General features: G+C 45.9%; 2 protein-coding genes and 1 long non-coding RNA gene across 13 annotated transcripts; all 3 read right to left on the bottom strand.

Moving 5' to 3' along the window:
- Positions 1–13,347: 13,347 nt before the first annotated feature.
- On the bottom strand, positions 13,348–17,186 carry LOC122698400. Its single transcript, XR_006342324.1, has 2 exons — positions 16,174–17,186; positions 13,348–13,983 (listed from the first exon to the last, which is right to left on the bottom strand). It is a non-coding gene; the product is annotated as an uncharacterized LOC122698400 (long non-coding RNA).
- A 242-nt stretch (positions 17,187–17,428) lies between these two features.
- On the bottom strand, positions 17,429–27,248 carry PIGV (phosphatidylinositol glycan anchor biosynthesis class V). 6 transcript variants are annotated; one of them, XM_043909368.1, is made up of 5 exons: positions 27,208–27,248; positions 26,124–26,203; positions 24,232–24,366; positions 20,036–21,157; positions 17,429–18,226 (listed from the first exon to the last, which is right to left on the bottom strand). In XM_043909368.1, the coding sequence occupies exons 3-5, from the start codon at positions 24,307–24,309 to the stop codon at positions 17,945–17,947; spliced, it is 1,482 nt and encodes a 493-aa protein (XP_043765303.1). In that variant the 5' UTR covers positions 24,310–24,366; positions 26,124–26,203; positions 27,208–27,248; the 3' UTR covers positions 17,429–17,944. The 6 variants fall into 6 exon arrangements, with proteins under 6 accessions (XP_043765303.1, XP_043765301.1, XP_043765304.1 ...); XM_043909366.1 differs by having other exon boundaries at positions 26,124–26,208; positions 27,208–27,230; XM_043909369.1 differs by lacking the exon at positions 27,208–27,248 and adding an exon at positions 26,755–27,201 and having other exon boundaries at positions 26,124–26,208.
- A 6,216-nt stretch (positions 27,249–33,464) lies between these two features.
- Positions 33,465–102,228, bottom strand: ARID1A (AT-rich interaction domain 1A). 6 transcript variants are annotated; one of them, XM_043909359.1, is made up of 20 exons: positions 101,068–102,228; positions 77,752–77,964; positions 75,784–76,236; positions 74,404–74,520; positions 50,904–51,144; positions 50,542–50,634; positions 49,824–49,991; positions 48,815–49,127; positions 47,352–47,497; positions 47,154–47,263; positions 45,754–45,963; positions 42,918–43,125; positions 41,662–41,794; positions 41,316–41,491; positions 40,841–40,991; positions 40,620–40,754; positions 40,435–40,531; positions 39,079–39,970; positions 38,585–38,715; positions 33,465–36,553 (listed from the first exon to the last, which is right to left on the bottom strand). In XM_043909359.1, the coding sequence occupies exons 1-20, from the start codon at positions 102,211–102,213 to the stop codon at positions 34,823–34,825; spliced, it is 6,864 nt and encodes a 2,287-aa protein (XP_043765294.1). In that variant the 5' UTR covers positions 102,214–102,228; the 3' UTR covers positions 33,465–34,822. The 6 variants fall into 6 exon arrangements, with proteins under 6 accessions (XP_043765294.1, XP_043765298.1, XP_043765296.1 ...); XM_043909363.1 differs by having other exon boundaries at positions 40,623–40,754; XM_043909361.1 differs by having other exon boundaries at positions 41,316–41,488.
- Between the last annotated feature and the right edge of the window lie 11,973 nt (positions 102,229–114,201).

Below are 114,201 nucleotides of genomic sequence, written 5' to 3'. Positions count from 1 at the left end.
GATTTGAGAGGTGATCTATTTCTGGCAATCTGGATTTCCAGGGCCAGGCTTCACCACCCATCTCTGAAGACTCACCGGACAGGCATCTCCAGGGCCGGCAGGGGTGGGCTAGGGACATAATCTGCTTGGAAGGCCAGCGGCCTGTTAATTACTGTCGTGAACTTCAAAGTGCCCGAGGAGTCTGTGCGGCACATCTCTGCCCGCTTCACCCAGCTCTGCAATCTGGACCCAGACCCAGCTTTCCTATCACCTGATGGGGGGTGGATGTCACAGGGCCCCAGTGTTTTTCAAGAGTTCAGGGTGTATTCGTTTTCTATTGCTGTGTAACAAATTACCACACATGTAGCGGCTTGAAACAACACATCTTATATCTCACAGGTTCCAGGTCAGGGGCCCAGGACAGCTTAGCTGAGTCCCCTGCTTAGTCTCAGAGGGCTGCAGACAAGGTGTCAGCAAGGCTGCCTGCTTGTGTGGGAGCTCAACTGGGGAAGAAGACACCTGCAGACCCACTCAGACTTTGTGGGCAGAACTTATTTCTGGTGACTGACTGAGGGCCTGGCTGTCACCTGGAGGCCTGTGTGAGGTTCCAGAGGCCACCTGCAGTCAGCGCCTTGAGGTCACCCCAGTGCCTTGCCTCGTGGGCCTCTCCAACACGGCTGCTTACTTCCTCAGGCTCACAAGGAGAGTCTCTAGCTCCAGGCTGCTAACGCAGAGTTTTATATAACATAGCTTATCTTATATATGTAACCAGAGGGACAGCCCGACACCTTCACTGTGTTCTATAGGTGAGAACCAAGTCACAGGTCCCACTTGAAGTTGAGAGAATCACACAAAGGTGTGAATACCAGGAGGCAATCACTGAGGCTCACCTCAGGGTCTGCCCACCACACTGGGATTACTGGGAAACCTAAGGAAAAGTATAGAGAAAAGAGAGAGCTGCAGACTAGGATAAGAGAAAGGAAGTCAGAATACACTATGCAGAGGTAGTAAATACAACAACAGTGACCGTAAGGACCTGTAATTGTTACACAGGCCAAAAGCCACTGAACCATGCCCTTGATGCCAAAGATTCTGGATTTGATGAGCCTCCCCTCTTGCTCCTTGGTTGTGGAACAAAGTCACAAAGCTGGACTTACAGGTTCAAGGACAGATTCCTGTCCCACCTCAACTGGATCTCCTTGCAACCCTAATTCTGGCTTCTTGTTGCTTTATAGAAATCAAAACAATCTTGTTTGATTGTCAGCTACCCTCCTGTCTACCTCACATTTCTCTATTTGTTTCTATCCTTTCCTCTCATCTTAAAGATACGGGCCTCATTCTGTCCATGGCCAACCCTCCATGAATGTCCTATCTCTCTTCCTGTTCACTGAGACCACAAATTCATGCTCAGTTCTCCTCTATCAATTAAAAAACAAAGCTAAACTAAAAAACCAACCACAGAAACAGCTTTCTATGTTTGGCTACCTTCTTACTAGCTCCAGATTTACCTTTTTCCCTCTCATTTGTTGTTTTTCAGTAGCTCAGTCACGTCCGAATCTTTGCTACTCCATGGACTACAGCATGCCAGGCTTCCCTGTCCTTCACTATCTCCCAGTTTGCTCAAACTCATGTCCATTGAGCTGGTGATCCCATCCAACCATCTCATCCTCTGTTGCCTCTGTTTCCTCCTGCCCTCAATCTTTCCCAACATCAGGGTCTTTCCCAATGAGTTGGCTCTTTGCCTCAGGTGGCCGAAGTATTGGAGATTCCACTTCAGCATCAGCCTTTCCAGTGAATACTGAGGACTGATTACCTTTAGGATTGACTGGTTTGATCTTGCAGTCCAAGGGACTCTCAAGAGTCTTCTCCAGCACCACAATTCCAAAGCATCAATTCTTTGGTGCTCAGCTTTTTTTTATGATCCAGCTCTCACATCTGTACATGACTAGTGAAAAAACCATAGCTTTGACTCTGTGGACCTTTGTCGGCAAGGTGATGTTTCTGCTTTTTAACATGATGTCTAGGTTTGTCATAGTTTTTCTTCCAGGGAGCAATTTTGTCATAGCTTTCTTCTTTTAATTTCGTGGCTGCAGTCACTGTCCCCAGTGATTTTGGAGCCCGAGAAAATAAAATCTGCTATGAAGTGATGGAACCAGATACCATGATCTTAGTCTTTCGAATGTTGAGTTTTAAGCCAGCTTTTTCACTCTCCTCTTTTACCCTCATCAAGAGGCTCTTCAGTTCCTCTTTGCTTTCTGCCATTCTTGTCTCTCATTATTTACTCTTATTAAATAAGAGTAGCTATTACTTCTTTAGTAAAAGTAGCTACTACTTCCTTGTCACTTAATAATTTCTTAGCTTTTTGCAGCTTGGCTTCTATGTTACTCCCCCAAGAATTCTATCTTCAGTGGGTCACTGTGACCCATTTGAAAGTGAAGTCACTCAGTCATGTCCGACTCTTTGTGACCCCATGGACTCTAGCCTACCAGGCTCCTCTATCCATGAGCTTTTCCAGGCAAGAATACTGGAGTGACCCATTTAGTGTGATATAAACTAAGCATTCTCATCAATACCCACAGTTCCCAGCCTCTGTTACAGAGAGATACTGAATCCTGGCTAACAGAATGTGAGTGGAAGTGACAGTTGTTTAGTCACTTAGTTGTGCCCAACTCTTTTTCGATCCCTGGACTGTAACTCACCAGGCTCCTCTGTCCATGGGATTCTCCAGATGAGAACACTGGAGTGGGTTGCCATTTCCTTCTCTAGAGAGCCTTCCCAACCCAGGGATCGAACCTGTATCTCCTGAATTGACAGGTGGATTCTTCACCACTGAACCACCAGGGAAGCCAGAAGTGATAGGCTGTCCCATAAAACTCGCAAGTACTGATCACTGCTCTTCTTCCCATCTGCTGGCGGAATGGAGAAGACTCTGAGAACCTAGAAGAGTGTCAAACCAGATGTGTCCATTCCAAGCTTCAAGGTCCCATTCCTTCTCAGTCACAGGAAAGGCTTAGTAAGAGACTGAATTCAACTGATAACATTCAACAACATGCACTATATTTTTGTTCTATTTGTAGCAAATAAGTCTGGTGACTACAAGAAATAAAAGATCTTTTATGGGCTATCATGGAAGCTCTGCGACTCTCTGACCATGATTTGAGCTGAGAGTTTAAAGGCCCTAGCTTGTCATTTTCTTTCTGCAAGGACTCTGATGCTCTCAGAATTCCTTCTGTGGTCATCATCACACAGTCCCTGTAGTCATCATCACTGCCATAACCGTCAAGTACAACCACTTGGGCCCCCAAGGCACTTGCTTTAGTTAGCACTCATCACAAATAACCACAGGTGATAATTTGATTAATCATGTTGCCACAGCATGCCATGAATTAGCAGCATCACATTTCTCATTGGCAAGAAGCTCAATACATTCAAACCCATGACACAACCAAAACAGTTCCCCAATCCCATCTTTTGATTCCCTGGGACCCCTCGTAGTACCAATTTCTGTATCCCTCAGGGTCCTGCCAATGAGAAAGAAACCACACAATTCACTGGAGAAAATGTAATAAACAGAATGGTTATTCTAGCTATAACATTGTTATTAGTTATCTGAAAGGGTGAAAAGAAAACAGATACTATGGAGGCAGCAACAGCAGGAAGCATCTAAACTCCTAGGAGGAGGAGAACAAAAGGAAGAGTCTGGAATTACTAAAACTTGGAAACTTAGAAGAGAGGTCCTGCAGAGCTGAAACTCAGACCTCTAAGTCTAGTGTTGGTGGCTGGTACCTCTGAACTTGGAGGAGGGACCAACTCTTCTGAGAAAGAGGTGCTACACAGATGGTGCTGGTGTCTCTGATTGGTACGCCATGAAGCTGGGTCTGCAATTTTTGGAAAAAACTGCAAAGTGGATTCAGCTGCGGCTACAGGATGGCACTGCTGCTGCTGGGGTGAAGGAGCATAGTTAGGATGATCTCACAGGAACAGGAAGCAAACTGAAGAAAACAGTCCTTTCTTCCTCCTCTGACCTCACTATCTCCCTCTAGTGGCCCTTACTAGCAGAGTCAAACATAGAGCCCGCCGACAGGAGCAATGTTATTCGCAAAGTCCCAGCTCCAGTATCTCATAGTAGAAAGAAGGGTGGATTTGGGGCTGAAACAATAACTTAATAACTAGCACAGGTACCTTTATAAAGTATTAGAATAAAGAGGTGAAACTTAGGTGAGGATAAGTGATTTTTCAAGCAGTTCAGTTCAGTTCAGTCGCTCAGTCGTGTCCGACTCTGCAACCCCATGAATCGCAGCACACCAGGCCTCCCTGTCTATCACCAACTCCCGGAGTCTATCCAAACCCATGTCCATTGAGTCGGTGATGCCATCCAGCCATCTCATCCTCTGTCGTCCCCTTCTCCTGCTCCCAATCCCTCCCAGCATCAGGGTCTTTTCCAATGAGTCAACTCTTCGCATGAGGTGGCCAAAGTATTGGAGTTTCAGCTTCAACATCAGTCCTTCCAACGAACACCCAGGACTGATCTCCTTTAGGATGGACTGGTTGGATCTTCTTGCAGTCCAAGGGACATCACAGTTCAACAAGATGAAGATGTTGGACATCTCCAACATCACAGTTCAAAAGCATCAATTTTTCGGTGCTCAGCTTTCTTCACCGTCCAACTCTCACATCCATACATGACTACTGGAAAAACCATAGCCTTGAAAAGACAGACCTTTGTTGGCAAAGTAATGTCTCTGCTTTTTAATATGCTGTCTAGGTTGGTCATAACTTTCCTTCCAAGGAGTAAGCGTCTTTTAATTTCATGGCTGTAATCACCATCTGCAGTGATTTTGGAGCCCCAAAAAATAAAGTCAGCCACTGTTTCCACTGTTTCCCCATCTATTTCCCATGAAGTGATGGGACCAGATGCCATGATCTTAGTTTTCTGAATGTTGAGCTTTAAGCCAACTTTTTAACTCTCCTCCTGCACTTTCATCAAGAGGCTTTTTAGTTCCTCTTCACTTTCTGCCATAAGGGTGGTGTCATCTGCATATCTGAGGTTATTGGTATTTCTCTTGGCAGTCTTGATTCCAGCTTGTGCTTCTTCCAGCCCAGCCTTTCTCATGATGTACTCTGCATATAAGTTAAATAAGCAGGGTGACAATATACAGCCTTGACGTACTCCTTTTCCTATTTGGAACCAGTCTGTTGTTCCATGTCTAGTTCTGACTGTTGCTTCCTGACCTGCATACAGATTTCTCAGAAGGCAGGTCAGGTGGTCTGGTATTCCCATCTCTTTCAGAATTTTCCACAGTTTATTGTGATCCACATAGTCAAAGGCTTTGGCATAGTCAATAAAGCAGAAGATGTTTTTCTGGAACTCTCTTGCTTTTTTGATGATCCAGCGGATGTTGGCAATTTGATCTCTGGTTCCTCTGCCTTTTCTAAAACCAGCTTGAACATCTGGAAGTTCACAGTTCACGTACTGCTGAAGACTGGCTTGGAGAATTTTGAGCATTACTTTACTAGCGTGTGAGATGAGTACAATTGTGCAGTAGTTTGAGCATTCTTTGGCATTTCCTTTCTTTGGGATTGGAATGAAAACTGACCTTCTCCAGTCCTGTGGCCACTGCTGAGTTTTCCAAATTTCCTGGCATATTGAGTGCAGCCCTTTCACAGCATCATCTTTCAGGATTTGAAATAGCTCAACTGGAATTCCATCACCTCCACTAGCTTTGTTCGTAGTGATGCTTTCTAAGGCCCACTTGACTTCACATTCCAGGATGTCTGGCTCTAGGTGAGTGATCACACCATTGTGATTATCTGGGTCATGAAGATTGTTTTTGTACAGTTCTTCTGTGTGTTCTTGCCACCTCTTCTTAATATCTTCTGCTTCTGTTAAGTCCAAAAACGATGGTCCTCTCAGGGTCAGTAAAAGTGATTGTTTCTGGACTAGAAATTGTATAAGATTGAAAAAGTTCTCAGACAACATGAGTTGAAAGATGTGGTCATCTCTAAGGCAAATATCAGGTGAAGGCTGTGGCATTCCCACTTATTATTTCAGATGACCTCAATGTAGCCATCATTACATTGGAAGTGAGGCAAAGGGATAAGGAGGAGACAAATATATCAGCTTGAAAATTCTATCTAGAAAAGAACTGGAGTGTGGTTGTGTCGCATGGATCTGACTAGAAGCAAATAGAGCAGAAACATATTGTGTTAATTTTGTGTCAACTTGGCTAGGCCACAGTATACAGATATTTGGTCAAATATTCTGGACATTTCTGTGAAGGTACTTTTTAGGTGAGTGTAACATTTAAGGCAGAAGACTTGAGTAAAGCAGATTATCCTCCATAAATTAAGTGGGTCTCATCTCATCAGTTGAAGGCCTTAACAGAAAAAAACTGACTTTTCCTGGGAAAGAAGGAATTCTGCCAGTAGACTGCCTTCAGACTTGAATTACATCAACTGTTCTATTGGGTCTCCAGCTGCTGGCCTACCCAGCAGATTGTGGACTTGCAAGCTTCCACAGTCATAGGAGCCAATTCATTAAAATGTCTCTATAGACAGATAAATAAATAGATAGGTATAGATACACATACACACACAATCCTATTGGTTATGTTTCTCTGGGGAATTCTGACTTACACACCAAAAATATTTTGAGGTAAAGGTATTGTCAAAGAAACTATGAGCCCAAATTGAAAAAAGAAAAAGAAAAAAAAAAAACCCAAACTTTGACAACTTAAATATAATAGGAAATCTCAAAGGACCCTGAATAGCCAAAACAATTTTGAACAAGAAGAGTAAAGTTGGAGGTCTCACACTTCCTGATTTCAAAACTTACCACAAAGCTACAGTAATCAAAACAGTGTGGTACCAGCATAAAGACAGGCATATACACAACAGAATAGAACAGACAGCTTAGGAACCCTTGCATATATAGTCAAATGATTTTAATAAGGATTCCAAGACCTTTCAATGGGGAAAGCACAGTCTTTTCAATAAAGAGTGCTGGGAAAACTGGATATTCACATGTATAAGAAAGTAAAAACTTTACCTTATACCACATACAGAATTGAACCCAAAGTGGATAAAAGACCTAAACATAAAAGCTAAAACTATAAAACTCTTAGAAGAAAACAAGGCAAAATCATGATATTGGATTTAGTGATGATTTTTCTGCATATGATACCAAAAGGATAGACAACAAGAGAAAAATAGATAAATTGGACTTCATCAAAACTAAAAATTTTGTGCACTGAAGGGCACTATCAATAGAGTGAAAAGGCAGCACATGAAATGGGAAAAAATATCTGTTAATCACATATCTGATTAATATCCAAAATATATAAAGAACTTCAACAATTCAACAACAAAGAAACAACCCAATTTAAAAATGAGCAGGGCTTCCTTGGTGACTCAGTGGTAAAGAATCCGCATGCCAATGCAGGAGACATGGGTTCGATCCCTGATCCAGGAAGATCCCACATGCCATGGAGCAACTAAGGCTGTGCACCACACAAATTGATCCTGGGCTCTAGAGCCCAGGAGCCATAACTACAGAAGCCCATGCGCCTAGAGCCTGTGCTCTGCAACAAGAGAAGCCACTGCAATGAGAAGTCTGCACACTGCAACTAGAGAGTAGCCCTGCTCCCCGCAACTTGAGAAGAGCCTGTAGAGCAATGAAGACACAGGACAGCCAAAAATAAATAAGTAAAATTATTTTTAAAAATGGGCAAAGGATCTGAATAGACACTTTCCCAAAAGTATACAAATGGTCAATAAGCACATAAAAAGATGCTCAATATCACTAGTCATCAGGAAAATGCAAATCAAAACCACAGTGAGATACCACTTCTTACCCACTAGGATGGCCAGTATTAAAAAAAAAAAAAAAATAGAAGGGACAAAAAAGGAAAGTAAGTGTTAGTGAGGATGTGGAGAAATCTGGATCCTTATGCATTGCTAGTGGGAATACAAAATGGTGCATCTGCTATGAAAAACAGTACAGCAGTTCCTAAAACAACAACAGCAGCATAGAATTAACATATGGTCCAGCACTATATATTTCTCAGTATATACCCCAAAGAATTGAAAACAGGCAACTGTAATGTTCATGGCTTCCCTGATGGCTCAGCTGGTAAAGAATCTGCCTGCAATGCAGGAGATCCTGGATCAATTCCTAGGTCAGGAAGATCCACTGCAGAAGCAGTAGGTTACCCACTCAGTACTCCTGGGTTTCCCTGGTGGCTCACCTGCAATGTGGGAGACCTGGGCTCGATACCTGGATTGGGAGGATCCCCCAGAGAAGGGAACAGCTACGCACTCCAATATTCTGGCCTGGAGAATTCCATGGACTGTATATTCCATGGGGTTGCAAAGAATTGAACAGGACTGAGCCATTCCAGTATTCTTGCCTGGTGAATCCCATGGACAGGGTGAATCCCAGCCCTGGTGGGCTGCTGACTATGGGGTCGCACAGAGTTGGGCATGACTACAGTGACTTAGCAGCAGCAGCAGAGGGACTTTCACTTTCACTTTTCAATGTTCATTAGTAGCATTATTTGAAATAGCCAAAAGGTGGCGCTATCCAAGTATATCCATCAACAGACAAATAGATAAACTGTGCTGTATACATACAACAACATTTCACTGTCATATCTTTTTGCCCTTTCATACTCTGAGGAGAAAAGGAAAGATACACCCATCTGAATGCACAGTTTCAAAGAATACCAAGAAGAGATAAGAAAGCTTTCCTAAGTGAACAATGCAAAGAAATAGAGGAAAACAATAGAGTGGGAAAGACTAGAGATCTCTTCAAGAAAATTAGAGATATCAAGGGAAAATGACCCAGATAACCACGATGGTGTGATCACTCACCTAGAGTCAGACATCCTGGCTCTAGGTCAAGTGGGCCTTAGGAAGCATCACTACAAACAAAGTTAGTGGAAGTGATGGAATTCCAGTTGAGCTTTTTCAAATCCTAAAAGACGATGCTGTGAAAGTACTGCCCTCAATATGCCAGCAAATTTGGAAAACCCAGCAGAGGCCACGGGACTGGAAAATGTCAGTTTTCATTCCAATCCCAAAGAAAGGCAATGCCAAAGAATGTTCAAACTACCGCACAACTGCACTCAGTTCAGTTCAGTTCAGGTGTGTCCAACTCTTTGCGACCCCATGGACTGCAGTACACCGGGATTCCCTTTCCTTCACCAACTCCTGGAGCTTGCTCGAACTCATGTCCATTGAGTCGGTGATGCCATCCAACCATCTCATCCTCTGTCATCCCCTTCTCCTACTGCCTTCAATCTTGCCCAGCATTAGGGGCTTTTCCAGTGAGTCAGTTCTTCATATTAGGTGGCCAAAGTATTGGAGCTTCAGCTTCAGCATCAGTCCTTCCAATGAATATTCAGGACTGATTTCCTTTAGGATTGAATGGTTTGATCTCAAGAGTCTTCTCCAACACCACAGTTCAAAAACATCAATTCTTTGGCGCTCTGCTTTCTTTATAGTTCAACTCTCAAATCCATACATGACTACTGGAAAAACCATAGCTTTGACTAGATGGGCGCTCATCTCACTGCTAGCAAATTAATGCTCAAATTCTGCAAGCCAGCCTTCAACAGTACGTGAACTGTGAACTTACAGATGTTCAAGCTGGATTTAGAAAAGTCAGAGGAACCAGAGATCAAGTTGCCAACATCCATTGGATCATCAAAAAAGAAAGAGTTCCAGAAAAACATCTACTTTTGCTTACCTGACTACACCAAAGCCTTTGCCTGTGTGGATCACAACAAACTGTGGAAAATTCTTCAAGAGATGGGAATACCAGACCACCTTACCTGCCTTCTGAGAAATCTGTATGCAGGTCAAGAAACAGGTTAGAACCAGACATGGAACAACAGACTGGTTCCAAATTGGGAAAGGAGTACATCAAGGCTGTATATTGTCACCCTGCTTGTTTAACTTATATGCAGAGTACATCGTGTGAAATGCCAGGCTGGATGAAGCACAAGCTGGAATCAAGATTTCCGGAAGAAATATCAATAACATCAGATATGCAGATGACACCACCCTTATGGCAGAAAGTAAAGAGGAACTAAAGAGACTCTTGATGAAAGTGAGAAAGGACAGTGAAAAAGTTGGCTTAAAATTAAACATTCAAAAAACTAAAATCATAGCATTCATTTCCATTAGTTCAGTTCAGTTCAGTTCAGTCACTCAGTTGTGTCTGACTCTTTGTGACCCCATGAATTGCAGCACGCCAGGCCTCCCTGTCCATCACCAACCCCTGGAGTCTACTCAAACTCATATCCATCAAGTCGGTGATGCCATCCAGCCATCTCATCCTCTGTTGTCCTCTTCTCCTCCTGCCCCCAATCCCTCCCAGCATCAGGGTCTCTTCCAATGAGTCAGTTCTTCGCATCAGGTGGCCAAAGTATTGGAGTTTCAGCTTCAGCATCAGTCCTTCCAATGAACATCCAGGACTGATCTCCCTTAGGATGGACTGGTTGGATCTCCTTGCAGTCCAAGGGACTCTCAAGAGTCTTCTCCAACACCACAGTTCAAAAGCATCAATTTTTTGGCACTCAGCTTTCTTCACAGCATTTCCATCACTTCATGGCAAATAGAGGGGGAAACAATGGAAACAGTGACAGACTTTATTTTCTTGGGCTCCAAAATCATGGCAGATGGTGACTGCAGCCGTGAAATTAAGAAGCTTGCTCCTTGGAAGAAAAGCTATGATCAACCTAGACAACATATTAAAAAGCAGAGACATTACTTTGCCAAAAAAGGTCTGTCTAGTCAAAGCCCTGGTTTTTCCAGTAGTCATGTATGGATGTGAGAATTGGACTACATAGAAAGCTGAGCACCAAAGAATCGATGCTTTTGAATTATGGTGTTGGCGAAGACTCTTGAGAGTCCCTTGAACTGCAAGGAGATCCAACCAGTCCATCCTAAAGGAAATCAGTCCTGAATATTCATTGGAAGGATTGATGCTGAAGCTGAAACTGCAATACTTTGGCCACCTGGTGAGAAGAACTGACTCACTGGAGAAGACCCTGATGCTAGGAAAGATTGAAGGCAGGAGGAAAAGGGTACAACAGAGGCTGAGATGGTAGGATGGCATCACCCACTCAGTGGACATGAGTTTGAGAGAACTCTGGGAGTTGGTGAAGGACAGGGAAGTCTGGCAAGCTGTAGTCTGTGGGGTTGCAAAGAGTCAGACATGACTGAGCAACTGAACAATAACAACATACCTACAATGGAATGTTATTTAGCCTTAAAAAGAATGGAAGTCTTTTTAAATTTATTTTTTATTGAAGCATAATTGATTTTCAATGTTAATTTCTGCTGCACAGCAAAGTGACTCAGTTATACACATATATACATTCCTTTTTTTTCTCTCTTTTTGGCAGCACCGCAGAGCTTGTAGGATCTCAGTTCCCAGACTAATGAGTGAATCTGGATCATGACAATGAAAGCCTGGAATCCTAACCACTAGACCACCAGGGAATTCCCTATACATTCTTTTTTATATTCATTTCCATTACGGTTTATCCTAGGATATGAATATAGTTCCCTGTGCAATACAGTAGGAACTTGTTGTTTATCCATTGTATATAAGAAAGGAAATTTTCACACATTCTGTAATACGGATGATCCTTGAAGTGGTGACGGTTGCACAACAATGGGAATATACTTGATGCCACTGACCTTTACACCTAAAAACGGTTAAAATGATGAACTCTATGCTATGTATATCTTACCCCCTCCCCACACACATACATAGGCTTTTGGCTGGCCAAGATTTAAAGTAACTTTTAGGGGCTGGTCCCCAGCCCCCGGCCCCAGGCCAGCCCTCCGTCTTCCGGGGCTTTCCCGGGGTGCGGGGTAAAAAAAAAAAAAAAATAAAGTAACTTTTAGGCCCTCCATGCTTGTACCAGCAGGAAGTGGCTGAACATTCACCAAGGAGATCATACTTCCCAAAGCCCATCTCCTGTGTGGCCATGAAGGAAAAACAAGCCAGGAGATGTGAGAACAGTGGAGAGCAACGGACAAAGGAGTCTTTCCAAGAGCAAGTCAGGGTTAATCAAGGAACTCTCCCCAGGCCCAGGGAAGAGAGCTTTGACAAGTCTGACCATTAGAGGTTCAGAACTGCTTTGGAAGTGACAGCTTTACATCTTCCATTCTCTCCTTTTCTGACTAGGAGCTTACATTGAGCTTGCTTACAAGCTACAAGCTTACAAGATAGCTTGCTCTATCATTGTATATTTTCTTGTAGGGTATGGATAAAAACTCCCAACAGGAGCAGATGGATTCACAAGAGAATTCCACCAAACTTTTTCTTATGGGTGTGTATACTTTTTTTTTTTTTTTTTGGCGTATCGCTGATTTTGGGCTTCCCAGATGGTTTAGTGGTAAAGAATCTGCCTGCCAAGCAGATGTGGGTTTGATCCCTGGCTTGGGCAGATCCCCTGGAGAAGGAATTGGCAACCAACTCCAGCATTCTTGCCTGGGAAATCCCACGGACAGAAGAGCCTGGTGGGCTCCAGTCCATGGGCTCTCAAAGAGCTGAACCAGACTTAGTGACTAAATGACAACATAGTTGGTTTGCAGCAGTGTTAATGTCAGGTGTAGAGCAAACTGAACCAGTTACACATACATACATATATATTCCCTCTTCTTAAGAATCTTCTCCCATGGATAACTTTTTTAGTTTTTTAGTTCATCATCACCTTAAGGAACCACATTAGAGCTGACTGAGTGACCTGGAGCTGAACTGAGTAACTAGATGGGATCTGGGAGTATCTCCCTTGGGAGAGGTAACTGTTCTCTTTCTGGGAAGGGCAGAAACAGGCATTTGATTTAGAAACACACACTGAGGCATACTGTGACACACAAATATCTGTGTTCCCTTTGTCCTAAACTCACAGCCAGACTTCACTTCCCACTAGGGTTGCCAATTTAGCGAATAAAAATACAGGATATCCAATTAAATTTAAATTTCAGATAAACAATGAACAACTTCTTACATGTCTCCTGCAATATCTGGAACTTTATTATACTGAAAAAATATATGTCATTTACCTGAAATTCAAATTTAACTGAGCATCCTGTATTTTATCTGGCAACTCTACTTCCCAACCTCCCCTGGGAGTTAGATGTGACCATATGACCAAGTTCCAGTCAATGGGAACGACAGTGAAGGTGATGTACAACTCTCCCAGATCTGGCCCCTGAAAACCTCTCTGCAAGCAGAGGACTCTGAGCATCTATCTGAAGGACGGCAGGGTCATGAAATGGAAGAAGCCTGGGTCCCAAACGACCTGATGGAGCAGGCATCCCTCCCCAGATCTCTACTAGACTCTGATGTGAGCAAGAAAAATCTTTTATTATTAAACCACTGAGTTTGGGGAGTTGTTTGTTACCGCAGTTAGCCTACCCTGATTAATATCCCTAATCCCTAAATTCAATAGCTTTTCTCATCCTTTCCTTAACAGCATATGAACCTGGTAACTGTTTCTTTCTTCTTTTCTGGCCGTGCAGCACAGCATGTGGCATCTTAGTTCCCTGAACAGTGATCAAACAAGTCTTAACTGGAGCTCCAGGGAAGTCCCCATTTCTTTCTTCTTGAAACTCTTTTCCACCTGATACTATTTGTTCCTGGTCTTTCAGTGACAATGACGATGACACTGATGATAATGACAGTAAAAAATAGCTACCATTCGTTAAGTTCTTCCTATGCGCTAGGTGCTATGCTAGTGCTCTATCAGGTATCTAGCTGAAGATTCATAACTACTCTGTGTGGTTAAGTGATAGCATCCCCATCTTAGAGACGTCCCATCCAGTATCGTGGCAGGTGTAATTATCATGTCAGCGTGGATGGCTCCAACTCCGGTCTCCAGTTCCACCTCTCCTGGCCTATGAATGTGCTGATGGCCAAAACTCAACATGTCCGAAATGCAGCTATTCCTTTGTTAGTCCTCTTCGTTTAATTTGCACAACAACCTATGAGATAGACAATGCTATTATTCATATCTATGAGGTAGATCGTATTATCCATGTTTTACAGATGAGTGAACAGAGGCCTAGAGATTCAGTACCTCGCTCACCTTTACACAGCTAGTACAAGGTGGAGCTGGGCTTGGGGCTGATTTCAAGGCTAAGATCTCAACAATGACACAACTCAAGTTCCACTCAAACTGAGCTCTCCTTGTTCTGTTCCATTTCCTGCTTCTTATACTCATTCTCTGGCCTTAACTTTCAAATCCTACTGTCCTTCAAAGTCTATCCCTTGTGAAGTCTTTTCAAGTATTTCAAGCTGGGAGGAATCTCCATCTTGTGTGAATTTACAGTGTACTCACTCTGTAACACGGGGTCTTCCCTGGTGGCTCAGCAGTAAAGAATCTGCCTGCAATGCAGGAGACAGGGGTTCCATCCCTGGGTCAGGAAGATCCCCTGGAGAAGGAATGGCTACCCACTTCAATATTCTTGCCTGGAAAATCCCATGGACAGAGGAGCCTGTCATGTTACAGTCCATGGGGTCGCAACAGTCAGGACTCTGTACCACACTTACCTTTTCCTAAGGAAAATTCATCCTCATCATTAATGAGTTCAAGTAGAGAAATACAGAGCAAGAAGTTTTAAGTGTCTCTTCATTCCCCAGAATTTATCAGTTTTTCCCTTAACAAGCCTGTGTTTCTGCTAGAAGCTCTACCAAACAGCTATTTGAGGACAAGAGGCATGCCAGTCTTCTTTATTCCCCTAGAATAGGCATTACTAAACAACTGCTCAGAGAATCAGTTTCAAATCCCACGAGCCTGCACACACTACGTTTTTTAGATGAAGGTTAGAGGGTCGGTTCAAGAAAAGTGATTTTTTTTTCCAGGGAGGCTGGTAAAGACATGTCAGACACTCCCTCTCCTCCCACCTTCATTAAAGAACAAAAAAGCATCTACTTCGAGGTACATGAAGGGTCTGGTTTCTGTTTTAGCTGGGTCTCAGAAGGAAATGACTTTTCTCTGAAATTGTAGAAGCCCAACCCAGCTGCAGCATTGTTAGACCTCAGAGTAAACAGGAAGCTTCCTGCCTTGGGCCCTTCATGTCCCTCTCCCAGACTATTAAAGACTGTTAATAGGATAGTAAAAAGACAGCTGCTGGCCATAAAATCAGCCCATTCCTTAGTTCCTTAGAGAACAGCGACTAGATCCCTCCAAGGTCAGAGAAAATGGTGTCCGTCCCAGGTCACACCAGGTGTCCACCTAGCTGGGGTTCTCAGTTATCTCCTCTATGACCAACTGTAACTAGAATGGTCTTGGCAAAATATCAGAGTGATTTAATTCCTTGACATTAGTTGAGGAGAGGTTCCAATTTATAAGGGTTTCTGGTCCTTGAAATCATTTGTTTCTGGGGTGATAAGATCCAGTGTGAAGGTTAAGCTGAGGCTGCCAGAGCAGTGAAATCACCCCCTAACCTGTGGAGTCTGAGTCACCTCTTCCAGTAGGGGAATAATCAGTCCTGATTACCGCCAAAAGAGGCAGCAAGGTTCATCCATGAGGGCAAACAACCTAGTACTCCTACCTCTGCAATGGAAGAGCTGACTCAGGACCTCAACTCTTCTGGCACACAGCGTGGAAGGCCCCAGACTTGCAGCTGTTGCTGAGGAGAGAGGGAGCAGTTTCTGCCAACTGGAGAGACACTAGGGCAGGGGTGATCATCTTTTGCCAAGAAGGGCACTTGGGTGCCTTGGCAGAAGGCAGAGGGCTGTCCTGATCTGTGTGTACATTTTCAGAAGCACTTGATTCTGGACCAAATTCTCTCAGCTGTGCTAAAGCTGAGGCAATGGATGGGAAATGCTTATTGGCCAGGCTGACTAGGAGCTCCAACAGAGGGTGCTGGGGCTCAGCCAGGAGTGTCCCTTCAGCTGGCAAGTTGAGCTTTCAGTCATGGTCAGAGGGAGTATGTCATAGTTCTAATTCTCAGGGCTCTCCAGAAGCTGCTTATCCATCTATTTTGAAGTTTCTGCTTGCTGGAATTTTTGGTTCAAATGGGGAATGAGTGATGATGATGCAGAACTTCGGACCTGGCTCAAAGAATGAGAGAGCTCAGCAGGGGTCAAGGTTTTTACTACAATTATACAGACAGGCCCATAACCAAACAGGTGCCAGAAAATACCATTTCATTCAACCCTGGACTTACCTACAATTTATCAATTCCTGCTGCTGTGATGGTTGGTTCCTCTGATCCTTGTCTACTAATAAAGCAAGCACAGGCACTTGGGAAGGGCAGGAAATCCAGTCACTGGTCACCAAGTTGAACATTTAGTTGCCTTGGGCAGGTTTACTAACACACGACAGGGAGCCTTAGTTGCCAAGTCAATGCAATGTCAGTGCTTTCCCTCATTCAAAGGAAAGGTCACTGAAGTTACTCCTCAGAGTTGCACCTGAGAAGAGGGAGAGTTTCTTCTACGGGCTGAAAACAGAAGAACTAGATATTTTTTCCAGTAGGCTAATACAATTTCCCCTTAGTTTCAGAAGATGTAACTAAGGCTCGGGAAACTCTTCGAAGGTCCCACAGCTGGTTAAGTGGGTTTTTACTGAGAGGACCAGAATCTAGGCCTTCTGCCTTCTCATGAAATGTTCTTCTTACCATGACTTTTCCCCTCAAATAACTTGATGCAGAGCATGTGGCAGGGTCTCAGCCCTTAATTTGTGTTATTATTTTTAAAATCTTTATTTTTCAAATTATTTTTGGCTGCCCTGGGTCTTCGTTGCTATGTGTGGGCTTGCTCCAGTTGCAGCGAGCAGGGGCTACTCTTCGTGGCAGTGCACAGGCTTTTCACTGCGGTGGCCACTCAGGCTGCACTCGGCATTCAGGAGCAGCTGCGCGTGGGCTCCGCAGTTGTGGTTCACGGGCTCAGCTGACCCACGGCATAGGGGAATCTTTCTGGACCAGTGATCAAGCCTGTGTCCCCCTACCTACACTGGCAGGTGAATTCTTAACCATTGCACCACCAGGGAAGTCCTGTATTATTTTTTTTGAACGATAATTTATGGGATTTCCCTGGCAGTCCAGTTTAGTACTTTCACTGCAGTAGCCTGGGTTTAGAAGAAGGCAATGGCACCCTGCTCCAGTACTCTCGCCTGGAAAATCCCATGGACAGAGGAGCCTGGTAGGCTGCAGTCATTGGGGTTGCTAAGAGCGACTTCACTTTCACTTTTCACTTTCATGTACTGGAGAAGGAAACGGCAACCCACTCCAGTGTTCTTGCCTGGAGAATCCCAGGAACGGGGGAGCCTGGTGGGCTGCCATCTGTGGGGTCGCACAGAGTCAGACACGACTGAAGTGACTCAGCAGCAGCAGCAGCAGCAGCAGCCTGAGTTTAATCCCTGGTTGGGGAACTAAGGTCCTGCAAGCCAATACAGTAATAACAATAAAAAGGTAGTTCATTACATATAAACAAATGTTGTTTAATTTGCATTTCTTTGTAAGATTTTTCATATAAATAAGTGAACAAATCATGAAAAAACTCATCAGAAACAATGTCCCATTTAGAAAAGATGGTCCCATTTTACTTACTATTGCTGCTATACTGTTCAGGCCTCCATCATCACTGTGTGAACTATGACCAGCTTGTCAGCTAGAGCCTTTGATGAAATTTATATTTAAATTTACATGTGGGTAGGTGGTAAGTTTAAGACTATCTCTGCTAAGGTTGATTGACAACATAGATCTGGAATAAGATTTCTTCATTTATAGAGAAACCAGTTACTACTCTAAAATTTGCCACATCAAGGACCAGAAAGGGCTCTCTAGAGGCTTTCACTTCTTCCATTCCTAACCAACGTTCAGACAGAGAGGTTCTAATGGACAGAGTAAGGATACCAGGGAGCACAGGCAGCCCCAGTGTGTATCTGTACTTTCAGACCCTGGTTACGTCTGCTTCAGGCCTGTCCCCTAAGTCTCCAAGTTATGTCCAAGGCAGCCAGTTGCAATGGAGGAGTAGTCCCAAGAGCCAGTAAGTCATGAAGTAGCCTAGAATGCATCGTGTGACCAGAGAACAAGTTTTCCAGTTGTACAAGAGTCCCATGATAGAGTTTCTGGGGACCTTTTGTCCTGGTGGGGGGTCCCCTGTAGGAGACTTCCCAGGCACAGCCTCTAGGGATCTCAGCAGCGGTTCTTGATCCAGAAGCAAGTGAGCCGAGAACCAGTACACAATAGGACTGGAGGAGCATAAAAACCTGGTGAGAACCTGGAATCACAAGAGGGGGAATATCCACACATTTATTGGAATTTCACTGCCTCAAATGGGATGAGCCTGGGACTTCCCTGCTACTGGGTATACTATAGCTCCCAGACTAGGAATTTATTATACTGGAAAAGATACTCATTCAGCAGAGCTTAGATCTGCTTTATAAAGCTGTGTATAACACCAGCCAGGTGACTGCAATGTTACAAATAAACATAGCTACAGACCAATTACCACAATAATGGGCCAATCAATACTAAAAACTCCATGGGGTCCACTTTTAGCCCAGGACCAGGACTCTAACACCCCACTCTAGTACTCTTGCCTGGAAAATCCCATGGACAGAGGAGCCTGGTGGGCTGTAGTCCATGAGGTCACTAAGAGTCAGACATGACTGAGTGACTTCACTTTCACTTTTCACTTTCATGCATTGGAGAAGGAAATGGCAACCCACTCCAGTGTTCTTGCCTGGAGAATCCCAGGGACAGGGGAGCCTGGTGGGCTGCTGTCTATGGGGTCGCACAGAGTTGGACACGACTGAAGCGACTTAGCAGCAGCAGCAGCAGGACTCTAAACTCTAGGCTGGGGACCTCCCTGGTGGTCCAGTGGTTAAGACTCAGTGCTTCCAATGCAGGTAGCCTGGGTTTGATCCCTGGTCAGGGAACTAGATCTCACATGCCACAACTAAGGATCCCGAGTGCTGCAACTAACACCTGATACAGCCAAATAAATAAATATATATATTAAGCTCTGGGCTGCCCCTGAGGCTTTGGGAACCTGAAGCGGTTCTCTCATGCCCTGGGGATGGTAAAGCAGAAGGAAAGAGGCAGGGGATCCTGTGGTTCAACATGGCCCCTCTGGGGGTGTTCAGAGCCAGGTCTCCAAATGGCCTCCCTCATCTCTGGAAACTCTAAGCTTTGCTGGCACTCACTCCAGTAGCTAATCTGGCTATAAACACAGAATGCTACTTTCTATTTCCCCTGTGCCTCTTATTCATATAGCTTGGAGAACTTTAAAGACAGCCAATGTGCACCTCCAGGAGGCAGAAACTGCTGAGGAGTGGCCAGTATGGAGACCAAAAGACTTCCCCGGGGTCATCCTGACCTGAGGCCACAACCAGGAACAAAACAATCGGACGTACAGTCAAACCCTTCCCATCCCTCGACATCCTCACCACTGACTGAATACTGCACAAGACGTCCCTTCTGAAAACCGGGCCCCTGCCAGAGCTCAGAGTACCTCAGAAAGTCGGCATTCAAGGAGACATTCCAGGTACAGCTGTATGTTAGAGGAAGGTCCCAGAGACACTGTCTGTGCTCATCCCTATAACTCAGTCAGATCAGGTCCTTTTAGGATTCTCGTGTCTTCACCCATGCCCTTCCATCTGCCAGAGTGCTCATCCTCTGCTTCTTAAATGAAATTTCTTCTTACTCTTCAGGACCCAGCCTACACATGATGCCCTGCTCACCTCCTTGGACAGTTGGCTACTGTTTCCTCTGTGCTTCCACAATACTTTATCTCAAAAGGATCTCCTCTTCCATTCCACTATACTGTAGTTTTACCATTTACCTGTTAAATGTCTGCCTCTCCATTTTGACCACAAGACCCAGTAGGGCAGCAATCTTACCTTATTCATGCTCTATCCTCAGTGGTCTGACCCAGGGACTCACAATAAAAACACCCCCAAACAGTAGTTGAACGAACAAATTAGGTACAGGTCACTCAAATGGAAGAAGTTAGCTGTCTTGCCTGTTCCTGACCAATGGGTTCGGCCTGTGTTCACAGCTATTCCCAGCCAGGAGTCCACCTCACCTGAACATGCATGCATAGACTGCCAAACAGCAGCAGCACTGCAGCGTGGACCAGGTACACAAACACCCGAGGACTGAGGAATCCAGGTTCAGGCTTCTCTAGGGCCTTTTTGTTCTTGCTCCTTTGCATCCCAAGTGTAAGGAAGAGCCAAGGGTGGGTGGTCACGTATGTCCAAGTTGCCCAGGCAACCAATATAGCCATTGGTGAAGCCAGTAGAAAATTGGGCACCTGCTTGAGTTCATAGTATCTCAGAAAGCCAACATTCCAATAGACATCCTGGATGTAGCTGTATATTAGGGGAAGTTCCCAGGAGCACCAAGGCGGCTTGTTTCCCTCCGCAGTTCGGTAGCCCTGGTCTATAGCTAATTGCAGCAAGGGCTGAGGAATGGGGTGGGCTGAGCCTGGCAGACAGAACTGGGTATAGGCGTAATACTGAAAGAGGGCAAAGGGAAGGCCGAGTGTGAACACTGACAGGAACACAGAACCCATCAGCTTCAAGAGCTGTCTGAGAGCACTTTGCACCATGAGAGATGAGAAAAAGTCTTGGCACTGAGAATGTACGAGGAAGCCAATGTTGACTAGCCCATTGGATCGTACACCAGTGGCAAGGGCAAAAAAGAGTCCACTAGTCCAGCTTTGGCCCCTTTCCAGCTGCCCCATGGCGCTGAATGTCAGGAGAGCAAATAAGGCTTCTGAGTAACCAGCAGTCAGGAAGACATTGGCGGGGCTGAGGCAGAAGAGCAGTGCTCCATAAAAGGCCTGGCGGGGACAGTGCAAAACCAAACAGCCCAGGTCGTAAAGTGCAAGTGCAGCCAGCGTGGAAAACAAGGAATTGAGCAGTGCTACTGAGATGAGCAGGCAACTCCGTAGGTTCAGTAACCCCCACAGGGGTCTCATCAATTCAGTCCCCACCAACAGGACCAGGGGGAAACCAGGGAAGAAGGCAAAGTTGTGCTCATACAGGTAGCCGTGCTCGGCAACGAACAGGAAGTGTTCAGCATCCCAGTGAGAGAGGCCACCCAGAAGACCTTCCACAAGTTGGTCCACAGAGCCAGAGGGGGTGAGCCGAGGAGGAGAGAAGGCTTCTGCACGATGGTCTGGGATGATGGCATTGAAGAGAGCCTGTGGGATGAAGAAGAACTAGTACTTTGGTTCAGCAAGTGGAAGAACTACCATTTAATAAAATGAGGAAGAAAAGACACATTGGGGAAGAATCACAAGTTCAGTTTCAAGTGGATGTTCCAGTGCATAGGTCAATGAGGCAGTGAGATATATGAATCTTGACAGTGAGGAGAACCCTCAGGGGTGGAAATATAAATTCGGAAGTCGTAAGTGCATGGATAGTAATAAAAGGTGTGAGACTGAATGAGATCGCCCAGGTAAGAAGTGCAGATACAGAAAAGAAGAGCTCTGAGGACTAGGTCCTGGACATGCCAACAATTAGAGGCCCAAAGAGAGTGAGGACCAAGCAATAACGGTAAAGAAGGAAGGGTCAGTGAGGTTGGGAGTAAACAGGAGAGCACAGTGTCATAGAGCCAAGTGAAGCAAAGGAGCGATCAGCTCTGTTAAATGTGGTTGACAGGTCAAGTAAGATGGGAACTGAAACTGACCACTGGATTTAGCAATACAGTGAAGGTCACCAGTGACTATGACGAGAGCTATTTCACTGGAGTGGAGGAGAGAGAAGACTGCCTAGACTGGGTTCAACAGAGAAAGGGAGAAGGGAAACAGTAGATATAGACAACTATTTGGAGGATTTTTGCTGTAGAGGGGAGCAGAGATGGGGTAGTAGGTGAATGACATTGTGGGGTCAAGAAAAATCTTTTTTTTTTTTTAAGTGGGAGATATTTGTTTGCCAATGGGAATAATCCAGCAGAACAGAAACCACTGTGTACGTGAATAAGAAAGGGAAGAATTGATGGAGCAAGCAAAAGGGGATGGAATCTGCTATGGAAGTGGAGGAGCTGACCTTAGTTTAGAGAAGACAGACATTTCACCCCGCCTTCAGCAGTGAAGGCGCAGAGGTGCAGATGTAGGTTTGCGGATGGCTGTGGAGGAAGTATTCAGAAGGTTGCTTCTTATTGTTTCTATTTTTCTGAATTTTCATTCAGGAAAACAAGTTAGGGAAAAGGTGCTGGAGACTTAAGGAAGAAAAATGTGTAAAGTAAGTAATTCCTGACCCTAGTTCTCAAAATAGCCTGTGCACTGGATTTTCAAATACAAGATGCCTGGGTTTCTCCTCTGCTCCGTAACATTAATGATTTAACCAGTATGGGGTACAACCTGGGCATTCAGGTTGTTTTTAGCTCTCCCAGGTGATTCTGATAGGCAGAAAAATTTAGAGAATAGGTGAGGGACTGGACCAGGGAAATACACTAATATTGCCAGGCAGCACTAAGGACTCACTTGGGTTAATGGTATTGAATAAAAAGAGACTAGTTAATACAGTTGTATGCTTTTCTCTGAGCAGATGCCAGCACAGAGTACACATGGAACCGAATTTAATCAAGGTTGGGCTTTTGTCTTGTGATTAAGACAGGAAGAAGGGAGCAAGTGAGTTGTACATGTATGCATGGTGGATCATGGACTCTAAGCTGGGTAAGAAAGGGAGCTGAAGCCACGAGGTGAGTGAGGGACAGGGAAACAGAGCTGGAATCAATGGATAAGTCCTGAGGGAGTGAACTGGAAAGACAGTAGATAGTGGTTAGATGTATCAGCTCTATTAATATTGAAACCACCAAGAAATATACAGTAATGCTAGAAAGAGCAACAGTGAATCAGGAGCTAAAACCTTCAAGGAATGAGAAAAAATGAGCTGTCACTAGCAGAGATGACAGCAATAATGAGGGGTAACTGGGGATATAACCTGATGGCAGGAGTTTTAAAGCTGCCAGTAGGGAAGGGGAGGACAATGAAATAGCATTATTATATGTTTTTTCCCCCATTAGATTGTCAGCTACTTAAGAGAAAACAGATTGTGACTTTTTGTACTCCCACCTAGCAGTTCTTTGAACAGACAGAGCAGGGACTTAATAAAATTTGGTGGCTGAGTGAACAGCACAGAGCAAACACGCTTGTTTCCAAATCACCACCTGAATTAGAACCCCCGCTTCCTGGGACCCTATCCCAGGTGTCATCCAGTCACAGGACTGCTTCCTTAGTTCTGCCAATCACTCGGCTGATGCTGGTTCAAAGCCATCATCAAGCCAATTTTCCCAAGCCTGGCCACAGGAGTACAACCTCATTTTTAAGGCTCTTTCTTTTTTTGGTCAATTTCTTTACTAGGCCACTTTGAACAGTGAAAACAAGTGGGACAGGACTGATAGTCACAGGGTACAGTCCTAGGCTCCAAGCTGAAGAGCATTTTAACTAAACCTGGGACCTAACAGAGCCTGTTATGCCACATATAGTTGGGGAGGAGAGCGGAAAGGAGTTTTCCACAAAGGAACCAGCTATGAGCCTCAGAGAGAACGTGCTTGTGATGAAAGGCACACAGAATATGTTGACAGAACATCCCTAGGCTACTGACGTACATTCAATAATAATAGCTACTGTGGGCCTACAAGCAGCGGGTACTGTGCGAGGCACCATATATAGTTCATGTATATCTGAAATCGGATTAAAGTATGTATCAAGTGCAGCCATGGAAGGGAAAGGGAGTTGCAAAATGCATTGGAGGTTGTGTGTGGGTGAGACAGGAAGGGGACACAGCTAGGGGAAGAGAAGAAGACACTGATGACTAAACAGATAAACACAGATGGTCTCAGGACAGTGCCCCCTCTCTCACACTCAACTGATTGATACCGTGCTCAGCCTCCTGGTTGGGGACCCAGGGTAATGCTTTGAGCTGTCATACCCTAAAGGCATCAGGTTACCAAATATCATGGTCTGGTGGAAAGATCACTAGCCCAGGGGTAAGGAAACCTGGGGTATGATTCTGGGCCTTTTGGAACTTGTCTTGTGACTTTAAGGAAGCCACTGAACCTTTCTGGGCCTCAGCCATTTCATGTGTAAAATAAGAGATTAATAGATCATTTCTGAGAGTCCTGTCCACTTTTCAGCTATGTGGTCTAGGTCTCTATAGTTCTAATCATGTGGAGGGGCACATCTGGGAAACCGAAAGATGAGGCCTATTCTTAGCATCTAGCTCAGTCATGTGGCAATGGCACGTTCAGGATGAAAGATCAGAGACTGACCTGCAGCACCAGAGTCAGGACACGGCAGCTGACTGCAAACCCCAGGACCTCTTTCCGGGATGGGTCCAGGGGCCACATCCTCTCACCACCAGGAACTCAGGGGGGCTGCTGCCAGGGCTGAGCTCCCTCAGGCTTCTAAACGCCAAAACCCAAGGAGGAAATGTCACACATGGGCAGAAAGTAAATTCTTGAAAGCACTCTTCACAGAAACACCCTCCGGCTTCAGCATTACTATGGCAAACTTAACCACCTAACCTCCTAGATGAAGAAAAAGCATCTTAAAGGCAGATGGGACTGCCTCCCATCACTCTGAAGCATTATATTCTTGTAGGGGACGTTCCACACTTCCCCTAGGCAGGAAGCTGGAAAGCTAAGCTCACAGAAAAACTTTAAAAGTCTGTTGAGGCTGATTCATATCAATAAAAAATAAATAAATAAATAAAAGTCTGTTGAGAGCCCCTGTGCGGGAACTAAAGGCCTGGATTCAAGTCCTGACTTTCTCATTCACAAGTTTTCATTTTGTTCTTCTCAGCCTCAGTTCTCTAGGTGAAAGTGAGATTGGACTCTTCTTGTCTGTCTCATGAAACTGTCATGATGGTGACATGGACTGAAGTGTGAAAAAAGTACTACCAAATCTACATTGCGGTTGCTATTATTTGGTGTATGCCCTTTCCCTCTCACCCAGAATAATAAACTAGGTCCCAAACCAGAGTCCCAAAAGTGGGGCATAGAACTGAACTGGAAGACCATAATGACTACACACTCTAGTTAAGCTCTCTGATGTGTGTTCAGTTGGTCTGTTAAATTAAGTGGAGAAGGAAAAGAAAACCACCACTCAGCAGGACTTCAGCCAGCTAAACAAACTGAGAGGGACGACAAAGTTGACTACTACAGATGAAGAAACTGTTGTTTCCCATCTCTTCACTGGAATGGCAGCAATGTATAAACAACTGCAAAGCCATTCTGAGGGAAGGAATGCACTTTACAGCTTTCTTTTTTTTTTTTTTTTTAAACACAACTCCTTGGGTTCACAGAAGTAGCAATGGCTCTTACAGAACCAGTCAGAAATCAGAAGGGAGGGCAGGAGCATCAGAGGCAGCTCATCAACTTAGGGTGAGGAACTAACCCTAAAGGAAACATATTGTACTTAAACTGAGAAATTAAGAGGGAGGGCTGGATTTTCCTTTCTTAACACCAATCAAACCTTTAAGTATCACTTGTTTCTGGAATTCTGTGACCCTCACTAGACTATGTGATATGCTCTCATTACCCTCTCCCTTGTCGTCTTTATAGCTATTGCTTATTTAAGTTGTTTATGAGAGCAGGGGCTTTGTCTATCTTGTTCCCAACTATCCTTCCAGGGACTAGCATTACACACAGGCACATTAAACCTGTGTTCTGATTTACTGGAAGTGGCAGGAACTGGATATGGCTTCACCAGTTCACTGGCTCTGGATATAAAATCTCTGCTCCAAGTACTCCTCCCACCATATCTCACGTTGAGAGCAAAACAACAAAGTCACAGAAGCCACAGGAAAATACAATTTCTCCAGAAGCAACAGTTCTCTTTCTTCAGCACAAGGGGGCGCCTGTTGATTACTCCATCACCAGGAGGCCTGGCGGAAGGGAGGGGCCACGAACGCCACACCGGTTTGCTCATCAAAATTCAGTTCAAAGGCAAGCTTTCGAAAGCCCCAGAGAGCAGCGGTAGTTTGTGAATCTACCCAACATTGCCAGTATCTGACTCGCTGAATCGAAAGGAATCGTAGAAACAAGAACAGCCAACCTTACACGGCCGCTAGTTCTTTATCCTAGGATGAATTCACTTTTTACCTTCCTTCACTTCCCACCCACATGCAGAAGAGTCGGGAACAGAAAAGCACATAACCCACCTCTGCCTCTTCACCAGGCTTCCATTCTTCGTCTCTCCAGACTCAAATTCTAGACCCAGCGACCACAGAAGACGTGTAGCCTACACTTAGTTTGCAGGCAAACCAAGTGAAAACGAGAATAAAGCCAGTGAGCTCTCCTTTTCAGCTAACTGCGGCCCTCACTTCCCAACAATCCCTTTACGAAAGCAGACTCTGAACTGGCAGGACACTTACAGAGCAACTAGTTTTACTCTATTTTCCCTTGAGGTAAATATGCCCCAGGAAAGTGAGTAATAAAAACTCTCCAGAATTTTTACACCAGAGAGCTCATTAGACCCTGTGTAATTACCATCGCCATTTTACAGATGTGGAAACTGAGGCTCACTAGGGTCAAGTGGCACACCCAAGGATATATTTAAGGAGAACGTCTATTTTTTTTTTTTTTTTCCTGTCTGAAACATCAGTCTTTCCACCAGCCCTCAGTCCTGCCAAAGCGGATGCGCTCTTTCAGAGCCAAGATCTCCCAACTCCGAGCTCAGTACTTGTCAGATGACAGCGCATGCTCTTGTATGCTTAGGGCAGGGAGGGTCCCATCTGAGCAGACAGGAAAACCTGTTGAATCGAAGCCCTGGACCCTCTGGGTAAGACTAACATCCTCGGGGGCGAGGGGTGTTGTTCGAACCCAGGGTCCCCGGGACCAGAGGCCTTGCTGGCCGCCAACTTCAGCGGCCGCCTTCTGCCCGCCCACCCGGGTCCGAAGCCCGTTCCAGCCGTTTCCTTTTCGACAAGAGTCCCAAGCAGAGAATGGGCATCTCCTCTCCCTAAAGGGCCAAGGCTCAGGGGTTACTCTGGAGGGGGCCGGCGACGCCCGGCCCGGCCTACGACCGGAAGGCAGGGGAGGGGGGGAGGCTGTGAAGGAAGAGGCGGCACTGGGAGGCCGCTATGGCGGAGGGGGCGGGGCTCCTCGCTTCTCGGCGGCATCCGCCTCATTTCCCTCGGCCTCCGTTTGACGACTTCCCTCCCCCCACTCAAAACTCCTAAGCTCCGAAGCTGGCGCCGGGTCCCCAGCGCCGGCGGGTCTCAACCTCCCAGGCGGGGCCCGAACCTTAGCTCCTCCATCCGGGGCTCCGAGCGGACGCGCCTGCGCACTGGCTCCGCGGGTGGCGGCCCCGCCCCGCTCCGGCCGGGAGTCGGAGCTGCCCCGCCCCCCTCCGCGGCGGCCATGTTGATTCCGGGAGAGCGGGGCGGGGACGGCATAGCCCCGAGACTCAGCGCCCCTCTGCCTTGGCCCCTGCCAGCTTTGGTGACACCTGAGGAGTCCCCGCTCCGCTAGCCCCTTCCCCCCCGCCTTCAGTTAGTCCTCCAGGGTTGCTGTCTCAGCGTCGGTGCTCTTGGAAGAGTTCGAACCACCCCTCAAACATCCATAAGTTCCCTTGAGGGCCGAGGCCCTCGGAGTTGGGGGCTGCCCTGCGGCCCCTTCACGGAAGCCAGAGCCGCATTTCCCCTGCTGTCAGGCGAGAGCAGCTCAGCACAGGGCCTGGCACACAATAGCTGTAGTTTGAGTAGAAAGAAAAGCCTTCTTGGGGTTTCTGTGGCCAGCAGCGGCACCCCGTGTCTTGGGTGTGAAGAAAGTGGGGGTTCCCCCGGACTTTCCCCTCCGGCTACTAGGGACCTTCTGTCCTGCTTCAGTCCTCAGCCCCAAGTCAGGTGGCTAATGAGGGTGGTGAAGGAAACTTAAGAGAACGCCCCCCACGACTCCTTTCTCCTTCACTGAAGCCGTTTCTCTTGTAGGAAGTGGGGCCAAAAAAGAAGCTAACTTAACAAAACCGTCTGTTAGGGAGGAGCGGCCAGTTGGTACCCCTGTAACGGAAACTGTTAGAACAACTTTGCACCCTCCTTAAAGGAAATAGATAATAAATCCTTCTCCGTTGGTGGATTTCTCGTTTCTCAGGATTCCAGAGCCCTTTGTGGTTTCAGTTATCTGCCCTCCAAACGAAGCTAGGGTCTGGGTTAGCCTCTGGCCACAGCCCTGGCTGAGGGAGGGGTTTATCTTCCGCCACAGCTACTCCTGTGGGTGGGAACAAAAGAGGTGGTTGCTATCTCTCCAGGCAAAGACAGGCAGCCCACAGCAGTTCTGTGGGGGCCAGGGGCTGTATCTTTGGATTCTTTATAGCTCATTTCAGGCCCTGAGACCTAAACTGCCCTCAGATATTTGTTGTGTGTAAGGTGGATCCGTCACGTTTTAGTCGTGGAGTGTTGGAGAAGGAAAAACGGGGCTTAGAACCCTAGGTTTCTCATTGACACACCCTTGTTCTCGGCTCCAGAGGCATGTGAGTGAGTCGGCAAAGCTGTGGGTTACACTCGTGACTGGGCCCTAAGGTTGTGGCTTGAATCTGTAGAAGTCTTTGAGGCTCCAAGCAGTACTGTGTCTGTAAGGACAAAACCGAGAAATGAACTATCCTTCCTTTGTGAATTCACAAGGGAAAAAGACATGCATTCTTAAGATTCCCTCTGTTCACACACCAAATTCTCTCAAAAATCTAGTTGTGAAAAGGACAGGCGTCTATTGTGACAATTCAGAATGTTTTTTTTTAAAGCTCAACTGTCACCCTTTAGAGGTAGAACTTTGTCCAGATCTTCAGCTCTACTTTCTTGCAATTTCTCCTTCCTTTCCTTCTCTACTACCCACCCCCCTCCTCTTCCGCTCTGTTTCCTGTTTCATTTTCTGGCTCCTGCTCCGACTGGAAAACAAGGAGGCTGAATCTTGTGCTCACAAAGCTCTGGCTTGTCAGAATGGAGGAACACTAGGTGGGATGGGAGGGGTTCTGGGCCTCCAGGGCTGTGAGTAAGTAGTGGAGGAGGCAGCTGTCTCTAGTCTGCTTTTAGAGTCTGCTGCTAAAATGGAGCCTGCATCCACATAGGGAGCCAGCTGAGCGGCCAGCGCTGTGGGAGAGCCAGGGAGACTGAGACTTACCCCAGGGCTCCCAAAAGATTCTACACCACTCAGCCACTTCCCTAAAGAAGTAAATATGCCACACCACCAAGAAACGATTTCATAATACAAATCTCTGACTAAATTAAACAATGTAAGCAGTGCACCACTGTTTCTAGAATCCTAGAATGTGAGAGAGTTACAGCATTTCTCTTTCTTGAACTTGCCTGGCTCTGCTCTTGCTGTTTCCCCTGCTTGAAATGCTTCACTGCCAACTGACTACCCTTTGGCCAATCCACTTCAGGTCTCAGCTGAAATGCCACCTCCTTGGAGCTTTCTCTGTCTACCCCACCACAATCACCACCCTGTACTTCCCACCACCCTAATTCTGCTCTCTTTATGGCATTTATGATCACCTGGTTGTCCTGTCCATGGATTATTTCATTGTCTTGTTTTCCTCTTATGGAATGTAAGTGCTATGGGGGGAAGGGGGCCTTGTTCACCAAGATGTTTCCAGCACTTAGTACCTTGCATATTGTGTGTATTCAGTAAGGATCTAGTGAATAAATCTGTTTGTTTAACCTGCACTTTATGGATGAGGAAACTGAGGCTGGGGTGAAAGTGACCAGTTCTGAAGTTACACAGCTAGTGGCAGAAGTGGGATTTGAATTAAAAACCTCCCTGGCTGTTTGTTTTTTTTTAACCACCCCACACTATTTTAAATCTTTCTCAGGTTTACCTCTTTCCCTCTCTTCCTTTTTTCACTCAACTATGGGTCTTTATGGGCTATATTGAAAATTCTACATAGGGAAGACCAAGTCTTAACAGTTCCTACCTACTATTTCCTTCATTAAATTCCAATTTTACCTTTTGATTTACTCAACAAAATAGGACTACTATGTAATGAGGATGAGAACATAACACTGAAGCAAGACAGACGCGGTCCTTGTCCTCATGGAGATGATGGTATCCTTTTTAAATTAATCTTTAAATGAAACAAAGGTGAATTATTTTTAGTGATAAAAGATACAATTCACAAAGAAGGTAGACATCATAATCCATGATGGTATCGTTTATTACAAGGATTTTATAGTGCTTGGCACAAATTGCTCGATAAAGTCGGGCTGTTACAACTCCCTGAACAAAAAGGGGAGCAAGTGATTTTCCCATTGACGATGTGAAGGAAGTTTGGTAGTTTCCATAGGATTAGGACCATGGAGTGTCTAGAGACAAAATTACTGAGAGACGGCCAAGGCCATCTCCAAATGTGATGGCAGAGCAAAGCAAGGTAGCTAGAGAGAAGTAAGTTGTCAGGTTGCTCAAAGGAAGCGAGTGTTCCATGAGAACTAAACTTCCTTCACAAGAGTCGGACAAGACAATCCTACGGGAAAGATGGAGTAGCTGATGCTGATCTTGGTTTTGAGGGCATGCCATTATGGGACAAAAGTGACCACACTGGCCTCTGATCAGCATGCCAACTGTTAGCAGGCAGTGCTAATGCCTGTGATGACAGGCAGATGTGCCTTACCAGAACTTTATGCTACTTCTTTTCATGTGGATTCTTTTTGTGGGCATTTATTGGCAGTTTTCAAGGATGCTGTATGATGCTAAAATCCATCTTGAAATTAGGGGTGCCACCACTAGAAGCATCCTTTTTGGCCTTGCCATATGTATCACTTGAGGATGCCCATCCACCCTGCGACAAAGACCCCACCCTCCTCTCAATTTCAGCAGTCAAATGCTGATCCTTTAAAGGCCATGGATACTAGATATTTTTCACCCTTTCTTTGGTGTTTGCCTTTCAGTAGTTAGAAAGCCTTGACCCCACAAAGAGGCCTAGTGGGAAGGGCCTTAGCCACTTGGGGGTGGTAGTGGCTGCAGGGAGAAAGAGCCAATGAGGTTGAGAGTATTGTTTAGGCTGGACTTGGCAGCTCTCCAGTTATGAAAGAAGGTTAAGGTCATTTGGGGGGTGGGGAGGGAGGAGCCTGGGAAAAGAACTACTGGCCACACCCCTGGGTTCTCCACTGGCTAGGTTCTATTTACTTCTCCAAAGCAAATTACTCACAGCTCAGTGGCCACCAGTTCTTTCTGCATGTGGTAACTCCAGTCAGAAACTGGAGACCAGGCTAGGCTCCTCCTGCATTGCAGGAGAGCAGACGAAAGGAACCCAGGAAACCAAACTCCTAGGTAATGTTCCACACACAGCCCAGAAATGCACTTTCTTGACTAGAAACTGGAGTTTCAGAGGCCCAGAGCAAAAATATCCATTAGTGGTATTACTTGCCAAAATATAGATATGAAAAGTTTGCCATTTAGTTTTTTTCCCTGAGAGTTCTAGGAAGGCAGCTTAATTGACAAACATTAGCCAGTTGTCTCTATTTCCCCTCTCTCAATGGAGAAATATAGAAATTATTCATTCCTGTCCCTGACCCAAATATTAACAACTACACTTAGTTTGACACTTGATTGAAATAAATGGAACAATTTTACCTCATGCTAAACACAACAAAAACCAAATCTTGCCTGCTGTGCTCTGCAACTAGATCCAGTTACTCCTGGTTGTCCTCCAACCCAGGAAGGAGGTGGAGGGTGTATTAAGAACATAGGACTTGGAGTCATGGGCCTTTGTGTGTGAGCTCAAAGAAGCTCCTTTTCTCAACTGTCAAATGCGAGCAAGACTACTTACCTCACAGGCATAGAACTGTTGGGGAATTATTTGCCCTACTATGTCTGGTACACAAGTAGGTACTCAATAGAAAGCTGTTGTTTCAAGTTTCACTTTAAATGTCCATGATAATAGCATTTTCTGATACTGCTTTCGGTTTCTCCATTGTGTCCTTAAGTCAATCAAGAGAGAAGCTTGATTGCAACAAGGTTAATATATTGCAACATTAACCTTTTAAAATAACTGTGTCTGGCCAACATCTACCATTTCATTCAACAACTACTTAGTAAGTGGCTACAATGTGCCAGGTTGTTCTGTAGGGCAGGAATATAGCAAGGAACCAAATAAACTCCCTGCCCTCAGAGAACTTACATTAATTACAGTGGAAGACAATAGCTAAGTACAATATACAATAAGTCTGATGGTAACAAGTGCTATAAAGAAAAATCCAGCAGAGAAGGGAAATGAGACAGGGGAACAGGTTGCTTTTTTTTTTGGTCATATGGCGTGGCATGTGGAACTTCCCGCAGCGATGGAAACCCATACCCCCTTGCAGTGCAAGCAGAGTCTTAACCACTGGAACACCAGGGAAGTCCCAAATTATTATTTTAAGTAAGATAGGCAGGGAAAGACTCACTGAGACGATATTTGAGCAAAGACTCAAAAAAGACAAGGACTTTAGCTATGCAGTTATCTGGCAAAACAGTTTCTAGACAGAGGGAACAATAAGTGCAAAGGTCCCAAGGTGGAAACGGCTCTGTATGGTGGAATGTGAATGGGGAAGAGAGAAGAGGAAACCAAAAAGGTAACTGCAAGATAGATAACTGAGGGCCACGTAGGTCATTATAAGGATCTGGACTTTTATTCAGAGTAAGGCTGAAGCATTGAAGGATTTTGATCTTAGATTCTTAGATCTTAGATTTTAATGGGAGCATTTGGCTGCTATGTTGAGAATAGGTTCAAACACCAGGCAAAACAGAGGCAGGGAGGCCAGTTTGGAGGATATTTTAAAAGTTTAAGAAAGACACGATGGTTTCTTGAACTACAGAGATAGCAGCTGGACTGAGGATTATTTTTTGAAGGGTACCAACAACCTGGACGTGGACATGAAAGGAGTCAAGGATGTCTTTGGCCAAGCGATGGAGTTGCCATTTCCTGAGGCTTCTAGGGGAAGACAGGGCTTTTTAGGCATGTTCAGACTGAATTTCCAAGCAGAGATGTCAAGAAGACAGCTGAATGCTTTAATCTGGAATCAGGGGAGAGAGCTGGTCTGGGGAAATATTTCTTAAAAAAAAAAAAAAGAGATACTCTCTCTGCCAACTATTTCCAAAAGGTTTCTTTTTCTGGAGTATCATTACTTTCTTTGGCTACTTAAACCCACTTTATTTCAAGAGGCTAATAAGATTTTTGGGTTTCTCTGGTGGTTCAGTGGTAAAGAATCCACCTGCCAATGCAGGAGACACAGGTTTGATTCCCCAGGTCGGGAAGATCCACTGGAAAAGGAAATGGCAACCCACTCCGGTATTCTTGCCTGGGAAATCCCGTGGACAGAGCAGCCTAGTGGGCTACAGAGCTTTCTTAAATTCAGACTTACACTGTGGAAGGTCAAGTGGAATATGGTACAGAAATGACAGGGGCCAGGATGTCACCATTTAGGGAGAGAGCATACATACCATGGGAGATTTGCAAGAACAAGACGAGTTCCCCCAAGCCCCAAAAGGTCAAGATTTTAAACAGTTTGAAAATAAAAAGCCTCACAAACGTCTTACCAAGATTTAATGTACATTTATTCTTAACACGTGGAACATATAGTATAAAGATTTCATACTGAATAAATGATATTCATTAAGCCAAAAAAGGAAAAAAGGAGGAATTTACATCAAGTTTTAGCTACATTGTTTGAAATACAAATATGCAGATTTTATCACTGAAAAAATCTCAATTGTGTTTCTTCATCAGGAACTTCAACTGAACCTAGAACTTTTTCACACCTCGATTAGAAAGAAAACAAAAACAAAAACAAAAACCCAGAAAAAATAAACTATAAGTTGATTGGCTGCTGAGACAGCAAGGACTTTTTACAGAGACCTGTACAGCATCGCACCAAGAGGGGCGATGTCTGGCAAGAGATTAAATAGCTGTGTCTCGCTTTGTGCAGGTCACCAACTCGTTAACTCGTCATACTATAAAGGGGTACCTGGGCGGGGGACCAAACTGTGGGGATCCGAGGGTATGTGCAATGTACAACATCATATATATACACATGTGGCAGCGCGGCCGCTGCAGCTAAAGGTTAAAACCAGTTCTAAGAGGTGATCTCAGGGTTATTCATACAATCAAGGAGGAGAGAAAGAGGTCAGGGTGTTGTAGGTTCACACATGATACTTTGGGGGAAAAGCCTTTTTTTTTTTTTTTCTCCTCAACGTTTAACTAAAAACATTTTTAAAAACTACAGCTTGCTGCTGACCCAGCGTTTCTCTTGTTTCCGTGTGAGACGTTATTATTACAGTATGTTTACAGTATCAGGGGTACAGTACAGTACATGAAGGGTCTACACGCTACTGCACAGGCCTCTCCAGCGGACAGGGTCTGTCCACAACTGCCACCTTCTCGGTTCCTGCAAGATTGTGAATGTACAGCAATAAACCACACACAGTTCAGCAGTCACCTTTTTTGTCCTTCAGGGTTTTTTTTTGTACTTTTTTTCCTTTTTTTTTTTTTTTAACCATTAAAAACAGTTATGAAATGCAGCCTCCCCTTGATGCAAGGACCGGGAAAGCCATTTTTATTTTATTTTATTTTTTTCCCCAAACTCACTGTAAACGACAGTAACTTTGGTTAAAATAAAAAAAGTCTTCTATGTAGGCAGAGCTTTGTCTTTTCAAAGAGGGCAGGGTCCTGAGGGGAGTAAAGTGAGGACAGGGAACAGAAAGGTGAGGGTGGAGAAGGGGCGAGAAGGGGGAGGAAAGAGGAAACAGGAGAGACTTCTTTTCCCGGGGAGAAGCTGGACAGCACAGGGTAAACTGGATTCTGAGGTGGTTTTGCATAAATAAAGGGCAACAGTCAGTTTCTAAGTTCTCCACACACGCACACACACACGGGGAGGGAGGTGTCCCACGGCTGTCATGACTGGCCAATCAAAAACAGTACATCACAAATGACTTGTGAAACCAACGAGTTCATCAGCGGTGACACCGAGATGTCCAACAGCCGTGACTCGTACAGCGTGAACTCCGAGTGGTTCTCGTCCACCTTGGCCAGGGCCAGCAGCGCACGGGCAGCCCGTCGCATCATGTCCACACTAGTTGGCTCAAAGGGCGGGTTCTGCATGTGGAGCAGGCTGGCCTGGCTCTGCTGGAACTGGGTGGCAGCAAGGCTGTCCTCCAGGAAGCCCAGGAGGTTGCCGATGCTGCCCTTCTGCACTGCGATGGCGCGGGCTGCCAGGCTGTCGCCCTGTGCCAGGTTGGCCAGCAGTACTACAGCCATCTCCCGGCACACGGGGTTCTTTCGGTCACTGAGGAAGCGCACCATGGTGCTATACAACTTCTCCAGGCGGCTGAAGGGGGGCGTGGCCAGGATCAGGTCCACATTGTTGTCCTGGATGCTGAGTTTGCTGAGGGTTTCCAAGACCAGTCTCTGGGGGGAGAGGACGGCGTTGGGGCCCAGGGTGGAGAAGGGGTCCTGGGCTTCAGCTGAAGGGCAGACTGCCCAGTGCAGGAGTCCGTCCAGGACAGGCAGGCAAATGCTCTCGGGGTATGGGGAGAGGTCCAACTGCCCCGAGATATTGGCAAGCGTGACCAAGGTGTTTTCCCGAAGCATCTCCAAGCAGTCCCACCACCACTCCACTTTGTTGCAGCTCACCCCTTGGTCCTGCTCCTCCTCCTTCTCATAAGTTAGTGGTGCCTGCTTCCGTTCTGGGTGCTTGTGGTGCAGAAGGATCAGCTTGCCCAGGATCAGCAGCAGCCCCGGGTGTTTGGACATCTCAAAGTCGTTGCCTGGCACAAACGACAGGCTTCGGATGGTGTTGGAGACACAGATGCAGCGTTTGGCAAGGGAATCCTGCCAGTCCAGAAGGGTACACAGTGGGGTCTCATCTTTACTGTGCGGTTCATCCTCTAGGATCTTGATGTTCCGATGGCTCTGCGCTGGGCTGATGCCGAATGGAAACTTGCTGCTTTCCTTGGCGGCCTCTACACTCTTAGCTCCCTCCTCGGTCAGTGTGCTAGACCTCGTGGACAACATGTCATCCATAGTAGCCGTGATCCGTTTTTCTGGAGGGCCATCAGGCGGGGGGCCCTCCTGCTCTGTTGTCCCTGGTGTTCCCTCTACTGCTGTGACATACTTCCGAGGGGCTGGTGGGCAGGGCACATGAGGCCGGGAAGGCAGCAGCTCTGTCTTGCTCTCAAAGTGGGTCTGGATATGCTCAGTGGTGTCGCCCCCACCAATCCGCCAGTGCAGCAGGCCGCTGTCAAACTCCTGCACGCGCCCAAGCTTATCTGAGCAGTCCACCACAAACGGGTCATTCTTCTGCACGATCTTTACTGGAAGCTTGTCAAACTTACTAATCAGTTTCTCCTCACTATTCTCTGAGGCTGCTTTGTCCTTGCCCGAAAAGGCCATCTCCTCATCATTTTCAATTACTTCCTCCTCTTCTTCCTCCTCTAGTTTGGGATCTAGAAGGTCTTCCTCCTCCTCCCCCTCCACAGGGGCTGGACTAGACGCTTTGCTGAATCTCCCAGGGTCCAATAGTGTTCTCTGTCCTGGGTCACCCACCTCATACTCCTTTAAAATGCCAAAGATCTCTATCAGGCAACGTCGGAAATATTCCACAAGGAGTTCGAGCAGCCCTGGGAGCTAAAAGAGAAAGAACAGGAACTAAATTAAGGGAGAAAAGTGGCTAAGAAGAGAATCCTTGACTTGAGAGGCCTGCCAAGGTCTTCTACCTAACCTCCCTTCTTCCCTTCCAGATAACACATCTGTATCACTGGGAGAGTCAGGGTTCTCCTTTCCCAAAGGCTGTTCACAAAGCAAGTTGTTTAAATTCTCCTCTGCCTAGCACAAAGTTCTTCCTTCAGCCCAGTCTTCACAGAAGCCTGCCTCTGCAGATGGACATGCTGACCAGCAACTCTGCACCTACCAGGGCCACCTACTGCTCCACCTCACCTTTCTCAACAGATTTCTGCTTTTCTTCACCAGGCTCAGTTTCCTACCCGTTGGTCACTGCCATTGTCCCTCTAGGAGGACACTCTCTACATTCCACTGAAGTGGAGCCCAAGGCTAGGCATGCTGGGATGATGCCTTCCAGCACAAGGCAGGCTGGACAGGTGTTCATCTACTCTGTTCCCCAAGCTCCCTAACTTTCCAGGAGGCTGGACCTCTGTGCATCACGTAACACAGTAAATGGGATGAGGCTTATGCTCTCTAAACACTGCTCCCAAGCTGGTACAACTTTACAGCTTAGATCCTGTACAGACTATTTCCTACGCCTAGCAGAAAACATTAATCCAGTCAGATTAATCTCTGGCTGAAGAGTATAACCGAAAGGAAAAAATAGGGCTTTAGACTTAAAGAAGGATCCAGGTTTGAATTCTGGCTTTTCCAGGAACTATCTGTGTGATTTAAAATTCTGAGCTGTAGCTTTCCTATCTTTCCACTGAAAATGATGCAAACTCCTAAATTTCATAGAGTTGTTCTGAGGTCTAAATGGAATATGTCAAGTGCCTGGCTTATGGAAATTGCTCAATCAATATTTGTTCCTTTCTTTCTCATGGGAAGCAGGCTTTGGATTCAGAAAGACTGCTAACAGCTGTGTGAACCTGGGTAAGACTCTGAGCCTATTTACTCATCTCTAAGCAGCCACGTCTGCTCAGATGGCTACAGGGAGGATGACACAAAAGGAAACACGAAGGACCTCGCACAAAGCGAGGGCGCGGTAAACACAACTATTAGTTAACACTGCCCCGCTGAAGGACCTCACATGAAGTGAGGGCCCGGTAAACGCAACTATTAGTTAACACTGCCCCGCTGAAGGACCTCGCACAAAGCGAGGGCCCGGTAAACGCAACTATTAGTTAACACTGCCCTGCTGAAGGACCTCGCACAAAGCGAGGGCCCGGTAAACGCAACTATTAGTTAACACTGCCCCGCTGAAGGACCTCGCACGAAGCAAGGGCCTGGTAAACGCAACTATGGGTAACACTGCCCCGCTGAAGGACCTCGCACGAAGCGAGGGCCCGGTAAACGCAACTATTAGTTAACACTGCCCCGCTAGTCAATTCCTTGATGGAAGGGCTGGAAGGTACCGAGGATGATCAAAACAAAGAGTAGGGTGGTGCAGAAGAACCTCTTCCTAGCTGAGAAAACTCTAGCTACATGTCTGTGGAGAGAAGGTTTGGAATTTGGAAAGCCATCTCTGTGTTAACCTCCCCTGCTGCCCCACAATGTACACCTCTTCACACTTTCCATTCTACATCTTAGGAAAAATGGTTGTCAATAATGACTTCAACTATTCAGCGTGGGTGAAGAAAGAAAGTGAAAATAAAGAAACGGCTCTGCTCACGGACAGAGACCACAGGTTCATGGATAGAGACCCCAGGTTCTTTTTGGTCTAGAAAATATGGTGTCCTCATTGACATCAGCAGAATCTGCCCTTCTTACCAATACCAAGAATCTTCTCCCAAACTCCCTTTGAAGTCAGTCCTGATTGACTAACACGAATTATCAGGCCTATAGCCAGTGGCAAAGTATCGGCACAGAAAATATCAAAAGAAGAAGTGAAATAAAGGAGACCATTGGCCAGGGAGGGCGTAATTCCCTGGTCACTTAGCTCCATCTCCTTTAAGAGGACCCCAGGCCCTCCCGGCCTCCCCCAGCGCCTGGACTCACCTGACTGAGGTTGAAAGTCATGATGCTGTTGTCATCGTACAGCAGGATGTTAATGGTGTCTAATGCCCACGTGCTCTCTGCCAGCAGCCCAGACTTGAGGGACATCATTACCCGCCATGCCTCCGGGGTTCCTGAAATAAACCTCCACGTCGTCCATCCACCATGCCCAGGTTGGCAGGAGGCCCCCCACCCCAGAGCTGGCTCATTAGTCAGGCTACTCTGAAGAGAACACATGGTGAGAGGCACTTCCCATCTGGGAGAGGACACACATCTGCCCCTCACAGCTTCTAGGCTCGCTTAGGACATCACTGCATGGCAATTCCTTTAGTAAAGCCTGACATCGGCTGATTTCTTCCTTACTCAAAGTTCTTTGGCTCTATTTTAGTCAACACTGGATCAGATTTTAACTCATCCAGAACATCAGGATGGAGAGAGAACACTGAACCAGATGTAAAGAGGCAGATTAAGCAACCCAATCAAGGAGGTCTCCTTACCAATGTCTTTCATTGTGAGCCGCCGCCTCTGCTTCAACACAGGCTGCGTGGCTTCAACAGAGCCAGGTGGGAAGGTGATGTCCCGCCGAATCATAGGGGGCTGCACAGGAGCAGGTGCTATGTGCGAGGCGGGTACTGGGGGCCCTGCCTTCTGCATCTTCATCCCAGAGTGCAGGAATGGAGACTTGCTTGGAGAGGTGCGGTTCTCCATTGGCCGGGGCAGGGGAGCGGGGCTGGATACCTGAGGAATGTGATTCTGCATGCTTGGTGGGGGCTGGTAGTTGGCTGGAGGGGGCCTTGTCATAGGGGGCACGGGGGCAGAAGGACCATAGGGGGGCTGGCGTGTGCCATGGGAAGGCCACGGGCCTTCATGGTTGGCCCTCTGATCCGTGTGCAGCATTTCGTCTGTTCGGTTCACGCCATGATAGGCGGGGCCTTGCGGGGCCGAGCCCGTGCTCTGCCTGTTGGCATAGTTGTAGGTCATGTCATTGCGCCCCTGCCACATGGTGCCTTGCTGGGCAACCTCAGCCGATGCCTGTATGGGGCCGCCCATCATCTGTGGTGGCATGTTCTGCTGGGTATTGGAGCCAGGGGGTGCTGAGACACGGTCCCGGCCAAACTGGAATGGAAACTGGTTCTGGGGGCCGCCTGCTGGTCGGCGCTCAGTAGCAGCGGCGGCAGTGGCAGGATAGGCGTTGCCGTACTGGTTGTACACGTCCTGCTGAGGGGGAGGCTGGGCAGCTTGCTGCTGGTTGGCAGGCGGGGGCTGGGCGGGGGGCAGCTGCTGCTGCTGGGGCTGCCCCTGCCCCGCGCTGTACGGCACGCTGTACATCTCCCCTTCGTGCCGCTTGGCAGGAGGGCCGTAGGTGCCATCCATCGGCCGCTTGTAATTCTAAGACGGGGACAGAAGCAGAAAGTTAACACTCTGCACTCAGGGACGCAAGACCACAGCCGCCAAGAGCAACACCAGACACGTGCTGGGCTTACTTCTGCCCCTCTAGGAGAGAGGACACAGACTCCACGGGAACAAAGGAGCCACCTTTACGAGTTATCTTTTGAAGCTCCTTCTGAAAGCAAGAATCATTCTCTATTCCCTCTGGTTCTCCCTTGCTCTAAGCAGAAAAATGTAGAAAAGTTCAAAAATCAAAATACAAAATACCCTAACCCTCGTGGAGCACTGGAGATGGGCCTAGACCCCAAACAAGGAAGAAGAGACTGAAGGCTCGACTCTTCACACAAAACTGGCTGTTGGGGTGGGAGAAGAACGCCAAGGAATCTGAAGGGACTTCTCAACTCGGCCTGCTAACTGGCTCTGGGGAGGAACCTGTGGATCAGCCCACCCACTGCCCTCCTCACCTGCTGCTGCTGCTGATACATTGTGGTCTGCTGGCTGGGGAAGGGGCTGCCGGAAGGGGTGCCTTGAGCGGAGAACTGATTGCCATAGGAATCATGTCTGTGGGCAGGAGAGAAGCGGACAATCAGGGTGGGAGTGGGGAAGCCTGAGTCACAGCAGCTTTACCTACAGGCCAGGCTTTACTTACCGCTGCTGCTGCTGCTGCTGCTGCGGCGGGTAACGGCTGGGAGAATACATCCCCGAGTCTGGGTTGGAAGGCATGAGATTCGGCTGCGGGGCCCCAGTGCCCATGTTTCCCTCGGGTCCTAAGCCAGGCTCCGTCCTAAACAAAATCGGAAGAGCAGGTTGGTCCATGATAGCTGTGGGGTGTTGGGGTGGGACAGGGTGGGGGCGGGGGGACGTGCTTACCTCACTCTGTCATAAGGACCTCCATAGGGATAGTGCTGTCGCGGTCCCATTGCCACATTTCCCAGCCCAGGGCCGGCAGCTCGACTGTAGGGGTCCCCCATCCCGCCGTTGGGGCCCTGACCTGAGGACATGAAGGGATCGCTCCCCGGAGCTGAGAGCAAAAGGGGAGGCAGTGAGTAACTGGTGGGTCAGCAGGCCGGGCAACCTCTACCTCGCCTGCCCCAAAGGCCCAGACCCGCTTCAGAGTTCAGGTCTGTTCCAACTTTTCCTGACCAGTTTGAAACAGAGATCTAGAAAGGCCCCAACTGGCAAAGAACACGTACTTGTTAAGGATGATGCGTGAGCCCAGGGAGAAGACGACAAGAAAGGAGGATGAAGGGGATGGCGTGACGAGCAACAAGAACCTTAAACTACTCAAATGCCCCCATGCCCTGGCCCTGTCCTCAATGACAGAAGGCCAACAGCAGTCGGTCACCTTTCCTCATGCTGCCGTAAGGATCCTTATTTGGCTCGTAGGACATGCGCCCCATCATGTCGGAGGTATTCATACTGGGCTGGTACCCAGGGTTTGGAGTCATGGAATTCCGCTTCTGGAATGTGGGGTCACTTCCATCAGGAAAGGCATCCTGGATCCCGACCGAATTGCTCCTACTCAAGAGTGAAGGGAGCCAATTAAACCCTAAATAAAGCATTTCCTCCAATAATGCAAGGCACTTGGGGGTCACTGGCTGGACAGAGCAGGAACACACCCTGGGCTACACAGGAGCTCATGTACTCTGTTCAGGATCCCCCAGGCCGCCTGGCCCTGCTCCTGGCCTTACCTCATGCCTGGCAAGGGGGGGATCTGGCTGTGTGGTGTGGATGCTGGAGTTGGTGGCTTCAGGTCTCCTCCTTCTGCCATGGAGCTGCTGGTTGACTGAGGTGTCTGTGGCCCCTGCATCGACCCTGATCCTGCTGTGGACAGTGATACAGGATGAGCAGGAAAACTCTCACAGAAACACAAATGCCCTAGGATCTCTTTGAAGAGGAACACTAAAAAGGCTAGAACTAGGGTTCTTTAAAACCTAAATCACCCTTCTCAGCAGGAGATCTGCAAGGCCAGTAATAAAGAAGGGAATTTGAGGGCTCCATTGCTTCTCACTGCTGTTCAGGTTTAGAGACCATTAGCATGCTGGTGATGACGTGAGTCTCTGTCAAGATTCCCAACTCCTTTTCTTTACTTCCCCAAGGACCCTGTCTAACCTATCATACCTTGTAATGCTGGTACACAAGCTCCCAGTTAGAGGCCCTGGAAAGCTGGGTGGCAAGGTTCCCTCTTACCCCAAACCTGCAGAGCACTGTAGGAACCTAGAACTCCTATTCTCAAACATCTAACCCAATGTCACCAGCAGTTTGAATGTTCCCTGAAGCTGATGAGCACGCAAGTACCAGTAATTAACGCTTCCATTAGTTACCATTCTCAGCAACAGATACCCCGCGGCTTGGGCCTCCCCAGCTGATGAGTCATCTCAGGCACAGCTTACACCCTCCGAGGTCAACCCCAGGGCACATGTGTTCACACCCACCTTCTAGGAGCCCTGGCCTTCCTCCCTCACCATGCCTGTCCAGGCCCCATCCTCCTCTCAGAAAGGAGGGTGGGCAGAGGCGCTCCATTCATATTCCCACCCCACCCCCTCCTTCCCATTCACTGCCACCACAGCTCCCTGGGGAATTCAGGGCTCTAGTCTGAGCTGCATTCTAAGGCACTGACATCAGTGGGCCAAGGCTCCCAGATGGCCTGCCTCACTGCTATTTGTCAGATTTCCCGACTTGTTCAGTGTCCCTCCCACTCACTAGTTTACAAACATTTGGCAAGGCGCCAGGTGCACAATAAAAATTTAAACTTAGGGTTGCTGCAAACTACCTCCCAAGGGAGTCGCCACTGCCTGCTCTTCAGCCTGCCAACCTGTTACACTCTGTGGTAGGACAGGACAGAGCACACATCCCTGGTGGCGGCCACTGCTGAATGAGGAGCCTGGGTCCTGGAATGCTACCCCTGCAGGGGGAGCCTTGGTGAGGCTGCTCACCCCATCCTTACCAGGCGAGGGAGGCTGGATCTTGGGCTGGGACTTCTTGGAATCAGCAGCTGCAAAGATGTCTGGGGGAGGGTCTTCTCCCCGTTCGATCTTGCACTCAAAGGCATAGAGACACTGGATGTACTGCTTTTTCAAGGAGCTGGCAGCACTGCTTGAGGTGCCGACATTGAGGTTGGTCGCAAGTTCCCGCCACTTCTTGTTCTTGTTGACCTGTACAACAACCAGAAGAGTCGGGGTGCATCTTCCATCTGGCCTTCCTGCCCACATACCCTGAACCCCGTCAGGCGACCGACCAGGTACTCATCTTGTGAAATCACAGTTCTCAGTTAACCACAGAAGTTAACCCTGCTTGGTGGATAGTACACAGCCAACATTAATCCCTCTACCCTCAGCAGGTTTTATCCACAGATCACTGCAACTGTCAGACAGCGCTTATTCTAAATAGGGTGAACTTTACATCACTATTAGAGAGATCAGAATTCAGAAGGTATGGGCTTTGCGTTACACAAGTGTACTGCTGAAAAATGATGTGCAAAGCACCATCAGATCCAAATCATATTTTACATTCACTGATAAACACTAACATTTTATAAAATGGAGATGTGTGTGGCAATATCAACAACCACCCTGCCTGACTTACTTTGTCAAACTGGGGGTTTTCATATGATTTTTTTTTCTCTCAGTGTAGGGCTTCTTGCAAATTTGACATTCTTGTGTCCCTGCTCCCGTATCTCAGTGAGGTATGACTACAAGCCCCTTGCCCTCAGCCGTCGCTGTCCTGACTGTCCAGGAGGTGCTTCAGGCCCCGTGACTTCCTTTTACCTTCCCAGAGACCAGTCCAGAGCTCTGCTTCCTTTCCTCAGCTCCAGAACACACTGTCTCCCATCCCTACAATTAGTCTGTCTGCTTTAGCCAGGCAGGACTCCTTCTTCATGTAATTGTTTTTTGGCTGAGTTGCACAACATGCAGGATCTTAGTTCCCCAACCAGGGCACAATCCCGTGTCCCCTGCAGTGGCAGCGTCTAACCACTGGACCACCAGGGAATTCCCCTTGAATGTTTATTCATCCACCATGTAATAAGCCTGTCTCTCAAGGGCTACAAACACCGACTTTCCAGTCCCAATCCACAGGGAGTTCAAAATGTTTTGACACCTGCTGATCTGGTACCTGTGACACCAGAGACAAGAGTGATAAGGAAGCAAAGAAAGGAACAGTCTAGATGGAGGGGAGATGACCAGGAACACTTCCTAGAGCAGGCAATGTCTGAGTTGAGACTTGGAAGGCTGGAGGTGGCATTGGTAGGGTATATTCCAGACCCTTTCCCATCTTCATGCTATCAGGGCCAGTCAACTGGAACAGCTCCTCCCTTGACCCAGACCCTATCAATCCTTCAGAAGAGCTCAGGACTCATCTTTTGCCTTCTTGAAGCCTTCACAAACTAACTCATAACAGCACTCTATCTTCTCTGAACTGTCTTTAGAGTTCAATCACATCACAGCATCTAAAAGGCTGGCAACCTTTTGGAAACTGGAAGACAGACCCCTGGGCTTTGGGATTCCCTCGATACCTCACTTTAGGTCCGGTGAATCCAGAAGCCCATGCAATCAAAAAGTATGCCAAACCTAACCCAACGCCCCTTTTCTCTACAGGCAGGAGTGCCCTGACTATGAGAGCTCAACACCAGGGAGAATGGCAGTACTGAACCTGGGTCACCTCAGAGGCCTGCTGGGGCTCTGCTTCCCACGCTGGCTATGTGGCAGTGTGCACGTGTCTTGTTTTATTTTGTTTTCCTTTTGTGAGGGAGGGGAATAAAGCCTGAGGGAGAAGGAATTCATAACTGACTGTTGGTTGGCTTCATTCCAATCATTTTCTCTTCTGCTGGTGGCAGCTGTTTTCCTCTTCTGATTTAGAAGATTTGGAGTCCACCCCTTCCCACTATGCATCCCCCTGAGCTCAGCTGCACATTCAGATCCAATAGCAAGCTCCTGGTATGATGACTACAGAACATACATAGAAAGAAAGTTTGCAAGGCACAATGGGCTGTCTGCCAGTGTTGCCTCACCTGTTTGACTCCTGGGCTGAGTATAAAATAAAGATTAAGCTATCAGGGGAGGCGCAAGGCTCAGGGTGGTGTTCAGTTTGGGTTTCCAGTGGAGATTAATCCATTCATTTAAGTCTCCCATACAGAGTAACTAAACACAATTTCCCACCTACTTCTTCCTTCATAAACTATTTCTACTTAATAGCTCCTGAAGTCCCATCTCCACTCGGAAGCTTTCTAGAATGAAAGGATCAGCAACTATTCTGGCTTCCCTTGTACCATCCTGTAGACCAATTTATGTGGCAGAAATCTTGCTCCAAGTTTTGTTTGATTATCCCTAGCTTTCAACAGTCTAGCAGGATACACACTGTCCCTACGTTACAAATAAGAAAAATGAAGGTTCGGAGTGGTTATACACCTTGATTAAGGTCACTTAGGTTGTAAGTGGCTAAGAAAGAATTCAAAACCAGACCCCTCTCTGAATCTTGCCCTTGTCTCATACTCCAAACTGCCTGCCATGGAATCAGAATGCTCATAGACTTGCCCTGTTTTGCAACTCAGGGGGACTCTGGGCACATGTAAGTTAAGGCTAATGCTTCACGCTACCCATGGAGATCTCAGCCTCCTCCCGTGGCCTTGTCTTCTGGAAGGCCTGAGCTCCCTGGCCTGTCAGTATGTGGCTCAGAGAGCAGGGGAGGGTGATGTGCCTGTGGGAGGCATGGCACCAGTGAGGCCACTGAGTACCTACAGAAAGGCTTGTTGAAACCACAGGGGAAGCCAAGTGCCAGGCACTCACCTGAGTCAATCCACCAATTTCCTTCACAGACACATAGAGGCGGTACAGGTCCAGAGGCTTCCTACCCACAGCAGGCAGATTTGTCATGCCCATGGCCTTCTCCTCCGTGAAGGCCAGATAACGGTCCACCCACATCTTCCTCTCAGGCTCACCACCCAGCTCATACAACTTGGTGATCTTCTCATTGGTTGTAGTAGAAGAACTGGATTTCTGGAAGGGGCAGGTCAAGATTCATAGGAACTGGTCAGATTCAAAGCCTATGCTAGGGGTCTCAGAAGCCCCTTGATTAGGGCAGTAGTAAAGCTTCTTATTCTGGGGCGGTCACTAACATCTGCCCTGCCTTCACAAAAACCAAAAGGGAGCTAGAGCTTCCTGTAAAGAAACAAAGCTAACCCTGCCTATACAGTAGGTATTGAGTGCTGTGCCAGAGGCCTTTACACATTAGGTATTACAAATTATCCTTCTCTTAAAAGGTAAGGCTGCAGGCACCAAGGAGGCCATGCCTAAGATCTCCTAGTGTTTCAGTAGCAGGACTGCGAGTCAAACCCTTGTCCACCTGACATCAGTGTCACTAATACACCCACACTGCTACCTAGGAGCCTGGACACACTTTTACAGACATTTCAGAGAACTCAAGAAACTCAAAATATGACCTTGAGACAATAGACTAAAATGAAAAGGAACTTTTCCTCCTCTCAAGAAAGGAAGGGTTCTGCTTGAATGGCTTTGGATGACTATCCAAGACATGAGGATGACTAAAAGGGTCTGGAAGCCAGAGGTGAACGTCCACAAGAGGTGGCAGCTATGATTGTTATTTCCCCTACTTTATAAGGTAGGGAAAATGAGGTATGACGAAGGGCAGAAATATTTTAAATGACTCAAATACTGAGCAGGTCCCCAGAATGCCACACAGCCCAACAGAGAGCACACCCAGGACCAACCTGAGAGAGGTCAAGGACCCAAACCACCCCCCGCCTCTTCTCCCCCTTTATAGAACATAGGGCACCAACCATTCCTGCTGTTCTGAGTAAGGTCCAGGAAGACAACAACCAGTCACCCATGACATACGTCATCTATCAGTGCATAAGAACAGGGGTCACAGCTTCAGAGAGTACAGCGTAGAGAATTCTACTCTGCCGGGCTGGCATTTCCTCCATATCAGACAGCCATGAGAACGCTATGTTATTTACATTAGGACCCCTTGGGCTAACTCAAACCTAATTCAATGAATGATTATCCTGAGACCCTTCACAGTTAAGAAGAGGTAACAGCACCCTTTGCCAAGATTATCTAGCCGGTGTCATATAAAAGGCTGGAATCTAATCATCCTCTCTTCTTTTTCCTTCCTATCACTGAAAGGATGGGACAGAAAGTTGAGGAGTCAAGATATAAGCCATTACCTTGGATTTCGATTCTGTCTTGGGTGTCCCATCTGCCTTGTTGTTCATTTTGGAGGCTGGAGTTAACTTGACATCCCCAAGACCCATCATCTCTGGGCTGGCTGCCATCCCTACAAAAGAAGAGAAAAGTTGGATGGGTTTGTGACACGAAGACCATTGTGGAAGAAATCCCTGGGGTGAGCAATGCTTATGACTTACCTGCTGAATTGTTGGCCATGGTTCCACCCATGGGATATGGGGGTCCCTGAGGGTTGATCATGCCAGCCATACTATTAATCCCCTGTCCATAGGGAGGTCCAGTTCCCATTATGCCCCCTTGATTCATATTGGGGTAGCCGGGTGGCCTAAGGAAGAAGATGCAGAGTGTGAGAGACAAGAGTTAGAGACACTAAGTTTTCAAATTAGGACTTGAGGTAAACAGGGCTGTGTGAGCCAAGATCATCTAGGGAGGCTTACAAGGGAAAGTCTTATGGGTCCCACAAACTACAACCATGCACATAGATATTCTTATTTTCTACCACCCACAGAAAGTTCTAAGAGGGTTTAAGCTCCCAAAACGAAATCATCGCTCAATTTTAAAGGATGCACTCCTTGAAGAATGGAGTCTTACTGTGTCTCTTAAATACTGCCTCCCTTTAATGCATCTCCAAAGTCAAGCTGTGTTTCCATTTAAGGGTCCTCACTATGGCAAAAGGCCTAGATTAAATGCTAAGTTTTATTACGCTGTCATGTCACCCCAACCAAACTCACAGCATAGCACCTGGAGCGGCTGTGTATTTTTAACTACACCTCAAAAAAAACAAAACAAAAAACCTTAATTTTATTTATTTTTGGCCACACTGCACAGCTTGTGGGATTGCAGTTCCCTGACCAGGTATTAAACTTGGGCCATGGCAGTGAGAGCCGGAATCCCAACCACCAGGCCACCAGGGAACACCCCTTTGTATTCTTCCTTGATGGGCCTACTGCAAACTCTGTGTTTCTATCATCCTAAAGTACTACCAAATCCACCTCTCTTTAACCCTATTCTACCTTTGTTCACCAACATCCCAGTTAAGAGTCACTTTAAGAACTGTCAGCATCAGCAATGGGGTACACAGACAGAGCCTTCAGAAACAGTAGAATCATGGTCACTGAAGCCAGTGGCCAAGGAAGAGATGAATGCTGAAGTCATAAACCAAATCACACGAGCCTTCTGCATTTTTGCATCAGAGTCAAATACAAAGGACCACACAGAAGAGTAAGAGAAATGGCAAACCGCAACCTTACCATCCTCCATTTCCCACACCACAGACCTAAATCATGTGCATCATTAAAAATATTTTTGGAAACCAAGAAGCTAGATTGGCAGAAGAAATAAACTCCGAAGACCTATTTTACTAATCAAAGTAACGTATACTTTATAAATTTCTTTACATATGATATGATACCAATCTAAGATGCTTACAAGTCAGCACTTCTGCTGTCTTTTTCAATGTAAAGAAACCCGGTTTTCTAAAGCGCTCTCAATAAAATGCCTATTTACCAAGATAACATGGTTTAGGTCCAGAAGTATCTCAATGATCTAAACGACTCTGCAATTAGATTAAATGCTCGCCTCACAATTAGATGAAATGCTTTCCTTGCACTGCTACCCTCCCTCTTCACTTCCCAGGTCTTACCTGTTTTGGATAGAGTTGGCAGCAACATGCATGGCGACAGCAGTTTCTTGAGTTTTCCGGTTCATGCCCCCAGGAGGGGGACACATCCCTGACCCAACCTGAGGTGGCATATTGGCCATGTTAGGGCCATAAGGCCGGTTGCCCATGGAGGCGTGACTCATCCTCCCGGGAGGGAGTGTGCCATAAGGTGGGATGCCAGGCTGCCCATGCATCTGACCTCCAGCACCCATAGGGTTCATGCTTCCAGCCATGCCTGCACTGGGGTAGTTAGCATTGGGCAAGGCATTATAGTTTGGCTGCCTGGGGTAGCCTCCTAGGAGGGGAAGGAGAGAAGATACAGAGACCTGGTTAGTGACTCACTGGCAACTCACTTAATAACACTCAACTCTAAAATTCTAAAGACATAAACAATGGGAATCATTCAATATTTGGTCTGGAAAGAGACCAATTTCATGTCTCTTTAAAAAAACAACAACAACAAAACCTCATAGTCCATTTAAAAAAAAAAGTAAGGAGGGTGTGGCAGAAGTGTATGAAGCCAGGCCTCAGTTGCCCCTCATCTTAAAGACAGCACAGCACAGGGCAAGGCTGGCTATGCTGCCAGCCAGGTCCTTCAACTCCCGGAATTCTTCCCTTTCTACACACTCATCTTCCATGCTCCGTCTAAGAAATTCAGCTTGAGATCCATCTAGGGCTGATTTTGAGCAAAGATCTATTCTATTGGGACTAATTTACTAAAAAATAAAAATTAATAACCAATAATTACCACTTACTAGGTGTCTGTGCTCTGTCTTGGGCTAAATTACCTTATCCCATTTTACAGATGAAACAGGCTCAGAGAGATTCAAGGACTTTCCCATGATGGCAGTCCTGCTCTACTTTAAGGCCTGGCCTGGGTGGATTTAAGGCAAACGTAGTTCTACTCCTAAAACCCAGACAGCAGCATATCAAACAAGGAACTCTTCTCTAGTCTCACCCCCATGTCCTCCTACCTGGGTAGTATACTCACCCTGTGGGCCGTACTGACTCCCCTGGGGACCGTAGCTCCCCATGGAGTTCTGCTGGTAGGAGCCCATGCCTGTGTGCATCTGTCCTCCGGAAGGCTGACGTGGAGATAAGGCTGACCCGGGCTGGGGGGAACTGTACTGGGGCATCTGGGGGTTCCTCTGCATGTAACCTGTTTGTGGGTAGTGTCCACATAGTTATTACCTCAGCACCATGGGAACGAATGCTCTCCCTTATCCTACGACTTCACCATCTACATTTTCTTTAGCAAATACTTACAAGAAGTCTCTTATTTGCTGTATAATTATGTGCTCTTTTAGGCACCCTCAAAAGTGACATAGTCATTAACCCAGGGCATGCCAACTGTCTCTATTAAATGGAGGTTTGAAAAAAAAAAAAGCAATGACCCCTGCCCCAAATCCCTGAAAAACGCTGTAGGATTTACAGGGTAAAGATTTGATGCTGAGTATTTAGTATTTGCTGACCAAATTAGGCACAATGGAGGGGTAATTCATCAAAACACATGACCAACAAAAAACAGCTGTAGGGGAACGTAATTCTGGAGCCACCAAGATGGCCAAGCCCAGCCTAACTTCACAACCTGCTGCTGAGACTGTCTTAAGCTTCACGGTCATAAAGTTCTCCAAAAGCTGCTCCAGAGATAATCGATCAGAGGTCCGCCTCTGCCCTCCACCCCTCTCCCTTGAAACCCAGGCTCTCACCTCGATCTTGGGCAATGCTTGATTGGTTCATAGAAGGATGCATGATGCTGTCCGACTGGCCACTGGGTGGCCGAGGTGGCATCTGGTTGCCTGCTCCAGAGAGAGAAAGAAGTAAGCCAGTCATGGCTAAACCTGGAAATCCTCGTCAGCAGGTTAAGTTTGAAGTGCAAATGGCTTCTGGGAAGGGCCAAGAACCTCCTAGGATCACATACACCGGAGGATCTGGCAAAGGGGCTCCCACCTCCTTTCTTCAAAGGCTGAAGGGACCCTCTCAGCCAGTGGGAGCCTGGGACTCCCTGATATCATGCGGGGGACACAGCAGTCCTCTCTCCCTCTCCCCAAAGGCCAGCACTTGAAGGTACCTGGCACTGCAGCAGGCGAGAGTGGTCCTGAGCGAGACTGAGCAACACTGGCAGGAGAGCCAACTGGGGACGGGGAGGGGCCTCGGATACCAGGCAGGTGAGGGGAGGTGTGGGGGGAGAAAGGAGACTGAGCTGGGTTACTCTGCTCCCCCTGGCTGCTGGAAATCCCTGATGTGCTCACTCCAGGGCTCAGAGCTCCTTCTGTCCCCATGGGGAGATCATCTATTGAACCAGACAGATCCTGGAACATATACACAGGGATATGGATTAGCAATTTTGAGGCAGAAAGATTCTTTGCTCAATAATCCTGCTATATGATTAACATTTTCCTTAAACAGCCCAAAGTAAATACACGGCACACATTCATGTACTCATGATACCAGAGCTTACATACAGCAAACTGTCTATTAAGGGCTAGATACAAAATAGTTTAGACTCTGCAGCCCATATAGTCCGTGTCACAACTGTTCAACTCAGGCCATCAGAGTGCAAAAGTAGTCACAGACAATTCGTAAACAAATGGATGTGATTGTGCCCCAACAAAATATTATTTATAAAAACAAGTAACTAGCCCATAAGCGATTGTTTGCTGACCCCTGGTCTATCTACCAGAAGCAGATTGAGTACTTTCATCTTCTTTCCCAGCCCCAAACTTCTATAGTCATAAGAGAGCAGCTCTTTGAGCCTTTAGTTCTCTTCCAATGGGGAAACTTAGAACACTGCCAGCATGGCACCAGGAGCTATAAGAAAATGTTAACAAGTTTGGGCAACATTCACAGACCCCCTCTGCATCAGATTATTATAACCTACATTTACCAAGAACTCACTCCAAGTTGCCATACTTTAAAACATAAGGGCTAGGAGGTAAGAAAGGGATATATTACACAGACAATTCCTTAACTGCCAAGAAGGCCTGGGACTACATTCCTAACACCTGGCCAATAACAGGGATGAACAAATGTTTACCAACTGAACAAACCAAGTTTTTTTTTTTAGTTTTATGTTTCAATGAGAACTTGGTGTTTATTTGGGGGTTGTGCTTAGGGACTGTGTCTTGAATTAAACTAAAGAGTTCACTCTTAAAAAAAAGTTCACGCTACGTCAGTAAACCCCAAGGTTAGCTATTAGGACCTCAATATGAAAAAATACTCGGAAAAAGAAAAAAAAAAAAGGGACTTCCCCAGCAGTTCAGTGGTTAAGATTCCACACTTCCACTGAAGGGGGGCTTGGGTTTGATCCCTGGTCAGGGAACCAAGATCCTGCATGCCATGTAGCCCAGCCAAAAAAGAAAAAAAAAGGAAGATATTCACCCCAGGAAATGCATCTCAGCCCCAATTTCACTCTCTGGCAACACCACAGGCTCAACATCATACATTAACTCCAAGGTGGGAACTAACTATACCTTGAAGAAAGGATGAAAGCTTTGGGAACAGGCTCGGGTCTGGGAAAATCCTAAGACTCAAATGGTTAAGAAAAGAGTTCTCTTAAAGAGACACATCTGAAGAAGAAAAAAATCCAAAATGGCCTGATTTGAGTCTATTCCTATTTCCACAAGAAGCTCACCTTGGAAAGATGAGTTCGAGGGGATCCTGACCCTAGAGTCAGACAATAACACTGGAGATCAAAGAGTACCTGTTAAGCTCTCCCCAAGTGTCCAGGTTGGTTGGACCTTTTGCAAACCAGTTGGTTACTTCACTAGGTTGGGAGTATTTCTGCTGAGTTTTGTGGGAATAAAGCTTGCCTTGAAGGCAAGGCAGGCAGGTAGATGTACATCTGTGTCTGTGTTCAGCTCTCAGAGTTAGCTGAGATTTCAGAAAACACTAGCTTTCCTATAAGCAGACCCAGTACACCATAGCATGCTTTTAAAAATGCAATTAGAATTAGTCCCAGCATGGAAGAGAACTCAAGAAGCCCTCCTCCAGGTAACACCAAAGGGCCTCTTTCTTCTCAAAGGACTAAAGCACCTGGAGTTCTAAAGAGCCTTGGGTTCATCCCAACAGAGGATTCCTTCCACGTTGAGGGCTGAGCTGTCCCAGGACACCTGGCTTCTGAACCAAGAAGGGTAAACCCAAAGTGGCAGCAAGATGACAAGAGGAGCCAACTGTGTCAGCCAGAAAAGGCCTCGAAAGCCACTTGTTAAGCCCTGGTCTATAACAGAAACCACAGCCCAATGCTCTGTTTTAGGGACCATGAGCTTCCCTCGCATTCCTTCCTACTGTCTCCATTCCTTAACAAACCACCAGCTTCTAGTAATAAGAGCTACTTGCTTAGAGGAAAAAGAAATCAGCGTATTTTGGAACAGAACAAGAATCAATGGTACAGCCATAAGATAAGAACTCTTCATATGGCCTTGAAAATTTGTTTTAAACATTTGTCTTTAATTAAACAAGTAAAACGTGAACATTTTCATGGTAAAAATAGCTCAGATAGTACAAGTAAACTCAAGTCCCCCTCTGCTCTCTTCTGGCCGCTTTCAATAGAGGCACCCAATTCCATTTGGTGGAATCCTTGGAGACCTTCCGAGGAACTGAGGAGGGGAAAAAAAATAAAGGATGTTCAACATCACTAATTATCAGGGAAATGCAATTCAAAACCATAATGAGCCTGACGTCTATTAGGACGGCTATTGACAAAAAGTAGAAAGAAACCCATATTGGCAAGGATGTGGAAAAAAGGGAACCCTTATGCACTGCTGGTGGGAATATAAACTGGTACAGCCACTATAGAAAATAGTACGGAGGTTTCTCAAAAAATGAAAAAAAAAAAAAAAAAAAAAGAAGAACTACCAAGTGATCCAGCTATTTCACTCTGGACATTTATCCTAAGTAAACCAAAGCAACAACTTGAAAAGATACATATACCACCATGTTCACTGCAACATTATTTCCAATAGCCAAAGCATGAAAGCAACCTAACCCCATTGACAGATGAATGAATAAGAAAATGTGGTGTGTACACACACACAGGAATATTCAGTCATAAAAAAGAATGAAATCTTGCCATCTGTGACAACATGGATGGACCCTGGGGGCATTATGCTAAGTGAAAAAAGTCAGAGAAAGCTAAGTACCATATGATATTACTTCCATGTGGAATCTAAAACAAAACATAGCTAGCTCACATTGGTTGGCTGCCAGAGGGGGAAGGAGAAATGAGAAGGGAGTCAACAGTACAAACTTCCAGTTATAAAATAAACAAGCCAAGGGGATGTGATGTACAGCATGGCGACTAGAGTTAATAAAACTGTGTATGTGACGTCTTTCAAAAGTTCTCATCACAAGAAAAAAAATTCTGCAACTACATGTTAGTCACTCAGTTGTGTCCGAGTCTTTTGTGATCCCAGGGACTACAGCTCTTCAGTCCACAAAATTTTCCAGGCAAGAATACTAGAATGAGTAGTCATTCCCTTCTCCAGAGGATCTTCCCAATCCATGGATCGAACCTGGGTCTCCCGCACTACAGGCAGATTCTTTACTGTCTGAGCCACCAGGAAGCTCCTGTAAACTTTACAGATGATGTTAACTAGACTCGTTGCAGTACTCATTTTGCAATATATGCATATACTGAATCATTATGTTATATACCTGAAACTAATATTATGTTGTAAGTCAATTGTATCTCAATAAACAAAAATAAAAGGAAAACACCCTACCAGCTCACCAACCACTGCTACAAGGTCAGAGTAAAGCCTGCAAATGCTCCTTCAGTTACAGAGTGTGTTATAAATCAGGCTCTCCAGAGACACACAGGCAAATGTCCTAGTCCAGCTGAGGGATCCCAGGGGCCTAGAGGCCCGTGGTGGCAACGTGGCTGCTTCCTTCACAGAGGCACTCTGAGGAGAGCTGTCAGTTTTGGTAAAGTGCCCTGAGGCTCCTCTGGAGAAAAAGTACTAAATAAACCACTTGTCAACAGCAGCCCACGTGGACTGGAATGCCTGGGCAGAGAATAACAGTAGGGAAAGAATCAGCATTAATCTTCTTATCTCTCTCATTTGATTGGTATGAGGCCAGTCCCTCAAAACTACCCTTTTCATCAGATAGCAACTGGTCAGGGGAGGGGTTGATTAAAAAAAGAAATTTTTTAAGAATCAGAATGTTGAACTACCCTGGTGGCATAGATCCCATAAGAACCTGCCTGCCGATGCAGGAGACATGGGTTCCATCCCCGGTCTGGGAAGATTCCACGTGCTGTGGAGCAACTGAGTCCGTACGCCACAGCTACTCGGCCCATGCTCTGCAGCAAGAGACGTCACTGCAATAAGCCCGCACCCTGCAGCTAGAGAAAGCCCACGCATAGTAACAAAGGCCCAGTGCAACCAGAACAAATAAATTAAGAGGAAAAAAAAGAACTAGAATGTTAGCACAGGAAAGAACTGAGCATTTATGTTAATACTAACGATCACTTGAGCATCTGTGACGCTTCGAACATTTTATGGAAGTGTAAGTGTTAGTCGCTCAGTCATGTCTGACTCTCTTCGTGAGGCCGCTGACTGTAGCCCACCAGGCTCCTCTGTCCATGGAATTCTCCAGGCAAGAATATTGTAGTGGGCGGCCATTCCCTTCTCCAGGGGATCCTCCCCATCCAGGGATCAAACTCGGGTCTCCTGCATTGCAGGCAGATTCTTTACCATCTGAGCTATGCTATGGAGTTCCTTATTTTCCACAATTCTCAGATGTAGGTACCACTACAACTAATATGTTAAAAAGGAGTAAGTTGATGCTCTGAGAGACTAGGTTATATGCCCAAGCCACCCACCAAGTAAGTGACAGAAATTAAGATTCTGAACCCAGATCTGCTGAACTCCGAAGTCTGTGTTCTCTCTCTCTCCATTATGCTGTGATACCATAAAGACTGAGGAAAAAGCATCACAGCCTTGAGTTAGGAGACTAAAGCTCTTGGTAGTTACCAGTTGTGACCCTGAGCAAGCTAGCAACAAGCTAGGCTTCAGTTCTGTCACTTAAAGCGACAAGACGACCAGACAAATCTGAGTCTGTGATGCCCCTGGGGCACTTGCAAGAAACTACTGGCACCACACGGTCAGGGCCATAAGGAAAGCGCAACACCAGCAGCAGGACCCTGGAGTAAGAGACACAACACGCGGCGGTATAAGATGTAAGACACACCCATCAGTCCCAGCTAATCACAGGAAGAGTTTTTATTGGGAAATGAGAGGGAGAGGTAAAGGCGGAAGACTCCAAAAGAGGTCTCCCCGCTCCAGCTACATGGACACTGCTCTAAACTCCGTGTCCTGTTATTGCACAGGACACACCTCTGCTTTCTACCCTACAAAAAGCCAGTTTTTCAGGTCTTTTGTTCCACAAAAAGCCGGATGTCTGGTTGTTGAGTCAGACTTCAATGTGCCTAACTGAGTTCGACTTTCTACAACACTTAGCACACAAAGTCCAAACAATCCAAGCCCCTGTTCACTCTGGTGGGGCCACCTTTTAGCATTTCAGGACTCTGGTTCCCAGTTTTCCCAAGTCCACCCAACAGGTGCCTCCTGGGAGGACTGCTGAAAAAACTACAGCAACGCCCTGTAAGTGGAAAGATCTCTTTTCCCAGCTCTGCTTTCCTCCAAGCACAATCCTGCTGAGAGACAGGAGGTGAGGATCAACCCACTCAGTGCCCTGCCAGTTCCAAGGAAGCAGCAGGGCCAGGGAGAATTTCCTCACGTGTTTCCAACGTGTTTCATGCGTTTTATTGCTCATCTACCATGCAGATCAAAAGCGCTGGAGCAGGTCCAACTATTTCACACAGAATCTCACACTCCAGGCTGGCTACAGCCCCGAAAGCCTTCGTTTCTTCACTTGAAATACTGCCCAATGTTATTTTGGGATGTGACCTGATAGAGGAAGCCCATAGGGATTCCATGACGATAAGCGTTCCAGCTGTGATTGGTTGCCCAGCCCCAGCGAGTGCCAGCATGGGTTTGTCAGGCTCTGCTGACAAACAGAACTCAGCAGCTAACACCTCCTCTTCACACCACAACAAAACCATGCCCGAAATCACACCGCCCATACCTCATCGGGGGTGTGGGGTGGGGGTTTGCTGGTGCTCTCGCGGGAGGAGCTGCGAGTTCTAACATGAATTGGCTGCCTGATTGAGTACATTTTCAAGCAGAAAGATACCACATCAGGGTTACAGAAGGGGGTTAAACAATCTCCCAACAGAGACTCACAAGGATGACATCAGTTCGTTTTGCTGAACACATTAAACAATATCAATAAGGAAGTTTCATGGCAATGTTCAGTTCAGGGTTTTCTCAGAAATTTGGCTGAATCCTTGAGAAATGGAGCTTTTGTTAACCCCCCAGATGGAGTTCTCATATTCTTTCACTTGTGAAGAGCTTTTGCCAAGCTGTGCTGACTGCTGGCAGGGAAGCCATCCACCCCAGGTAAATCCTACACACATATTTGTAGTAAATGTGTGTGTGCAAGCTTGGTGTGCGTGTGTGTGTGGTAGGAACTTCACAACTCAGCCATATTCACTTAAATGACAAGTCCCAGATGAGAAAAGTCCAAATGCACAGACTGAAGAGACCAAATCTGCACTCGCACTTCTGTCAGCCTAGCCTAACGGATCCACAGCCATGGTGGGAGGCTGCTCCCAGGCTGGAGAATGAGAGGAAATCCTAAAGAACACAGAAGAGGCTGGGAAACTTAACCTTGGATGAAGAGCAAGTGGGAGGAAAGGAGGCAATAGTTTTGACAAACTTCAAGGAAAAGACAAACTGAATTACTTAGGAATGACTTCAGGCAAATAAGTTTTGGGGAGGCCTGATTTTTCATAAAGCCTTCTTTAAAGCAACATTTATTTGTCAGGGATCAGAGGAAGAAGAGACTACCTCTATTAAACACCTCCCCCACCCCAAATATTCAGTACAATAATTCTCTTTCCTTCAGTCTTTGCTAAATGGAAAGATGGGTGATCTGACCCACCCAGACTAGAAGGGACTCCAGAGTTACATGACTGCTGCTCTGTTGTTCCAATGAGTGGTCTTCGTCCAAGAGATTAAATGCCAACCCTCCCTAGAGAGCATTGCTGGCTGAAATACCAGGAACGAATCAACACACAGAAGAGGCTGCCTCTTACTCCGCAGTCAGGGTTTAAGCAGGAGCTAAGGAAGAAGCAGGCTTCCCTTGTGGCTCAACTGGTAAAGAATCTGCCTGCAATGTGGGAGACCAGAGTTCGAACCCTGGGTTGGGAAGATCCCCTGGAGAAGGGGAGGGCTACCCACTCCAGTATTCTGGCCTGGAGAATTCCATGGACTGTATAGCCCATGGGGTCACAAAGAGTCGGACACGACTGAGTGACTTTTACACTTCAAGGAAGAAGAAAGAAAAGACAGGAGCCTGGCACTGTCCTATAGTTTGGAGCCATGCACCATCTCCTGCCTGGACTGTGTTCACTGTGTGGAAAAGCAGAAACCGCTCTGGGAAAAGCTCAGAGAACTCTTTATTTCTTAACCCCCCACCCCAAGTTTCCAAAAAAACCCTCACCAAACTCCCTCTTCCCTTTTTCTACAGATTACTGCTCTGTGGACAATGAATGATTTCTTCTCGGTACCTTCTGGCTGCCTGGTGGGGAATGCACAGTAGAGAAAGGTCAGACTCTTCTTGTCTCCAGGATGCTTTTCAGGGCCCACCCACCTCCAAGAGGAAATTCCATACATATACGTGTTGAATTTCATAAAGAAAGCTCTAGGAGACCAAATCTCCAAATTCAAAGAATGTTAGAAAGAGGAGTAAAGCAAGATCCCTCATATCTCCCTCTTGAAGGGACTCAACTGACATGAATACGTGACTCTCAGGTGTTCAACCCAAGGGGACATGGCTATCTCACACTTCATCCTCACATCATCTTCTGAGGTAGGGATCATGCCCATTTTAGCAAAGAAGCAAGAAGCTCAGAAGTTAAATGATTTGCCCAAGGAGAGAAATCTATTAAACAGGAGAAATGGGTTTAAACCCGTATTTCTGACTCCAAAGCTTGCACTCTTCCCACCATAAGGTGGAAGCTTGCCACCATCAAAGGCTGGGCTCCATGCTCCACACAACGTGAGGCAACAGCCTGTCTCCAGACATGCTGGTTGGTTAGCTACACGACTCTGAGAGGCTAACCTCACTAGGCATCACTTAGTTCTTCTGCAGAAGGAAAAAGCAAAACTAGATAATTCAACTCCACAAGTCTACCACGCTATGTGTCCCTTTCTTTTTTTTTTTTTTTTTATTATTATTATTTTTTTTCCAGTGGGTTTTGTATGTGTCCCTTTCTTTCCTAGCCTCTCTTCCTTACTAAACTTTCTTTCATGGTTATTTCAAGTCAGCCCTTTCACCTATAACTTTCTTAATTTAAGCCTACTTTTTCTAAACTAAAGGGTACAGTACTTCTCACCTCTGGGTCCTTAGAACGGTACTTAATGGATGGAGAGGGGGAGAGAATGACTTTGAATCTGGAGAGACAGGCAGAAGTCCCATGGAAGCAGGGATGTGGTCTCTGCCTGTGTCCCTGTGCCCCAATCCTTCTATCAGCCGCAGGGGTGGGGCTCAGAGAGAAGTCAACACATTCCTGGCCTCCAGGTGGCCTCATCTCGGATAATTTCAAACCCTCACTTTCTTCCTCATCTAGCCCTGTAGCCACCCTTCCAAACTGCAGGACCACTGGGTCTTGCTGAGGAGCTCCAACCCCCCCAACATGGGAAAGCTCCTTTCCAGGGGCATGAGCCAAGCAAGCCCCAACCCCCTGCCCACAGCCGTGCTCCAAATGGGGCGACAGACCGCCCTTAACAGCACCGGGTGGCCCACGTCCCAGCTTTCAAAGAGAACCAGGTGGGAAAACCAGTCGCGTGAAGTCGCACGTGAAGTGCAGCGACTATAGACTAAAACTGTTTTCTGCCTTGGGAACTTCAAAGATGAAAACAGCTTCGTGGGGGCAAAGCCTCCACAACCACAGTATAACTTTCCTGATCCCCTCTTCCTCCACAGACAAAACCCAGAGTCCCTTCAAGATCCTCCAGAACCAAAGTTCAGGACTGGCGGCACTGTGCTAAATCTGCCCCTTTCCTCACTAGCTCGTGGGATGAGGTCCTCCAATGTTACTATTAATGCCAGGCCCACAAAAGATAAAATGCTTGATAAATATTACTCAAAAGCATCCTCTTTAGATCCAATCTCTACTAGTCTCTCTCTCTTCTTTAACAGTCCCTCCCTCACCCCAGCACTGTACCTTCTCTCTAGACCTCCACAGTTGAAGAAGGGACTCTTGGTGCTGTCATCAAGGGAATGGACTTTCCTGACTAAAACTGAGAGGCGCGACGCTGAGAGGACCTTGGCCACCTCCTAAGAACTCTTGACAGAATTGCACTGCAGGGAGGAACGTCTGGAGAGGAGGCTGTTGGGAGGCAGGGCTCTGTGTCACTGGAGAAATTTCCATCTAATTACAAAGACACAAGAACCCGCTGTCCTAATCCACCTCAGCAGAATCTCTTGAGGTAGGTCTGACCCTTTGAGTGAAGGCTGAGGGCGCCGCTGAGGTGAGAAGAGGGGAGAGGAAAGAGTGGCGGGCTGCCGGCTTCCTACAATGGGCACCCCTTCGAACGGCAGCTCGGCCACTGCAGCAGCCATTGATTTTCCAGGGCTCGATACTCTGCTCCCACAGATCTGCTCAGCTGGAGGCTGAATCACACTGAGTGTTTCTGCCCAACATCTCCCTGCACTGGCCCCTCCCCAAACCAATAAAACAAACACCAAACACAATGTGAGTTGGCGACAGAGATGGTGCTCCCCACACACACCCCCACCCCCAGAAAAATTATAAACACCAGTTCAAGGGAACCAAAGCTACATGGACAACCCACAAGATGCTGCCTGGGCCAACCCACAGACCCCAGAGAGCCTTTTAATCCACTGCCCAACATCCCCACAGAGACCTTTCTAAAGATGCAGACGTTCTACAGAAAAAAATCCAGGTTCCCAACTTGTGAAAATAGATCCTGGAACTCCCAGAGAGTGCTGATGGATTGAAACCTTGCTTGCTGGTTTGTCACAGACCCCACCAGGTCTGTACGATACCCATGTTACTACCCGACCAGTCTTCTGACACACACCCCTCCCCCTACCAGGGTTTTTCACTTAGGCCAGGATAGAGAATGTCTCCTTTAGTCAAAAACCACCTCTTGGCCAAAAATGTACAGCGTGTTCTAAGGGTCACTAGCTAAGACTCAAATTTGAAAAAAAAAAAAAAAAAAAAAATGAAACTAGGGCAGAGCTGGGTCTGAGTTAGAGCAGTCAAGGCCGGTGCATATTTATGGAAAAGGGCTATTCTAATCCCAGCAGGAAAAGAGCACTGTAAAGCTGGAGAAGGCAAAGAAGTGAAGAACTCCCTACTTTCTCCAAGTCCTGAATTCCATCAGGAAGGCCAACCACACAGACCGTGTTCCTTCGTGGTCATCAGCTTGGATCCTTGAACTTGAGCAAGGAGACTAGGAAAAGGGGGAGAGGAAAATAACACAGAAAACACAGTAGAATTCTGGGTCTAAGAAATGTAAGGGGGAGGGGTACTGCCTTAAGCTTCCACCTCATCTGGCTGCTCCTCAGAAATACAGCAACCAGAAAGCAAGGAGGATGTGACGTGCACCAGCGGGGAAGGTGAGGTTGGCACTGTGCTGAACTCAGCGCAGACCAAGGTCTGGGGGGCTGGATGGCCTCCTCGGTTTGATATTTAAAGCTCTAAATGTGTATCTGCCAGTGGTCTTCCCTACCGTGACCTACAGATCTAGATAAAATCCAAAGATTTAGAGGAAGGGAGCAGAACAAACAAATCTGAGTGGGAAATGGATAGAATCTTAAACCAGAAAAGACAGCCATCAACCCTGAAGGCCTTTAAAACCAAAAAAACCAACTCTATATATAGGGAAAGACATAGTCAAGTCCTAAAGGTAGAAGACAAAGGAGGGGGAGGAGGGAACGATAAATATTCTTGATAACAGTTCCTCTGAATACAGATTCTCTGAATCTATTTGGAACTCAATTTCTCTCCTACCTTTCCCCCAACTATCAGGAAATTACCTTGTCTGATCTCGGTAAACAACATTCAGTATTCTTCCCACATCAAAGCTGGCCTTCAGGAAGGGACAGATATGCTGTCAGCTTAAACCTTGAACGCCCAGTTCCCACCTTCAACAAGGCAAGGCTTCTTAGTTCGCTTGGGAAAAGTCAAATGGGAAGCAAGCTAACAGCTTGGGGGTGAGCTCCACCTCAGGGCAATCAGAGACTATGTCACAATACCAGACAATTCTATGCTGACAGCAGGTGTGGAAGAGGAATAGGTTCTGGCCACAGAAGTAGACGGAACAAGAGATCAAGCAGTGGTCCCCAGAGGAACAGCACTAGATCACATACCACTTTCATAACAGCTTTCAGGTAGAACACCAAACATCTTAGAAACATGAGAAAAAGACAACAGAGCTGATTCTATGCTTGACTTATCAGGTATGTTAACACAGCTCCACACCTCTGGGCCCTACCCTCTGGGCCCAGATTCTTACTCTGCTGCAGAGGGGTCCTAGTGGTTTCTGTAAAGACAGCATTGCTAAGGGAACTTTGTTCAAAAAGCCCAAGATACCCCTCACCCTCCGCTGCTTCTCACCCTCTCCCCCAGAAAGACAAGACACAGCTTGGCAGTCCCACACCTAAGGGCTAGCTTTTGGATTCTAGCTGGTTTTCTTGAAGGAGGACAATGGCAGAACCAGAGCAAGTACCTCACTGAGGTCATCTCCCAGACAGCTTTGCAGAAGGTTGTAAAAGCACCAACAGGAGAGAAGGGGAAGAGGAGGTAAAGATGGAGGAAAGCCATTATCACCAAGGCAACTGAGTTCATCCATATGTTGACTCGGGAAATTCAAGAAATTCTAGCTTTTGAGGTTTCTTCCTTCCAGAATAAATGCTTCCTACATCTTCCTGGGGGGCAGATCCAGACCCAGAAGCTATAGTATCATTACCTTTGCCTAGAAGTCTCAATCTCACATCTCTCCATCCCACCTCCTTCGCTTTCTCCAAAGAGAAGAAAATATGGAAGACAAAGTCTTGTCTTTTTAATACGGCATTCTTCCTTCTCTTAAAGGAGGTTTTTGCAGATCCTTTATAGGAGCTGGTCCTCATAGTAAAAGCAATGGGCTAGAAGTCAGAGAACCCCTGTTCTCAGTTACTGAATGACCTTGGGCAAGTCCTTTACCCTTTCTGGGCCTTAGGTTCTCATTTATGTAAAGTGTGGGGTGAGGGGGATAGTGGTGTTTGTGTGAGTGTGGTGAATTTTCTGTGGAGTAGCTCATGCTGCCTCCATGATACTCTTTTCCTAACTGCAGAGGTAAAAAAGCTAAAAACTACATTTCCCAGAATCTCCCTGCAGATGCTTTTGGCTATAATTCAGGTTCTGCTAATTAGAATCAGACTCAAGATTAGATCAAAGTATGGCAGTGACCATACTTCTGTCTCCTTCACTGGTTTCTACAGGAGCATTTTTGTTTCATCTTCCAGTTAACTGGGTGCTACAGTTCTGGTGGTTGCAGCTTCTGCTGCTGGATTCCAGCTCACTGATCCCTGGATAGCAGACTGAGAGCACTCACGCTGAGAGTGGCTCACAAGCAGTTCCCTTGGTGGGTCAAATCTAGGTCTAGATCCCAATTCCCGGAGGACAAGCCTAGAGACATGCTCCCTCAGCCCTTCGACCAATCTTCAAGCCTTATTTGCTATATTAAATCCTTCTCTATTAAACTACCTAGGGTTTAGTATGGCCTAGGTTCCGTGTAGAAACCACTGACACAATTTTGTCAGATGACATGAAGAAGAAGTTGTGAAGAAGAAAGAAATTATTCACAAAGCATATTCCCTAAGTCAGAGTCTTCTGAGGAAAAACGGGCAAGATGGGGAAGCCTAGAACTTTAAAATACATTTGCCCAGGACAACTTCCTTCACTTCTTCCCTTTTTACCATCTTCCTGTACTTTCTCCCTCCCACTCTAAGCTCTGGGGGGAGCTGAATGGCTCACAGAAGATGGAAGGTTGAGTCAGCACACGCTTTCCTTTCCATCCCTATATTCTCTGCAGGCTTTTACTCTGCTGAGGGTAGCATTACCTGCCCAACCCCAAATAAGTATTCTCTGGGCTTGGGATGGAGAGGGTATCAACTGTCTTCCTCAGAAGCAGGAAATATGTTTACATAATCCAGGGGGTAAAGAACCAGGGCACGGCCCTGCACAGCTAATGACCAAAGACACATTTGGCCCATACAAGATCCTAGTTTATCTTCTTATACCAATTTCTGGTTGAAGTAACAAACCACCAGCTTCCTGTAGCAGGAGTGGGGACAAACTGAAAAAAACAAGGTCAAATCCAAGTGGCATGCTTGGTGTGATGGGGCATTTCCCACCAGTCCTCAGTGATGCTAACTAAACCCAAGAGCCATCACACTAGAGGTAAAGCTCGGCTAGTTTTCAGAATGAAGTTTTCTGAAGAAAACAAAAGGTTCCAGCAAGAGGAATCTGTGTGAGACACACAGGCAGGAAGCAGAGCTGAGCCACCAGCAACTAGAATAGAAACAGGAAACGGGCCCAGGAACAAGCATAGAGTAATCTGCTGCAAGCAGCACCAGCTCCAGCAGGCACCAGGCAGTATCAGGGCCGAAGCAGCGTGACTAAGATGGAGAAACAGATTGGCTGGTCCTGCCAGAGCACCGGCGCTCTAGAGAAGGGATGGCTACCTGCACAGGGTACATGCTGCTCTGAGCACTCTGGGCAGATGTGACAGAGGGGGTGGGGATTTCCTTTCTGAGACTTTGTAAGAGCACCTGGGTTACAATTCAAGGGGACCGAGCACAGATACACAGTCAGATATAAAGAAAACAGGTCACCGACCTCAGAATGGCTCAGCTTCTCTGGGTACCAAAATTGCTAGTGACATTTCTGTTATCCCTTAAAAAAATAAGCCATCAAAAACCCAGGCAAAAACTGTTGGTCCTGCGTTCTTTTACCATGAAATGTAACAAAAGGGAACATAGTGTAAAACTTAAATCCTTCAAACATTCCAGTTTATTAAGCCTTTAGAGAATTTCTGTCACCTCTCCTACCCCTCACCAATAAACCTAGACAATGAAAAGCAGGTCCCCAAGCTCAGGTACGTAGTAAGAACCTATGGGCTAGTCAACAAAGGTAGACTAAGATTTGCCTAACACAGGTATCAGACACAGGTCTGAATGCTCAAGCAGAAGTACCAGCATAATGCTACACCAGCATGAAGCAAATGGGAAGAAGTCCCAGAGAAGGTATTTCACAGCTAGGTTTTGAAGCCAAAGTAGAACTTTGCTGGGCATTAAAAAAAAAAAAAAAAAAGGTGGGGGAGGGGGAGGAGGAACAGAGACGACACACACACCTTAAGCCAGAGGACAATGGCTCTGTGAGGGCAAGGAGCTGTGAGGAGCTTAAAGGCACCCCTGAGGGGCCAGAGATGAGGCTGCAGAGGCGTGCTGGGAGCTCTGGATGGCCCCATAGTAGGTTCTGGGCTGCACGTACGGGTACTTCCAGAGCACACAGACAACTAGTTTACTAGACATGTAACATTTATTAGAGGAGACTGGTGGGCTACAGCCCATGGGGTCACAAAGTCGGACAAGACTGAGCACACTTGCATGTGTGCGCATGCAGGCACGCACATGCATGCATGCGTACACACACAGACACAGACACAGACAGACACACACACACAAACACAGTCTCTGGCAAGATATTTCATTTGCAAAGTTTACTCAGCTTTCAGGGTCCAACTCTTCCTTGCTCCAGAACCATAAGACACATGAATCACCTGAAGACCTTGTTAACAGTGTTGGATTCAATCAAGCTGGTATAGGGCCCAAGAATCTGCATTTCTCACAAGCTCCCAGGTAATGTCTGTGCTGCTTGATAATGGACCACATTTTCCTCAGCAACAAGGATCTGACTGATCAAAGTTTCACCATTAATCAGGACACTGTCTAAGGAAAAAAGGCACAGGACAGGGCTTGCTCCCACACAACACAAGGGAACCAAAGAACCGCTCTCGTCAGCTTTGCGCTGTCGGAGCTGATGCCCTGCTTCGGGAGCCCCTCCAGCAGGCCTCACCTGTAGATTTAACCACCTTCCTCCCTGTCCCTTCAGTTCACAACTCGTCTATGCTTCCATCACAGGGAGGTCTGAGGGAAGAAAGTGATGGATATCCATTTACACTCCTCCTTTTAGGACAACTCTAGTAAATGAAAAATGACAAAGGGTTGAGGTTTTTGGCTAAATATTAAGAGAGAATCAGATTGTCCATGGCTTTCCTCTGCTGGGCGGGATGCTAAGGGAAATATTTCACCTGAAATATCAGAGAAAACTGGATTCAAACTCTTAACTCCAACCCTTAGTTTCCCATGTAAAATAGAAGCGATTATTAAACTTAGTACATTTCAATTCCTGCCCTTCCAGGAGGATTCACGATGACTGAGGATCCTTTCCTGGCCTCACTCGTACCCTTTAAGATTCAGATTCTGTAAGAGTTCCTTTCCATTTTTTCTTTCCAGATCACTATAACCTAAGCTCTCAAGATTTGAGAACATCACAGTAGTAAAGCCTGAGTGTGACTAGGTACTCTCTTGTTAAGTAGAAATGTAAAGGAGGGCTTGGAAACTCAAGCTATCAAAGAATATCTTTCGAAAATTTAACAGACATTAAAAATCCTATTTCTATTCACCTCACTCCTGGCATCAACAACTTTCACTCCTGTCCAAACAGAGCAAGCAAGTATGGTCTAGATCTTCAAGAGCAGCCTAATAAGACTTTTTCAATCAAGGATATAGTGTCCCTTTTAAGCTAACCCAGTGCCCTTGATTCTCTTCTCTTGTTTAACTCCTGGAGGATGTGTCTCTTTATATCTTCCTAACACTCTGGCCGTCCAAGGGACCCTCAAGAGTCTTCTTCAACACCACAGCTCAGAAGTATCAATTCTTCAACACTCAGCTTTCTTTATGGTCCAACTCTCACATCCATACATGACTACTGGAAAAACCATAGCTCTGACTATATGGACCTTTGTCAGTAAAGTATATCTCTGCTTTTTAACATGTTATCTAGGTTTGTCATAGCTTTTCTTCCAAGGAGCAAGCGTCTTTTAATTTCATGGCTGCAGTCACCATCTGCAGTGATTTTGGAGCCCAAGAAAATAAAGTCTGACACTGTTTCCACTGTTGCTCCATCTATTTGCCATGAAGTGATGGGACCGGATGGTATGATCTTAGTTTTCTGAATGTTGAGTTTTAAGCCAGCAATTTCACTCTCCTCTTTCACTTTCATCAAGAGGCTCTTTAGTTCCTCTTCGCTTTGAACTGTGGTGTTGGAGAAGACTCTTGACAGTCCCTTGGACTGCGAGGAAATCAAACCAGTCAATCCTAAAGGAAATCAGTCCTGAATATTTATTGGAAGGACAGATGCTGTAGCTGAAGCTCCAATACTTTGGTCACCTGATGTGAAGAACTGACTCATCTGAAAAGACCCGGATGCTGGGAAAGATTGAAGAGAGGAGGAGAAGGGGATGACAGAGGATGAGATGGTTGGATGGCATAACTGACTGATGGACGTGAGTTTGAGCAAGCTCCTGGAGTTGGTGATGGACAGGGAAGGCTGGCGTGCTGCAGTCCGCGGGGTCGCAAAGAGTCAGACACAACTGAGTGACGGAACTGAACATTCCGGCGCCAACTACACCATTTTGTGCCCTATATGCTTTATACATATATGGGTCTTGAGATGAAGCTGAGGAATTTGGGCCGATTCAGCTGACTCCTCCTAGCATGCCTTTCAAAAGCCCTCTTCACCTTTATACCCTTCCCTTACTCATTTCCTTCCCTCCAGGCTCAGAAGTCAGGGCTTCTCCCTACCTTAGAAGGACCCCAATAAACTGCTTCATGACAAATTCAACTTTACATTCCTTGAAAAGACATTAGATGCAGACCAACTTTGTCCCTTTCCTTGGCTTCCAGAAATATGACCCAACTCTGGGCCCCCTCCAACCTTTCCAGTTACGCGCTGGTCACTTCTACTCAGTGGCCCCAAGCACAGTCTAGCGCTCCATCTGACTCCTCGCTCCATGCTGCATGGCCTGGGAGGTTTAACTATTAACCACTATGCAGACAACTCTCAAACTCGATCCAGACTCAGCTCTTACCCGAGTTTCAGCCTCCTAAATTCCAACTAGCAATGAAGCATTCGTTTTTAGGTATCTCACTATATGGAACGTAACTTCTCCTGAAAGGTGAGTTTTCCTATTAACCTTCTATTTCTGTCAATGAGAGCCCCACCCTCCCCAAACCTGGTATATCAAGATTGTTAAGTTTTCCAGCCAGTAGAATCCACTTAGTCCCAGTTCTATAGATTCTTTCCTGAGCACCTCACAACTTAAGACTAGGTAGCTATGTAAATGAGGCTGAGGAGCAGAACTCCACCGAATGCTAGAATTATTTCAATAGTTTAACTCATCTCCTTGCTTGCAGACTACCCCCTTTCCAAACCATACTACACACCAGTGGATTATTTTTGTTAAAACATTAACTTCATCATGTTATTGCCTAATTAAGTATCTGCAGGCCTATGAGATCAGATCCAAGTGGCTTACTTATCCTACCAGGGCTCCAGCCCCTGTGATCTAGCTTTCCTTCCTGTTCCTGCCCACCTCAGGAAGCCTGATTCTGACCAGCCCCCCAGAGGTCATCCACACTGCACCCCACCCTCACCAAGCCTCAGCCCAGCACTTTTCCTTTCCATCCCACCCAAGACATCCATATCTAGTTCATTCTAATTAAACTTCTGCCATGATGACTCCCCTCTACGACTTTATTCTTTTATGTTTATTTTTAATTGATTGATGATTACTTTACAATATTGGTTTCCTTCATACATCAACATGAATTAACCGCAGGTGTACATACGTTCCCTCCCTCTTAAATCTCCCTCCCTCTCTACTCTTTAGACATAAATGGATCACTGACTTCACCAAACCCTGACAGCACTCACTGTAACATTCAGGCACACATTCTTCTATCTATTTTACCAACGAAACAGAGGAGGATCCCTGAGGGTTACAACCATATCACAGTCAGAATCACCCACTTAAGAGTTCAGGTTACCTCAGAAGTATTGGAGTTCAACCCTTGCCTGATGCGTCTAGGCCTTCTATACAAAAACCAGAGCAAATGGGGTGCCAGAATTTACTCCAGAGACAGGGAGTTTACCTACTTTTCTTTTTGAAATATCCTCAATCCTCCAGATCACAAAGGAATCTGTATGCCACACTTGGGCTTAGACCTATAGGAATCAAGTAGTCAGAGGTAGTGTAACTTGTGAAGTTTGATTTTTTAAAGATGATCAACCCTGGTGATTATGTTGAGGATGGACTTGGAAGGAAAAGAAACAGCTCAGGACTCTGTCACCAGGTAAGAGATAATGGGAGACCGACAGAAAGGCAGTGAGGAAGGACAAGGGATCCAGTGATGAGTGCCAGAGAGCGAAGAGTTCCCAGGGTGGAGCTGGCAACGCAAGAGGTACCCTAAAGCCAGGAATAAACTGCAGGGGTCCCAGATGCAGGCAGTCTGTCTCTCCCAGGTCTCTCTTCCTTCACCCATTTTCAACCCAGTCTTCCCTCCAGATCATCAAGAGTCAAACGATAGCATAAGTCACCACTATTACCCAAGTTGCCACTGTGGCTTCCCAGTCCAGTAGTTTTTTCTTCCCTTTTCAAAGGAAGACCAAAGCTCACTGCTATTCAAGTATGGTCTTAAGAACTACAGCACCACCTGAGCGCTTGTTAGAAATGCACATTCTTGGGTTCTACCCGACAACTACTGAATCATAATCTCTCTGGGTGGATGTCAGTAATCTGTGTTTTAATTAATCTCCAGATGATTCCTAATGCATGCCTAAGTTTGAGAAGCAGTGATACAGCTAACTTCCCCAGATCAAAGCTTTTAATCCTATACCCATTTTGCACCACTGAATGGAAACTCTATTCCAGGTACACTTGCAAGACTAACATGTAAATTTACAAATGTGCCTCAGTAAGAAAAACTCGGGAAGCCATCATTACTCTTAAGGAAACCACATACACTTGAATGAATCACTTAAATAGAAGCTTTTCAAGATGCAACTATTCCAAGTCATTCTCAGAAATGACTATAATCAAAAGTCAGAAACCAATTTTCAGATGAGTCCCTTACAGATTTCGCCCCCAAATAAAGAAAACGAAAGACTTAATGAAACACCACGAGATTTGCTCACCTATCCCTTACAAGAACTATTTTGGGGGGGGTGGGTGGGTGGTGAGCTGCACTGTGTGGCATGTGGGATCTTAGTTTTCCCTGACCAGCAACTGAACTTGTGCCCCCTGCAATGGAAGTGTGGATTCTAGACCCCTGGACTACAGCATGGAAGTCCCAAGAACCTTCTTAACATAAGGTGAAATGAGACTATTTTACAAGATAATGACAAATCCTAACCCCACTTCTTCCTAAGGCCACTGTCAGGAAGCACAAATAAATTAATTCATCCTCTAAAATGAAGTTTGGGTGGTCCTGTAACAGCCTGTAATAACTGTCTTGCACTAGCAGGGAAAGCAACAATTTGGCAATATGGTCAAGTTGTGCCCTGTCAGTCACACACATTTTGGATGAGCAATGAATCTGCTCAGGTATACCTATTCAATCAGTTGGAACCTATTATATGACAAGCATTAGGACAGCAATGAGCAAGACAGAGCAAGTCTGACCCTCAGTGAGCTTGAAATAAGTAATAGATATTACCCTTGAGACGAGCACTGACAAGAAGCATGGGTGCTAAGACGGTCTATTGTAGTAAAGGAACCTGACATAGTTTGGACTAGAGAGCATCTCTACCAGGGCTGTAAACCAGAATCACCCAGCATAGCTTCCAGCATGCCAAAGCCCAAGCCTTACCCCATACCAAACAAATCAGAATTCTGTGAACCCTGGTCATTGGTTTTAAAAATCACTTGCTCCCTAGGTAATTCTAACATGCAGGCAAGGTAGAGAACCACTGGTCTCGGGTATAATGAGACACAGTTTGGGGTACAGAAGACAGTAAGACAATGCCTGCCCTCCAGGAGCTTTCTATCTAGTGGAAAAGACCCAACAACCCAGAGGTATTAGCAAAATGCTCTAGCAACATGGAGCAAAAAACCCTCAGATTCAGCATAATGCTTCTCTGGGTACAAGGATGGGGAAGTGATCCTAATGGATATATAAGGTGCTTTTACCTGTGGCAGCAAGGTTTGGCTCAGGCACCTGATTATTCTTTATACCATTTCATACATCTTAAATATTAACATCTTAAATATTTTTTAAAAAGTAAAAATAAAATCTGCCTTTAGTCAGTGAAGGCAACATAGAAATTATTTAAGCTGAATTTTGAAGCTTAAGGGGTTTTCTGAGGAAATGATTCTGAAGATGTAGTCTGAAATATAAACAAAAAAAGTCAGAAGGAAAAGTACCTTAGGCAAAGAGAAGACCGTGTGCAAGAGCTGGAAGCAGAAAAGGCATGGGGCCCTACAGAAACTGAGAAGGCAGAAAGCAAAAAAGGATGAAGCAGAGGTTCTCAGGGTCTTCCCTGGTGGCTCAGACATTAAAGAATCCGCCTGTAATGCAGGAGACCTGGGTTCGATCCCTGGGTTGGGAAGATCCCTTGGAGGTGGGCAAGGCAACCCACTCCAGTATTCTTGCTTGGAGAATCCCCATAGGCAGAGAAGCCTGGCAGGCTACAGTCCATGGGGGCCACAAAGTGTCGGACACGGCTGAGTGATAAGCACACATACAAAGGTTCTCAGAGTGCCATTCTTGGTCTAGCAGCATCAGCAGCCTCAAGAATTTGTTAGAAATGCAAATTCTCAGGTCTCACTCCAGACTTAAATCAGAAAGAGGTGGAGAGTTGGGGAGGTGGGGATAGCCTTGGTAATATTAAGGATTTTGGATTTTCTTCTTAATCAAAAATAATTGAGAGGTTTTAAATAGAGGAATAACAGGATAACAGTAACTAAATGGTTTGGCGTTAATAGCTGAGCCAAAAAACAAACAAAAAACAAAACAAAACAAAATAGCTGAGCAAAAACTCCTCAAAATCTAATTTTTGTAATAATCAGGATCAGAAACCATACTGAGTCTTTTTATCAGGGGTCACAATCATAATGCCTTTAGGGCTAAGCTGGAAGGGTGCCTAAGTGGAAAGAGGGATGTGAAAAACTGAAGGGGCTGCCCTCCAGTCAGCAGAACATCTGCTCTGGAGTCAAACACAAACACGTGCTGAGTGGAGGGATACACTGTGAACCTAGGGATCCCTTAAAACAGCTGCTTAAGATAGGAGCGGGCTCCTTGCAGGAAATCCCGCCTTCTCCTTTCTTCAGATGTGACTATTTCCCCAGCCTGGCTAGGCAAATCTGGCATCAAACCAGAATAAATTTCAAAGAATAAACCACCTTTTGTTTCTTTGTCTAAGTAGCAGAGGGATAAAAAGCAATTCAACAAACAAGATGCCAATAACCTGGCCAGTTCACCTCCCACGTGGAGATTCTACTGCTACAGAACAGACGACCCGTTTGGATAAGCCCAGGGCAGAGGCCTGAACTTGGGAATGCTCCTTGTGATGGGCTACCCAGGAACAACTCTTTCCTGGGTCCGAGAGGCTATAGGCTACTGGCGTCTTCACTCCAGTAGGTCAAATCAAGCTCTTGGATTCAACAGTATAAGGCTCTCAAGCCTCAACAGACAACGTGTTTGTGCGCTAGGTTTCTCAGGACAAAAAACTACCAGATGCAGTTCAACCAAAATGTCACCAGAAACAAGCAGAAACTTTCTGATGAGGCGCAACTTACAGCACGGGCAGAAATCTACCGATTTGAGTTCTTGCTACAGTACCACCTCACCCGGATTTAGCCACAGATGATAGGTGATGAGGGAGTGGTTATACAGTTCTGACTGAATCAGGTTAAAAAGCACATTCCAGCGAAGTTCAGGATGCAGAACAGGATCGCAACAGACGTTAATGAGAAGGGAACAAGAGTGACTGCCTTATTCAGACACTTCCTCCCCCAATCCCTCAGCTGAAATAGTCAACAGTCTCAGAAGTCCTAGCTGACAATGGCAATTCATCCTGGCCTTGGATGCCTGAATTACAGGTGCTGAGGGACTCCACAGACCTTGTCCTCCTAAGGTTACGGCTTAGAGATCTTCAGGGGAAGCCATGGGGCCTTCATGATAAAGTGAGTTTCCATCTCCTACCTTAAATATCCAGAAAACCATTTTCTTACAAGTCAGAGTAACGGAAGAGACAAGCTTCAAATCCAAGTAGAATAAGAATTTCAAAAGAATCTTATTCTTACCTGTGGCTGAATATCTATTTCCTAACTGAAGCCAGATTTGTAAGGAAAGGTTTGCTGCCTATAATCTTCTCAGGACAGTCCATTTTATTCCTGTGCCCAGCCTGAGGGACTTGCCAACATGTAGTGACAGAGCTAAGACCAAGGGTAAGTGCTCCCAGGACCAGCCTACTATTAAACAGTTGCTACCTGCCTTTGAGTATCGAGTATAGTTCCTTGAAGATGATGGTCATTAGAGCCGATGTTTATGGAGGGCCTACAAGCACCAACACTCTCTTTATACTAATTTAATATTAACCTCTCTATGAAGTGTGTACTTTTAGTTTCATTTTACAGATGCAAAAGCTAAGACATGGACAGGTTAAGTGACTTGCTCAAGGCTACAGTTAGTGGCAGAGTCAAAATGCAGATCCAGGGCTCTAGAGCCCAAGCTTTTCATAAGCAGACCATACTGTCTTTTTCAGGATACTGTCCATCCATTCTATAAACACTGCATCAAGTATCTGGCACCAAAAACTCTACTAGACAAAAGCACCTATTCACATAAAACAACCAGAAAATCTGCTTTTACTCCTCCATACTCAAACGTGACAATCCATGCTGAAAGCACTCCAGATTCTACCGCCTAGCTAAAAGTTAAGACAAATACCTAAAAATTTAGCCTTCAAAAGTAAGATATAGAAAAAAGCAAAAAACACTGAGCTTTTTCTCAGCTTTGATGGAGAGCAGACAGTGCTTCTATCATTTCCATCTTCTCTGTCCCTCAGTTGCGTCTGTGCCTAAGAGCCCAAGATTTAAAACAAACAACAACAACAAAAAAACCATTTAAACAATGTTGAGATCTCTGAACAGAGATCACAAATATATTCTTCCCTGGGCAGGAAACCAAAACAGACATTCTATAAAGTCGGTCCACCAATTCGTATTCAGAATTCTGAGCTTGAATTTAAGGAATAGTCCATCATTCATTTAGCTCAATACCACCAAACAATCCAATCAGAAACTGGTCTTTGTTGCTTTTCTCTCTGCCCTCATCAGCTTTTAGAGGTTGGCAGAAATACTCACAGGCAAGCTTGAAGGTCTTGACTGAAGACTCAGGTTCATATCTTCTTGCCCTCCCTTACTGGAGGTCATTGAGGGGGCTGAGGATGCCTGAGACCCAAATGAATCTTGAGATAACTCCTAAAACAAGAGAAACAAAGGCTGTGAGAGCCTGATTATTGATAAACCAGGTCAGCGTGCTTCATGGTGAAAAGGGCTATGGGACTCTATCACACAGGGGAAACTGGGTTTGAGAGACTGACCACTCGCACACAACACTATTCAAAGGCAAAAAAATACAAACTGTGGCTCTTAAGAATGTCAACAGTTACTATTTGGAGTAAAAAAAACTCATGATGAAGAATTATAAAAAAAAGAAAAAGAATGTCAACAGTGGACATAAGGCTGTCTGATGGCACTGCTGACCATTTATCACCACCAACAGAAAACTGTTCTTTGGGAATAAAGGCCCAAATCTAGCTAACTACAAATTGTTATCTATCAAGGAAAGAGACCAACTGATTTCAAAACACCAACAAAAAACTCATACTAGAACCTCTGCATTAAAATGAGTAGTGCTTCCTTTAAAGGCACTGGCCTCGGATGAGACTCCAACAATGCCACCAATGCACAAAATCTTTAGGGGACTTGTCATCATTCAGTCATTTCTCCTTTTTGCTCTTTAGAGAATAAAGCCCAAATTGTTATTTTCAGACTTTTATCACCTAACTTGTTCATAGACATTGCTACAAATGAATTTTAGCTATTTCCCAAAATCCACTCTCAAAAAAAAGTATTTGCTACAACTGAGAACGGGCTTCCCTGGTGGCTTACTTGGTGAAGAATCTGCCTGCAATGTGCCAGGAGACCGAGGTTCAATCCCTGGGTTGGGAAGATCTCCTGAAGAAGGGAATGGCTACCCACTCCAGTTTTCTTGCCTGGAGAATTCCATGGACAGAGGAGCCTGGCAGGCTACAGTCCGTGGGATCACAAAGAGTTGGATACGACTGAGCGACTTTCACTTTCACCACTAAGCATATTCTAAAGAATGTTACATCACCCCTGATAGCAATGTCAACTGAAGGGGTCCAAAATATTTTGAGTAATAGCAGAACAGAATGGCAGTTGCATGAAAGTACAGTACAGTCTCCCAAAGTGACTGTTTTAAAAAAGACCAAACTCACTTGGATGCTCAAGTTCTGAATGCTCAGTTTAAAAAAAAACAAAACAAAAACTAGTCCATTATCTTTTATTCTTGTCTGTCTATGCAACTTTCCACTGCCCTATTAGTAAAGAGAGCTACAAGTTTTTATGCAGCTAGTTAGAGAACCAATTCGTGTGGCAAAGTTCTCATGACACCAACCCCCAAAGTCTGCGGTCACGTGGAGGGAGGACGCATCTTACCTGCGGTGGAGGGAAGCGCTGCTGGGAGTAGGCAGTTTGCTGTGACTGCTGAGACTGGGGCTGAGGGTACGCAGCCTGCTGGGAAAGCGTCGAGGATGCTGGCTGCTGAGGTTGCTGCTGCTGGTAAGGAGACTGTGCCTGCGGCTGTGAGTAGGGGGGCTGGCTCTGGGGGTGCTGCTGGGTGCTGGACTGCTGGGAGGGGTATGGAGTCGGGGACGGCTGATGGGGAGGCTGGGATGGCTGCTGGGAGTACGGAGGCTGAGAGGACTGGAGCTGCGGTGGCTGAGACTGAGGCTGCTGCTGATACGAAGGTTGGGCATGGGGGGTCTGGGATGGTGGCTGCTGGGAGTAGGGTGGCTGCTGTTGCTGGGGGTGAGGACTTTGCTGGTTGTAATACGGAGTCTGGCCCTGCTGACCATACCCGCTGGGGCCTTGCTGTCCATAAGGAGGAATCTGTAAAAGGAAAGGATACTTTTAGCACTGACACTTCTGAATGAAGAAACGTGAGGTGTTCTGCCAGAAGCTATCTATGCCCTGAAGATGGGTACAGAAAGCAGGCAAGCCAAGCCTCACACTTGGAAGGCCCAGGGTTTTTCTACCAACCCTGTTAAACTGAGCCAGGAGGCTCAGCCAAGCTGGGTTACAAGGTTGGTTTGTTTACAGATGGACGACATTCATCCATGGAAAATTTACACTGTTTAATAAAAATTTGGGCAACTTACAAGAGTTCAAGAACAGCTGTCTTCACCAATGAGACTACTCTTTTTTATCATGGCCTAAACTGTTTTTATAAGTGCTAGGAATCTGTATCCTAGCCACAATGAAGAGTCACTAGCAGACTGGCTCAGTCAACTGAAAACCTAGGGTTTAGTAGTCTAGATGGTATGCCAATGACTGAACTACTCTGGTTCTCTTTTTCACTTTGTCTTTATTCATAAAGTATCTGAGAGCCTACTTGCTCACTTGTACCAGGCACTATTCTAGGCACGAGGGATACATCTGGCCAACTAGGAAAGAAAAAAGACCAATAACATTCACCCCAAATCTCCTCTATTTTCTCAGTGGGGGGAAAAAAAGGCAATTATATTTAAGGGCATACTTTGCTTCACAGTCTTAGAAGTTAGGTTTAATATTCTATTCCTCACATCATTTTCAACTCACATATAGATGATAGAAAATGCTGTCAAAACAAACAAAAAAAAAACGGTGATAAAAAGATGATGGTGCGGAAGGTCAGACAAAAGGAGCCGAGTAAAAGCTTAATGCCTGTAACAGCACCGTTAGCACCTTTACTGTTCGATCTTCCCCTTCCTGCCACTCCCAGTCTCTTCTACGCATTCACTGTAAGCCAGACAGCTGTGTGCTGAAGGCCTTGAGAAACACAAAAGGCCTCTTCTCTCCTCCGTCTTCCCTGAGGCTCAGACGGTAAAGAATCTGCCTGCAATGCAGGAGACCTGGGTTTGATCCCTGGGTCAGGAGAGCCCCTGGAGGAGGAAAACGGCAACCCACTCCAGTATTCTTGCCTGGAGAATTCCATGGACAGAGGAGCCTGGCGGGCTACAGTCCATGGGGCTGCAAAGAGGTGGACACGACTGAGCAACTAACACTTCTCTCCCCAGGACACATGGTATGTAAGTGGTTTTCCTTGGTAGCAGTGGACTGGTGTTCAGCTACTGCCTTTTTCTTTCTTTCTACCTCCTTCGGAGATAGCCACACAGTGGATACAAGCAGGCCAGCCAGGTCAAAGAAGACAGCTATGTATAGCAAGTGGCCAGGGAGCAGTTTTCCTTCAAGTATACATGCTATGATGACCACAACCTCGGCCCTGTACGTAGCAGACTGAAATTGAGTCAGCTGGCCTATGTTCCTTTCAAGGGGTTTAGAAACCAAAGACACATTCTGATCCTACAGCTCAAGACTAGATCTTGGACAGCAACAAGGATTAAGGTCATTGGAGTCACCATCTACCTGCTGTGCATAAGAGAGGCCGCCCATGGTACTCTGCGCTCGGCCCTGCATGGTCATCGGGTACCGCTGTGGGGTCTGGGACCCATATGGCTGCCCTGGGTACCCATGTCCTTGCTGCGGTCCTGATGGAGGTCCCTGTTGTTGCGAGTATGGGTTAGTCCCGCCATATGGCTGAGGTCTCATCTTGCCCATCTGATCCATTGGACTGGATGGCTACAAAATAAAGAGCATTTCATTAACCTGAAGCTTTGATGGCCTCTGGCCAATATGAACACAACCTAGGCATACAAGTCTGTATACCATAGAGGAAAACAGTTACTATGAAAAAGTAATGGTATATACCCAGTAACCCTTGGACAAGTCATTTAACCTTCTTCAGAACTGGATTTTGTCATATGTGAAAGAAAAACACCACCCGTTTATGAAAGCACCTTGTAAGCTATATTCTACCTTGTAACTATGGTACTACTTGAGACCCAAGGAACAGGCCAGGTACAGAGCAATGAATACATGGACTCTATGGTATAGAAAACAAGAACATAGGCCCTTTAGTTGGGAGGGGTTGGTGTCGTTATACTCTGCCATGATCTTGTTCAGTAATACCAAAACTGATGCTTCAACACTGTGGTTGGTAAATTAAATATACAAGCATCTAGATGTTTTTAGTCTTTAAATGGCGAAATCTTATTTCCTTGCACATCAGTAGCCCATTTGTACTATGGCACAAGCACTTAAATCTATGCTTTCTTCCAAATGGGTAACATAGTTAAGTTACTGTTGCTGAGGGAATTGTGACCATGAATTTACTTAAGAGCCTTGTACAACTCAACTGACAAGTTCACCTCCTTGAGAGTGGCAAGGCGGGTATAACTTACGTCTCTTTAAAGAGCAAGATACAGAGGTACCAATAATGAGAGCTCAATTCATAGGTATTTGGCTACAAACATAACTTTCAGCTCTTTACAATGCAACAAGATCAATCAACTCATTCATTTTCTGACCCCACTTTACCTTACTGGAGCTGCATAGAACAGAGCCCTGGCACACTGTCCCCTCCCCAAGACACCCAACCATGTCTACTGGGGGTGAGGAGGCGAGGAGGGAGTGTCTCCAAGCACTTAACTAGGTACACCCTGGTTGCAGAGCAGGCCTGGACCTGACATAAAACTTGAAAACTGAATCTTAAATTGGGGGTGGGTAGCAGATACTAATACCATGGACCTGAATATCAGTAACTTCAAATTACGGAATTTAGAGGTTCTCAAACTTTAGAGTACTTTCAGAATCACCTGGAGGGCTGGTTAAAATGCACACTGCTGGAACCTACTCCCCAAGTCTGATTCTGGAGGTTCGGGGCTGGGCCTAGGATGTGCATTTATAACAGTGTTCAGGTGATGCTGACGTTGCTCGTCCAGGGACCACCACACTGAGAACCACTGACTGAGATGACACCACGGGTCCCTTCTGGTTTTATTATTCTCTAATTAATACATTACTTTAGCCTTAAAAAAAAAAAGGAAAAAAAAACTCAAAAATAAGGGGAGGGGGCACTCAAGTAATTGGTTCTCTGTACGTATCCCCCTTTTATTTTTTGGTAGCATACTACACCTAAGTGTTTTATGATAGAGGAAGTTGAGCTGTCTTGAAGAAAATAGCTAAGATTAAAAAGCCACAGAGACTATTCCTCTAAATATCAACAGAAAAAAAGCAGAAGCAAAGCTCTCTCAAATCTCAGCCTTAAAGGTAACACGGATCATGAGAATACTCTCCAAGTTTCTAAACTATGAGAATCATAGTAAAACCATGTCCCAAATCACTATTACATATCAGTATTATTAAAGTGCTCTTTCCAACAACCATAACTGAACAATTTTGCCCAGTCCAGCCTCGGTATCAGAAGCTCCAACAACATTTCCGATCATAATTTTGGAGCTACATGCATTCTTTTGGGAAATTCAAATTCAACAACTGCACCAGTGAGTAATAAATATCATGTGATCTTCCCCAGATACACCTGGCAATGGAGCCAGAATACCACCATTCTCTCTTACAAGGACTCTGGGCCTCACACAGCCACATCATGCTGCAGATGACAAGGAGATTCCCATTTTATCCTAGACTGCAGCTGCTTTCCACGTGGCCCCCAGGTGAAGAGACTACATTTGCTGAACAGAGACCAGCCCACTCTGGGTATCTCTGTCAGTCCAGGTCTCCCCAACACACAAGGGGCAGTCACTACCATGGTTACTATGGAGCTTCTAGAGCAGCAGCTATTAACCAGGGCTACAGATCAGAGTTTTCTGTGAAGCTTCACAAATGCCTGGGCCTGTCCCTCGAGATTTCAACTTAGTGGGTCCGGAAAGCCTTGGGCTCCCTCCCCTCGAATCCCCTAAGAACCCTGGATGATTCCAGTATGTGCATATTGGACTGCACATGCACACTGAGATGCATAGCTTGAGTGACCTTAGTCTTAGTTTCTTAACCAGGGATTGGACCCAGGCCACAGCAGTGAAAGCGCCAAGTCCTCATCACTGGACCGCCAGGAAATTCCCCAGTTCTAATGTATATTACTAGCTGAGAACCAGTGATCTAGAGAAACACGCCCAATAAAATGTTCTGTGTTATATAACTATTAAGTACTTCAAATATGCCTAGAGTGACTGAGGAACTGAATTATTTTTATTTACTTTTAATTAAATTCAAATAACCATACGTAGCTGGTGGCTATCATACTGGACTGCAGTCCTAGAACACCACTCACAAATCATCTGCACTTCTCCCTGTTCAACAACAGCTCCAAACTTCCCACCTACTGCATCATGTACTGTATCAAATGAAAAGAACAAAGAACATCGTAAATCGATAGACTTGAGTTCAAAACCTAACTCTATCACTGTTTGACCCTGAACACATCAGTTCTTTATCTAAAATGCACATAACACACTTCACACAGTGCCCGGTACTTAAAACACCCAGTGAATAGCAGCTATTATCAATAATGATAAGTAGTGCTTCTGCCCGGCTCTGAAGTCTGCCCCAGTGTGCTCCGGTTCTTCACATTTTTCAGCCTCATGCCAAACTTTCCACTGTTCAGCTCCATGCAACTGTATCCTGCCCCACCTTCCTGCCCACAATGGCTTCCACCAGCAGAAACTCAACCCTTCAACATGAAGCCACTTCCCAGTTCTTTAGCACATTCTGCTCTTTCACATTTCTAAAGGTCCTGCTGTAAAATCAGTCACAAGCACAAGTTGAGCACTTAGTTGTCCAGCTAACTAACTGCACCTCTCAAGGCTAAGTTCTTGGAAGTCAGAGACCAGGTATTTTATTTCAAAGTCCCCGCCAAGACCCCATCTGCAGAACTAGGGTTCGGGAACTTCAATGTGCCAGGCTGTCTTACTTTAGGAAGCGGTAGCGGATACCATGGATGGAAAGCCTAGATTAAACCATCGAGTCAAAGGACCAGGGGCACTGCTAAACCCTAAACCAGGTTACGACTCTGAGGGCAGAAGAAAATGGGGATGGGACTGAAAAAGCAGAAGGGAGGGTAGAACAAGCAGTCAAAGAATGAGCACATTTCTGAGGAGAATTGTGGGTGCTACCCTATAACCAGAGAGGTCATCAAACTACACAGGCGTCCACAAACACACTGCTTAAAAAACAAAAAGACTAAAGGCAACTTACTTTTTCCTCTCTCATATCAGGGGGACTGCACTCCCAATTAAGGACAGTCACTAATGTAGGGGCTAGTTAATAAAGGGTTCAAGGATTCTTCCATCAAGAAGAAATTCCTTGCAGACCAAAAATAAATGCAAGTTAAAGAAATTCTTGCTCTTAAAAAAAATGAAATGAAGACATTTCCTTTTCCTGGACATGAGATTTCTGACCCCCTCCCTTCAAGAGAATACGCAGCTTAGCAAACTAAAATGTATTCAGTTCAATCAGATTACTTTGGTCTCATGTGAAAGTTCAACATCTGCTCATATTAGGAGGGGAGGTGGGCAGGGACTGAACTCACACTTCTGACATTTAAAACCATTGTGAAAGATTTGTGACTTGCCGTTATAGATGAAATGTCATCTTCCAATCTTCTGTAACAGAGAAGGGGGCCTTAAATCTTCACTAATCAGTTTATTGGAAAGTAGCAATTGTAGACCAGAAAAAAATCCCTACTACATGCAAGACAGAAAAACCAGTATCAGCAGTCTGCAGGCACCCAGGAAGAGGCAGAGGATGGGAAATACCGAAGAGCCAGAGGTTCCACTCTGGGAGAGACGGAGAGGAAATCCTTTCAATGGGAAACCACGGGGGTAGATTACTGTGATTACACTTCAAAAGCAAAGGCTCTGCCACAAAGACACATAATTGAGAGGAAAATGCTGCCCCCTTGATCAGGGAAGTGGCGGGGGGCGGGGGGGGGGGGAGCCCTGCTATATACTCTCCTGCATTCATAAAAATAAAAATAAAACAGAGGAAAAGAGCCATAAGAAAACCCCCATCTCCATTCACCACTTATCTCTTTCCAGATCACTGGACGTGTTACAAACTGCCTGCCAAATGAAATGCATCAAAAGATGCTGTTTAGGGGCATCAAAAGGAAAAGGATGCCTGGCAGGCTGAACCCTTTGAATATATTCAGAACAAACAACTTAGACTCACCACTTGCATAGAGTCCCCCTGCTCTAAGCAAATGGAATTAAAAGCCCCACCAGATCAGAGGGCTAATGGAATCCCTTACAACTTCTTATTGCACCAAAGGAAGCCATAACCACCTAAGGCGTAGCTGAGATATAACACACTTGACTTCCAAATTCTCCAACTTGTGATCACGACTGGTTCAGAAGGCAGTAGAGAGGGCAGGACCAAGGACCCAACTACCAAGCAAAAGATATACAATTCATCAAAACGCACCACACCACATGGCAGGGGCAACAGGAAAGAGAAACTTCTTAATTTTCTTGAATAAAAGCTCCACTGAGAAAAGCTCCAGGTTTCATTCCCAATCCAAAGATGCAGAAAGGAAGTGACCAGGCAGCAAACCAAAGGAGCCAGATTTGGTACCCAAGGGCCAGCAAAAACATGATCAGAGAGGGATGGGCCGGGGGCTGCCCCAAATGCGTCCATCAGCAAGCAGAAGTCTTGACTGCCACTCGTCCTGCCACCCTAAATGCCAACTAGTTGGGGCCGGAAGAAACCTAGAATATCATTTCCTACTCCTTGTGCTTTCAAATTTATTCCTGGCCAGATTTGTTGTATGACTTTTAATAATAACAATAAAAAAAAAAGCATCCCTGGCTCTTTAACCGAAAGAACCCCCTAATTGATTCCCACAGTAATTAACCTGCATTTTACCTCAGAGAGCGGTAGTTAAGGAAGTCGGCACTGCTATTTATAACTCATCTCAAATTGAGGGCAGACTGCCTAAAATCTAACACATCCCAGCTGTACTCCTGTTTGAACTGGGGCCAAGGGAATTTTTTAAAGCAATCTTGGCACCGAATGAATGACACCAACAGTACGAGCGCGCGAGCGGTGGTGTTGTGGTGACGTAGCACTGGAGGTGGAATGGGAGGGGGCCAGTGTACTGTGATCCCTCGCGTGCACGCCTGCTGCTCGCCGAGTCCCAGTACAGTAAGCTGGGAACCGCCCACTGAGAGCCAAACACAGGAAAAGGCTTTTCCTGTGGAACGCCTTGAAGTGAGAAACACATGGCTAATCTGCATAAACGCGAAGCCATACCGCCCCTGCCAGGAAGGTTAGTGCTCGTAATCTCTGGCCATGAAGCTGGCTGCCTGGGAGGACTTGGACTGGCGCCTGATAACCCAGAAAGAGCCGAGAGAACAGATGGGTAAGGACCCCGGCAGAAAACAGCCCCAGGTCACGTGACGCGCCACATGGCCCCGCCAGCACAAACTATTGTCTGGCTGCGGAGCTCCCATACAAAGGCACCCGGCCTCAGCTTCCTGTGATTATAGGGACGGGCGGCAGCTGTTGATCCAGTTCCCGTGTGGGACCCTCCCCTACTGAGCTGCATTCCAGGCAGGGACAAGTAAAAAAAGTTAAGGGCTCTCGGCTTCCCCGCAAGCTCCACGTGGTCCCACTCAGATCTAAGGAAGGACAGAGCAGACTTCCATAAACAGACCCGCCCTTTGCACCCCGAGCCACACGAGCTGACCAGCATAAATCACTCTCGTTGTGCTCCCCTCCCCGGCCACACAGACATCTGTATCCTCACCCACTCTTCTCTCACTCCTCCAGCACACTTCAAGGCTTTGAGGACTGGTCTAGGAGCCCAACCCCCATCACAGATAAATTGCCCAGAAACCTGCTTATTTAGTTCCACCCCAGATCCTGTCTCTGACAATAAGGAGATTCCTTCCTTTTCGTTTTGTCTTGCAGTTAAGCAGTCATTTCCCCACCGATAATGTGACCCAAGGCAGTAAGAGATTCTTTACTTCCTATCTGGTCTCACCAGAGGCATTCACTGATGATTTCCTGAATCTAAATTGATAATGAAAACCTCTCATCAAATCTACCCATACCTGACCCAGGAAATCAACCCACTCAGCCTATATGTCTTATCATTCATAACCTGAGAATCACACCCCATTTTTCTACTTCACAAGAGACTGAAAATTCTTTCATTTTAGTTCTAGTTCATTCAAGTTCTCAACAAACTGGTCATACGCCTGTGGTGAAAGAGGAATTACCTACACTAGTTTACAACTACCACTCCAAAGAGACAGTTTAAAAAAAAAAATTCTTTCAAAGTTCTGTATGTGTTCACAAAAATCCAAAGTCAATGAAAAGTTCTACCTACCCCCATTCTGTTTACTGAAGTGATTCCTGAAGATCAGGGCACATTCCTCTTTGCAGCCTTAAGTAAGAGCTCATTTCAAAGACATCGCCTGAAGCATCAACCTCATGGAACCCCTAGGAGGGGCTGCAACCAGAAAACAGACTCAGGACCTTCCAATCCACACTGTCTCGAAAGTGACAGAGAACAAGAAAGGATGCCTGGCTTGTCCAGGCTCAGAGGTATTTAGGCTATTGAGCTCCATCCTTCCAAACCAGAAGATCAGGGGAGAAAAAAAACTCACTAAAGGTAGAAAAAAGAGACCAGAGGGGGAAAGTCATTGAATCTTCAGATTATGAGAGCCAACTGTAATAACCACCTCACAGCTGTCCATCCAAAAGAGGCATATGACAGAAAAACCACAACCAGGTGTCTGATACATCTTTATTTCTTCGTTGGTTTCTGAAAGGGCCTTCAAATAAAGCAGCTAGAGCATCAAAGTAATAAATTCCCCAACAAATGATAAAGTTCTTCTCATTCAGAGCACTTTCATTAGCCACCTTTTACAGAGAAAGTGGTCTTCCAAAAATGATGATCACTTTTTTGAAAGACCAAACTTACCAAACCAAGTTCTCCCAATTTCCAATGAAAGAAAAACCTCTATGAAAGACACACATCTTCTTGAGAAAGGTACTGTTAAAACATAGGGATAAAATATATAAAACAGTGAGGCCTCAAGACAAGACTTCCCTGACGGCTCAGTGGTAAAGAATCCACCTCCAATGCAAGAGACACAGGAGTTACGAGTCTGATCCCTGGGTTGGGTTGGGAAGATCCCTGGGAGGAGGAAATGGCAACCCACTCCAGTGTCCTCGCCTGGAAAATCCCATGGACAGAAGAGCCTGGTGGGCTACAATCCATAGGGTCACAAAGAGTCAGACGCGACTGAGCATGTAGGCGCACAAGGCCCCAAGACAGTAACTAAACAAGAATGAAATGGTGAAAAGAGTACACCAGACTGAGAGAACGACTGGGTTTCCATCCCAGCTCTCTGACCAGCTGGGGACACAGGGGCAGGTACTAACCAGGTTGTACCTTAACCTCCTCAGCTACATACTAGAATCCTGCCCTCCAGATTCTGAATCAGCAGTTCTGGGATAGGGCCAGGAATCTCCTCAGGCGATTCTCAGGTCCAGTCTGGGAGCATTTGGGCTCCATGGCCTCCCTCCAAATCTCCTCCCATCTCCAGCACAGAGCGACTCGAGAACTCAGATGCACGTTTGGTTTCCTTAACCAAACAATGGTCTGAAGAGGGCAGTGCCCGGCCAATAGAGCAAAACCAGGAATGGAACTCAGATTCCCAAGTAAGCAGCACTCTCAAAGCAAAGATTTCCCCAAATTCTTATACTCAATCCCTGACTGTCTTGTCCACCTAAGCACCTATTACTAATAATTACTATAAGCTTTATTTATTTATCCTGTTCACTGTCTATACCCTAGAGTAGAACATAAGCTCTGGGAAGGAACATAAGACACCTGTATGTAAAACACACTTACCCACTTTAAAAGGAAAAGAAAGGAGACTGTGAAAGAGAAGGTGGGACTCTGTAGGTCCTGGCAATTCCTACCAGCGTTCATGTCGAGAGGAAATGCTTTGGCTAAACATGGTCAGTCCTAAGAGCTCTGCCTCCAACTTCTCTGTCCTTCAGTTTCTACGTCAACAGAATAGAGATGACAGTGGTAGCACCCTCAGGGTTGAATGAAATAAGTTAATACATTAAAACAAAACAACACAAGACACTGTTCTTTAAACCAGCTGGACATGCTCCAGCCTCAGTCTTTGTACTCACTGATCTCTCCACCTGGAATACTCTTTCTCCTTCCAGGTATTACGTGAGCTCTCTCATGTAAAATATCACTTCAAACTGACCTCCCCTGATGCATCTATTTAAAATTTCAATCCAGCACACTTCTCGCAGCTGACCCCTGATTAACTTTGCTCCTGAGCACATATCACTAAGCATACTATATGCTAAAGTTTACTTATTTATCTTGTTTAATGTCTATAACCGAGACTAGTATAAGCTACAAAATAGAATACAAAGCATGTGTCTGTGTTTAAATGATTGCTCTATCCTCCAGAACTTAAAATTAGCTATTATCATCCTACACAAATCCCAAATTTCTAGCAATAAAGCTTAGAAACCAGAATAGTTAAGGTCCGGTCCCACACACTCAAGACCAGAAACCCAAAGTGGTCAACTAGAAGTTAACAAATTACTTCCCTCTCTACACCTTCAACAGGAGAAAAAGCAGAATGGAGCTGAAAGCGGTTTCAAAATACCTACTTAAAAAACAGAAGCACACAAGCCGGACACCAGAGGGTTGGCCAGTCCAGTTCCCAAGCTCCGCCTACTTTCAGTGTGTTCTTCCCAAGGAATTTGCTCAATAGCTCCTTCCAAGAATCCTGACAGTAAAGTCCAGCAGTTTTCAACCAGCTGAGCCCCTGAGAAGTGTTTGGAAACAAATGTATGAAAAGTGGCCTTTTTGGTTATCACAGCGGTTCTGTAGTGTTACTGGCATTTGTTACCTGGGGAGCAGGATGCCAAATGTCCTGCAATGTATCGCCACACAAAGAAGAGCCTCTCAGAAACAATGGACTCTAGCCCATTACAAGCTGAATCTGAGATGGAGAATTTCCTGTAACACTTGACTCGGGAGCAGTGGAGGGAAAGGGAATCAGAACTGACTGGTACCCATCCCAAGTACAAAGTCACCCACTAGCCAAGATAATCATAAAGTAAATATTTACTTTATGAAATAGCTGGAAGATAATTTATTGAAGGTGGTACTTTCCCAGTGTGTTAATCACAATTATATAGTTATTTGTGGTTATTTATATATATACATCTTTTCCTACTAGAAAGTACTCCGTGGCATTAGAATCCTGGTGCCTGATACACTGTAGAAGCTCATTAAATATTTGCTGCATTACTGTAAGCAACTGCCGAATGGCAGGTAGATACAGGTTTTTCAAAAAAAGTTTTGCTACAAGACTTCTTACACTGGCAAGTCCCAACTATCGAATGCTTTAAATTAGACAATATTTCAGTAACAGGACTGGACCATTAAATGAGCTAAAAAAAAGTTCTTATCCTGAAAATTCTTGAGAAATGAAGCATGATCAAAGCCTAAGAAATCTTGATGATATACAAGGAAGACAGATTGGTGTACTGAATCCCTAGTACATGCTTAATAATTAAAAACTTAATGTACAGATCTTGCTACCCGCACTAAGTGTTATGGGTTGACATCAGAAAAAATGTATTTCCTCCTGCAAGCCATCCCTTGGTGCTTCTACTCAGGAAAGGACCTTAGTGTGGATGGACCACAAGCCCAAACAAGAGGGGAAATTTTTTAAGTATTTTCTTCCCTACCTATTTGTCATTCATCATGAATTGATCCGGTACACTTAAGGGATACCTGGAGAAACAAGGGTCACATAACCTTACAGACAGAGCTTTACCCAGGAGAGTAACTATCAACTTTTCAGTAAGGACAACACTTCTAAATCACACCAAGTTCTTTTAACCTGGTTTCTAAAATACTACTCTTTCTTCCATGCATTAAATTGCTCCGCGGGTAACTGCTCAAAAACAAAGAAAAAAGGCAAAAACTGCTCTTAACCAAGAAACTTTAAGGCCTCCTTGCCTTCTCTTTTAAAAAGCTCTCTTCCCCTCTCCCTGGCCCCCATTCCTTTTTGTCTCCAAAGCTGGACTGATCCGGCGTGGGTCATATAAAGAGATCCCAAACTTCTCTGAGTGCACAGTTCTACATTCTGCCAGTTTTTCCTTTACTAAAAAAGGTATCTGCGATATATCACTTAGCTGTAGGAGTGTGACTTACATGCAGTAGGGGACTCTGTTTGTCGTCATGCTTTGACTGTCATCAATCCAAACAAGTACTATATTTTCGATAAAGATACTGAGAAAAGGCAGCCATATCACTATTTCATTAATTCCCAGGGCTGCCTTTGACCACTCTCCAAAAATGCCAGCCTTTCCCTTGGTCCCCCTAAGTCCACTGGGGCTATAACAGATACAATAAAACTGGTTAAAGAATGGCTGAAGGAACAGCCAACATTACTAAGATTATGCTGTTGTTTAGTCGCCCAGTCGTGTCCGACACTTTGCAACCCCATGGACTGCAGCACGCCAGTCCCTGTCCCTGTCCCTCACCATCTCCCAAAGTTTGCCCAAGTTCATGTCCATTGCATCAGTGATGCCATCCAGCCATCTCATCCTCTGAGATGCTTCCAAATCAGACTTTTTAAAAAAGGTCATTAGTTCCCCAAATGAAAAGCCATAGAGTCCTTCCTATAGATTCTCCAATTCTCTCTCTTCTGAGCTCCAAATGTACCTGGGTACCAACCTCCTCTACACCACTGTCCACACAAATGTGTACAGAAAAGCCTTGCTTCATCATCATTTATACCAGAAATACATGAGAACAGACCAAAGATACCAGCTGTCTTTCTTGCTATCTCTGGCCAGTATAATCAAATTGGGATGGATATTTGGCATGCTAAGCTATGGAAATCTAGCTAATATTTATCCGTACCCCCACCCCCTAGTCTGTTTTGGCTCACAGACTCTTTTGAGACTGTCTTATTCAAGGCACACCGAATTTCCCTTTGGTAAATGTGTCTGGGTGGGTGAACACAGCTATCTCAATCTCATTTTATTTTAACCCAAAATACCATAATGAGACCACATATTGGTCACTTGAGGTTTTATGTAGGGGTTTTAAAGAAGCCAATTCAAAGCTGCACTGGGAAAGCAGAAGACTGAAATCACAGACTAGAAAGAAAAACAAGAATGCTACAAATCTGTCCTAGACCAACAGAACCCCCAAAACAGACTAAGGAGGGCTGAGAAACAATCTCCAGACCAAAGGAAATAAAGTGGGAAAGGAGAAGAGGCAGAGATCACCTAGGGAACTCTGGTTTATTACTTAATTAGACAAAGGCACGTCCTGCCTCTAGTTAGCCAGGCCATTCCAACAGGGGTGAGCAGATACCAGGAATCTTCACTGAAACGATGTTGACCTGAAAGTGGTATAAATTGCCTCTCCAGTTCTTTTAAGACGTTTTACCAGCTCTGATGTGTTAAAGTTACTGATGTCTCCATGTGCTCTGCATTCTACTAACAGAGTTAGACACCAAAGGAGAGAATGAAAAAGCAAGAACAGAGAGAAAATAAAGCTAAATGGCAGAGGGATGACAGTGAATCTAGAACACAGAAACACACACAGAGCACATGACTCCCTACCAGAGTATTCATCTGTCCATACAAATATCAACTCACAGATCAAACTGCCAACATACTGCCTCCTGGAAGCCTCTGCCTTCATCGCAGCCCGGTCACAGCGATCCCAGTTTCCCTACTCAGGCAGGAGGGACAAGCGGTCTGGTACAGGAAACTTATTTTTAATGGGAAGGATTCAGAAACCACATAGGGTTTTCAGAAAGCCCACATGAACTAGAACACTGGTTCTCCACTTGGTCTTTCCATTACTAATGTTTATTGTCTGACCATTTCTGTCACCTCCATTTCTGTGCCAACCACAATCCTTAAGACATACAACAAGGGACAGGTCTTGGTTCAAATGTCCATTACTCAAAGAGACCTCATCCACTTCAGAGACGGGGTAACTTGTCAGGAGTCTTCTTAGAGGGTTTATTTACTAGGACTTCACAACAAGTGACACAAGGAAAGGAAAAACAACAAAATGCAAGATGGCTACTGGGGCAATGGGGCGGGGATGAGAGACAGAGGGACGTTATTAAGAACGATCTACTCAGAGACCACCAGATTCTCAGATCAGCTGGCCATCAACAAGCTGAAAGGATATCACAGCATTTAATTAAGGCTCCCATACTAGCCTCTGAGTAGCATTTTAAGAATCAGTTTTCAGGCAATTTCCTTAACTGGTCATACTTGGAGACCATCATAGGTCACCATCCTAAAATGAGCTTTTCCACCTTCATCAAACAACCAGACCACAGGTTCAGATTATCCTCATGCTATGCCACCAAAGAGTTAGAAGAGAAAGAAATGGAAGGCAAGGAGTCTCCAGGTCCTATAAACAGAGTTTGTCATTATTGCATAGTAGAAAATATACTATGTATATCAAAAGTATTTTCTTTAAAAAGAAGTATTTCCTTTCTTCTCCCCCAACTCCAAGCACTTTTAAACTTTTCTCTAACCAGTAACATACTTTGAACATAATGTGAGGGCAGTTACATCCGAAACATTTTAGCCTTTGGTGCAATTTGGAAGAAGCCCCTCAGGTAACTCGGACACCCTGCACCTAGATGAGCATAAACCCAGTGGTTCTCAAGCTTCAGTGTGCACTGCGGTGGCCTGAAGGTCTTACTGAAACACACTGCCACAGCTTCAGATTCAGCAGGTCTGGGTGAGTCTTTGCACTTCTGAACAGGACCCAGGTAGTGCTGGGTGATGACGAATGGTTAGGGGTGACACTGAGAACCACTGCACTAAATGCGCCTCTCAAACTAGAGCAGATGCTTAACAAAATCTGTTGGGTTTTGTTGTTTTAGCATTGATACAACTCAGATGTAGCTAAATACTACGGGACAGCTTTGAATTCAGCAAAGACTAACGCTGTGTTTAATCACTCAATTCTATCCCTTTCTCAAGCAGAGGCCTCTACCAACTAGGAGTTGGGTTTGAATTTCAGTTGATAAAAAATAACACTTTCATATGTTATTTAACATTGACTACAGTTGCAAGGTAGGTAGTTTTCCTCCTTACACAGTTGAGGATACAGATTCAGAGAAGTTAAGTGACTTGCGTAAAGTCACACAGCTTAAGGTAACTTTAAACCTCAATTTCAGAACTGACTCTAACATGAAACTGTGTGAGGCACTTAACCTTTATGCGTTCACTCTCTTGAAGTGGAAAATTAAGACAAAAATCTTCATCTCTCCAGTGAGTGCTCCAACTTCTAGAAAGTAAAATCACTCGGCAAATATGTTCATAATGCAAGTTTTGTTCACTTAGATCAAAGTGAAGGGTTCTATCTTTGAGTCTGAATCCTACCTCCACCCCCACTGTCAAAGAGAACAGGGCCTCAGGACCAAATGCTGCCAATTCTTACCACTGGTATCATACAGCCATTCATCAGAAACCTAAATAAAAATCTAAATGGAAGAGATGGATGGGACAGAAATCTTGGCATAATGTCAACTGTAACTAAAGGCTTTTCAGTCTTTCACCCCATTTAAGAGTTCTAGACTACTGCAAAAATAATGTTCCAACAAGCTCCAGTGCTTGAATAATTTATTTTGGATAAGCAAACTTAGTATTTTATAATGTTAGATAGCTCTGGAGAATCAGACAAACCTAGATTCAAATCTACCTTTTACTAGTTTTTTTGCCCTAGGGCAAATTTCTCATTCTTACTCTACTTTCTTGCCTGTAAAGTGGGAGGAGTTAACACTAGAACCCGCCTCTCAGGGTTTTGAAGATTAAATGCAGAAATTCATGGAGAGACACAAGCATAGCTCTTGGCACATAGTAAGTACTCAAATACACAGTAATTGTCATTAATGGTCACCTCTGACATGCCATCAGTTGAAAACAGGGACCTCAGTGAGGTCCCTGGCCTATCCCTGGCCCAGGACAAAGTTGTGGACACATTACCTATAGAACTGATCCCCAAATCTTTTATAATATCTTTGGCAGCCCAGATTCCTAAACAAATAAAAAAATTAGAAGTCTAGAAACAAAAGGCAGGCTAATGCTAATGAAACTCCATCAGTTTGTGGCCAGAACAGAATCCTGTCCAAAATGCAAGAGAGAATGCCATCTGTACTCACCAGAGAAGATGTAGTAACAAACAGGAACCTATTTCCAGCATTTCTGCTCAGGTGACTTCTTTAAGAACAGCAGAAAGCAGTAATAAGGTCTACCCAAGAGACAGGGGAAATCACTGGGCAAGAAGAGCCCAAAGACATATCTGTTTCCTCTAAAAGGAAGCACCCAGCACGCTGTAGCCTTTAATCCTCTACCACGTGGCTGAACTCACACTCTTCTTAAAGTCAAAGTACACCAGGCACCAGTCAGTTGAGAATAAACAGCTGGATCCAGATGCACTCATGCAAGTTGTGACCTCAAGGAAAACAGGAGGCAAAATAAAAAACACTCAGCACACAGCAAATGGGTTTTCAAATGACTGGTATCACACCAGTCCCTGATCTCCCCTGCTGCTGTCATGCTGGTGCTAGATCTCGAAGGGGGAGTTCCTTTTAACAGAGATGTCTATAAACAAGCAAGCTGAAAGCTAACAAGTTGAAGAGGGAAACGCATACAAAATTCTTGGCTGCTGGTGATGAGCCACAAAAAAATCATGAATGCGCCAGTGCCAAGGGAAGAGGAAGTCTAATATCTAACACTGCAGACTTGGGAACCCAGAAGCTATGAAGCCATAAGGAAGCCCAAATGCAAAAAAGGGGGGAAAAAAGCACATGGCACATTTCCTCTTCATATCCAAGCAGCAACTCTGGGCCTGAAGAGCACATAGCCCAGCGCCCAAAAGCCCCTTAGTATTTCATATCAACATTCACTTCCTGGAGGGCGACAGAAACCTGTCCCGGATTACTGAGTGATTTCTAACATGTACCATAACCAACACTAAGTCAACATTTCAGGGATCAAATTTCCTACTCGGCTGCATGTTGGAATGCATTCTTGGCATCAGACTTCTTCCCACTGCAGTCCACCCTTAGAAAATGCAGACGCCACTGGGAAATAAAGATTCAACCTGTCCCAAGACCATCTTCTAGTATGCACAAATGACTAACAAAAATAAACAAAAGTTCACTCAGGTGTCCCTTCAAATTCAATAAAACTAATGGCATCCACTTAAACAGGGAGAAGAGTGAGTTCAGGGAAGAATACTCATGACAGTTAAGTCAACATTCACCCAAACTTGGATTCTTCTAAAACCTAGATTGACTGAGGAGTTCATCTCAGCCCCTATAAACCTGCTGCTGAACCACTGTGCCCACTTCCGAGTGGCTGGAAACTCACTTTTGCAAAATGCCAGAATGGCCCGGAAAAGGTGGTGCGAGAGATATTTCCAAACTAGAATCTGTATTCAAAATTCCATACACCTTTACACGGGAACGGCGTAACCCACCCTCCTCCTCTAGGTGGAGGGCACTGGACCCTCCAAGCACCTTTATCTGTTAAGCATCACTTAGAGCCCTTTGAGAAGTGCCCCAAACTGCTTGTGATCCAATCACACAGGGACCAGCAGGTAAAGAGAAACCAAAATCACTACATTAAAGAGGCTCCTATAAGGAATACGCATGTGTTTGCAGCTTTTAGGAGCTTCTTGGCCACAGTCAGTCTAGTCAAAAACAATATTAAAGGCCATTTCTGTGAACAGATGGGCAAACTGCATATGCCCAACATCCCGCAATATAAGGTCTGATCCAAACAACTCAGCTTGATCATGGCTCCCAAATCTTCAGAAACAGCAGCAGTCTAAGATCCAGACAGGTACCTCAGGGCTTCTGTTTTAAGAAAGGTCAGTTAACTCTGCCAAAAAAGAAAAAACTCAGGCTCTCTAACCAAAGTTGAACCACTGACACTGAAGCGTCCAGGGCACACAACTCTGAAGGTGACACAACCTTCCAAACCCAAAATTACTACAAAAGAGGCCCTGAACTGGCCAAGAACTTGGCAGGTTGTACTAAAGGCCCCACGTAACCACAGGAACCACTAAGACCCTGAAACCACTCTCTTTCATGGAATTGGTTACAGTCCAAATTCCCAAAGTCACCAGAATGAGACAACTACAGGTCTGGGGATGGATGTGTAATTTGGATTCTGCAAAGCCCGTGAAACCCAGAGTAGCACTATGAAAAAGCAAATTAGTAACTTTCCCTTTTGGACATTTAACTTCACAAATCACTGCCTCTGAAAAGTTGTCCCAGGTTTACCCTGCCCAAATCTGACCACTCCTTATTCCCAGATCCCTTCAGGCCATACATACACTTAGCTTGGTCCACGTCCATTTATAAAACCTGGCTCTGCAAGTTTTCCAAATGTGTGCACATAAGCATGCTTCCCAAGAAAACTAAATTCCTCTGAAGCAGATATTACCTCTATCTCTCAAGTCCCTCCCTAGTATCTAGTAGGTATGTTCACACAGAGCTACTTCCCACTCTCATCTGAAACTCCGGCTCTCAGCAACAAACCTGAAGTTCCAATACCCTCCCTACCACCATACTGGGAAAGGCCTGGATAATCAATGTCAGTGTCAACCCAAGTTTTTGTATCTTGTTTTAAAACAAGCTGATAGTCTTTGGTAAGTGAGCTGAACCTAACTAAAAATTATGGTCAGAGCCATAATTACATTCATACTCCCCACTATCGATACTATGCTGAGTCAAAAAGGCACTTCCAGGAATCTGGTCTAAAAAACAGTTCTTGCGAAGAAAACTGGTGTCAAGAGTTAGTGGATTATGTTTGAAAAGGGACTTTGAGAAAGTAAATCCAGTCATCTCACAAGACCACCAAGGGAGAGTACGATCAGAAGACAGTTCAAACAATTCTTAAATACCTCCTCCTCCATAAAAAGGATGTTTCACTAAAAGAACCCAGAAACGTGTTTAATCCTAAAACGGCAATTTTAAAAACAAAAACTGAATCTACCCACATAACCCTTCAGGCAGGATTTGGTGAGTCCCCAAACACTGTACTGAAACCTTGGGTATTAATTTTCATATAAAAACAAGCGATGCACAGGAGTCCAGTAAAAACTACATAAATAAAACCAGCCCTTGGAGTGGGCTTATAATCCTGAGAGCCAAAGCACAATAGAGGCTTGGGACAGACAACACTGAAGTTGTAGTATCTTTTTTTCTCTTTATAGTATTCTAAAAACGCAAACCCCAACCCTAAAAACATCTCACCAAACTACAAAACCTTTCTGAAAGAATAAGGCTTTAAATTTAAAACTCACAGTCTCATAAACAAAGCGTTAGAAGCACACTTAATTCACTGACTGAAACTTAGGTCCTTGTTTCCAAACTTCTGTTTATTTTCACTCTGAAACTGCAATCGATTTTAAACAGGGTTCCACGTGTCCTGAACTTAGCACAGAGCCAGGACAAGGAAGGCTTCTCTTCCATGGCATCATCTTTTCACTTCAAATTCTTCTAGATGATCTCTTATCTCCACGCTCCCTGCCCTCACCTCCACCCCCACCCCCCACCCCCCACATCACTCTCTCTTCCCTATCCCCAGGTCTTTTTCTTCAATGTTATTTTATTCCACCACGTGAAAAGAAACTAGCATTATCTTTGCTTGAAAACTGTTTATTAATTTGCCTGTCAAACATTCTATAGAGCCGTTTACATCTTACTACAGAAACCTCCTGGGTACATATTGACAGCTCAGCAAGTATTTACACAAAGCTCTGAAACATTTGGTTCCTTCAGAGAGAAGAAGCTGCTGTGTCAAGCAGAGAATTCTCAAACACCTTTCCCTCATTCATAAAGGGAAGCTTCCTTCTAGCACCCCTCCAAGATGCCTAAATTACACTTCTTAACCACTAAACCAAGAAGAGAAAGACTGGAAATTCAGGGGCACTGGAGAACACCTGAAAGAACAGCATATGCAGGACCAATTGCAAACCATACCACATAGTTTAACAACAACAACAAAACCAGGGGTATGAGAAAAAGCAATACACCTACGAAGTTGACCCTGAAACACTTAAGCTTTTCCTGTTCCTGTCTCAGGAACTTTTACTCCTCTCTCAGCAAAACTTACAGGGCAAGTTCAGGCACTCAGATTACAACCAACTGCCCAAACCAGACCTAGACCTGCCCAAACACCCGAAGAAGCTGGAGAGCTTAATGCTACCTCTCCCCACCTTCCTACCCTGCCCCGGAAAAGAAACGGTGTTAACATTCAATTTATGAACACCCACTCCTCACCCCTTCCCTAATCTACCTCTAAAATCCTCTCGTGGAGATTCTGAAAGAACTATTTTTCAAGTCTTACTTTAATGAAGTCTGCCTAATTTTTTCAATTACTACTTAGTGTTTTAATATCACAAGCCAGGTAGAATGACTAATAACAAACAGATTAACAGTCTCAAAGCAAAGGAGTCTGACAGGGCCTTTTCTTCGAAGGGCCACAGACACAGTGGTACCCAACTATTTAGAGCTTGATTTTGTAAATCCTGAAGAGAAAACAGCCTCGAGTTCCATGAGCCCAGGGGAAGAAAGATGGTCTCCAGATCCCTATCAAAAAAGGTACAGGGAGAGGCTGCCCTCCTAACAAGCCAGGTATGGAAGCACAGACAGATCCGTAGCATCAGAGAGGAAGGTCATGCAGTCTGGAGGGAGAGAAAATGAAACAGAGAAGGCAAATGCCCTGCCCAAAGTCACACAGCTTAATCCAGAGCTGCATATGGAGCCAAAGCTCCTCTTCCCGAGTCCTCTGCTCATGACCCCTCACTACTGCACCACACGCAATTCGATGTACAACGGTAATGATAATGACCAATCTAACCAGGGAAAAACTCAAGAGATAAAAAGCAAAGGGAATTTAGGACTCCATATCAGAAATCGAGGTATCACTCCAGCTCACTGGCAGAAAAGAACTGTTCAGTGCCAATTTATTCTGAATACCGTATTTGCATGCTTCAGATCCTTCTAGAATTTTGGGATTTGTAGCCAATCAATACAACTTTTTGAGGGACGGGGATGGGAAAAGCCCCTGACCAGTACTCTGTTAGCTGATGCCCACATTTCAAAAAAGGTTCACTAACTTTGTAAAAGGCCTGCTAGAGACATCACACCCTACAGGAGTTAATCTAACATATGAATGTTTAATGCAATCCAGGACATCTTGTTACAGCAGGTGCCACTTGTCATGGTAACTCTGTGTCACACACAAAGGAAGGAACCTTAAAAAGTCCCCACAGGGCCCAATACAAAGAAGCCAGCCTTGGTCCTGACAGCTTTCTCTCTTCTCTCACCATCAACCCCACTTCATCACCCCCAGTTCTCTCGTGGAGAGCAGAGACACATGCCCCTACAACTAAGTGCTGTCTCAATGTGGTTACCCTGATCCCTCCTACTTGAGAGAGCTCCAAGAGTCCTGTGTTTCAGCCAGCCCAGAATTTCTGCCAGTAGGCATTCCCATAATAAGCCTAGGATTCCTGTGTTTGTTTCCCAGGAGTCGGAAGTATCATTTGATATTTCCATAGCAGGAACTAACAGCCAAGCTTCCACAATCAAATTCACTTTGATCCTGGATTACATATTCTATTGGATTTTTTTTTTACTTTGATGAGCTGGTACTACTCTCAAGGTACTATAGCTAAAAGCATCCCAAGTAAAAAGCTTTAAGTGATGTTCAGTCACATAGGTGACTGAAAAGTATTTCATTACTAGCAGGATACAACTCTTTGAGATACAATTTTACTCATGGAAGGGCATAAAGGAAAAGTTGGTTTGCTGGGATCTTTCCAGCTCCTGTAAAAAAGACATAGCCACAATATGCACACTTATCTTTCTTTCATAAAGGCAGAGTCAAAGGAGAGCATTACTATCTTAGATGTGTTAATCAAGTATCTACAAAACACTGTTAATTCAAGAATGAGGGAAAGAAAAGAACAGAGCAATATCTTATTAATTAAGAATGTTAAGAATAGGCCATCATGGTCTGACAAGAAATTTATCCTTAAGTAGCAAAAAGGAATTCAGTACGAAATCTATCCACCTACAACCTTCATCTAGATGACATATCTGAAGCAATCTACAAAACTGGAAGTTGCACCGTCTCTCCTAAGAGTGAATGCTCTCCAGCCCATGGCTGTGGGTCTCAGGGGAATAGGCAAATGAACTGAAATCCAACAGGAATCTATGTTGTGTGAAGTGCTAAGCCTGGTAATGTTAAAAGGGAGTCAGAAAATTTGCCCAAAGGCAGCACAGACAAGCTTCTAAACAAGGACTGTATCTACTTTCCCACCTTTTACCCAGCATAGAACATAGTACCAAGTACATAGAGAATGCTCAAATATTTGTTTAATGACTGAAAAGCAGAAAATGCTATACAGTAAACATTAATTAAAAAAAAAAATTGCCTGAATATCCCCAAACTTAAAGAATTCAAGGTGATTTTTGTTTTTAAATGAGCCTTGACTTACCCCAAATTTTTCCTCCAATGGTTTAAGAAAGGCAAATTTCTCAGCCCTCTTTCCCCCTCCACCACAAATAAACGGGGAATGAGGGGAAAGAGATATAAACTATAGAATGATCCAGAGACAAGAGGATGTTCTAAAACAAAATTTATCCTCCAAACACTAGGAATCCAATTTAAAATTCCCCTATTTCTTGCCCAGATATAGGACATCATGGAAGACATGGAGTCAAGGCACAGACCTCTAAACCTGCTATCTGATACAGCTACTTTTAAAAATCCCAGCTCCAAGTAACAGTGGAAAAGCAGTTCTAGGATGGGGAGGGAATATATATATATATAATTATGCCACTTAAGTGAACAAAATGTGAACAAGATCTCACAGGACAAAGGTATAACTGGGTACTGCTGAGAGAGGGGCAGACATGAAAAAGGATCGAGCCTTTTTCCCTTGCTTTGAAAAGATAAGATGACTCCATAGAATACCCAATATTCCTGACCAAAGCATTGAAGACAGAACATGATGAAAGAAGAAGAGTAAAATAAAGCAGAATGCACAGAAACATACCTAAAAGTTGTAATTTCTAAGCAAATCTTAAGTATCACTGCAGGTCATATTTTTATTATCTTGGAAGACAGAAATAAATGGAACTTAAAATGCAAAGAAAAAAAAAACTGACCTGTATTTCAAAGCTGTAAAATGATGACAAAAGAGAAAACTGGGTTTTGTTTTTTTTTATTCCAGGAATAAATGATAAATTTCACCAAACCAAGCCTTTAAGAAACAGTCCCTCTCAAGATCATGAAAGATGTCCTTCCCTTTAAATTGAGCTGCTCTCCCAAAGTTTAATTAACAAAAGAAAGTGTTAACAAGATTCAACATGTAAACAAAGAATGTCGCCAGCCTTCCTTAGAACACTTAAATGTGAAATTCTCAGAAAGCCTCCAGTTCTCAAAGTTTTCTCTTACCCCCTCTGATAAAGATCCCACATTTGCCACTCAATAAAAAGCTCAGTAAAATAATTTCAATTCTGCAAAGCGAACAGGGTCAAAATTACTCAAGACAAACGCATCTTCAGAGCCATCAAAGAAGTCATTTATACCATCAGGAAAGTCACAAAACCAAAACAAACAGCAAACCCATTGTAGAGAAAAACTCAGCTACTGTTCGGATAACACAGAATCTATTTCAGGCTGCATAAAACATAACAAGCAAAATAAATCCAAGGTACAAGCAAAATGCCACTGCCTCCTCTTTTGTTCCGGGCACAATGTAACAAGGGCAGCCTGTCTGGGGCTCTGCTCCTGCTGATACAGTATTGCTGCTTAAACCTCCCTCCTCAAGGTCACAGCCAATTTCAGCTCTGGAATAAAAGGCAGATAGTGGCAGCGATGGTTTGGGTTATCACTGGCAGAAAAGCAGAGTGTAAAAGTTTATGAGCTCATCAGGATTGTTGTACCATTACATCAGAGGCAATTATAAATGGCCAAGAGCAGGAGATGGGGAGCCAATCAGATCACAGATAGGATGTCAACCTAAGACCAACTGTCTCCTGGCTTTGACAGAAGGATTTTACCTCCATAATTCAAATCCCAAACCAAAGCAATCTGCACTTACTACTCCAATCACTCAGCTGTTTACCAGCACTTCCAGGGAGAAGCCCAGGCCACTGGGCCGACGGAGACTAAGACAGGAGACGACCCGGGCTGCCCAGGGTGAACCGAAGCCGGCCTCTAGCTGCTCCCAAGCAGGCCCCTGCCCTCCCTCGAGGTCCCCCCGAGCCCGAGGGGCCCCCTCCTTGAAAGCACAGATGGGGACCGGCCTAGAGGAAGGTAGGGAGGGCAGAGAGGAGCGGCAGGTGAGCAAAGAACTGTTCACTCAACTCCCGACCTCCGAGCGCTGCCTACACCCCTAACCTGAGCCCCCAACACCCCCTCACCCCGGGCCGGGCCCTTTTCCCGCACACCCGGCTCCGCACCCCTCTGAAGACCCCCCGGAGCTGGAAGGGACCAGGGGAGGAGGAGGAGGGGAGCAGACACCTCAGGGAAAGCCCCACACAAAGGCTGAAGGAGGGAAAGAGAGGAAGGCAGACAGGCAGCCATTTTAAGAGAGAAAGAGCGAGACAATGGCAGCTCCCCAGCAGTGGGGGCCCCAGACTGGGGGTAGCCCACGGCCGTGGCCCGCTCCCCGCCGCCGCCACCCACTCCCAGGACCCCCCCCCACCCCACTCGCCACAGCCCCCCCCCCACCCCACTCAGCCGTGTTACCTGCGGGGTCCGGGCGAGCGGCTGCCCCCCGCCGCCGCTGCTCCCAGGGCTCATGGGCGCGTGGTGGCTCCTTTGTTGGGCCCCTCCCGAGGCGGCCGCGGCCGCCGCCGCCGCAGCAGCAGCAGCCCCCCAGCACTGCGAGGCCATGTCCGCCGGGCCCTTGCCGGCGCCCCCGTCCTGGGGCCCGCCGCCGTAGTCGCCCCCGGGGTAGCCCTGGTAGCCCCGGGCCGAGCTGGGCGACGTGAGCAGTTGGTTGAGGGTGGGGGTGGCGGTGGGCTGGGGGGTTCCCCCTGCGGCCGCTGAGGGGCCGCCTCCCCCCATGGCCCCGAAGCGCTGCTGAGCGAAGGACGAAGACGACGAGGAGGCGGAGGCGCTGGAGGAGGGAGGCGGCTTGGAGCCGGCGGCCGCCGCCGCCGCCGCGCCGGAGCCCGGAGTGCCACCTCTCGGGGAGCTCAGCGCGTAGGCCTGGGGGGGCGGGGGGTAGGCGCTGCGGTTGGGGTAGTAGGAGTTGTACTGGTGGTTGGGGAAGCCGTGGTCGTGCGAGTTCTGCTGGGGCCCCGCGTAGGGCTCCAGGCCCCCGCCGCCGCCGCCGCTCTGCAGCGCTGCCAGGCCAGGGCTTTGTTGTCCGCCATGTTGTTGGTGGAAGACGGCGGCCGCGGCGGCGGCGACGGCAGACGGGCTCCGGCCGTAGGGTTGCCCGAAGCCGTAGGCTGGGGGCGGCAAGGCGGCCGCGGCTGAGTGAGGAGGCGCCCCCACCCCGTCGCTGCTGCCGCCGCCACCGCCGCCGGGCGGCTCCGTGAGGTTATTGTTCAGGGCGGGCCTAGGGCCCGCGTTCCCGTTCGAGTTCTTCAGGTCCGGCTCCGCGCCGGGCCCGCCGGCTCCGCCGCCGCCGCCACCCCCATTGCTCTCGGCCCCGTCCTGCAGCTCCTTTCCCAGTGGCTGCGGCGGCCCCACGGCGGGGCCCTCGCTTTCCTGCCCGGCGGCTGCCTTCATTTCCCCGCGCTCCGCCGCGACCGCCGCCGCCGCCTCGCCCCCCGCCTCCTCCCGCTGCTGCTGCTGCTGCTGCTCCGCTTTCTTCAGCTCCGAGGGCGGCGGCGGCGGGTTGCCCAGGCTGCTGGCGGCGGCGGGGGCGACCTGCGCGGCCATGATCCCCGCTGTCTCGTCCGCGGAGAGACCCGGCCCTGTCCTCGTCTTCTCTCACCCCCCTCCCACCCCACCCCGCCCCGGGGCCGAGTCCCCCCGGGCTTCCCTCCCCACCCGCCCGGGCGGGCCTCGCGGGGCTCCGCGGCTTTTGCGCTGCGCTCGCTCGCTCGCTCGCTCCTCTCCCCCCCGCCCCGCCGGCTCAGGCTCCGGGCTGGCGGCGGCGGCGGAGGAGGAGGAGGCGGCGGCGGCGGCCGAGGCGCCGGCGGCTCAGCTGCTCCCGGCTCTGTAAGCTCGGGACCCGGCTCTCCCGGCTCATTCCCCCCCAAGCCCTTGCCTGGGAATGAGGGGGGCGGTGGAGGCTCCGCTCCCCAGGGCCTGGCCCCGCTGTGACTCTCCGCTTTCTGCTGCCGGAGAAAGGAGGGAGGGAGGGAGGGGAGGGAGGGAGGCGAGGGGGAGGGGGCGGGGAGGGAGGGAGGGAGCGGGGGGGGGGGGACCCGGGACGGGCGGGCTGGAGGGCGCGCGGCAGCAGCCCGGGCGCCGGCAGGCAGAGTCGGAGCGTGGGCCGGGCCGGGCGCCCTGCCTCCCCTCCCCGGCCGCGGCGCCGGGCCGAGGCTGCTGCGCGGCGGCGGGCGGGCAAGCGGGCGGGCGGCCGGACTGAGCGGCTAGAGCGCCCCACTCTCCTCCGAGTCCCCCTCACTCCGACACGAGGCTCAGCACTGCCATTTTACCCAGCGCCGTCGCGGCCGCCTGGCAAACCCGGAACGGAGCGCGGAGCGGGGCGCAGGCCGTGGAACGGACTCGCTCCCTTCCCCTCACAAAGGAGGAGGGGAGAGAACCAGCCGCGGCGGCGGCGGCGGTGGCGGCGGCAGGCGCTCTGCCGCTCTTGCTCGGCAGCGCCGCCGCCGAAGGCTTCGGGGAAAACCCGGCCCGGAGCTCGCGCCTCTCCGGAGCCTGCGTGCCGCCTCCCTCCTGGCCTCCCTATCCAGGTCGGTCCCCTCCGCGCCGCGGGCAGCGTGAACTTTACTCGCGGCTGCAAAATTGGCCTGAGCCCGAGACCGCGGCCGCCTCGGCCCAGGCCTGACCCCCCCCTGGCAGCGGGCCTGGTCTCTTGGCCGCTACTTAGCATCTCCGCGGCACTTTTCCTCCTTCAAAGCGTTTTGCAGACCTGCTCCAAAGACCCAGCTGAACTTTACGTTGTATCCTCTTTGCAAGCTACATGGAATGACAGATCATTGTTTCAGACTGTCCGTTTTCCCACTCTCTGCCCTCATTAGCCGGTCCTCACAGGCCCTAGGGGCATGAAGTCCCTGATCCCCATTTTACAGAGTCATAAGACAGCGTAGGGGACGGGACTATCACTTAGCCAGTGGAGGGTGACTTTAAAAAGTAGTAGAGTACCCAATGCTGCCGCTGTCTACTTAGCATTAGAAATAATGGTAATGTCAAGTGGTGCCATATACAACAGTGGGATCAGAACATCAGAATGGGTCTTAGATCAAAACTGGTTATCTCAACTGATATGGTCACCCCTGAAGATATTTTGGGGACATATGACAGCCTTCTTGCAGGAAGACACAAGCCCCACCTTTGCCCACAATGACCAAGGGCCCCAGTCTCCAAAGACAGTACCTGTAAGACTGTAACAGAACACAGAAGAGACTCCAGGGACTGGTGGAACCTGAGTGTTCAAAGGAACCACTGCCGAACAGGGATGACCAAATAGAGGGAACCATTTTCTCCTTAAAAAGAGAAAAGGTGCAGTCTAACACCTCACTCAGAAAATAGATGCAACCTAAATTTGTTTTTCTATCCTTCATTGTAAGGAATCATTAAATTTTACTGTTACATTCTAAGAGATGCTGAGTGAACTGGAGGTATACACAGAAAATTCTAGATTCACAGGCTCCACCACATCTCAGCAGCAGCCTTGTCCTCCTCTGACTGACTTAGAATACTCTGACATGACAGGCTACACAGGCCAGAGGGGATACCAGCTCCTCACCAAGCCCAGGGCTGCCTTGAGAGATGCTAGGTCAGCTAGTCATTAGACACCAGGGCTTCATCCCTGCTTAAATGTTGTAAATAGACACTTCATGACCACAGAACCATTACCTTAGAATTTCCAGATTCCGCAGGCCCCTGGAGTTTTTTGGCTGTGCCACTCACTGATCACTGAATAATTCCCCAAACCTGAGCTCATTCTTAACCCCCAGAAAACCTAAGATCATCTTACACTAAAAAGGCACAAACTTATGACTCTAAGAGTGGTGTTTTCTTCCCCTCAAGCCAAGAACCAAACCAGCCTACCAGGATCTAACTGACTGGAATGGACCAGTGCCCTCCTTTCATTCAGTCCTCAGGGGCAACAACTCTCCTGGTGCATCAGGTCCTAGAAACCAAATTATAGGCTGCCTCAGAAATGGAGCTTGGCTATTTAATCAACTGCCTCTGAGCTGGCAAACAGTTCTGAGTCCTGCACACAAATGAAGAATTTTTTACATGCAATTACCCTGCCATTTCCCTCAGAGCTGGAGTGTAATGAGAAACCTGGAGCCCAGTGAAAATCTGGAAGCCAGAATGAATTTGTCCCCAGAGGAAGCCCTGATCCCCCTTCTTCAATGGCTGTGAAATTTGGACAGTGACAAAATCCCTGACACGTGGGCACGCTGTTTTGAAAATAGCCACCATCTTTATCTAGCAATAAAGTGCAAAAAAATCTATCCACTTGGGTTGGAGGAGGTAATGTAGGATTTCTCCTTTCCCACCTTTTTTTTTTTTTTAATTTCAAATCCTTTAGGATCCTCTTCCACGGCTACCTCTAGAGCCCACATCACTGTCCCAGGGACAGCCGAGTGGACGGGAACTTTCTTAGAAACTGGCCCATCAGCTTTCCCTAGGGGCAATGGCAGCGGGAAAGGGGGGGAGGGGAGGAGCTGGGCACGTGGCTGGCCCGAGCTCCGAGACCCGGGTTTGGGACTGGGGGTCCTCCCGTTGGTGGAGTTTTCTCCCCCACGGCCCCTGCCTTTTAACCCCACACCCTGGCAGCTCAGGAATCCCGGCGCAGATTGGAGAACTAGGACTAGGACAGCGCTACCCGCACGAAAGCTCCAGTGCCACCAACAGCCTGATGGCAAATATGGACTGAATCGTTGACATGGAAACCGGACTAAAGTCTCGCTCGCTCCCTCACGAGAGAGTTCTTATCGCCGTCCCCGACCGCACGGCACTTGGCAAACGTGGACTGGATCTCCGGCCCGGAGGATCAGGCGGAGTTTTCTGCGCTCAGCCTTAACTCCCGCGGCTGCCGCAGCCAAGGAAGGGGGGCAGGGCTGCCAGGACAAACCGACTGAAAATGGCAGAGGATGTGCTCTCATTTAATCTGGCTGCATGGTGTGCATGGATTGGGCCTGAGAGTAAGGGAGCAACCTATTAAAATCCACGCAGTCAACTGCAAAATGTGGAACCCAGGCCTGGAGGGTTTGCTGAGAGATGGAAACGTTTGCAAGGTGGACAGCCTTTCCTTTCTGGCTATTTGCTTCCCCTAAGTGTCCGAAATACAAAATTCCATAAACAAAAGATAGGGCCCGGCTCCCTCTTTTCTCCACTTTTTTTTTTTTTTTTTTTGAAGGAAAACGTTTAAGTTCAGGGACCCAAGTGAGGGTTTGCCTAGGTTCTGGCGGGGAAATCGGGTGGAGCGCCGGGTGGTGGCCCTGCACGCGTCTCAGCCGCGGCGAAGCAAGCAGACACCCAGCAGAGCTCTCCCGAGTGAGAACTGGAGCTGCGAGTTTGAGCAAAAGGGCAACTATGTCAGTTGACGGAAGCCAGAAGCAGAGCTCAAAGCCTGGCGTGGATTTCCGTCTGGAGCTGTCTGTTTCTTAAAGTTTGTAACTCCGTGTTCTGAAACAGCCCCAGCGGAGGCTTTGGGAGCAGTGTGAAAGTCTAGCACTACCATCTGACAGCGAGCTGCAAAACTTTGGGCTGCATATTAAGCGAGGAAAGTGGATTGAAGCAAGAGTCAAGGCAATTCATTATATTGCCGGCTTCCAGGCGGGAGCTGTAAGATACGAACTGGATCGCCACGGAGAAAAATGGAACGGAGTCCGAGTGGCGCTCTCAACAGACCCTGGTAAAATTGCGCTTGCCCAGCACCTAGAATTCCAAAGAAGCAAGTCCAGAGGTAGCAAGCATGGTGGTGGCTCAACAACTGCTTGTCTCGATCCTTTTGCCATTCACTTTAAAGTTTTAAAATAAACAACTTGAAGGAATTTATCTTTCAGAATAAGAAAGAACACATTTGGAGAAATGTTAATTTCTCAATGAGTCTTTTTTTTTTTCACCAGAAGAGGAGCCCTGCAAAAAAAAAAAAAAAAACGTTACGTATAAGTCAACTTGCTTTTTCTGTACCACTATAAAAAGAATTAGCCTCACCATCAATTACCCCAAAACTGAAATGTAAAGTAAGATAAAGGTCCAGGCTGATCTGGATTGTGGTGGATTTCAAACAAAGCAAGGACTCAGAGTCAATCTAACAAGGAGAAAGGCACCAATTCTCTCACACTGTAATATATACATTCTCCTTATCCACCTGTCTCATTGGTGAGCTTGCTGACAATTCTTTTGCAGAAGATAGTGTAAAAGTATTAATAATATTGTAAGACAAACCATTGCAGACAGGAGTTTTATAAAACCACTGAAAATATCAGGAATTTGGGCATTTCTGCTGAGCCTCTTTGAAGGTTTGTATTTACCAACTGACACAGAGACAGAGCATATTTGAAAAACCTACTTACAAAGAAGTTTGAAAGCCGCTTTATAGTCCATAAGAAGACACAGGACAATTTTGTATTTAGCACTTAATACACAAAGCTGTTTTTAGATTTGGAGAACTAAACACAAACAACACACTCACAACACTACCAAAGAAAGATAAGGTCACCAGTTTTAATACAGAAGGTATTGCTCAGGAACAGGAAAAGTCTGTTTTCTTTGACTTCCCATATTAAACCAATACAGGCTGCTTTTGTTCTGCTTTATTCTTTAAAAACCAGTCTAGAACATTTCACACATGTAAAGTGATTGTGAGGGAAATTTTTGAAAGTTGAGAGTGGAGAAGAATATCAGAAAGAAAATCAAATATTCTAGGTGGGTATTTATTTCAACCCTGATTGCACAGAGCTTTCTTACACTGCCATTTTACTGAGATAGGAGAAAAAAAAGAGAGTGGGGAAGTTTTTCATAGCAACTCTGGAATGGATCTGGAATGGAGTCTTTTGCTCCAACACAAATCTGTAGAAGAGAGATGGAAAGTAAAGAAAAACCCAGTGAGCACCGACAAAATGGAAGGAGGCAGGGCGTACAGTCCTGTGAAACACGAAAGGAGGCTAAAGCAGCAAGTGTGCAACACAGCCACCTCAAGAGAACACTCCAGCATGATCATCCCAGGCTTTTCATGTAAGCATCAAGGAAAAGCCAAAGGAACTTACAAGGCATAAGGCAGGAAGTGAATGGCCCTTAAGGGAAAGCATTCCGACTAGCTTTAAGAGAGTGTAAATCCATCTATCCCTACTGAAAAACGGCTTCTTCCGAAGATGAAAGTGGACCAGTTGAGAAAGTCTGCTGTGGGGTATTGTAGTAGTAGTGGTGTGGTACTCCAGTGAAATGCAGAACTTACCAGTGACACCAAGGGAAAGCTGCCAGGAAAAATTACAGTCGGTTTTGGCACTTTTCCAAATTATCACTTTCTGCCCTGAAATTTAACAACATTGAAATGAAGCTACAGAGGGGCTGGGGGTGGAGACCAGTAGGTTGGTTCCAATTGGCTTACCCTTAGAAGAGAATCCTGGAGGCCTGGGTATAAGTGTGTTGCTGTTCTTCCAGTCTTGCTACAGAGAGAACAGGAGACAAAGGTAAAACAACCTAACACACTGCATCAAGCCTACCCAAAAGACCATTTGAAAACTTAAAACACTGGAGAAGGAAATGGCAACCCACTCCAGTATTCTTGCCTGGAGAATTCCATGGACAAAGGAGCCTGGTGGGCTACAGTCCATGGGGTAGCAAGAGTCAGACACGACTTAGCAACTAAACAACAACAACAACACACTGCTATATCTCAGATGGATAGCCAACAAAGTCCTACTGTACAGCACAGGGAACTCTGCTCAATGTTAGGCAGAAACCTGGATTGGAGGGGCGTTTAGGGGAGGAGGGATACATGCATATGTATGGCTGAGTCCCTTTGCTGTTCACTTGGAACTATCACGACATTGTTAATTGGCTATTCTCCATTATGAAATAAAAAGTTTAAAAAAAAAAAAAAAACTTAAACACACACACACAGACACGTACACTCACACACGTTCCTCTCCACCACAATGTACTTTGTCTAATAGAGTCCATCAACAAACTATGTTCAAACAAAAGAATACATTATATCGTACAACATTAGGTACGAGTTTTGCCCCAAACACCAAGATCATGATATAAAATACCCATTTTTTAATGTGAGGTCACTTTTGACCTCAGAACAAAGTCCAAGAGCTCATTTAAGTAATTTTTTCCCCAGGCAATCACAGTCACCTAAAAATATGGCAGTCTGTCCTACAAAACTTGGAGTTCATGACTGATGTTGTTCTGCTTTAGCCCAGCTAAAGCTGGAAGTCCAAAGTAACTAGAAAAGAAGAATTCTAGTCGACTCGCACATACTCTGGTTTTTTATGACTAGCAGCCAGTGTTTTCAAGATGAAAACATAGGAGAACTGAGATACTACATAACCTTCCTAAGATATTCTCTAGGACTTCCCTAGTGGTACAGTGGATAAGAATCCACCTGCCAATGCAGGTCTGTGAATATTCCACAGGCCGCAGAGCAACTAAGCCCATGGACCACAATTACTGAGCCCATGACCTGCAACTACTGAAGCCCCTGGGCCTAGAGCCTGTGCTCGACCACAAGAAAAGCAACCGAGATGAGAAGCCCGTGCGCTGCAACAAAGAGTAGCCCCTGCTGGCCACAACTAGAGAAAGCCCATGTGCAGCAATGAAGACCCAGCACAACCAAAATAAATAAGTAAACAAATAAAATTATTTTTTACAAAAAGATATTTTCTAGGAAGAAGCTTAGAGCTGAGGAGGTCACAACCTGATTGGCTACTGAAATTTTTAATAATCTATTATGAGCACAAGTGGTAACTATTACAGAAAGTTTAGGTAGAAACCATTTTATAAATTTCACCAAGGGCACACAGTCTATACACTGAATATTCACCTTTGATGATGAAGCAACTTCACTCTATGCGCTTGCCCTTCTTCAGCAATCCTTGAGTTGCATGTGCTGTTCTGACCCAATTTCCACCCAAATGGGTCTTCTATTTAGGCTCCAAATTCCTGTAAGCATTTTATTTTTTCAACTAGAAATTAATATTATGATTATTGCCAATAGTATCAGTATAAAACCATATTTATAAACCACACTAAGTAACCTGTTCCTTGTTTTAACTGTCTCCTAGGACACTTATTTATGCTATCATTGGCAGTAGACATTTCTAAAGTCCCACAATAAAATTCAGAGGAGAACCCTGCCGTGGCAGTGGTGCTAGAACTAAATGCAACAGCAAACAGAAGCAATCATGTTGAGCCATAACTGTTCATTGACATCACTTTTTAACTGCCTGTGAGTGATCTGCTAATTGGATATTAATTAATTTAGTAAATGCTTCACCATTGAATACACTGTACTATCTAACCTAGTCTTTCTCTGTATAAACATATATATACACAAATCCTGATCCGGACTAGGGTTATATCAAACACATTCTACACTGCCATTTTCCAAACTACTTGAAACAGAACAAAAACATGGATAAGAAGGAATTTACAGGAATGAGGTACTAGAAAGACAACAAAAACTCTCTTAGAAGTGTAATTCTTAGGAGTGATTGGGGGTGGAAAGGGAAGACAAAAAGTTAAAGGAGAACAAACTACCTAATATTCAAGGCAAAGAGCCAAGAGTTTGAAAATATCTCATCACTGGGGATAAAGGTCCAGACTTTCATTCTAAGTCAGATTTCCAAAAGGCTGTATCCATTTATAGATGGTAATGATCAAGATTTCAGACTCACAAAATCTAATCATGTGGACTATGTATGCTCTGAAGCATCAGAGCACAGGTTTTCCATGAGTCAAATGTCTGTCTTTTCACTGTGATGCTTTGAAACCAGTCTAGAAGTTTCCACTTTTTGATTTTGGATGCCAGTCCTCTCATTCAGTTTACAGTAAGTGGAAGGTTCTCTGACAGTTACCCTGCTGTGATGTACAACAGTGTAATATACAGTACTTTTGTACATCCCCTAAATCCAGTGTAGGATGATCTCTAACAGGAAAGATATTATATAACTCCAAAAGAGTATATACTTTTTTCCTTCAAAATTTATGAGTTTCTAACACTCAGAGCAAAATCCCTCATTTTGCAAGAATGTTGATGAATAAAGAGAAACAGGGAAAAACTTAAGACATGGCAATTCCCATTCTATGGGAACTTAAAGAGACTTTGGTGAGTACAAAGAAAATAGTGGATTTTAAAAGTACTTTGAGATCACTGGCCTAATTATCAAAGATATTCATATTACTGATGCTCTTACACTCAGGTTATATTTTAGTCATTTTTCCCCCAGAGGAGAAGAGAATTGAGATAATTTCTCTCCTCCTGCTCCTCCTCTCCTTCTGTCTTTTTGTTTCAGTGTCACATAGGCTCTCACAATGGGTAATTGTACTTGGACTAAATGGCACAAAAATGTCCACAAGGCGCAATCTATGCCACACTGGCTACACTCAGAGCTCAGGCTTCTGTATGTCACAGTGCTTATGCCTGTGATTCCTGGATAGATTGGAGTCCAGTCCTCCTAAGGCAGGTATGTGGAATTAGGAGATATTTGTTTTACCTATTTGGCTGACTCTGGGTTTAGAATGGTCTCTGGCCTTTAACAAGAGAAACAACTGTCCACCAAAATGAATGGCTAAGATGCACCAAACCAAATAATGTCCTTAATTGGCCAGATGAGAAAGGAAAGCACAAGTCTACTTAGAGTCCACCCCAGGGTAACTCTTCACCAGAACCCTGGTGCTAGATGAGGAAACAGGATGCAGACTTCCAACCTTTTGATCCTTGCTATTGAAGAGAAGAATTTGGTCATTAAGATCAATGTTTAGGGGGTTTTTCAAAATTAGTGACCTGGGAAATCCCCAGCCAGCAGCTAGCACTTCCTCACTCCATGAACACGTGACTGTCCCTTCCAGGGGGCTGGTGTTTCTAGTTCAGCCTTTCTGAGCCCCTCATGCAACAGTGACATAAAGCAGAACAGTTAACAGAAGAAATTCTAAATATTCAAAGCTGCACTGAAGAGGCAGAACCCCTTGTTTCCTTCTTCAAATTTGAAACTATGTCTTCAACATAATTCTCCATAAAACAAAATTTTTAATTTGTTTTTGACATCTCCAAAACCAGTTTTCTATTACAGTATTTACAAAAGTTAGAGTGCTGTTTACCTTAAACTCTAAACATTTACCAGCTGACACCATTAGAGTCTTCTATAATTGAAAAAACAGAGAAGGAAATGTATTTTTAAGTCTCCATACTGCTTAGGTCTTCATATAGGTAATGCTGAGTACACAGTGATAGAAGGTGTTGGCAAGAGGCTAAATTTACAAAAATAAAAACAAACAAGAATGATTTATCACTAATAAATGAATTTCACTAATGCTGCATACCAGGAACTCCCCAGTGACAATTGGTATCTGCTACATATTCTTCCAAAAACCAGGAAAATCAAGGCGATAAAGCCAGCTTAAAAGTCAAAAGAATATAAAAACAAAAGGAAGCAAGTACACTGGGCAGTCTCCTACTACTAACATTCAGTTAGTAGCCCAAGTATAACATGGGAGAACAAGGCACCCGGGCGCTCACCTAACACTGTAGTCCATGCACCTCCCAGATTAGAGTGCTACAAGGGGGAGAAGCAGCAGTCCTCACTCTAGGCCAAGTTGTGTGCCTGTGATGTCATGTCATTTGCAGCAGGACTCCCTCTTCAATGGGGAGCTACTAAGGAGCAGCTCTGCTCTAAAACAGGGTTCCCCGAATTGCCTCTCTCCGTAGGCTTCCCTGAGGACCAGGCATTAGAAAGAACTTATTGCTGTACCTGTAACAGGAAAAGGAAAACAACAGAAGCCCTGAAGTGAAATTGAGTAACAGCTTGAAAATTCCTTTCAGCAAAAACAAAAGCCATTGTGGTGGAATTATTTCAGCTTTGCACTTGAGAACTGGGGAGACCAAAATTCCTTATTAAATTAAATATCCTGAACTTTTACTTTGAATCTCTTAATATCAGAACCAATAATCTCCCCATCCAAAAAAGAAAACACACATCTATGTATTAAAAATTATTTTCCATATGGATTTTACTAGAGTTCTAAACAACACCTTCTTCAAGCAGATAAAGAAAAATAATCTTAGAGAAGCATCTCCCACACAGCTAAAATTTCAAGATTTAGGAGATTCAAAAGAAAATACAGAGTGTGCAGATGTGAAAAGGAAAGTGGGGTAGCTCTTTCGCCTCACACAGATTTGATGACAATAATAGTGGTTATCTTAAGAGCGACTCACAAAAATCCGCTGAGATAGGTATTAGTATTTCCATTCTATAAACAAAGAAACTGAAACACAGATAGTCCAAGGCCATGACATTGGTAAATGATAGAGCCAGAATTCAAACCCAGCTCTCTTACAAATTCCAAATCCTGAACTTATCAATGAAAAACAGATCATGCTTGTGCTCACTCACTAAGTTGTGTCCAACTCTTTGCAACTCCATGGACTGTAGCCTGCCAGGCTCCTCTGTCCATGGGATTTCCCAGGCAAGAATATTGGAGTGGGTTGCCATTTCCTTCTCCAGGGTATCTTCCTGACCGAGGGATCAAATCCATGTCACCCCTGTGTCTCCTGCATTGGCAAGAGGTTCTTTACCACTGAGCCACCAGGGAAGCCCATAAAGAAAAAGCTAATAGACCCCATAATGTTAGTAATGTACATTTATTCAACATACCTGTATTAACTCTTGTTAGAAGCATCATATATATATTCTGCCTCTAACAAGTAAAGATAAGGTCAAAATAAAAAATTTACTTGGCATTTTAACTTCATACAGAGCAGACATAATACTGAGTCCAATCAAAGAGTAAATATAATTTCACCAAGTCTCTTAGAGTCTCTCTATTCAAAGTGTGGGGCTTCCCTGGTGGCTCAGTGGTAAAGAATCCACCTGCCAGCAGGAGATAGGGGTTGATCCCTGGGTTGGGAAGATGCCCTGGAGAAGGAAATGGTGACTTAAGGAGGACTGAGTCTTTAAGAAGGACTTAGTGACTAAACAACAACAATGATTTAAAGTGTAATTCCAAGCCAGCAGCTTTTGGATACCAAGGAGCTTCTTAGAAATACACAGTCTTGGGCTCCACTTCAGACCTTCGGAAACAGAATCTGCATTTTGACAAGATCCCCACGTGATTTGTATGCAAATTAAAGTTTAAGAGGCACTGACTTAGAGATACGGAATTCCAGGTAAAGGAATTTCTCTCATCCCTACTGAAGTCTTCCATATTCAAAGACCAGGGAGGGAGAGAATGGTTAAGAATCCACTCAGATTTCCTCTCTGGTTTTTAACTAAATATTCTTTTTTTTTTTTTTAGTAACAGCATTATTGAGGTTTCATTACAGTTCATCCATTGAAGTGCACGATTCAATGGTTTTTAGCTTATTCAAAGTTGCACAACCATCACCACAATCAATTTTAGAACATTTCATCACCCTAAGAAGAAATCCCATACCCTTTAGCGGTCACCCCCTCTTTGTCTGCCTGCAATACCAGAGACTACCTGCAATGCAGGAGACCCAGGATGGACCCCTGGGTTGGAAAGATCCCCTGGAGAAGGAAATGACAACCT

This window comes from Cervus elaphus, chromosome 8 (assembly GCF_910594005.1).
Source record: "Cervus elaphus chromosome 8, mCerEla1.1, whole genome shotgun sequence".
Taxonomy (NCBI): Eukaryota; Metazoa; Chordata; class Mammalia; order Artiodactyla; family Cervidae; genus Cervus; species Cervus elaphus.
This window is presented reverse-complemented; position numbering and strand designations above follow the sequence as displayed.

What these genes read in the sequence shown, in the direction of transcription:
- PIGV (XM_043909368.1), bottom strand. Translation starts at nt 24,309, where the DNA reads ATGTGGCCCCTGGACCCATCCCGGAAAGAGGTCCTGGGGTTTGCAGTC. An exon ending in TCCTGACTCTGGTGCTGCAG is followed by an intron (nt 21,158 to 24,231) that starts GTCAGTCTCTGA and finishes TTCATCCCACAG; the next exon opens with GCTCTCTTCAATGCCATCAT. An exon ending in GTCTATGCATGCATGTTCAG is followed by an intron (nt 18,227 to 20,035) that starts GTGAGGTGGACT and finishes TTGTGATTCCAG; the next exon opens with GTTCTCACCAGGTTTTTATG.
- ARID1A (XM_043909359.1), bottom strand. Translation starts at nt 102,213, where the DNA reads ATGGCCGCGCAGGTCGCCCCCGCCGCCGCCAGCAGCCTGGGCAACCCG. An exon ending in GATCCAGCCTCCCTCGCCTG is followed by an intron (nt 41,795 to 42,917) that starts GTAAGGATGGGG and finishes CACTGTCCACAG; the next exon opens with CAGGATCAGGGTCGATGCAG. An exon ending in TTACGGCAGCATGAGGAAAG is followed by an intron (nt 40,992 to 41,315) that starts GTGACCGACTGC and finishes TTTTGCTCTCAG; the next exon opens with CTCCGGGGAGCGATCCCTTC.